Source organism: Pyrus communis, chromosome 5 (genome assembly GCF_041283825.1).
Source record: "Pyrus communis isolate YQ-2024b chromosome 5, ASM4128382v1, whole genome shotgun sequence".
Classification (NCBI taxonomy): domain Eukaryota; kingdom Viridiplantae; phylum Streptophyta; class Magnoliopsida; order Rosales; family Rosaceae; genus Pyrus; species Pyrus communis.
In genome coordinates, this window is record NC_142569.1 from 17382225 (window position 1) to 17524486 (window position 142262).

General features: G+C 36.4%; 12 protein-coding genes, 1 long non-coding RNA gene and 1 pseudogene across 29 annotated transcripts; 7 read left to right on the top strand and 7 right to left on the bottom strand.

Moving 5' to 3' along the window:
- The first annotated feature begins 9840 nt into the window (after window positions 1-9840).
- Window positions 9841-12979, top strand: LOC137726445 (squalene monooxygenase SE2-like). Its single transcript, XM_068465379.2, has 8 exons — window positions 9841-10143; window positions 10529-10640; window positions 10761-10935; window positions 11333-11504; window positions 11616-11834; window positions 11999-12274; window positions 12390-12668; window positions 12762-12979. The coding sequence occupies exons 1-8, from the start codon at window positions 9919-9921 to the stop codon at window positions 12864-12866; spliced, it is 1563 nt and encodes a 520-aa protein (XP_068321480.2). The 5' UTR covers window positions 9841-9918; the 3' UTR covers window positions 12867-12979.
- A 6070-nt stretch (window positions 12980-19049) lies between these two features.
- On the top strand, window positions 19050-27536 carry LOC137724561 (ARM repeat superfamily protein). 10 transcript variants are annotated; one of them, XM_068463322.2, is made up of 23 exons: window positions 19050-19439; window positions 19555-19765; window positions 19872-19953; window positions 20208-20496; window positions 20864-20966; window positions 21056-21192; window positions 21505-21678; window positions 21878-22077; window positions 22199-22342; window positions 22438-22526; window positions 22835-22982; window positions 23189-23235; window positions 23579-23640; window positions 23764-23927; window positions 24642-24832; window positions 25116-25173; window positions 25264-25336; window positions 26011-26112; window positions 26258-26354; window positions 26441-26536; window positions 26638-26879; window positions 26979-27119; window positions 27205-27536. In XM_068463322.2, exons 1-23 carry the CDS (start codon window positions 19143-19145, stop codon window positions 27382-27384), a joined length of 3327 nt encoding a protein of 1108 aa, XP_068319423.2. In that variant the 5' UTR covers window positions 19050-19142; the 3' UTR covers window positions 27385-27536. The 10 variants fall into 10 exon arrangements, with proteins under 10 accessions (XP_068319423.2, XP_088550771.1, XP_068319425.2 ...); XM_088694645.1 differs by having other exon boundaries at window positions 26258-26353; window positions 26437-26536; XM_068463324.2 differs by having other exon boundaries at window positions 23585-23640.
- On the bottom strand, window positions 27502-30831 carry LOC137724562 (adenylosuccinate synthetase 2, chloroplastic). The gene is made up of 5 exons (XM_068463326.2): window positions 30582-30831; window positions 29514-29828; window positions 28753-29445; window positions 28168-28479; window positions 27502-28028 (listed from the first exon to the last, which is right to left on the bottom strand). Exons 1-5 carry the CDS (start codon window positions 30786-30788, stop codon window positions 27858-27860), a joined length of 1698 nt encoding a protein of 565 aa, XP_068319427.2. The 5' UTR covers window positions 30789-30831; the 3' UTR covers window positions 27502-27857.
- Window positions 30832-34150: 3319 nt separating this feature from the next.
- On the bottom strand, window positions 34151-38676 carry LOC137726000 (LL-diaminopimelate aminotransferase, chloroplastic). 2 transcript variants are annotated; one of them, XM_068464851.2, is made up of 11 exons: window positions 38457-38676; window positions 38297-38373; window positions 38136-38203; window positions 37693-37809; window positions 36752-36814; window positions 36525-36629; window positions 36374-36424; window positions 35819-36139; window positions 35341-35547; window positions 34920-35235; window positions 34151-34413 (listed from the first exon to the last, which is right to left on the bottom strand). In XM_068464851.2, the coding sequence occupies exons 1-10, from the start codon at window positions 38540-38542 to the stop codon at window positions 34942-34944; spliced, it is 1389 nt and encodes a 462-aa protein (XP_068320952.2). In that variant the 5' UTR covers window positions 38543-38676; the 3' UTR covers window positions 34151-34413; window positions 34920-34941. The 2 variants fall into 2 exon arrangements, with proteins under 2 accessions (XP_068320952.2, XP_068320953.2); XM_068464852.2 differs by lacking the exon at window positions 34151-34413 and having other exon boundaries at window positions 34764-35235.
- A 671-nt stretch (window positions 38677-39347) lies between these two features.
- Window positions 39348-42948, top strand: LOC137725324 (uncharacterized). 2 transcript variants are annotated; one of them, XM_068463971.2, is made up of 5 exons: window positions 39348-39485; window positions 40008-40069; window positions 41439-41628; window positions 41977-42247; window positions 42354-42948. In XM_068463971.2, exons 3-5 carry the CDS (start codon window positions 41460-41462, stop codon window positions 42673-42675), a joined length of 762 nt encoding a protein of 253 aa, XP_068320072.2. In that variant the 5' UTR covers window positions 39348-39485; window positions 40008-40069; window positions 41439-41459; the 3' UTR covers window positions 42676-42948. The 2 variants fall into 2 exon arrangements, with proteins under 2 accessions (XP_068320072.2, XP_068320073.2); XM_068463972.2 differs by lacking the exon at window positions 40008-40069.
- A 106-nt stretch (window positions 42949-43054) lies between these two features.
- LOC137725323 (DUF21 domain-containing protein At2g14520) lies at window positions 43055-47078 on the bottom strand. The gene is made up of 11 exons (XM_068463970.2): window positions 46579-47078; window positions 45802-45878; window positions 45623-45706; window positions 45174-45287; window positions 44991-45077; window positions 44703-44842; window positions 44521-44608; window positions 44088-44161; window positions 43860-43984; window positions 43434-43702; window positions 43055-43336 (listed from the first exon to the last, which is right to left on the bottom strand). The coding sequence occupies exons 1-11, from the start codon at window positions 46754-46756 to the stop codon at window positions 43292-43294; spliced, it is 1281 nt and encodes a 426-aa protein (XP_068320071.2). The 5' UTR covers window positions 46757-47078; the 3' UTR covers window positions 43055-43291.
- A 6944-nt stretch (window positions 47079-54022) lies between these two features.
- Window positions 54023-57469, top strand: LOC137725805 (putative pectin methylesterase CGR2). Its single transcript, XM_068464599.2, has 7 exons — window positions 54023-54219; window positions 54839-54988; window positions 55220-55259; window positions 55510-55548; window positions 56115-56489; window positions 56752-56807; window positions 56978-57469. The coding sequence occupies exons 2-7, from the start codon at window positions 54866-54868 to the stop codon at window positions 57128-57130; spliced, it is 786 nt and encodes a 261-aa protein (XP_068320700.1). The 5' UTR covers window positions 54023-54219; window positions 54839-54865; the 3' UTR covers window positions 57131-57469.
- An 888-nt stretch (window positions 57470-58357) lies between these two features.
- LOC137726060 (protein trichome birefringence-like 13) lies at window positions 58358-61126 on the top strand. The gene is made up of 6 exons (XM_068464920.2): window positions 58358-58775; window positions 59157-59334; window positions 59484-59624; window positions 60214-60334; window positions 60446-60580; window positions 60776-61126. The coding sequence occupies exons 1-6, from the start codon at window positions 58358-58360 to the stop codon at window positions 61037-61039; spliced, it is 1257 nt and encodes a 418-aa protein (XP_068321021.2). The 3' UTR covers window positions 61040-61126.
- LOC148696898 (uncharacterized) lies at window positions 60604-61958 on the bottom strand. Its single transcript, XR_015962866.1, has 2 exons — window positions 61412-61958; window positions 60604-61153 (listed from the first exon to the last, which is right to left on the bottom strand). It is a non-coding gene; the product is annotated as an uncharacterized LOC148696898 (long non-coding RNA).
- A 703-nt stretch (window positions 61959-62661) lies between these two features.
- LOC137726157 (putative branched-chain-amino-acid aminotransferase 7) lies at window positions 62662-67994 on the bottom strand. 6 transcript variants are annotated; one of them, XR_015962865.1, is made up of 11 exons: window positions 67754-67905; window positions 67495-67678; window positions 67179-67355; window positions 66940-67071; window positions 66560-66655; window positions 66349-66465; window positions 65962-66057; window positions 65742-65854; window positions 63977-65526; window positions 63836-63885; window positions 62662-63742 (listed from the first exon to the last, which is right to left on the bottom strand). XR_015962865.1 is itself a non-coding variant. In XM_068465037.2 (9 exons), exons 2-9 carry the CDS (start codon window positions 67645-67647, stop codon window positions 65412-65414), a joined length of 999 nt encoding a protein of 332 aa, XP_068321138.1. In that variant the 5' UTR covers window positions 67648-67667; window positions 67754-67994; the 3' UTR covers window positions 62662-65411. The 6 variants fall into 6 exon arrangements, 2 of the variants coding, with proteins under 2 accessions (XP_068321138.1, XP_068321137.1); XR_015962864.1 differs by having other exon boundaries at window positions 62662-63885; XR_015962862.1 differs by having other exon boundaries at window positions 63836-65526.
- Window positions 67995-73644: 5650 nt separating this feature from the next.
- LOC148696899 (uncharacterized) lies at window positions 73645-75227 on the bottom strand (annotated as a pseudogene).
- A 4811-nt stretch (window positions 75228-80038) lies between these two features.
- On the bottom strand, window positions 80039-83253 carry LOC137724890 (putative branched-chain-amino-acid aminotransferase 7). The gene is made up of 9 exons (XM_088694652.1): window positions 83243-83253; window positions 82719-82896; window positions 82431-82607; window positions 82020-82151; window positions 81737-81832; window positions 81465-81581; window positions 80850-80945; window positions 80583-80695; window positions 80039-80153 (listed from the first exon to the last, which is right to left on the bottom strand). The coding sequence occupies exons 1-9, from the start codon at window positions 83251-83253 to the stop codon at window positions 80039-80041; spliced, it is 1035 nt and encodes a 344-aa protein (XP_088550778.1).
- A 36229-nt stretch (window positions 83254-119482) lies between these two features.
- Window positions 119483-120335, top strand: LOC137726956 (basic form of pathogenesis-related protein 1-like). The gene has a single exon (XM_068465903.2). The coding sequence runs from the start codon at window positions 119531-119533 to the stop codon at window positions 120035-120037; it is 507 nt and encodes a 168-aa protein (XP_068322004.2). The 5' UTR covers window positions 119483-119530; the 3' UTR covers window positions 120038-120335.
- Window positions 120336-136654: 16319 nt separating this feature from the next.
- On the top strand, window positions 136655-137452 carry LOC137727060 (pathogenesis-related protein 1A-like). Its single transcript, XM_068466000.2, has one exon. The coding sequence runs from the start codon at window positions 136723-136725 to the stop codon at window positions 137203-137205; it is 483 nt and encodes a 160-aa protein (XP_068322101.2). The 5' UTR covers window positions 136655-136722; the 3' UTR covers window positions 137206-137452.
- The last annotated feature ends 4810 nt before the right edge of the window (window positions 137453-142262 follow it).

Sequence of the window (142262 nt, forward strand, 5' to 3'; positions counted from 1 at the left end):
AAAATAAAAAAAATAAAAAAAAAGTTTGGATATTTTCTTGGTTCAATCTTTGCTTCTGGGTTGAGGTACAGAGAGCGCACGAAGAAGAAAGAGAAAATGAAAAGAAGAGAAAGGAAGGTAAAGAGACATGGGAAAGTGAATGAGTCAAATAAAAAAATGAATTAAAAATGACAAAAAAAATTTGAATGAAAAATAATTTAATCCGTAATGTTGTATGATAATGTACTAAACATTTTATTATTCTATTGGGAGCATTCACCGTTAGATGAGTTTAAATTTCAAAATTCGTGTAGTGGATAAGTACAAATCTTAAAATTTAAACATATCTAACGATGATAGATAGGGTCGTGAGCATACACCGTACTAAATGGTGGTGAGCAAAAATGCACTCTTATTTTATTACTACTTGATTCAAGCCAAACTAATTCAGCTTAGTCCCTCGAGCTAGCCTACTTCGAAATAGTCCAGCTTAGGTGTAGCGAGAGTACCAAGAATTTGCTAGGATTTTAAACGCAATCTAATAGTATATATTGAGAGGTGAGAAAAGAAAAAGGAAAAAAAAAAAAAAAAAAAACTCTCTCATTTAAAACTTTTTTTTTTTATAAGTCATGTTTTAGAGTTTGCCAAAAGACTTTGAAGCGACGAAGTGACTAGGGATTTTTCGCTAGTGTCTGCTATGATGATTGGGGATTTAGATGGATCTCAAGGTGAGTGTACCAAATGTCATCAATAATCCAACCCTCCCTCTCTGATTTCGTCTACACCTTCCTCATCTTTGGGACGTATCTTCTCTTCGACTTCATCTTCTTCATCCTCATCCATCATGGATATTTTTGTGGCAAGTTCTAATCGTAAACAAATATTGGATTATGAAGAATTGCAGGTTTGAATTTCTGGAGTTTTCGCTTTTCATTTCAGATTTTTCCCTTTTCATAACTTGAAAGAAAAAAAAAAAAATGCTAATGTCATTTCCTTGCGTATGCGTCTGTACTTGTGAGTTGCAACCTTTCTTCTTTTGTTCTGCGTCCGATTGGATTGAGTTGATCACAATCACATTTTTATTTTCTTTATTTTTTATTATTTTGGATAGTGAAAAGGAAAAGTAGAATTATAGAGTACACATAACAATATAGAGACACAAAATCAAATCGTATGATGATATCTGAGAGTATGTGATGGGGATTCACACTCTTGTTTCCCGATGATGTCGCTGTCGATCCTCGATGACCATCTCAACTTTGAAAAGAAGGAACGATGACCGACTACGCACATTCGACCTGGCTTTTCATTCGCACCAACAAAATCTGAAAAGGAGAAAAAATATCTTTCAACCCATATTCTATTTGGCCCAAATTTATCAAGGGAGAAGAGACCCATAACTGAACATGAACGGGTCCCCGATTATTCTTGCATTGGCTATTGGGGTCGATTGATCTTTTGGTTTTTTTGCTTCCAGTGTCGTGCTTTCCTTCACGAGAGGCAAGTGATTCTATGTGTCTTTTGGTGTTATTTGGTGCTCAAGTAGGTGATGAGGGAGGTTAATCTCAGCCCAAGATTTCATTAAAAATGATCCCTCAGCTCTGTGTGTGGTCATCACTTTTTTTCAAAATTCTGAGAAATCCAAGAAAGATTTCATATAAATTCATTGAAATCTATATAAATATGTTAGAATCTAAAGATAATTGTAAAGTCTATTAAAGTCCTTTGAAAATCTGTCACTTAAAAAAATTTATTAAAATCATCTTGAATCTAAATTGACTAAATGGCGATAATTTCCGGGGTTATTGGGCAATTAACAATTATTTCGTTAGTGAATAACAATTGCCCGAAGGCATTTCGAGCTTGTAAATGAATTACAGGGCAATTGGCATTAAGTTTTTTTTTTTTTTTTTTTTAATAATATTATGTTTAATTTCAAATTCTCTTAGCTTTTTTTTTTTTTTTTTTTTTCATTTTTTCTGTATTCTCTTTTAATTCTTTTTCTAAATGAATAATATAGACTGTTGGATTACATTTTTTTGCAAACCAACAACCCAAGTTGTGCCACGTGGGCTCAAGCCTGCATGTTGTCAGCTCAAGCCTAAAATCTCGTGTGAACTTAGCACGCCTAAGGCAAAAATTTACGAACATTACATTCTCGCCCGATTGCTCGGTCTGTGGGAGATAGGCCCACTGGATTGCCCTAATGATGGCATGGGCTGGAGCAGATTTTGGAGAGATTGAGGAATTTAATCACCCAATAGGTGGCGCAATTTGACGATGTAGAAATGCTAGATTAGTGTAGAATATTGTTTTTATTTAAAAAAAAAAAAAAAAAAAAAAAGAACCAATAATGAATTACTATATAAACATTAAATATAATTCATAATTGAACGATTTAGTTACTAGTATGTCGACAAGGGTGGGTGTCAATACAACTGTGCAATGATCGATTAGTTTTGACCATAAACAAAGCCAACCAGCCTACAACCAAACCCAAACCCTAACAAATTGATTTGGTTACAATTTTGAGTTTTGTAAAAGACTCTAAACCAAACAAGACTGATCACGTACATGTTTGTTTTTATACTACTTTATTTACACATGTAGTGCTTCTGTTATCTAATAACTAGATGAGGATGTTGAATTTGAATTGATTCTTGGCTTGCGTATTGAAATTTAGGGTGGGTCAATGAACTAGAAAAATAAAAATATATAGCATGTTAGAACAGTATAAAGGACAAAGAGAACGAGGGGTGCCGCGGCAGTAGAGGAAAAAGATAGATGTGTGATTCTGAGGTGTGTTTTATCTCACCCCATTGTACCTTTATTTATAGTAGTAGAGAAGGTAAATTCCTTACCCCAATAGGATTACAACCCTAATAGGATAATATATAATCTAAAGAGATATGGTAGAATTATACACGGGTACCCCAAGATATGATGGGATTTACACGATCACATTCCTAATCTAATAGGATTGCAACATTTCCCTTGAGTGTGTAAATACTCAAACAAAACATTGCATTAGGTCTTTAGTGGATGAAGTAGATCAGTTGGTATCGTTGTCGCCACAACGGGTGAATGCGAGTCTCAAACTAACGAAAGCATGCATTGTGAGTAGCATGCATTGCAGTAAAATTCACAAAACCTTACTATGGTAAAAGCCAAAATAGGTGAAAACCCCATAGGCTAAGGAGAAACATGAGAAGTATGCATAATATCAAAAACAAACGTCATATGGGACGAAAGTAGTCTACCTCATAAGGTTATGACCATCTGAGGATGGTTGCCTCATCAAAACCTCAGTAGGTAGCAAAACCCAATAGGAAAAATACTCCTAATCATAGGAAATAATAGTACATTAAGATCAAGTGAGTATACTTCTGGATACTCTCCCTGAGTTTGACAAAACCTCCAAAATAAGAGAACTACAAGTTATTCAGGTCAGAAAATTTGCACATACCGATTCCTTGGACGAGCTTTTGAAAAGTAAACTTGGGCAATGACTTCGCAAAGAGATTGGCCAAGTTATCTTGGGAATGGATTTGCTTGACTTCAATGTTCTAATATTGTTGTTGCTGATGAGAATAAAATAAATTTGCCGGCTTGGTGTTGTCTCCCTTGATGTATCATTTCTTCAATTGGTTGATATAAGCAGCGTTGTTGTCAAAATTTGTTGTAGGGACGTCAACGACGGTAGAAAGATCGCTAGTGCTTCGAATATGTTCTATAATTGCCCTCAGCTAAAAGCATTCATGCGTAGCTTCATGCAAGGCGAGAATTTCAACATGGTTTGAAGAAGTCACAACTAATGATTGTTTGGTAAACCTACAAGAAGTTGCAGTGTTTCCTATGGTAAAAACGTAACCCGTTTGAGAACGTGCCTTGTGCATGTCAAATAAATAACATGTGTCAGCATAACCAATAAGGCAAGAATCAACCCGATGACTAAGGAGGGCGGCGACTTCTCTCGAGGATTCATAAGGAAAGAACCAACCCAAATATGTTGTACCCTTGAGGTAGCAGAAGATGTCTTTAAAACCATTTCAGTGTCTGTATGTAGGCACGTTACTATATCTTGCCAAAAGATTCACAACAAAGAAGATGTCGAGTCTAGTGCATTGAGTCAAGTACAATAAAGCACCAATTGCACTTAAGTATGAAACTTCGGGCTCCAAAATCTCTTCCTCATCCTCCTTAGGACGTAAAGGATCTCGTTTAGCATCTAGAGTACGAACGACCATAAGAGCACTCAAAGGCTTCGCTTTATCCTCATTAAAACGTCGCAACCCCTTCTGGGTGTAGTTTGTTTGATGTGATAGGATTTCATCCGAAGAGTGCTCGATCTGAGTTTTCTCAAGATCTTTCATCTCGAATTATGATTTCAATTGAGCGGCAATTTTCTCAAGCTCTTCCGAAGTCCCAATGAGATTCATGTCGTTGACATAAACTGCAACAATTGGAAATTCGGCGTGTGACTTCTTAATAAACACCCATGGATAAGTATCGATTAATGCACTTGTTTATTATTAGTGACACATCATTTAGTTTAAAAAATTTGATCTCTGTAGCATTACCCTTCAATATTTATAACTCTTCTTTTCATTTGTTACTTTTAAAAAGTTTTGGATTTTGTAGTTGGGTTTGCATTAGGTTTTGTTTTAATGACATCTCTAGTGTAAACTTGAAAGCTCTCTTCATCGCTTAAAAAAAGCCTCGTTCAAGATTGTCAAAGAGTTTCACAAACTCATCATTCTTGTCTTCACAAGTTTATCTTTTCTGCACATACTTTCAATTTGGGTGGGTTTCAGATCGTTCGTATGAAAAGACAATTTGAGATTTTAGGTTTAATCAAATTGGGGGCTTTAGGTCAAGAGATGATCATCTATTTCTGATCAACGGATAGATGGCAATGTCTAACTGATCATCCTTGGCTAGTTTGCACTATAAGAACATGGTAATAAAACTCAATATCTAATCATTAAAAGTGAATTCAGCAATTAGTTACTCTAGTGCCACCAAATATTTCTTGGTGGTTTCGAGCAAGAAATGGGAAAATGTCATCCAAACCATTCGAGAAACATCATCTTGTTTAGTGCTTTCACTGTATTATTTTTTTCCCGCAATACAATAGAAGAAAATATTAGATTGTCTCACATTTAATTCAAGGGGTGTGTTTAGAAATCAAAGTTTTATTTTAAAAAAAAAACACATCTACAGCCTACATAGTCATTTTATATTATAGCAGATAAGTCATTTACGTTAAAAAATTTAAATGGGGTGTAGTCAATAATTTGTAGGGTGTCAATAAAACAACCCTTGCATAATTCCGGGCAGTTTGCATATTAAAGGGCACGAAACTTGGAGTAGGCAAGATATGAGTGTGTAACAAATGTAAGCTAAATATGCGTCTTTCTTCTGCCATCTACCCATCACGCAATGCTCATGTCCAACTGATTGTGGGGGGGATGTATACGCCTTTGCTCCAGAGCAAAAATAGCAGTTTTTTTACCGTTGGCTCACTCTATATAATAGCGCCAAAGTTTAATCATGGCAGAAACTCTAAAATCATGGTTTTCCAGCTTATGTTGGTTGCTGTCGTGGCTTTTCTGTTGGGGTTTGTTTCCTCGTACAGTTTCAGAAGGAAGAAAAAGGACAGAGCTTCAGTAAAGGATCGGAATGTGAATGGTTGGAGGAGCTCTGAAAATGGAATGTGTCTGCAGAAAGACATAGGTGCAGGTGTGGATGTTATCCCGAACTGTACACTGCTTTTTTGGTTGTCACCAGGAGCATGCCTGCTACTGCTTATCACACCCCAGGTGCTCTCCTAATGGGGGATGCAGTTAACATGCGGCATCCTATAACTGGGGGAGGCATGGTTGTGGCTCTATCGGACGTTGTTGTTCTAAGGAATCTTCTCAGACCCCTGCGCAATCTGAATGATGTTCCTGCCCTATTTAAATACCTCGAATCCTTCTATACCCTACGTAAGGTAAGCAGTCTATGTTGGAGTTTTGAACTCCTTTAAGTCCCACATCGGGGAACTCAAGGGAACTTGAGGTCCTTATATTAATTGAGTATCCCAATTTTGTGATTGGGTGTTAGAACATTTGGAATGGGGATTGGAGTTTGGGCCACTAATTATGTGGATCAGTTTGAATTAGGCTTAATCATTATATTATAATTTTATTTTGATTAATAAGAGTTGTGTAGCTTCAGATACATCCAAAAGGTATTTAAAAAAGTATGAAAGAACCTATATAACTGTAGTCATATGACGTAGTTTTTGCGTTAGCAGTCGGCTCAAATGGTTTCGCAACAGCCAGCGGCTTTTACCATAAACACGTTGGCAGGTGCCGCGTACAAGGTGTTATGTGCATCCCCTGATCCAGCAAGAAAGAAATTGCGCCAAGCATGCTTCGATTATTTTTGCCTTGGACGCATCTTTTCAAATGGAGCTCTCGCTGCTTTCTCTGGTCTAAACTATTGCCCCTGGAGCTTGGTTCTCTACTTCTTTGGGTATTTATGCTGTTGGACGCTTGCTAATTCCGTTTCCTTCACCAAAACGTATATGGATTGCAGCCAGACTAATCTTGGTGAGTAACTCTATTACAACAACTACAAAGTTTTATTCTACAAAGTGAGGTTGCTATATAAATTCTAGAACACAACTACGCTCAGTTTTCTGTCATGTTTTTTGTTAAATGCAAGTAGAGGGAGGCGTTGGGGGTGTACAAAAGGTGCAATGGCACAAAGGGGCCCAAAAATATTTTACCCTCCCATGTATTACATATGAGTATAAATTTTCTAGCTATATATATTATATTAATTTCCCACTTTTCTCTAGCAATATAGAAGCTTGTGTTAAAATTAAAGTGGTTTTCCTAGAATGACTTCCCACATACCCAACAACTTATATTAATTCCTTAATTGTGGTTGTCTTGGGAACCCGCATGTTTTCATGGTGCAGAGGCACTCCTATATGTTTTGGTTTTCTTTCCATACAATAACTTTCAATTGCATTGATAACTAGCTGCTGCTCATCCTTTTGAGTTTAGTTTTTCATCTTTCCTTTTGGTTGTATTGTTCATGCTCTTGGTGTGAGTGTTGTAACTTGTAAGCTTATTTCCTTGTTAGTGAAAGTTGATTCGTCTTCGTTGAGTTCCATTCTTTCTCTTTACTGTTGGTTGTAAGTCTTGGGCTAGTGTGGAGTCTGCACTAACTGAGAAGCAATACTCTGGAGTTTGGAATATTGTCTTTCTCTACAGCTTGTGTATTGCTTAATTTGTTCCATTTTCCTTTAGCAATAAAAAACTAACTTGTATATTACTTTTTTCCACAAATACACAAAATCATGATTTCATGCTCTATATTTTATGGACGAACCCTAAATCATGCTTTTATGGCAATTAAAGATTATTCATTTAGTAAGAGTGAGATGTTGATTCCAATTAAGTTTACATATCGATTGTTGAGTCCTGTATGAATATATTGTCCTTTTTTTTTTTTTTTTTAATTAAGGAAGGCTTTTTCATTGAATTCGCATAGGACCCCTAAAATGTTAGAGACGACCCTGAATCCAAGTAGTCCAAGTGTTTTCTTAGAATCTCCTTTCAAGTCTTCCCAGGTCTTCCTCTATCCCTTTAGCTCTAGCTTTGTCTCATAATTACATTTTCTAACCGAAGCGTCTATAGATCTTGTTTCACATGTCTAAACCACCTAAGAAAGTAAGATGCTGCAAAACCCGACTGTTGTTCCAAATTTTTTTCGCAACACACATGATGATCATTCGAGTCCTAATTAACGAGTCCCACAATACTATGATTCCAACCGAATCAAAACAACATTACTTTGACAACAAGAAAAATTAAATAAAAAACAACATTATGATCTTACGCAGAGAGAGTAAAAAAAAAATTGGGTTGTAAATTAGTAAGATCTTGTGACTAGTTTTCACAATTAACCGCCATTTCATTTCAGAATTTATAAATAAACTAGCATCTTGTCACACGCTTGTGCAAGTGACAATTTGCTCTTCTATATTTTTTTTTTCTTGTGTTTTTTATTTTTTTTATTTCTGTTTTAAAAATTAAAGAAATAAAGGGGGAAAAAAACTCTCCACCACATGAGATTTTTTTTTTTCTTTTAACAAACGATACGATCTACACTAGGGGTGGAAGAGTGGGTTAAGCCTCACAATATGCTAGTAATAATGTAATTTAAATTCGCTTTGACAAGAATTTGTTTGTTTGGATTTTTTTTAAAATTAAATTGATTTTGAAATCATAGTTAAAGAAGGGTAGTTTGGGAATTTTGAATGTTTCCCATTTTATTGTCTTCTGGCTTTATATATGTATAGATAGATGAACAGCCTTATATGTATTTATTATTATAATTTTTTTTTTTTTTTTTGAAAAGCTATTTATTATTATAATTTTGCAGGAAGCTTTAAGAATCATTCTCCCCATAATTAACACTGAAGGAGTAAGACAAATGTTCTTCCCTGCACGCAGATTTCTACCGGTATAAACAAGATACTCAGAAAACCGAAAATAAAGAATGCCGAAGGCTCGTAGCACACTTTCTCAACCTTTTAAGATAAGCTCGTTTGTATAATTACAGATTCTTCCATGTAACAATTTCAAATCCTGGATTCTTCCATGTAACTATTGCTACATGCTCTCTTCAGCTCATGCAGTATACTCCCTTTGTATTATATAATTGCGAGGACTGCTAGGTCAATTACTAACGTGGCTGATTCTTGACCGTAGATGCAAGCGAGTCTTACATGCATCAATAGTTATGAATCAGTCATTATTGTATCACTTACGCGCCTTCCTCGTATCATTGTCCAATTGCAATTATATTCAAATAAAATAAACAAATTTCATACTGACTTGATCCATAATCCCATATTTTTAACAGAGAATTATTCTAACAGTCATGATTATATGCTATACTTAGTTTACAGGAGGATTAGGGAAGTTTGTTTTTTTTTCTTCTCTTGTCTTTTTATATTTTAGTTTTACATTTCCAGTTGTCACCCCCTGTTTGGCACCCATGGTTTTTAAAACCTAGAGAAAAATTTGTTTTTTTTTGACATTTGCATGGCAGAATATTAATATTTTGTACTATGTATAATAATATATGATCCACTTCCACGCTTACCAACCCCTCTCTGACTAAATCAAGTCTTACTTGGGCAGCCATTCCAATGCACTTACTCGTTGACCATTTAAATTTTCTGGTTCTGTTATAGGATCACTAACAATTCCAAAATGTAAGAGAAAAGGGTTATAATCAGCCTCGCGTGAATATGTTAATGATATACATTTGTAATGAGTTAGAGATTGAGTTGTGGCTAGCATCACTGTAGCGTGTAATTTTGTTGTCTCGTAACATATAAATATCATAACAGTTGCGAAATAAAAATTATATTTGTGAAGTAAATTACATTATTGTTCAAGAACCTCCAAACATTTTTTTTAGTTTCGATTACATTGTTATTTCCATTCAAAACTATATTCGAATTTACGAAAAATGAAACTCAAACTCATATGTAAGAGGAATGGTATATTCTCTTAGCCGACTGGCCTTAACTCCCATTTGCCAAAACAGTACCTATATTTTAGTTGCAAATGATTCCACTAAATCTTCCCCGGGGGGCCGGGGGGTGGGAAATTTACTAAATTACGCAGTCTTGTACACAATGACTTGCTTTCAGGTCTTCCAATTTGGCCTGGTAAATAATTTGCAGTGGTAGGCGCATAACTTGTCCACGTTTCTATCCCAAAACCAAAAAATAGTTTTTTAAAAAAGTTGGCTCACTATATATAGGCGCCAACTTAAGTCAGAACGAACTCAAACACTTGAAAAGAACTAAAATTCAGAGAGCTCCACCATAATCTTCTCTAACCGAATTCACGATCTTTGAAGATGGTTTACCTGAATATAGTGTGTGCTGTTATGGCCTCGCTGCTCGGGTTTGTTTTCTTGTGCAGTCTAAGACGACAGAAGAAGGCCAGAGCTCATCAAAATGGGAATTGTTTGAAGAGCTGTGAAAATGGAACGTGCGACGATGCAAAGATGGTTGGAAGTGCAGACATTATCGTTGTTGGTGCTGGGGTTGTTGGTTCGGCGCTCGCTTACACTCTTGGGAAGGTGACATTCTCTCACTCTCTAAGGATTCTATGCCTCTTTCTATATTTGTGCGATATATAACTTGACGAGGTTTAAGGTTTTCGAACTTTAATGGTTTATCACTCTTTATTTATCTGTTCATTAAAATATGTAATTGTTTCCTTTTATCTGAGATTATATTTCTGCTTCGGTGGGAAGAAAACTTAAGGATAACGCCTTGAGATCTGTTTGGGGTCTCCAAGATCATCTGCGTTTTGGATCATTAGGAAAATCTTTTCATATATTTTTGTTAGAATGTATATAGTAACATCAGGATCATAATATTTACAATTTGCACAAATCTAAGTTATCATGTCTTGTCTTCTTCCTATTGCTATGTTTTGTTTACAATGTCTGCATACCGCAGGATGGGCGCCGAGTGCATGTGATTGAAAGGGACTTGAGTGAGCCAGATAGAATCGTCGGCGAGCTGCTGCAACCAGGGGGATATCTCAGTTTAGTTGAGTTAGGCCTTGAGGGTAAGCAAAGAAGTATAAACCTGAGGACTTGTGTGAATGGTCCATAACTGTCCTCATTTATTTCCACTTTGAGTTAGACAACTACATATGACAATTGTTAATATTTCTGTTTGGTTGAAGATTGTGTAAATGAGATTGATGCTCAACGGGTTTTCGGATATGCTCTTTACAAGGATGGAAAAAGTACCAAGCTGCCATATCCTTTGGAAAACTTCCATCCTGATGTGGCTGGGAGAAGCTTTCACCATGGGCGTTTCATTCAAAGGATGCGGGAAAAAGCTTCATCTCTTCCCAAGTACTCTTCCTTTCCCTTCAAATATATTTCGTAGTATTCTTTTTTCAGTAGGCTCGCCATGTGTTGTATAATTCAAAGTTTTAGAGGTCTGGAAAACACAAAGTTTTCCCTCTGCTTCAGTCATCTATTTCGAGTATCTGTTATAATTTGACGTTCGGTATGTTTTTGCAATACAAAGATAGATCCTTTGATTACATATTGCAATGTATCTTTAATATATTCTCTTTGCTTGAAAGTTTGTCATGCTATGTTGTCAGACTGTCAAAACTTAACCATGTATTTAACAAGAATCTATACGATATCAGATAATACATGGTATGTGAGATTCATTATGAAGGAGATTTGCATACTCTGCTGGAGTCTCAATTGTGTGTCATTTCTTAAATTTTGACATCAGTGTAAGATTGGAACAAGGAACGGTGACATCTCTACTGGAAGAAAAAGGTACTGTCAAGGGGGTGCAGTATAAATCCAAAGGTAGTGATCTAGAACTCAATGCACACGCGCCTCTCACAATAGTATGCGATGGATGCTATTCAAACCTACGGCACTCTCTCTGCAATCCTAAGGTGAAGATAAACTGCAAATCTTGTAAAATAAACAAAAACAAGAAAGGATAATTGATTGAAATATACATGAATACTAGAATATAAAATCATGTTTTATTTTTCTTTTTGTAGGTTGATATACCTTCTTGTTTTGTTGGTTTGGTTCTGGAGAATTGCCAGCTTCCATATGCAAATCACGGGCATGTAATATTGGCAGATCCTTCGCCGATATTGTTTTATCCTATAAGCAGCACCGAGATTCGTTGCCTTGTTGATGTACCCGGCCAAAAAGTACCTTCTATTTCTGGTGGTGAAATGTCTCACTACTTGAAAACAAAAGTGGCACCCCAAGTATGTCTATTGTGCTTCAAATAGTTTGTTTTGGAATAAAACTATTTCGAACAAATAAACCGATCACTTTGTTATTTACCTCTCTAAATAACAACCATCTCTGTTTTACTTTACGTATTTGAATCTTTGGCCTAATCAAGGGGTTTGCAAATTGTTTATTGCAGGTTCCCCCTGAGCTGTACGCTGCTTTTATGGCTGCCGCGGATAAAGGAAACATAAAATCAATGCCAAACAGGAGCATGCCTGCTGCTCCTCGTCCCACTCCTGGTGTCCTTCTGATGGGGGACGCTGTCAACATGAGGCATCCTCTAACTGGAGGAGGCATGACTGTGGCTCTTTCAGACATTGTTGTTCTTAGAAATCTTCTAAGACCTCTGCACAATCTGAATGATGCACCTGCGCTTTGTAAATACCTGGAATCCTTCTATACACTGCGCAAGGTAAGCAGCCTAAGTTATTACACACATATTCAATACTTTTACAAAAGTAAAGTTCTTATTTCAACTCGAGTTTAATGGTAAATTAAAAAAATTCTAATACTTGGTTTTGGTGCAGCCTGTGGCCTCAACCATAAACACATTGGCAGGTGCACTATACAGGGTATTTTGTGCATCACCTGATCCGGCAAGGATGGAAATGCGCCAAGCATGTTTCGATTACTTGAGCCTTGGAGGCGTGTTCTCGAATGGACCTCTAGCACTTCTTTCCGGCCTAAACCCGCAACCATTGAGCTTGGTTCTCCACTTTTTTGCGGTGGCTGTCTACGCCATTGGGCGCTTGCTACTTCCATTCCCTTGCCCAAAACGCATGTGGATTGGAGCCAGATTGGTTTTGGTGTGTATCTATCTCCATTTGTTGAGATATTCAGTCATCTGGTGTGATCCTCTTTTCAGTTGTACTGATTTTTCCACCTTTTGTTTTTTGTAGGGTGCTTCAGGAATCATATTCCCCATAATCAACTCTGAAGGAGTGAGGCAAATGTTCTTCCCTGTGACAGTGGCATCATACTACAGAACTCCTCCTATTAATTAATTAACATGATGAAAATTGAAAAAAGATGTGTTTAGCTTTAGCACATGTTCTTCCATTCCATTCCGTGTAAACAAAATACTTCCGAAAAAATTAAATAAAATCTTAGTTCAATACCTTTGTGTCTTTTTCTTTCAATTCAATGATGATGCACCATTAGGTCATGGCAACAGTGATGCATCGGTTAGTCAACAAACATCATACTCATAATCTTGTTTGGGCTTGAAATACTAGACTTGGGCCGAAGGTGGGTAGTTTGTATTAAGATTTAATTCTCGGCTAACTGGTAACCTTTCAAGCCCAATAATATCTAGATATCCAGCCCAAAATGAAATTTGGCCGAGTACTAATAGAAGTGATTCTGCCGAGACCTAATCCTTTTGCCAAATAAAAGGATAATATCATAATCCAGGAGTAGACCATGGGAGTAATCGTACCCAGGGTCGGGACTATAAGCCGCCCCTAAGATGATTCCGAAGCTCTTGTGATTATTCCTTCGAATGGCGTAGAGTCCGGATTTGAATGTTATAACCCACAACTTTTTGGTTGTATAAACTTTTCGGAAGCCAGATGGTGCATTGGACTTCTGGATCAAGGGGCCATGTCCCCATGCCCATAGCCCACCTATCATAACCGTGCTTAATACAACTCAAGCCTTCCAAGCTACTAACCATACACTATGGAGTAGGCTAAATGAGACTCCTTAGACACTACCATTTTAAAGTTTTAGACTTGCAATTATGCAAAGTTTCAAAGTTGTGTGTTATTTTGGGATTTTAGGGTATTCGCACTACTGCCAAAAAGAAAAGAACGAATAAACAAGATGGAAGTCTCTGCATTATCAAACACTGAAATTCTTATTCAAAAAAGAATGGTGAATTTGATAGGAGATGTGACTGAATCCATAAATGCCTACCCACATATCTCCTAGAAGAGAATCAAATCATTGGTGTAGTTCTAATTAAAAGACGATACAATGTAAGTTTTACATAAGGGATCATTTTTGGCGATAGCACATGGTGAGCCGATCAGGAGATGAGTTCTCCATGGACTTGTCTTCGCACAAACTACAACGTTGATATTATTTGTGGTTAAATTCGGTGCGGTGGCCTACATATTTTCTCGTATCATTGAAGAATCAAACCATGTTTAGTTTGGAGAGTTTTTTTTTTTTTTTTTTTTTTTTATCGATCAAACAATCTCTGAAGATAGTCCACCTCAGAGTCATCGATGCTCATTTCCACGGACCAGGCTCTCCCTTTCTTTATTGTAGCTTTTGCCTTCCATAGATGCAATTGATGTTAAGAGTGAACTTCTTTGATGACCGCTTGTTGTCCTCATCATCAGTCATCTCGTACTGGTCAAATTTACCTTTGTCCCTTTCTTCAGGGAGGCTTTTTCTTTCCTTGCCTTGCTTTTTACAAACTCCCAACGGTGCCATTGATTGATGATTTCCTTGATTTGGTCTCTAAGTGTTTGTCAATTTCGAATGGTATGGCTTATGCACTGGTGAAATGAGCAATACTCTTTTGGCTTTTCTTTACCAGATGTTCAGGAAGAGGTTTTGACCGTTTGAGAAAGGGTTTGTCCTTGATGCTATGAAGAATGTTGTTGATGATAGTTTGCAGGTCTGTATATTGCCTCAATCTAAGTGGAGCTAATTTATCTTTTCATCCCCTTATGTCATTTCGACAGGAAGACGGAGGCGGATTGCTCCAGTTTTCTCTTTTTCGTTTAAGCTTCCTACCGCAGTCTTGATAAGGAACCTTCCTTTTGGTTTTGTTGTCCCAGTTAGTGAGGTCAAACATTTTGCTAGGGTGGCATAGTTGTACTTTTTCTCGTTCAGCTTCTGAGAGAATGGCGAGTTGACATTGAGTCCCTGCTTGTAAGCCATAGAGGTAAGTATGTTGTCAAGCCTTTCTACCTCAGCCAATTTCACGTGGAACCTCTTCAGGTAAGCCATAAGAATTTTGTCTTTGCCTTGACTTACCATGATGAATATGGCTTTGTGTCGCTTTTGGAAATCATGGTACACCAAATAGGTGTTGGTGAAGATGTTGACCAAATTTTTGAAGCAATTAATCAAACGAGTTGATAACTCTGAGAACCACCTCATGACGGTCCCCTCTAAGATAGAGGAGAACATCTTCTACATCCAAATGTCATTGTTGTTGTATAAAGCCATGACGCTCATATAGTGCATGATGTGGTAATCCGGATCAGTGTCGCCGCAAAAGTACTTAAATCGAGGTTGAGAAAACTTATAAGGCGGAGGCGCATATTCGATTGTTAAAGAGAGTGTGCTTTTCACTTTCACTATAGTACGACCAGGGATACGAAATGGAGTTTCCCTTGAGGCATCTCTAGTCATGTCGTCATTATCGAGCCGACGTCGTTTTGGTTCCTCTGAAGACGTTAGGTCGTTAAAGCTCAGTGTTGTGGTTCCATCCAGGGCACTTTTGCAACGCCCAAGAGACCAGGGTTGTGTAGAACCTGTGTGCCATTAGAGCGGTGTTATTGGTAGTTTGATCATTGTGAAGCGGGTTTGTACTCGGATTAGTGATGTCTGCTAAAGTTGGAATAGAAGTTGGCTTGATGAGTTATTCATCTAGGGTTATGGTACTTATGTTGTTATAATCGAAAATAAGAATTTAAGTTTGCGAGATGGTCCTGCGGGATTGTCTTGCTGGATCTTTTGAGAGCCTTCATTCTCTTCTCGACGTCCACGAAGTTTACATGACATCACCCGAAAAGCAGTATAGGCATGCTGGAACTTATCAACAAAAGCGTTGATCTTTGGTAAAGTATCTCATGCATGCCTCATAATGGGAGGGGGTCCAATAGGCAAAGCCTCGCCGCCTTTTGGGGTGGCTAGAGCATAAAGGGTTTGATTGCTTGCCCCTAGAGCGTTGGTGGTGTCGACAACAAAATTATTCTCAACGAATGCGATTGAGACATCAGGAGCAAGGTTGTCATCGGTCGCCTTGTTAATGTTGGCGTTAATAGAGCTTTCTTATGTGTTCATGTCTGTGATAGATTAAGTTGGTCAGGAGGAATATGATTTTCACTCTCAATGAAAACACCAATTGTTGGAACCAAATTCGCACACTGCTGTAAGCGATAAAGATGCACAAATCCAACTAAATTGTAAAAGAACAAATTACTGCTTGCAATATAAGACTCAAGCAATAAGCAATATAATAAGTATACGATTATTGCGGGAGCAAAGATGCATCTCTTAGGATAATATAATCATTATCAAACCGTGAGAATCACATAAGATATTTAAGAAGTAGATATTGCATCATTTTACGACTATGATTACTTGCGGCGCATGTCAATCCTTAAATTGTAAGGACTCCAAGATAATACGAAACCTGCTGATTCCTTGCTAGATTAAGTTTTCATATCTTGCAGAATAAGCATGATAAATCTCAGCAAAGTCGTCGGACTTTGTCCATTGATTCCAGAATAGGATGACGGTGGCATCCCTGCTCTGTTTATTCAGCTCTACATCGGAGGATGTCGAGTCCATGGCCGGACTTCTAAGGTATGCATATTTTGATCTTCCTCACTCCCGTCCTGGACAATTATGGCCCAACAAGAGGGAGATTGGCGACGACAAGGGTAAAGAGAAGAGAGAATTTGGTGATTTTGTAGTGTGGTGTTTAATCTTGTTGTGCCTTTATTTATAGTAATAAAGGAGAAAAATTCTTACTCCCCAAGGAATACAATTACAATAAAATATATTATAGAATCCTATAAGTAATTTACTTACTAGGATTACTTTTTTATTTTCAGTTTTCACATTTTTAAAACTGAAAATTGAAACAAGTTTCAAATTTAAAAAATAAAAAAAAATAAAAAATAAAAAACCAAAAACTGTTGTGAAGTTGAGGATATGTGTGCAGTGAGATATAGTAAATAAGACACAATATTTATGAGGTTCGGCAAGTGTGTCTACATCCTCTGGGTGCTAGTAGTATTTTCTTTCATTATTTGAAATAATAGGAGTACAAAATAATTCTCACTATTTTCCCTTCTCTCTAGCTTGGCTCACTGATATTTTCTCATGCATATCTCTTATTTCTTTTCTCTCTTTCTTTCCTCTTTTCTTTCCTTTCCTCCGTATGTTTCTCTTATTTGTTAGTGGCCTTGGCCTTCATTATATAGGCAAATGAATAGGTCATGACATCATTGCTTACATAGGCATGATGTCATTACTTGCACATACATGATGTCATCCACTCAAATTAAATAATGGACACCTATATTTATAACAAAAACAAAATTTCTACTATGTAATATAACCCTCTTTGTCAAGGGTAAGAAGATCATTTTAGCCCTATAAACAAAACTAAAGAACAATCCTTTTTACTTCTCACACACCCCTTTTTACTTCTTACACACCCCTTTTTACTTCTCATACACCCTTTTAATTTCCAATCATTGGATCATATGAATTGAAGAATATAAAATGACAGAAATAAATAAAGAGTGTGTAAGAAGTAAAAAAAGATGTGTGAATATCATACCCCTAACTAAAATAAAATTATGAACAATATAGTAAATGACACACTAAGCAAGGGTTGGCACAGGCAAAGCTGGGCCCAAATTTCGAAGGACCGGACTGGACCCGTTTTAAAATGAAACAGAGTAAAGCAGGGCGAGTAATGAAATTTATAAATTTAGAATCAGACCTAACCTGACCCGTTTATCGAACCAGAAAGATGTTGTCTTCCTCATGGATCCAAGACCTCCACCTTTGCCATTACAAATTACACCAATTGATGAATTAAAACAAAATCATACATACCCATAAGCAAATTTCCTAAACGCACTTATTTTGCTTCAAATTACATAAATTTAAGCCTTAAATCACATACCGAGGCGTGACCAACAACTGGTAAGTTTTGACCCTTCGAACTTCTTCTCCTAGTTGGCGAGGATGCCGATATCCTTCTTTATGAGGTCATTGAGAGAGGCGATAATGTCCTCGTCCTTCTTGGTCATCTTTAGCAGAGCCCTGCTGGAGTCTTACGGCAAACATAACGTACAAACTGACGAAGAAAATGAAGTCACGACATAAAAGATGGTGGTCGGAGTCGAGAGAGGGAGACCTTAAGGCTCGAGTTGGGAATTCAAGAGATAAGAGAGTGAACTGACAATTCGAGAGAGAGAGTAGATGTGTGTTAGAAATAGACGATGGAGATGTAATCTCCATATAATGGACGGTGGAAATGGTCCGGGCCAGGGCCCTTTTCTTTTCAGAAATTCGCACCCGCCCTGCCTCACCCCGTTTCGAGTTTCCAAAATCTAGACACGCCCCGAACCGACAAGATGTGCCTCGTCCCACAAGTCCTAGACCCATTTGCCTAGCCCAACACTAAACAATTTTGATGTATTTTTTTCTCACCCTCACAGCCAAGTGATCTCCAATTTACTCCCACCTCCCTCTCTCTTTCACATTTTTCTCCCACTGCTCTTTCTACTCTCCTTAACTTCTAGCTCGTTAAAAACAAATCCCTGCTCTTATAAATAAAAAAACAGTTCTCACACATTGAATGTGTGGCCTTTGCTAGTAAAGGCCACACTTTATGTGTGAATATATTTTGATTTTCTCAAATATTGTTTTTTAACTTTTTGATGGGAGAAGTTATTTGTTTTTAACGGGGTTGGGAGTTAAGGAGAAAGAGGGAATGAGTTTAGAGTGCAGTGATAGGGTGAGGTTCTAAACAAAAAGCAAAAACTTATTTGCATGAAATGTTATAATTGTAATTTCATTGGTTTTTTTTGGTTAACAAAGAAGTTCTATTAATATGTAATTTAGATTAAACCAAATCTACATTTGCTTTAGGTGTGTGGATAGCTTCATACATACCTTATTAATTTGTTACCGTTGGATCGACTGGATTAAAGACTATCAAATAATCAAAATTAACAAAAAAAATATGTGAAAAGTAAAAATGGTGTGCGGATAGAGCACCTTGCTTTTTCCAAAAATTAGAACGCAATTGCACCCATTGGCACTTAGCAGGATCTTAAACCCAAGAGAGTCTTGATAAAACACTCATTTACTGTTTATTTTTAAAGTTAAATATATTTTTACTTTAAAAAATGAATCATAATACTATTTATTTGTAACCCCTTTTTATATTAATACTCAAAGTTTCTAATTCCAATTCAGTTTTCTTAAACCCAAAAGTCAGGTTTTTGAAACAGCAACACCAGAAAGCCTACAGGCTCAATTTCTCCAATTTCTCAATCCAACCAATCCAAATGGAACAAACGCAACAGTTGCTATGGAAATCCGACTCCTCGGACTCGTCGGAATCTCCCTCGGCGTCAATGATGTCAGTGACGCTCGGCAGAGCAATGACCGCTCTGCTCTCTGCCCGCCCCAGAAAGCTCCACGACGCCGTTTCTCGACTCTCCCATCCGCCCCTCAACTCAGCCCCTCACATCTCCGTATCGGTCTCTCTCGACGACGCCCTCCGCTTCCTGCACAAGTACCTAAACGATGCTGCTCAGAGGAACGAGCCCCTCCATGAAATTCTAGTCCCCATGCTCGAAAATGTACGCAATTTCACTTTTTCTTTGCATTTTTTCATTCGATCACAATGCAATTGTTTCTGGGTTTTTTTTTCTTTTCAAATTTCTTTAAATTATTGGTGTTATTTTCTAAATTCAGTCATTGAACTGCAAGGACACGAAGCGCGGCAGGCAAGCTATGGTGCTTTTGAATTGGCTATTTCAGGACGATTTTATCTTCCAAGCTATTGTGGCAGGACTGGCGAAAATTGTTTCGACGAAAGATGATCGCTTTATGGTGCTTGGCTGGTGTACTCTTGTGCGTGCTCTTCTGGACTACGAGACCGCAGTGACCCAATTTCCCATGAATGGTAACAAAGCCAAATGTGAAGTTGTTGAAGTGAAAATAGTTAGAAAGCCGTTGCTTTAATTATCTTTAATAACGGAAATTTGAGTATTTACTGCTTCGAATGACAGGTATAAGGGAGCGGTACGGTGATTTGGTAAAGATACTCTCTTCGTGTATTCCGCATCTCTCGCATGTTGTACGCAAGGGCAGGTACGTGATAAAGTTGAAGCCAATTGGATGCAGTGTTTATGTGGTGTTTGCTTTATGCTTATAATTGGAATTACTTGTCATATTCAGATTTATAAGGTTTGGAATAAAATGCACAGTGTGTTCAAAATCATTGCAATGTCTTGTATAACAAGATTAGGAATACAATTTTTATACTTTAGGTGACAAATGACAATAAATACAATGCTTATGTATTGATTATATTTGGTCGTATTTTCGACCTCTTGTTTTGGTAGCACTTTGCAGGATGGATATGAACTGCCATCTCGCCTTGCTGTGTCTGCTGCTGATTGTTTTTTAGCTCTCACAGAAGCATTGACCAAAAAAGCTCAGATTCCAAGTAACAGACCGAAATTGTCGGATTCAAATGCACCAAAGCGACCTGTTACTTTAGTGTCCAGTGATAGCGGCAAAAAGAAATCAAAACCAGCTTCCGAATCTATAGTAGCCTCAAACATGGAAATGGAGAATATCCTATGGGATCATTTAGAGGAACTTATTCGGCTAGTGCAGAAACTCCTCGCTGTAAGTTCCTCTCAACTGCATTTTGGATTTAACCTGTCCTATGTTTATTTTAAAATGGTTGCCCATGGACTTGTTCAGGAGTGTTTGTAGTAGGTAATTATTGGGATGTTGGACAGGTCAGGTGGGAGCCTTGTGGTTGTGATGCTATTTTCCAAAATAAGTCAAATAATTAGCATCTCCATCTCTATATAACCGTTAGTTGTAAAAGTTAATAACTAGAAGACATTTCTATCAGCAGTTCATATAATCTAATATCGAATCTTATCATTCAATCTAGAAAGAAAAGTCACATATTCATGTCTATTTCTGTATTGTATGTCACTTGCTTCAAACATGAACCTTGTTACTTTGTGACCCTACTCTGCAGTGGAGCAGAAAAAGCCGACCATTACATGCCAAAGGATTGGAGCAAGTTCTTAAGTGGCTGCAGGAGATAAAAGGACATTATCGTCACTTGGAAGTTGAGGCAGGTCCTTTACCCATTCTTTATTAAATATCACACATTATGGTTTCTAATTTCCAAAGGTCGTGCTTTACTTGTTTGTAACATGAAAGACAGGTTCGAAGGTTGTCAAAACTGGAGCATTGCTACTGTATTCTTGTTGGAAGCATTATGGCATGTTAATGCACTTGGAAGATCAGAAGTTTTCTCAGCATTACAAAGAATTGTTGGACCAATACTTAGCAGGCATACAGGTTGATCTTGGACTATATGATCATTTTTTAAATTGCTAAATAGTAAATAATAATAAATCTCGTAACTTAACTGTATATCTGTAAATTCTGATTCTGGACGGCATACAGGTTGATCTTGGACTATCTGATCATTTTTACATTGCTAAATAGTAAATAATAATAAATCTTGTAACTTAACTCTATATCTTTAAATTCTGATTCTGGACCATGATTTCTTCCACTTTTGGGTGTTGAACAATTTTTTTTATGCAACTTTTTATTTGCTTGTACTTGATGGAATCATTTAGTTTTTTATACAAAAAATATATGCAGTTTTATACAGATAATTATTCAGGAGGGCCCAGTGAGAATAAGGATGGTGGTGCAGAGACCAGAAAGTTTTTCCTGAATTGTCTATGCCTTCTATTGGGGCGTCTTGACAGCAAGAAATTTGAGAGCATAGTGTCAGAATATGGGATGAGGATATCACAGGTTCTTCTACCACAGGTACTAATGCTTGCATCCAATCTTGATACTAATGGTCTTATGGTTGCATCCAATCTTGGCATTATTGGTACAGTTAGGTGACTTAATCATCACTTATTTTTTAAATCAATTTGTGTCTAGCCACAGTATTAGAGTTCTTTTTGGAAGGCCATTGTTCTTCTGTCATCTTACTGACATCAACATTTATTCTTCTTTGAAGCTTCATTCTGCTGATGATGATGTGATAGATGGGGTTGTTTGTATATTCAAAGCAGTCATTTTTAAGCCAAAACTATCTGGAAGTAGTCTCACTGACTCTGGTGAGGTGGATGCTATGCTACCATTGCTGATTCATCTTTTAGATGAACGGGACGGCACAGCTAAAGCTGTTGTTATGCTGATAGCTGAATACTGTTTGATGTATTTTTCTTCTTCAATTAAGTTTCTTTTGTTTCTTGGAAATGTAAATCAAATTTATGATCTGTATTTTTTTTAGTTTTGTTTTGTACCTGTTGTTAACTTGGCATTAATGGCCCAACAGGAGCAGAGACAACCGTTGCATTAAAGAAGTTCTAGAACGCCTTGCTTGTGGAAATGTTCAACAGAGGGGGAATGCCCTTGATGTTGTATCAGAACTCATTCGCATGTCGTCAGATTCAAATGACATACTTCCCCAGTTATCATGGTATACAAAATGCTCCAGTAGCATTTATTGTTTTGTAATATTATGGTGTTTTCACCATTCCACCTTTCTGTATCTTTTCCCTGTGATATTTGCAGGCAAGATATTGCAAACCACTTGATTGAGCGACTTGAAGATGAAGAAATTGCCATTCGAAAACAAGCATCTACTTTGCTTACAATGATTGGTTCGTTTGACAGTTTGAATTGTTTTATGCCAAATCTTGTTTGAAATTCTCCAGATTATCTTTATGTAAATTTTGGTGTTTCAGAATTTAATAATTAGTGACAATTTTAATCGTTAGGATCATAAGACCAGAAACATGTTACATACAAGCCGGTTATGCTTCAGTCTTTGAGTAAAAACAATAAGATCTTGCAAAGGATTGTATATGGTCATCTTCTTTGGGCAAATATTATTTTCAGTTAAGAATCTTAAGATTGAAATTTGATTTAGTACTTTTCATTGATGAAATATACCTGCCTGTTGTTGCAGACCCTTCATTAGTTTTGCCTGCTTTAGTTCATCTAGTTTATTCATCGGATGAAAGATTGCAATCAACTGCAAGTGATGCCTGTGTTGGGGTACTAAAATATCATAGCCAGAATGCTGAGGTTATATGTTTACTGCTCGACTGTCTTAGGTATTTTCCTTTTCCATTCATTGTTGTTTCCCTCATGTTCTCAAAGTTTAAGATGTTTATCTTGTTATGAAAATGTCTGTTAGAAACTTTTTTGCTCTTTGGGTTTGGGTTAGAGAATGTCTTTTGAGTTTTTTATATACAGAGAAACGTGTATTGAGTTAAAGCTTCTACTTCTGAACACTTTTATTAATTATTCTTGCTTGCAGCAGCCTCAGCCAAAACGTAAATCTTCAGAACACTGCAGGGGATGTAGGTGAGGATCTGTTTCAATGTGACCACTTGGCAGATATTCTATTCTATGCCGAAGTTGTTTTTGTATTTTGCCCTTGAAATGCATGACCAAAATTTTTTCATTTGTCTTTTACCCACCGTTCTTTAATTATGTATGTGTTGATAACTTGATATCAAACAGTAATGCTCAAATGCATTACAACATGACAAGTAACAATATCATTCTTCTATTATATAGTTGTAGTCTACCCACATTGACGCTAATACAATTATATTTGTTGACATAGAAACATGAAACGTATTACACTTGATTAATGTAACTGTTATATGCTAACATTTCCAATTTGGGCTCTTCATTTTGCAAGTTTCAGGATCAAAACTGGAGAGTGAACGAGTGCTTAGGCTGATCCCAGAGTGGTCTAAAAGTGTAAGATGAATTTTCCATAGTAAACTTTTGTCTTTTCAAGGTTTTCAAAATTAAACTCTGGCTTGCTTCTTGATGTTTTTTTTTGACTTGATGATCTTTTTGTTTACAATTTCATTACCAAAGGTTCAAAGCTGGGACCTCTTGATTGGTCCATTGATTGAGAAGATGTTTGCAGAGCCATCAAATGCAACAATGGTGAAGTTTTTGAGTTTTATAAGTGAGCACTTGGCAGAAGCTGCTGATGCCGTTCTCTCTTGTGTTCTATTGCATGCTAAACAACGGAAAGAGTAAGTACATTATGTTATACAACTTATATCAAATCTATAGCAGTCCCATATCCTTGTTAATAGTTGACCCTCAGTAGTTTATACTAGTACCTAATGATGATATGTATGAGCCTGTTTCATTCAACCGTCATTGTGAGCTAGGTAGTGGGAATAATCCTAATCTAGATTCATGTTACTGGCTGGCAACAATCCCCCTTTTATAGTTCTATGAGATAAATGGCCAGTAGTTGCAGGAAAATTACATAATGTTGTGAGTTTATTAGTTGCCATTCCATACTTTTCTATGGCATTTGGGCATTTGGGCATTTGGGCATTTGGAGGGTAATTTTGGGTTTCCACTGTTTTTTCTTTTTTTTTTTTCAAAGAACATATTCCCTGAAAAACACTGGTAAAGTTGTCTCTGACATTTGCCAGGCTGTTCTTAATGTCTCTTCCTGGGCCAGCATGTCCGTCATTTCCGTGTCATATCTATCATTTTACGATTAAGCATAGTCCAGAAAAGTACAGGATGGCAAAATGAACATGTTCTTCATTCAAAAATTAAAAACATGTTCTTTTTTTACCTTAAAGCAAAGAAGTTGTCTGATTGTATGAATTGGAGGTTTCCTGGATTATCCCCGTCTCTCTCTTTATTTTCAGCATATCCAAGACTTTTATTTGGCTTTCTATGCTGTGGTTAAACTTTTTTAATTTTCTGCCCGTTTCCTCTTTCAGGTTTGATGGAAACAACTTTTCTGGACGGGAGTGCCAGACCTATAAAAGTGATGACTCTGAAAACATGCAGCAGACCCTTTTTGAACACCTTTGCCCGCTACTCATAATTAGGATGCTTCCACTGAGGGTATTTAATGACCTTAATTCACCTATCATTTATGGACAACTTTTCAATCAAGGCAATTTTCACGGTACTCTCTCTCTCTCTCTCTCTCTCTCTCTCACTCTCATGACTGGAAGTGAAACTCAATTTTGTATTAGCCCACTCTTCTCATGATAATAAGGAGAGGATGTGCTAGTCGGTATTCACTAGGGATCTGTTTACCCATGACTACATTTCAATATTCAGTTATGTCAAAAAAAGAATCACTATTTCTCCAATAACTGCATGATTTTTGTCAGACATCTTTAAAAATTCTCTAGAGGAACTGCACTTCTAGTTTTAACTTATTTCTGGTTTCTGTTTGATTTCAGACTGTGGAGATATCAATACTATCAATCAGGATTGTGTGACTGCTCTTCTTCTGAAAAGGTAAATCTGTCAACATGACCATCATAAATATTCAGTTGTACATATGGAATCTGATGGCTTTTTTTTCTGGTTATTTTATTTTTATTTCAGGACATTTTGTGAGTTTGAATTCAATGATGTACGGAAACTTGCGGCTGAGCTCTGTGGGCGTATTCATCCTGAAGTATACAATAGTGACTTTTACCATATCTTTATTATAACTGCATCTTTCCTTATTGGAGACTGATTTGTCCTTCATGGAATTTTATTTTTTTTAATGCTTGGAACTTGGTTATGTGATGATGTGCATGTTTGACTTCCATACTCACCATAAAAGAAGCTTATTGTCGTTTCTTGTAATTAGTCAAAGTTTGGGAACTTATGTCACTTTAACTAGGAAGTAACTTTGGTTATGCACATAGTTGGATGTGCCCAGTTTTAGATCCATTTAAGTATCCAATATCCATGTTCTTTTATGAAAAAAAAGGTTCTATGATTTTGGATCCTCTGAATTTTCATCATTGATGTGTAATTTGGGTTATATCCATTTTCATTGCTAAAGAATTAATCCAAAGTGCTTGCTCATCAGCTTGCATTTTATTTTCCATAAAGATTTCACCAATACCTCCGCATCTTTTTTGTGGTAGCAGTTACAAATTAAAATCTACCCCCATTCATCGTGGAATTTGCGAAGTTGATTTCTGTGTGCCTTATGAAACTTTGTGTATGAACATGAACCAGTTGCGTGTCATAATGGGTTATTGCTTTCTAAATTTTTGTTGATTGTGCTTCTATATATATGCTGTACTAGGCAAAATACCAATCATTTTAATCTGTACCTACCATTTGAAACTGTAGGTGCTAATTCCAATTGTCAGCTCCCAGCTAGAAATTGCTGCAAGTTCTCGGGATATACTAAAGATTAAGGCGTGCTTATTTTCAGTTTGCACTTCTCTTGTGGTAATTATCCTTCAAGACCAACATCTCGGTTGCCATTATCTCATGCCTTTAAGAGTTTGTGCTTTATTCTTCTGCCACAATCCTAGGCATCAACTGTTTTTATTCACATTGCGATTGAGCTAATTAAGGTTCTTATCGTTGACAGGTCAGAGGCAGGGATTCACTTTCTCATCCTGTTATGCTCAAAATCAGACAGACATTGGAGACAATGCTATTATGGTCTTCTGGTGATGGGGATGAAGGTGTGTAACAAGTAAAGATTTCAAACACTAAGAAATTTTGTTTCTATTTGTTAAAATTGATTGGGGTAAGGTTCGTTTTCCGGCAGTTTCCAAAGCACAGCATGGTTGCATTGATTGCCTCGCACTTATGATATGTGCTGAACTGCAAGATCCAGATTCATTTAGCATCGTTGGGAAGAAAGGTAACTTTGCTATTGCGTAATTTTGGTTGCTATGTTATCCTCAGTCTGAGCTTAAATTTTTCTGAGTTGGGCACATGCGACTTTTATGATCCAAAATACAGGAGATGCTGCATCAAGAGACTCTTCCCTCACCTATGTTATCAATAAACTTATACAAGATAGCAACCAACCTGCCTTATCATCTGACTTGGATGATGTGAAATGCACAAGTGAGGGGCCAGCTCCACTCTCGTTCTATATGTGCATGGCAAATGTTCTCATTAGTGCTTGCCAAAAGATACTGGACTCTGGAAGAAAACCTTTTGCTCGAAAAACTATTCCATGTCTCATCCATTCTGTTAAGGTATTTTGATTATTCACTGCTTTCAGATTTGTGAGTATGTGGCTCTTAATATCGTGCTCTGCCTGACTTCATTCGTGCATGTGGTGTCAAATACTTCAGGTGATGACGAACCCGGAGATCCGAGCTGCATGCGTTGAGGTTCTCTTTTCATCGGTGTACCATTTGAAATCTGCAATTCTTCCTTACTCAACTGATCTTCTTGAAGTCTCATTAAAAGCACTTAGAAAAGGGTCGGAGAAGGTATTGGACACGGTTTTAATTTTTTAGTTACTGTCTTTGAGTATTAATGATCTTCGAATACCGATCGGAAACCTATGTTCTTCAGGAAAAGATGGCAGGTGCAAAGCTAATGGGGTCTCTAATGGCCAGTGATGATGCAATCGTAGAAAGTATATCAGCAAGATTAATAGAAGCAAGATCGATTCTGTCGAGTATAGCTTTGACAGATGCTTCGGCCGAGCTACGGCAAGTCTGCGGAAAGTTGCTAGCTTGCCTTACTCCATGAACATTGTGTCTGCTTCATCTTCCAGTTTGGGTTGCCGTACCCTGTATATGGCTGTACAGCTGGCTTTGTTGTATTTGAATTCAAGGTATCGCAAATGGTACTTATAGGATTGGAAAATATGTTGCAATTTGAAATATTGTATTTCATCGAAACGGATCCAAACGAAAACAAAGACAAACCCCAGTACTCTTCAAACTTCAAATTATTGGTAAGAACTTCCTACCCGATGCCATTACAAGCAGCAATGGTACTAAAACAAAATTCTCCCAATGGCTAAACACGACGTAGACTTCACGTCGCCTCGGGTGGATAATGTGTTAATCAAGCTCACAACCTTGAAATATTAGTTCTAATCCGAAAAGTAAAAGTGAAAATCTCCGAACATAGAAGGTAAATTCCTCCAGCACTTGCAGCTTCGTATTACTTGTGACGGTCTGAAAATCATCTGGAATCTCAAGGAAATACCATGGACATCATTTGTAAATGAGTGCATCGCGTCCAGGCCCGACACCAATGTAATGGACGGGTACACCAACAAGTTCTTCTATCCTTTCCACGTACTGACGTGCAGCCTTTGGAAGGTCAGAGTAGTTTCTGACTGAAGAAATATCTGACTTCCATCCGGGCAATACTTCGTAGTCCACCTGAACATAGAAAAGCAATAAAGTTCAACAGGAGTTAACCATGAACATTAGGTATCAAAAACAAAATCAGTATCAACTATCCAACTGAAAATTCAGTAAAAACATAACATCCAAATAGAGATGAGTGGCGGCGGCATGCCTTTATTTGCTCCAGATCAAGAAGGTCTGCAGGGAATGATTTGACTGGTGTACCATCAATCTGTTTGTAGGCAACACCCAACTGAATTTCAGGAAGATCAGACAAAACATCAAGTTTGGTGAGATTGAGAGAAGAAAAGCCATTAATCTGACAGCAATACTTCAGAGCTGCTATATCAAGCCAACCACAACGACGAGGGCGGCCAGTTGTTGTGCCAAACTCCTGACCAGCAAACCTAAGAAGATCACCCCCTTGACCCAAGATTTCTGTGGGAAAGGGACCAGAACCAACTCTTGTAGTGTACGCTTTCACCTGCACAGGCGAAATTCAAGTTAGCAACTCTACCTCGCCATCTCGATTGGCCATTGTACTATTTCATTGGTGAAGCAAATATATAGGCAAGAGAAAAAAAAAAAAAAACTAGAAACAATAATGTAAAAAACCTGTATACCGTCACCCGAAAAAAATAAAACTATATACAAAAATAGAATTAGTTTGAGAGAAACCCACATTGATGGGTACAAGCCACTCCCACACTATCAAATGAAAATCAATTCTGCAACTAAAAGATTAATATCTACTTACCACTCCAACCAGATCACCTAAAACTCTGGGAGCAATTCCGAGACCAGTGCAAATCCCACCGGCTGATGGGCTAGAGGATGTTACAAAGGGGTAAGTTCCAAAGTCAATATCCAACATTGTTGCCTGACCACCTTCGACCAAAATCTTTTTCTGCTCAGAGATGGCTTCATTCACGACAAGCACAGTATCCGCAATGAAGGGTTCCAATCTCTCAGCAAATCTCTTGTATTTTTCGACTTCTTCTTTGAGCACATGGGGGCCATACTCAAAACCTTGGAATCTTGATGCAGCATCTGATAATAGAAGATCTAGCTTCTGAGGAAAAGTATCCATGTACCTCAAGTCACTCACTCGAATACCATTTCGGTTAACCTTGTTAGAGTAACATGGTCCAATGCCCCTCTTGGTAGTGCCAATGAATGATTTAGCAAGCTCAGATTCTCGAAGTCCATCCACTACTTGGTGGAAATCAAATAACAGGTGAGCACGATCAGAGACCAATATCCTTCCCTTGCAGGAGACTCCATTAGATTCAAGGCCATCAATCTCTTTAAAAAGCCCTGGAAGATGCACCACAACTCCATTCCCAATAACACAAAGAGTTTCTTCATTAAGAATACCCGACGGAACAAGGTGAAGTGCAAACTTCTTTCCCTCTGCATTGTAAATGGTGTGTCCAGCATTAGCTCCACCCTGTAAAGATAATAAAACCCATGAGAAAACTGCAAAATTTGGCTATGGCAGTGCGAGTTTTCTGTTACCTGACAACGAGCAACGATGTCAAAGTGCTGGGCCAAGATGTCAACAAGTTTTCCTTTACCTTCATCACCCCATTGGCAGCCCAACACCCCCGAAACCTGGGTTAGTGATTCAATTCGATTAAGCCCCTGGTTAGGGGAACTATCCACACTTAGAGGTGAAGGGGTGGCAATTGATTGTTTCACTGAGCATAAGACAGCATTCCTCGGGCGCTGGAGGAGAATAGGTATGTGGTTGTGGGGCCCAAAGGAGCGAGGGCTGGAGAGTGGACTGGAGTCCAGGGCTCTGAAAGCGGAGAGGTTGTTCATGGTGAACCCCTGAGTGAGAAAGACAATGTTTAATCAAAGAGACTTAAAACTTTGAGAAATGAGATAACAAATAACCACATCAGTAACAATCTTATTATTATCATGGATCGATCTAATACCCTTTTATTATGTTTTTAGACACAAATCACGAGACTATATTTCTAAGTTTCATTTCGCCTGAATTTATAACCTGCCCCATCTCTACAGTTTGAAGGATGGTTTCTTTAATCTCAGTTCTTGTCAATCGGTGACGAATAATAACACATACAGATATTATCAGACATTAAAGTTGAAGCCTTCGAAGCAGATGCTACACAAACAAAAAGACACTAAGCTTAAAGACCAAAATATCCAGCTTCGGATAATTGACAAGTATCTGCGAACCTTTCCATTATATGCTACAAACTATGACCTTCTAGCTTAGGACCACTGAAATGTGATCAGATTTATTCAGAGTACAACAATGCCGGCAAACACATCCGAAAGTCTTTAAGCCGCACGATATTGCCCAATTAATCATGGTGTATTAATCAATCAGATAGTAGTACAAAATTTTGATTTATTTTTTTGTAACGAAATCGAATTTAGGAATTAAGCAACCAAATTATCAAAAAACGAATATAAAACGCAACTCTTAACTTTACGTGTAATGAATCGCTGAAACTAAATAGTTCAACCCTAAACAGAACCACTGCAAACAGCATAAGAAAATCGACATTAACCCTAAAGAAATTGGGAGAGAAGAATCTGAAAAGGGAATACCTTTTGGAGCTTTGAGCTACTGGAAGAAAACCCAACAGAGCAAAAGCCTCGAACTCCAAGACTGCTGTGGGATTTGGAAGTGAAGAGCTGAAGAGGGAAGAAGAAGAAACGCAGCAGCAAAAGAGAAGGTGAGGCGGCGAACCAGAGGAAGAGGAAAGGAGGGGGAAAAGAGAGGGGCGGGCTGCTTGTTGGAGAACAACTTTTCATACCCTGGGACACCAGGTCAGCATCAATCACAACCACTGAAGTTTGGCACGTGGCAATTATATTTGCAAGGGTTTTTATCACCAATGGTCCTTGAGATTAGCTAAACTCATCATTTTGGTTCCTCACTTTTAAAATCAATCAATATCATCTCTAACATTCACCACCACACATCAATTCGGTCCTTCCGTTTAGATTCCGTCAACTATTTATGTTAGTTTGCATGTGGGATTCACAAATCCAATAAAATGGTGGCATATGGATTACACAAAAGAAGGATTTTTATCACAAATGGTCCCGAACATCGATCGAACTTCTCATTTTGGTCCCTAAGTTTCAAAAATTAATAAATTTAGTCCCTGACTTTCACTACAGCACATCAATTTAGTCATTCTGTTAAAATTTCGTCAATACTTTTTGTTAGTGTAATAATATGGTCCCACTGGTTCAATCATATGGTGCCACATGAATTAACTATAAAAAAAATAAGATTTAAAACTAAAAGTACCATAAGAAATTAAAAAGAAAAAAAAAGACATCATCGTCTTCATCTAGGTATGCTTAAAAAGAAAACGAAGTCACCATGCCACCACTACAGCTCTTGTGTAACAACCCATCCCGATGTTTTGACGGATTTTGAATCGGGAAGACATTTCTGTAATTTCACGAAAAAAGAGGGATATTTGTTAAAATATTGTTTTTGATGTTAAATGGTGTGCCCAAGGGGCCCACCCTTGTTTTTGTGTCCCCAACTCCCCAGCTCCCCGCCTACCCGTGGTTCACTATAAAAAAAAATTAGTCCCGTGGTTCACTATAAAAAAAAATTAGTTTCTTATAGTTCATCCACTTAGTGCCATATAATTGGATTAGTGGGACCACAATAGCACACTAACAAAAAATATTGATGAAAATTTAATTGAAGGACTTTATTGATGTGTGATAGTGAAAGTTAGAGACCAAATTTATTGATTTTTGAAACTCAGGGATCAGAATGAGGAGTTCGATCAATGTCAGGGACCATTTGTGATAAAAATTCTTCTTGTGTATAATCCACATGTCACCATTTTATTAGATTTGTAGGTCTCACATGCAAACTAACAGAATAATTGACGGAATCTAAATGGAAGGGCCAAATTGATGGTGGTAGTGAATGTCAGGGACGACATTGATTGATTTTAAAAGTGAGGGATCAAAATGATGAGTGTGGTCAATCTTAGGGACCATTGGTGATAAAAACCCTATTTTCAAATAAAACTTTTGGTGCATGCAACTTTCTTTCCGACTCGAAATCACAATTGTTTGTCTCATTCAGTAATGCTCTTCTAAGGTAATCTCCAATCAAAGGAGGATCAAATGGTCATGTTTAGTTCTATATTCCTGTAAAAAATTATATTGTAATAAATAGTGTCAGACTATATTTTATATCATCTCTAACTGAGGAGACCAAAAAGTCATAGGCCAAACATTGCCCTTTGACAAAAAAACTCATCTTCAACCGAGGGGTCCGAAGGGCTATAGGCCAAACATAACCCCCTCAATAATTTATTATTTTAATTGAATTAATAAGGTTAGTTAAATTAAACTACCATATTACTTCTCTTTCTCCTTCATCTTTCTTGTTTTGATCTTCCATTGCTGTTTGTTTTGAGTTAGAAAATGGTCCATTGAAACACCCTTTGGCATAAAGAAAGCACAATAACGAAGAAAGCGTGGTATTCTTGCAAATCCATGCTTGACATTTTGACGCCAATTAGCTGTTAGAGGGCAAGTGGGCTGGCTGGCTGGAAATGGCCAGCCCTTTAGCCTGATTTGGGGGTTTTGGCCGGTGGGGCTCACAATCCCTTTGGCCTAGCCTTCGGTTGGAGACTGTTTTTGTGTCAGTTCGAGCTATTTTTAGCCCTATGACCATTTGGCTCGGTCAGTTAGAGATAGCCTAAAGTCCCCATTTTGAGGACCTGTGAGGTCTTTTGTCATAAAACCCTTAGATTAATCTAGAGAGGTGAATCAACCGCATCTTCCTCCAATCAACAATCTCTTTTTGTGCAGTCCTCGATGATGTGGAAGAGAAGCAAATTTCAAACCCTGTTATGAGAGAATGGCTCGACGAGCTCAAGCATGCTGTCTTCGACGCGGAGGACTTGCTGGATGAGATCGACACTGAAGCTTTGCGATGTAAGGTGGAAGGTGAAGGTCAAACCGAGAGATTAACCAAAAGAGTGTGGAACTTCTTCTCTACTTCTCGTAGTCATTTTTATCAAAGCATGAATGTTGAGATGCAAGGGTTATTACAAAGGCTGGATGACTTTGTGCAACAGAAAGTTGCTCTTGGTCTTACAAAAGTTGTTGGAAGGAAGGTTTCACAAAGAACTCCAAAACCTTGTATGATGACAAATTTGAATTTGCTTCAAGTTGAACTTCGAGAACAACAGAAGGGAAATAAATTCTTATTTGTGTGCCTTCAAATGCCCGTCTGGGTTTGTTTCTTCCAATTGCTTCCATGTTGCCGAGCCAATTCCAATCAAGCTCCTCAGTTGTTCACTTGCACTGAATGGTCTACAAAAGCACTTGGTTCTTGTGGACCAGGCACATGGACTACTCTGCAAGGTTGGGCTATTTAATTCAAATCAGTAGAGGTGGTCAATGTCTTATTCTAGGGCATGGTGGCAGCGGTTGCAGAGAGTTAGGAACTCAATGAAAGGAAGCTTCATGGTATTTGACTTGATGTTCCAATTTGGCTTCCTGCTTTTCAACGGCGAGGGCCCAGGTTTTGGGCTTGGCGGAAGAGATGTTGTCGCTGCCATGGAGATGAGGGAGAGATAAGGAATGGAGGGGAGAGAGACTGGGAGGTGAAGAAGACGGCTTGACATAGGAGGTTTCAAGTGTGAATTCTTTTTTCTATTTCTTTTTTAATTGAGATTATTATTTTGTTAGGGTGTAACGGGGATAATATAAGGTTATTAATTAATCAACCGTTAGATTAATCTAAAGATTTATATGAAAGAAGACCTCACAGGTCCTTAAAAGGAGAACCTTAGGAAAGCATTCATGTGTCTTGTTTAACCATATTAGTAAAACAAAGAATAACAAAGAATAGATACAGTGTCATTTAGTGCTACGGTTTAGAAATATTCATTTTTGATTCTTGCTGGAACCCAATTTGAACCACATTTAAAAAAAAAAAAAACGGATATAGTGTGTGAAAATATATGGGTTATCAAAATGTTAATTTTCTTATGATAATAAAATGAGTGTGGCCATTACAAAATTTCAATATTTATTTTCATTTCTTTAATAATATGTAAAAATGCATTTTTTTATTTTACTTTTTTATTACAACAATAATCTAGACTAAAAGACAACATATAGTGTTTGAATCCGGAACTTAATGGATTGAAACCACTAAGGCAATTCACCACATGTGTAAAAATGCATATTAGTGTATATTTTTTTACAAAAGTAAATTGTAGCAATGGTCTCTCAACTTTAATCAAATTGGAGCAATAATCCATTAACTAAAATTTTACTACCATTGGTCCCTCGAATAACAAACGGAAAGAAGCCGGTTTTCGGCCATCTAACTCAACCCATGACCAGTAATGTCCACAAAGGCACAAGAGTGCTGCTCCCGCTGAATTGAACAATAAGGTGAGAATTTAGCAAAGAGGGGTCAGAAGCAAACTCGTGTGATCTGAAACATTGGTATTTTTCTTTTTTTTCTTTTTTTTTTTTTTTTTTGGTTACACAACTAACTATTTCATCACATTTTCTTGCGCAGTGGAGATCAAGGTAATATATGATACAAAGATATCAGGGTCGTTTCCCAGTGTTGCCGGCCCAATATCTTGTATTTACAACACTAGTGTTATTTTCTTAGGGGCTTACTTGAAAAGCTCGAAATCGAATGATACATTTTGGAATGTGCGGTTTATTAGTTGTGTTAATTACAAGTTAATTACTTGTGCTAATTATCGAAACGAATTTAAGTTTGTGATGCTAAAGAAATCAATTTCTGCAGCATCTGAAAAATGATTTGCATTTCCTAAGATATAGAAATAGAATCCACAACATTGAACATAAACGGAGCAACTGTCGATTTTATCTTCGAATCAAATATACCAGACAGCAGATACTAACCTCGCGAGGCAGAAACTCTGGCTCACTTGTATAATTGCTTGAACCTTTTGCAAGCTTCTAATACATTTTTCCGGTGACCAAATGCGCTAACCCTGACGAAACCTTCACCCCCAAATCCGAAACCACTCCCAGGTGTGGTGACCACATGAGTCTTCTCAAGAATCTCGCTGAATACATCCCATGAGCTTCGGCCAGGGAAGTGCACCCACACATAGGGTGCATTCTTCCCTCCGTACACCTTAAAGCCAAGAGATTCAAATGTCTCCACTATTATTTCTGTATTTTCTTTGTAGAAACCAATCACCTCACGCATAGCCTACAAGGAGTAGAAATCAAACAAATATAACCAAAGCTTGTAACAGATGCAGGCGGATTTCAAATTTGAAACTTTACCATCGAATCACAACACATAAGAACACACCTTAAGGCCTTCTGGTGAAAGGCAAGCAAGACCACCAGCTTGGGATATATTGGATGCACCATTGAAGCAAGTACAAACGATGCGGTTGAAGTCCTTGGCGACAGGGAATCCATCTGAAAAGAGCAACTGCTTTGGAACAACAGTCCACCCCAGACGAACTCCTGTGAATCCAGCATACTTACTGAACGATGATGTCTCAAGCGCAACCTGCAATGGCCACACAGAAACATAATACATAAATTAGATTATGAAAAGTGAAATGACAGACGAAGGAATTTTCTAAAGTACAATGCACATATGCTTAGCCAACCAATCTGGGCCAAGTCAGACTAATTTTTATAGTGGAGACGTACTTTGAGAAACAAAACTGTGTACAGCATTATTCTCTACCATATTATCAAAACTTTCAGCAGGTAAAGAGAAATTGTCAATAAAACAAAGAATCAAGAGCCCTGCAAATATGCAAATTATAGATTACCTCTTTGGCTCCAGGGATTTCAAAAATCGAGCGTGGATTGTCATCTGACATATACATGGCATATGCTGAATCGTACACTATGATTGACCCATTATCCTTAGCAAACTGTACCAGCTGTGTCAGTTGCTCCCTTGTTGCAGCAGAACCAGTCGGGTTGTTTGGTGAGCAGAAAAATATGATATCTGTTCGAGCAACAGTGCGTAAATCAGGAAAGAATCCATTCTCAGGAGTACACCTCATGTACTCAATATTTCCGAACTTCTCAACATCTTTCTGATACTGTCCAGTCTGGCCCATAATAACACTTGAGTCTACATAAGCCTGCAAATAAGAAAAGTAAACTCTCCTAAGTTTTAAACAGTACTTGAACACTAAACATTAACAGAAGAAGATAGATCTTTCTTTTTCCCAATCTCGGTCAAAAAATCTTTATTCAGAATGTAATCGTGTACATTAAAAATAGCAAAATAATCCTACCTAACATGACAATAATAGCAAGAGCGACGAGACATGACAAGATGAACAGGCAACTAAAGAATAAGTATGAAAATTTACCGGATACGATGGATCTTGCACTGCTATTGTGACATTAGACCCAAAAACAACCTACCATGTTAGAAACAAGGCAAACCCCGTATAAGCATGGTTATAGTCTGAATCAGTTAACATGAAAATATAAAATCATGATACATAGAAAGCATGAAACCTGAAGGCGGGATATGTCACATTTTGCGCCATCAGAAACAAAGATGTCATCTTCCTCTATGCCAAGGTTGTCATAAAATGTTGAAGCAATTGCAGCTCTTAGTGGCTGTACAGATTAACAATCTGGCTTAGTCTTCAGTACCACTAATATTACATATGGGAGGATATAATTGCATAGAATAACTTAAAAACTCGTCAACTAGCTAACTTATAGAGAAGGCCAAATACCTTTTCACCTTGTTCAGCTCCATAACCACTGTAACCCTCTAGGGTAGACAAAGCATGTGCCCTCTGCAAATCAGAAACAATATGGATTTAGAAAGACAAATACCAAACAACGATATGTTACACTTTGTTGTTTTATTTTTTTTTTATTTTTTTATTTTTTTTATTTTTTTTGTAAGGTAAATACACATATGATGATGTGTTAGAATGTGAATAAATCCTTGACATAAAGCTGCTCATAATGCATGGCTGCTGTACCACTAAAATAAATATTTTCACTTTTCGTAGAAAAAGAACTTTTCTTGGTTTGGATAAAGAGCCTATATTTTCAAAGGATAACATATGAGACCAAGATCATCTACTGTATGTGGTCTGAGAATAATTGGCAGTCACTAGATTAGATTACCTGGTTTGGCTCAATCAAAAGGTTGGCTACTTGACTGTCTCAACACTTCCAACTCAGCCAAAATCAAGCTCAGTTTACTCTTAACAATGAACTTGACTTAGTTGGCTAGCAGAGGTAAAGATAAATGAATCATATAACAAGAGATCAAGAATCTTAAAAAAGGCAACCCATGTTTATTGTTTGAGTACTTTCACATTAACGCTCAGGCTGGTTAGGTTGACGTTAACCGCCTCAAAGAAACACATGTAAACAGGCGAGCTTTACATAGAAATAGAAACACATTGGAGACAGAAACAAAGCAACATCAAGAACCATTTAAGGAGGAAATGGCTACATTCCTTGATCGCCATTTGAATAACTTTACACTTGTACAGACATGTATGCTGCCTCTGTTGCATTCTGTTGAGAGACAATTTTTCCAAAAAATTGTAACCCAACACATTCATACATGCAATCAACCAAAAAACGAAACTGGCTTTTTCATTTGATTCAATCATGTCTAGGATAACACAATATTAAAAGTGACAATAAAAGATACCTTAGCCATGGCAGAGGTTATAACTTCTGGAATGGGCTCAGTAGTGTCACCAATCCCAAGGCTAATCACTTGTGCATCAGGGTACTTCTGCAAGTGTGCAGCCCTTCTTCTAGCAACCTATACAATTCGATGTAATGTAAAATCACAAACAAACCGGGAAACAGCAATCGATATATGAATATAGTACAGCAATAAGTCAAAAAATACAAAAAAAACCACACAAAGCAATAACATTTAGCATCTAGATTAAAATTTAACGACTAGTCTTTCTTAAGTGTGCAAACCCAACATTTTATTCATAAACATATTACAGACGCAGGTTAGATATATCGATGCAGTAGCAATTGAACAAGTAAATCAAAAGGGCAATGCCATATTTGAGAGACCCAGTTGAGAAACCCAACACTAAGCCCCAAACACAGCAAGTGAAATTCATCACAAACCTCTGGAAAAAGATACCCAGCTTGAAGTTTGGCTATGTTCCCATTCCGGGACACCTGGGTCTTGTACTCTTCACATTAAAAATTCAAAAAAATTAGACTTTTTCACATTAAATGAATAGATTCAGAGAAAAGGGGGGGAGGGGAGAGACTGAGAGAGAGACCGGTCTTCTCTGCCTGCGTAGTGGCGACGCATTTGCAGATGCTGATGGGTTTTGCTGGAAGCGATGCATTATTAGCTCTGAAAACATTGAGTGTTAAAATGTGTTTGGAGGCTGAGAAAATTGGAAGGAAAAACGAGTTTGTGAGTGGGAAAATTAGTACCTGGAATTGAATGTGAATTTGTGGTTGGCGAAGAAAGCGGAGGAAGACGACGAGATCGAAGTCTGCAGCAGCGAAAAAGAAGACATTTTTGGATTTTGAAGAATCGCAGAGAAGTGTTGGATACTACTGTACTGGTTAGCTCTCGGCGGCGCTAAAAAGCAGAAGAGGTAAAGGCGTTGCCTAATAATTTGGCAGTGCAACAAGCCACTTTTAACAAACAAACAAAAAAAAAAAAAAAAAAAAAAAAACTTTTGTACTATTTATTTTAACGAAAAATTATATTTTTATACTAAAAAAAATCATTCATGATACTATTTATTTTACCTTTTATTTTGTACTTATCGTTAAAATTCAAAATTTTCAAACGATTTTTATTAGTTTTCCTTTTAAATAAGCATTTAAAAGCACTTATAATGCTTTTGCGAAAAGTATTAGCACGTGTTTATTGCAGAAAGTAATTAGTGTATTTCTCTGGAATTTATTGTATTTTTACTAAAAATTGGTTTTAAAAATATTTTCACAAAAAACACCTTTAGTTATTTTAAATGTAACTAGCATATGGGCACACATAAAATTTTGTTTTTGAAATAGAAGGAGAGAGAAAAGAGTGATAGAGAATGTAGGAGTGAGAGATTTTTTTTTTTTTTTAATTAGAAATATATTATGATTACATGTACGCATAGCTTTGAAAAATAGCAAAATTTAGTTATATGAAATTACATTTCTATTCTATATTTCTTATTTATATTCTGTTTTAATTAAAATATTAAGCTGATAATTTAATAAGATTTTAGTTAATAATGTATATTTGATTAATTAGTAGAGATTTCGAACGGCCCTAACTTGCCTTTCTCGTTTGTGAAAATGTAAGGGTATTTTGGTCCGAACGAACATTAATTTTCGTTCAAGTTTTGCGTTTTGAGGAAAAAGACTCCTCTCTCCTCTCTCTGTGGTCTGACTTCGATTCTCATCACCTCCAAAAGAAGCAAACAGCCACGCTGCTAACGGCGGAGGAAACGCCGTCACCGGGTGAGCCACCGCCGCTATTTATTTATTTTTTTTTAATAATTTTCTTTGTGGTTTTTGTTTGGTTGAGATTCTTGAGAGCTAAATTATTTGAAAGAGCAGGAATGAGATTCTAGGTTTTCGTTAACACAAATTTGAGTTTGGAATTTCGATTGAGTTTGATTTCTGATGGCCACCACTTTGATCAAGAACATCAAGCCCAGATTTTTCCATGTGTATCTTTCAAAAGCCCTCTTTTTTTTTTTTTTACTTGATTTTGTGTTTAATATTGTGATTCTGATTGTCTGTTTCGTAATTAGTTAAATTTTTCATTGTTTATATTTTCAAATTTCCGTATTGGGTTGTCTTGATTATCTGTAATTGTATTGGTTTTGTATGAAATTTGTAATTCTGATTGGTCTGTGGCTGTTTCGATGCTAGTTTTCGCGTGGGTTTAGCTGTTTGCATGGTTCTGCATAATTTTTAGTTCAAATCAACTCGAGTATTATAACGTCCCCTGCATTAAATGAAGAGTTTTTGTATCAGGTTGTGACTTGAGAGTTGCATAAGAAAGTTTGAGAAGCTAATAAAGTTGAGGTTTCCATACGGTAATTTGCTTCATCTATGCATTCACTTTACATTATAGAGATAACTTGCCAAAGTGTGAGTAGGCTGTTTTGGCGTATTAGAAAGCGTAGTTCAAGATTAATACTTTCATTTGGTACGCTTGTTGTTTACCCTCTGCAAAATCCCAGCTCATGTTCCCAGAAATTGCCTGGTTTTCCTTTAGTTAATCTGTGTATTACTAAGTTCTGAAATAGCGTCTTGCAAATTGTGCATGTACTATGTGGTCATTAGGACATAGGAGAGATGCGTACAGAACTAAGTTTTTGAATTAGTTTGTAACTCTATTAAGTCCAGGAGATCAATTTGTTTATTTTTCTCAAGATGTCGCCAATTTGGTGGCCTTATGCAAGTAGAGGGGTTACCGTAAGAATACTACAAACTTTTATGATGGCATACCTTATGTAAGGAGAGTAGAAGGGTTTTCATCAGTGCACACTACACTGTCAATTTGTTTTTGAACTTTGCAAGTAGAAATCAGATCCAATATCGTTTAATATGAAATCTTTACTTTTGTTTATAAATTTTTCTTGATTGTAATTTTGTTAAAAAATGTGTGGAATTCGGGGCTTTTAAATTAGTTTCTATCGTAGTAAATCTAAAAGATTTTTTTTTTTTCTTGTATGGTTTTACCATATGGTTCCCTCTAAGGAAGTAGAGTAGTGACCAGGAGAATTATACGAACTTCTTAATGTAACAAGAATAGATCGTGTTTAGCAGTCTGCCTGCAATTTTTTATCAATTGTATCTCGTTTCAATTTTTCTTCCTGTGGAAGATGATGTATATATACTTAATGTCAACTCATCCACCTCCACCGCTGTCCCCCCCCCCCCCCCCCCCCCCCAACAACCACAAAAAAAAAAAAAAAAAAAAAAAAAAAAAAGGCAGAAAAGGGGACTGGAATTTAGTTACGTTTTCTAGCTGTTTCGAAATTTTGTTCCCAAAAATGCTTTGGTACCTTAATTATGTAGCAAACATGCATAGCTTGTTGACATGAGTGTATATTGCTTCTGTATAAAGTGTACTTCTTTTTGGAAAGAGATCCTCTCAGGATCTCTTCCACCAAGGCCACCAGATCAGGTGATCCAGGCCTTCCAAATTTCATCCAATGGTCCACGCCTTTTAAGGGTCAAAACAGGTGGGCCGTTGGATGAAATTTGGAAGGCCCAGATCAATTGATCTGGTGGCCTTGGTGGAAGAGATCCGGAGAGGATCTCCTTCCCTTTTTTTCTTTCTAAAGTTTTAACAACTAATAGCTTGTTGACATGCGTCTACTCTTTTTTCACATTCATATTAAGTTGTCTGTGATTCCAAACTTATCAAGACTATTTACTGCATTTATTTTTTTCCAGGAAGTTGCTTATCAGGGTTAGATGGATCTTGAAACAGAGAACAGAATAGCTTCAATTCTTATGAGAGAAGCCGCTGAATTGCGGCGTCAAGCTGAGAAGGAAGGTGTGCATGCTTATCTTCAACAACCTAAAACAAGATTTCGGCCAAATTCACGGTTCCTCAGTGCTACTGTTCGTGGCGTGCAACAAGGTCGGTTCCTATACTGCTGTATTTATAATTTAGTTGTAATAGGACTTCATAATTCCGTTTTGGAGTAAAAACGATACTTATGAGTGTAGACATTTCTTTTTTAAAAAGTAGACACTTTACCGGTTTCTGAAAAGGTCTTGGATCATGCACTGTTGCCTTCCCTAGCTTGCATCAAATTGTGTAACTAGAAATCTATGATGCGCCTAGTATGTTTTTGTTAGCATGTATGAGGTTCTATTGCTTTTATGTTAAAAGTACAATCAGAATTTTCATACACACCATGTTTTATTTGTTTGGTGACTGCTGTGTCATGCAGCTAAAGTTTTTATTTTCGTTTGTTTCCTCCAGCAAATCGACTTGTTGAAGTGAATGAGATGTGGCGACTCCGGCAAAAAGAGAGAGAATTGGACAATAGGCTTAAGGGGAAGAAGGATGAGAGCAGAAATGACAGGAGTCAGAGAGACAGTAACTCTCCAAGAAGCAGCGGTAAGGGACGTGCTGTCCCAGATGATAGTGCTGGTCCTTCTTGCTCGTCAAGGAAAAGAGAATATGAGAGCTGTCATTCAAGGCAAGAGAATGGTTTAAGGGATGAAGAACTTGAAGAATTTTTACATTCACGGTATCTCTCTCTCTCTCTCTCTCTCTCTCTCTCCCCCCCCCCCCTCCCCACCTCCCGCGTGGGAGAGAATATATGACTAATTAGCGTGAATTTCCTTGTATGACAGAATCAAGCGTGGCAGAGGTGCTGTTGGGTCAAGGATGGACGAAACAGGCCCTTATCTTCCCCGTTCTTCAGACTCCAAGGAAGCGCTGCTACAGAGCCCCAGTGTACAAGAACGCCATGTGTATGGACCAGAGAGGCCTTCACATAAATTATGTTATTCTTCTGAAGAGGAGCTTGACAATGAGAGGAAGAAATATAAAAAGGTGAAGCCTGGTAGCTCTAACAAGCACAAGTCCAAGGAAACATCTAAAGAGAAGAAGAAAAAGAGGAAGGACGAGAAGAAGAGGAGGAAGGACGCGAAAAGAAGTAAATACCATGCTTAAGAGGCGCTTTATAGGAGGGGTCATTCTAGTTTGTGGCGATATTTGATCGTTCACAGTTGTAGACAAGATCTGAAACATATCAGAACTTGAATCGCAATGTTCCATGCTTGTAGCCTTGTACGGAGTTGATGCGCAACGCAACCACTGTTATTGAAAACGAAGACGGAGTTGTATTTCAGTTGTATCATTGAATCAGATTCTTCTTGTTCGTCTTCAAGTTGGAAAATTATATTCAAGTAGCTCAGCTCTTCCTTTTCGGCTCTATCTTCTTAATCCCGGTTTTTACGGAAGAAAAAACTTGTGCAACTGCTGAGTACGAAAAACTTTTACTCGCAAGACCCAATTCCTGGTTCATATTCAGCAGACATGTAGAGGTATATTTTTCTCAAAGCATTGTAACAATTTACCATAAATCCAAAATATTCACAACATTGGGTGGAGAAAAGTTGACGTTCATCTCGGACATACGCAGATACTAATACTAGAGAACGTAATTCCTTAAATCTATTAACTTCTCAACCGTATGACTATTTAATACAGTTTTAGTAGAGTATTCTGACAAAGCTATTTCAGCGCTTACAGACACAAGACACTCTGCTTCCGAGAAATGCCAGTGTTATGAGTCCTCGAACTGATGATCAGTCTCGTCAAAAATCTCCTCCTGCAATACGAATATTTGAGGTCAGGATACAAGGCCTCGTTAGCAAAATTACGATGCATCGAAAAATAGAAATAGTGCTTCAAATGAGATCTAGTACCTGTAAAAGTTCTTCGATAACATCTTCCATTGTTATGATGCCAACAGCCTCTTCCTCTTCAGGTAGTTTGGGGAGCTCACCATCAGTCTGCAGGATGTCTGAGTACATCTCCTTCGTCCATTTCTTGCTTCTGGACCCGGTCCTGTATGAATTATTCGCACTGTTTGAATTCGGAAAGCTCTTCCACTTCTGCAGTGATCTTTTGCTCTTCAACTTCTCGTGAAGAGGCTTTTCACCGTCAATGTCAACTTTCACTTCTTTCACTGGACCTATTAAGGGAGATATAGAGAACAGTTACAATCAGTCTATCACAAAAACAAAAAACAAAAAACGAAAAAGTCCGATTGTAGAGTTTGAAGGGGCGAATGGAAAATTTCTAGCTAAGGAAATTGTCAAGGCATTCTACAGTAGGAAGCAGGTACTTACTGTCACCCGGAATGCCATTAGTCTGCTCCGCATTCTTATTGCACCTTCTCACAACAATAGCCATGTGACTGTGACCCTTTTGAAACTCATTCAATATGTCATATAAAGGCAACATTTCTGGAACCCTATCAAACAAATGAGAGTACAACATCATTTTATGTAAATCATCTTCAATTTGTACTGAAATTAATCCTACAATAAACATGAACTTAAATCAACGCAAAATACCTTGGAATCTTGCGTATTGTGACATTCTTTACAGGTACTTCTTCTTCTGGGTTCACCGTTAACAAATTTTTTACCTAAATTTTGAATTTTAAGTAGTTGAGAGAAGTATGTCACAAAGAAAAATATTGCAAACTAAAATCAAAATAAATCAAATGGAATGAAAGCAGAAAACAAGATACATTAACTTGTCGACCATGCTCGAAATTTAAGCACCAATTAACTCAACATGACTTTGGATTACAATTATTTTAGTAACCTGTTTAAGTTTCATAGCATAGCGTTTCAACATGTCAAATAAATTGCCTATGCGCAGATATTTTCAGACTCAAAGTTGATAGAGATATTTAACCCAAGTGAACTCTGATTTACATTGGTATTAACCTGCATGTTGGGAACTTGGGAGGTATAGAAAAGGGCATTGTTAAAAATTTACCAGGATGAGTCCAATAATATTTGTTGGCTCCTCATAATAAACCGGTACTCTGCTATGCCCTTTCTCCAATATTCGAATCATCAAATTCCTGTGTGATAAGCAGCATTTAGGGTTGCAAATCAAAACATTATTATACAGTCAACAAAAGTATTTTCTGCTATAATGCGTAAAGTATAATAAACCTGTTAAGCTTGTCATTGATATCGATCGCAAAAGTTTCAGCTATAGGAGTCATGGCATCACGAGCTGTTTTCTCGGAGAGTTCAAGTGCTCCGGCAATAATGGTTGTTTCATCATGTGTCAACTCTCCACCTTTTCCGGCCTAGAACAAGACAGACATATGGTTATGAGGCAGGTCGTAAGTACTCTAAAAACAGAAGTGAGAAAAAGACCCAACGAAAGAATTACAGAAGAATGATGAAGCTGATATGACAGTTGACAATTAAATTTAAGAGAGCTGTCAGACGTACCTCATTGCCATGCATATCTACAAGCGTTTTCAACTCAGCTCTGCGAAAGAGAGCTACATGTCCATGGCCCAACAGAAAGTCTAATAGCTGGAAACCACGTAGAGCGTAACAGTCAGAGAGTTGACCTCATTCCACTAGCATAAAAAATTGCAAAGAAAAAAGTAACTGCTAAAACTATCATACCTTACTAATAGGATATGCAACAGGAAAGCAGACCCAAACAAGAACACGGACAACTGGAGCCACTGTTGCGCCTATAGCTAAACCATATCGGGAACAAACAGATTGTGGTATAATCTGCACACACAGGTGAAACAGAAGTTAGTGGCACGCACATGGCATATTTTATATCGTCAATGACTTCAAATATACATGTAAGAATGGTATATCAACATTGTGATGCTAAAACTAACTTTATGTTCTCAAAGTAATTTTTCTCAAGCAAACCAACAAACATCAACATAGGGTTGGGTTGTGGATATGCCCTCTCAGTGTTGCCTCAAAGAGCCAGTTAGTTCAGATCATAAATAACTAACAAAATGAAAACATCCTTGCAGAAGTCAGACTTACAAACTTCAACTATCGATGTTCTAGGCCATCCTACAATACAAACAAAATGATATATCACTTACCTCGCCAAACAGAAGAATCAGTGTCACCGAAATGAGGATTGCACCCCAAGCTTTCAACAAACCATCAAGAAAAATTGGGAGTGTCTGAGAGAAGGAACAGAGATTTCAATATCGTCTTTCCTTTTATTATTATTTTATTGAAGTTAGTATCTTTTCCAACAAACATTAATAACATGTACCTCCATTGCAGCAGCATTGCAAATCAGCAGGGTGCAAAGCAACAGATGCTGGTTTTTGACAACTGGTAATATCTTCGCTGCAATTAGAAACAAGATACAGAGACAGGTGAAATGATTAGCTAAACTGCAATGTCCAAATCAATATCAAACGAAGCTAGTACAACCGAATCTATCTTTACAAAGCTAAAAACCCTTGCACAAAAACATTCTTTTTCCATGGGAACCTTTATGCTATATCTTTCAAGTAAATTTACAGATTCCTTATAACCCAAGACATTAAACAAGGAAGAAACCCAGTATTAATCCTCATGGAAGATGTCCCTTTCGGCTGCCAGAAAGCGCTTTTAGCCCTGCGAGAAGCAATCCCAAACGGGCTCTAATTCTCACGAAATCACTTTTCATTCTTTAATTCCAACACTGACACACCCTTTCTCCTCTCAAAACACCAATTTGCATGCCAATGGAGAACTAAAGTTTCATGTTTTAACAAGGGTAAGTTAAATTATCAATATAATTGGGCAAAATATTTCCACAGCTGAACAATCCAATTCCAAACAATCATATCCATCTCCTTATAATCAACTAACCTCGAATCGAAATCCATACAAAAACAACAATCCAGATTATACTAAAAATAGTAGAAATAAACATCAAATAGGGTCCCACACCATTTTCTGTCCACCTTTTCTCGCATTTTCCCAGCCACCAAACAGAACAGAGAATACAAAACGAAACAAAACAAAAATTCAGAACCCAAATCAAAATCAGAAGCCGTACCGGCGTGCTTGCGATCCTTCGGCGTCCCGGACTTGGCGAGGACTTCGAGATCGACGAGGCTCATGGACATGAGGCCCAAGGTGAGCCCGGACATTAGCCCCGCGAACAGCACCAGCAGCACGATGACCACTATGTGAATGAAGAATCCACTGGTGCAGCACTCGTACTCCACCGCCATTGAAGCTGCAACCTTTCTTCTTCCTCAGCTCGCAATCAACTGATTAAGCAGCTACCTCCTCCCCAAAGCTTCAGAATTTGGAAAAACCAGAGCTCCGATATCGCTCCCTCTCAGAGAAGAACCTCCATTGCTGATTGCTCGAGCTTCTTCAACAGAACGCCGACTCAAGAATTTAGAGAGAGAGAGAGAGAGAGAGAGAGAAATTTCCAGGGCATGGTGGGAGCTGGGAATTTATAGCACTACAGCGTTTGGAATCACCTTTTTCATCCATTCTGATAATTTAGTTTTTTTTTTTTTTTTTTTTTTTCACGTTTTAGTTTTTTTGCTTTATCAAATTATTAAAAATAAATAAACAGTTTTCACAACGTTTTTTGTTGTCTGAAGATAAACTTTTTTAGTTTTATTATTCATTTCTGTTATATGTCTTGTTCTTATTTCTTCTTCTCTTTTCTTACATTTAGTTTTCCTTTTTTTTTAACTAATACCAGAAAATAAAACAAAAACCAATTTGTCAAATCCATCCTAAAATGATAAAAAACAGTTTTAACAAGAAATTGATGATAATGGTTTTTCAGGTGGTGGCTTGTAGGCTTGTAGCTATGACAGTTGAAAGCGTTTTACTTCTTTATTTGATGTCAAAGTTCGACTCAAACTTTTTCTATTTAGATTACTTTGTGCAAAAGAAACATACCGTTATATTTAATGTGGACTCATTACATAAAGGTATTTCTATTAAATAAGAGATATATATATATATATATATATATTTTTTGTGTATGTACAAAATATGTAGAAAAAATGGAAAGCTTGACACATGAGACTGAAAGAAAAATATAACCAAATTTAGGTTATCATTCACGAAATGTTATAACATAAAATAGTGAGAAAATGGGACCTGACTTCTCTACCCTCCCAGTTCCCATACACTCTCATCTCTTTTTATTTGTGCGGTCACGGTTAAAGTACGTCAACATTTTATATCACTATTGCTTTTTGTTTTATTATCTCTATAAAAAAAATCAATATAAAATATTAACGTGGCTTAACCGTAATCGTACAAAATAGAAAGGGATAAAAATGTATGGGAATTGGGAGGGCAGGGAAGCCGGGTCCGAGAAAGTGTGGGGAGAAAGATAGATAGGATTAGAATGGGAATTTTCTTTGACTCTTGACCATGTACCCTACCCACTACACTATTACATAAAAATGATATATATATATATATATAATATGCAAAGGATATTGAATACTTTTACCCTATTTTCATTAAAATATATAAGTGCATATTACTTAGTATTACAATTTAATAATATTTGTTTGTTTGTAAGTAAAAAAAATTTATATTTAAATTTTATAAATAACAAATACGCTACTAATTCGATGAAATAGGAGTGTTGTTAAAATCTAAGTGAAGGGGTGAAAAGGGGTTGATAATAAAAATAACGTATGTGTATATATATTTATATGTATAGTTGGAAATGGGTTGGCACCGTGTGGGGGTTGACGTGTGGTACAAAGGTGGGATGAGCTAGTGGTCGATTTGGAGAAGCGAATAACTTTGATCTCAACTCCTCATCAAACTTGCGTCGTTATAATCTTCATTTCTTCGTCATCAATTTGGCGGGTCCACGATAGTTAAACGGGCGTGCAGATGCAAGCTAGCTGCTGGCTGAGAGAGAGAGAGAGAGAGAGAGAGAGCATTGTCACTGTGTTTGGTGTCTTGCCCTAATCACATGCTTTCTCGATGTTGCTGACGAATAATAGATTAATGAGGATTAAATTATTAATGAGACAACCCAAACGTGATTCGCTCTCCCATCTCTTTCCAATTTGTTGTGATTTAGTTTTATATTAAATAGTAAATACATACAAGATAAGTACAACTTTATGTAATACAACACATACACTGAAAATCTGAGGCGGAAAACTTTTTGTACTTTAGTATCATTTAATACAATTTTATTGCGACTTTGTTGCTATACAAGATTCGCTCTTATTATAACCTTAAAACATTAGTAAAAGGAACCCTGCGTTGCAAAAACCATAATATTTTTGAACCATCTCCAACCATTCGATTAAAACCTAAAATTCATGTTATAAACTAACCCAATCCTTGTCTTGTCTAATAGTTGAGCTAAAATATGTTTTGAATTAAAACTTAAAATTTAGGCAAATTTAACCCAGAATTCCGGCTAGGGTAAAAGGTTGGCACATCTTATGCATGTGGACATGCCCAAAAAAGTGGAGGTTGCAGCAAAGTGACGCGCCTAACGCACCAGAGGCATGAGGGCTGACAAGAAGTGGGGCTCGCCCCTAACTAGAATGTCGGTTACCCAAAACGAGCCCAACAACTCTTTTTCGATCCAACGATCTAGACTCAAACCTATTTAATTTTAAATCTTTCAATACATTAAGTCTAACAACTGAGATTGAATATGGTCAAATCTAATGGTAAAAATAGATCTTACAGCTCAAAATTAAATTCAACAGCTAACAATTTAAAAAAAATATAAATCAAAATTCGCCCAAAAATTCTATAAATAAATGTTTCATGGGATTGGTTTAGTGAATTTTCAACTTTTAGATAATCTACATAAATTTTATTTTAAATAAAGTTACCAAAAATTTTTTCCTCCTAAATTCATTTTTTAATAATCTCAGGTAAAAATTTTAACTTAGGATCATTAGAGGAAAAAACTGCTTTTGGGTTAAAACCTAAATTTTTTCTGAATAAAAAATTTTAAGTTTAACCCAAAGACTGGAGACGATCTTAGATAATGAGAATATTCCACAAAGGTTCGGCTTTATGTTTCTTGTAAAAACGCCAACCTCGCTATTTTATAATGAAAAATTTCCAAATTTTGTTTTATTTTACAACAGAGGCAGAAATATGTGATAATTAGAGTATTAGATAAAAAGGCATCCATAAAGAAAAACTCTGGGAGAAATTTAATCAAACATTTTGTCTTTCGCTTTAAAGAAATACTCAATTAATGTTGGGGCCAACTAACAAATAATGATAAACATGCACTATCATTCATGAAGGAGAACGATGATCCAACATGAAGCTTTGATTTGGAATCATATAGCCAACGTTCGTCTTCTAGCTATCTAATAAGAGAACATTATTCTCACGACAATAATAAAAAATTTATTCATGTAAAATTATTATATAATAATTAATTTAATTCGAATCAAATTAACCTAATATCGGCATATTCAGCTCATATTGAATGAATAATCCGATTTAATATCATTATTTGAGATTTGTAATTATGAATCGGAAGGTGAAAAAAATAAGTTGCAAATCAGATGGAATGTGTGGCATGCAAGTAATATAATCCGAACTACGTGGGGGTGCTAAGACACCCTATTATTCCTGGGATAATGATAAAAACCCTGATCACCTTTTGGCAATCGTCAACCTTTCAAACTTTAAGCTTAATTAATTAACTAAAAAAATAATTAACCAGGAGACAAAGAACTGATCATACTATTTAATATTATTAGCGTCAATGCGAATGCCACTTCTTTATGCGTGCCTCGTATACAAAGTTGAAAATCAAAGTACACACACAATGAATAGACGAATAAATGGATTACTAAATTAGGAATAGTATTGGAAATGAAGAAACACTAGAACTCCCTGAGACAACTACATAACTCAAAAAGACTACATTTGTGACTAACTTATTATTCTATAGAACTAACATAACTCTAATAGGTAAGGAAACGAAACCCTAATTTTAGCATGCTAGGCTAAAAAAAAACCAAACATTAAAATAAAACTAAAGGTAAATACTTTTCAAAATATAGTGGCATGACATGTATAATTTATACTCATTTTTTTTTCCTTACAGAAAAAAGAAAAAGATGTTTTTAGTTGTTCTCTATCATATATTTTGTAGTAGTGATAAGTGTTGATGATAGATTCATATAATGCTAACTACATTGTGAATTAGATTATAATATACAATGCTACGAAGCACTATAGACAGAGTCGAAGTCTTAATAAATCAACAACGAACTTGGAGAATACAAAATTTGTCCATCTGAAAACACAACAAAGACGATTTATAAATGTCCGCTAGCCATCGCATTTTTTATAGTAACGATAAGAGAGTTAATAATATTTATTTTCTCAATAAAAAAACAAACAAACAAAAGTGTCTTCAAATAGATTAATATTAATGGCTTAACAATTTCAGTGGGAGTTAGGTTGATACATACTTTATGGTAGGTGGTTTCGAGTTGAATTAGATATCAAAGAAAAATTCTGACCACTGATGGCGGAACGTGTGGGAATATCCGTGCCTGCAACTTGTTGCATGTTTCTTCTCACCATTCTTGGCTTGAAATTATGCCCTGCTAGGCAGGTGGTTGTGTTGTTGACAACAACGTTGTTAGTCTGAAACTCCTATGCCTTTGTGGACGTTGCGAGCCGCCGACTGATGGTAAGAGTAACTCAAATTCCCTTCCCCTCCCCCAAAAAAATCCTCCAGTTCATACCAATCCACTGGGCTCCAGGGGAGCCCGACTTTTTCCCCAGGCTCGAATCGACATGCCCAACAACTGAGGTAATGTGATGTCAGCCACGGTTGAAATTTTTTTGGCACCAAGAGTGTGGAAAACATGCACGAGCAGACGCTCGTCTCTGACAACATTACATGGGAAAAGTTGGACAGTTGGATTTCAAATGGTAAAAAAATTTAAAATCTAACCCCAACAGCTAGACGACGTGTCATAATTTGAACTATTTGATTTTCCAATAAGCGGTCCAGGTTTTTTGGCTTAAAAAAAAAAAAGAGAAATGTTACAGTTGGCTATGTGTCACCATTGGGCTGTTGGATTTCAATTTTTTTCTAATCCAATCATCTAGATTAATTAAGTTAATAAAATTACAAAAACTATAAAATAAATTAGAACTTTTTTTTTCTATAAAACTTATCAGAAATCTATCTACAAAATTCTTACATAATCATGACACGTGGTACCATAGAATTTGTTAAAAATCTACTCGAAAATCTATCCACTAAAATTGTACGTTTAGATAATAACACGTGACATGATGAGATTGGTTAAAATTATACCCGAAACTAAAAATAAAATCATCTTTTATTATTTTATATAAAAAAAATATTTTAATACCAATAGCCTAAGCTATTCAGTTTAGGAGTGGAGATTTACTTGGACAATTACTGTTCACTAAAGGCAATTAATGTTCACTTTGGGGAATTGAGTTGCCTATAGCCTAGGGGATTGTTTAGGGGTGGAGTTGCTCTTACAATGCTCGTTTTTGCTTACACTGGTTTTGTAACTTTCTTGTCAACAATATTCTATATATACACATGTGTCTTTTGTGCAAATGGATCTTTTATTTTTTTTGATAAAAATGGGGACTACTTGTGGAGCCTACTCCATATTGAATTTCAACGATTTGAATCGTTTATTTTTCAAGTTGTACTTATAGATCATCATTGCAAAATATTAGCTCAATTGAGTTTAAAGAAATTAACGAACACTGTGTTTTAAGAAAAAATGAAATTTCATCATGACAATCAAATGAGTAAATGATTTCGGATTGAAATGATTTTTTACAAGGATGACCTATGAATGAAGACCCAAAAAATAGTCATACCCTAACTAGGTTTTAACAAGGCATTTAACCTAGAATAGTCATGCCCTTGTGTATGTCAAGTAGACACTTAAACTTGACTTTGCATTGCTCACCTTTTTCTTTAGACTATAGGTTTTTTTTCTTCCCATATTAGGTTTTACAAAGCCGGTTTTGTTAGACTTGTTTTTATATGCAAGTTCCTTGTTTGAGACTAGCATGTTACTTTATCACTGTCGACGAGACCACTTCATCAACCATCTTTGTAAGATTTGATGTGATAACTACTCGAGTATTTAGATACTCAAGGTAGATTATTGTAATTAATATTTAGTACATGTGTGATTATGTAAATCCAAGGTAAATTGGGTTTACGATTACTCTTTATTCTTGTGATTTTTTTCCTATTAAACTTTGTAAGTTTGTATTACCTGGAGAAAAAATTTCTCTCTTCTAATGATTTATTATAATAAATGCACTGACACAAGGAAAATACATCCTATAATTTTCCTTTGCCTAATTCTCTCCACTTTCTCTCTCTCTCTTGCCGCACCTTCTCTCTCCTTTTGGTCAATTGGCCACAATAGTTTGTGATAACAAAAATAACAGTGCGACAATCATTCTTTTTATTAGTTTCTCTAAAATTTTTAACTTTGCCCTCATTAGTTGTCCAATTTTTATTCACATTATTATGAAAACTCAAAAAAAGAAAAAAAGAAAAAGAAAAAAGAATTAAATTTAATGCGAAAAAGGAAAATGAATTAAAATTAATAAGAAGGACTAGCCGTGATTTAGCCTTTAGAGATACGCTAGGCTAGAATAATTCAAAATTCGCGAGATAGAGATTATTATGCATGCTAAAATCTTACATGACATGACAAGTGATATTACAAACACACGTATTTTCAATCACTCAATGCATTTTTTGGTAAAATATCACTAGTTTCAATTAAGTTAGGATGATACTATTAACATATTCATTTACCTTCCACACCCTTCTTAATTTCAACCATTAAATCAAATGAATTGAAGATAATCAAAAGATATAAATTAGCAAAAAGTGTGTAAAATATAAACATGAGTATGTGAATAACACTGTACTTTAAGTTAACATTGTTGGAAACCTGTCTACAATACAAAATGCTTATATTGATTTCGTAAGACCCTTTTCATTCTTCTTTGAAATTCAATAATAAAAGGGAAGTGTTATTGACATTCTAAAAATCTTATTCTACACTCCTCACAAGTATATTTTTTTTTTGTAAATATCAAAAGTTTGGAGTGTAGAATGAGAAATTTGCTGTACCAATAACAATTCCTTAATAAAAACTAAACTATTATATTAGCATTTGCACAAATAAATTTCACTTTGTTGTGGCAAATATTAAAGGAATATTGAGAATAAGATGCAACTCCACTTGCACAAAATAGGGTCGGTGTTTATTATATTACTTTTATTTTAGCCTATTAAATGTACTTTTATTTAAGATTAATGTTAGAGAGATTAAATTTGTAAATTAAATTTTATAAACTAAATAACATAAAAATTGTTGATTGTATTATTATTTAATTATCGATAAAAGTGCTTATTTTTTATTAGTGACTTCTTATTTAATTTGCTAATTTATTGTACAAATTTAATCAATCTAACGTTACTGATTCTTTAATGGAGATGTAGACTTTGCAGTGGGTAGGACCTGCTGTTGTATGAAGCTCCTCCTCCTACAACTACAAATTAAATAGATTCCAAACACTCTCTGCGAGCTAAAGAGAGTAAGAAAGCACCAGCTCAGATCTGAATCGCGCCCTAGATCTCCTAATCCAGCTTTTCCCGCTGCATTTTCCTCAGGTTTCTCCCCATTTACTTCTCGCATCATTGCTTTTTGCTTTGCCTTTTCGGATTCTAGATCCGTTTATGTGAATTCAATCGACTGATTTTATCCGCAAATTAGCTTAATTTACTGCTTAATCGATCATAATTTGAATTGTGTATTGATTTGGGCGAAGATTGCATTATTATGCATGTGTTTTTTGAGTTCTTGCTAATTTCGTAGTCGATTGGATATATGGGTTGGTTTTATTTGCAAGATTTTTGAGCTGAAACTTGCATGTTTCAGTGGAATCTTCCTCAATTTCGCAACTTTTAGATTGATATTGCTGCATTCGTTGATGGTTTGTGGGTAGATTTATGTGAGAAGCAATATTGTGTATAATATGGAGTAGCTGGCAGAGTGCAGTATATCTGTATGGGTTTGAATTGATGTTTGGAATGCGAATTTTGTGTTTGATGTGGATGCCGAAAGATCTCTCTGCGGCTTTTTCATAGATGTTTGTGCCGGTTTAATTGGGATGATGTGAATAACTTGAGATCAGTGAGTAGAAAACAGTTAGAAAAATGTTTCGGCAGAAGGCATTTGGAAACACTGCTAATGGAAGTTTTTTTCTTCAACTTATGCTACTTCTGGCAGGATTTCTAGTTTGCAGAATTTATAGTCATGTCGAGGAGGCCAGTAAATCCTTCCAGACGCATTGGTGATGGTGGAAGTATCCCATTTGTGGGTGCGGTGCAATCCAAAGCACGCTCATCACCTCTGCTGTCCATAGGACTTGTGCTTGTGGTACTTTCTATCACCATTTTCTTCCGGTGCATCATTATTTTTTTTTTGAGATCATGGTGTAATCCTAACATATCCAGAAACAAACAGTCCTGACAAAGTTGAGCACAAACAGATGACTAAAATGTGTCCACTATAAATTCAATCCTAGTAGTAATACCGTCACCGAACCCAATTACATGAGCAGGTCTAGTTTCTTTGGGAAAATACTGACTATTAACTTTTAAATTTCAGGGTGCAGTTCTTCTCGTCTTCTACGCTTTTAGCGGGTCAGGTTAGTAGTTGTTTTGACTTCTACTTGCAAGTGAGGTTTATCAAAAACAATATTTCCCAAAATTATGGTATGAAGAAGAAGTGTGATTCTAATGTCATCCCAACTCTAACAAAAAACGTTGATGGGGGCATATATCTTTCCATCCACCTGTCAAGAAAAGTGTTTAGGCAAGCTTTGCAACTCTGACAGCAACCAACACTGTCCTTTCTACATTCCATTCTGTTCTCAATTATTATGGTTTGTATTACAGGTGGCCAGAGCACTAAAGAGGCTGTAATTAAACTTGAAGGTATATTTCATGATCTATTCTATTGTCTAGTGTCCATAACTCTTAAAAAGTTTTGGGTTATCGAATGCAATAGCACACATACTTACCAAAATGGGATGCTAGAATTCCATATTGTCTATCATAAATTTCTTACATTGCATCCTTGAACTCACTAGTTATCTATATATGTTTTATTTAGCGAGCCTATCCAATTCTGTTGGATTCTCGGTAGAATTGTATAGATTCCGTCAGGAGTTGGTGTAATAGTTTTTTGTCCTAGAGGAACGAGGCTGTACAGAATTATTCTGTTGAACAGTTCTGGCAAACTGATTGTTCTAGAGGAACAAGGCTGTACAGAATTATTCTGTTGAACAGTTCAGGCAAACTGATCTTAGTTGTTTCAAAATATGTAAATATCATTATAAAGTCTCCGTTTCCTTTTATTTTAATTTACTTTTTTAAGAATTAAAAACTCTTTTGCTGTGAGAGATTTTTTTTCTGTATTTTTGTGTTGTATTTCAGCATGTAGGTTTTTCCAGGTACAAAAACTATTTTAGAGTTTGAAAATCTCTAATTTGTACATGTAGGTGGTTTTTCATGTACATTTGAAGTTCAAAGAGTAATACCTATACTAAAGAAAGCATATGGTGATAGCATGCGTAAGGTGTTGCACGTGGGCCCTGAAACCTGCTCAGTGGTATCTAAATTACTAAAAGAAGAGGATACTGAAGCATGGGGTGTGGAACCATATGACTTGGAAGATGCTGACGCAAGTTGCAAGAGTCTTGTTAGCAAAGGCATTGTGCGGGCGGCTGATATAAAGTTTCCACTGCCATACCGGGCAAAATCTTTTTCTCTCGTAATAACATCGGATGCATTAGATTACTTGTCTCCAAAGTACCTCAACAGAACTCTTCCAGAGTTGGCGCGGGTATCTGCTGATGGTGTTGTTATCTTTACTGGTAAAATTTTCTCAGTAAACACACCACCCCACCCCCTTTCCAAATGAGATTTACTGATGGTATTTGTCTGCATCTCTATTCAAAATCGGTTAGCAGAAGCTAATACTTCAACTTAAATGGTGGAGGTGCAGGCGTACTGCCTTACTGATCAAAATCTAAACACAATCTTTTAGTTGGTCATGCCCGTGATTGATTATACAAATCATACATGACAGTTATTGTTCTCTTTGAATTTTTACGTACTTGTCGTTTCCTTTTATAGGTTATCCAGGTCAGCATAGAGCTAATGTTGCAGAGCTATCCAAATTTGGCCGTCCAGTAAGTTATTAATGTTTAATAACACATCGATGACAATTGCTGGTGCAATAATATTTTTGCTTCTCAATTTCATTTTCTTGCTTTGATTGTATGGATGTGGCAAGTTTAACTTCCTATTAACTTCACAAAAGTTAAATCTGGAAGAATGACGCAATGATTTTTTTTTGAAGGCGAAATTGCGAAGCTCATCTTGGTGGATAAGGTACTTTGTTCAAACAAGACTAGAAGAGAACGAAGTGGCCTCAAAGAAGTTTGAACAGGCTGCACTAAAGAAATCTTACACACCTACCTGCCAAGTTTTCCACCTCAAGTCATACCACTAAAATCACAAATTTGCATCTTTACTCTATCAGCCTCTTGGTGAAAACACCGAGTACAAAACGTTTTCAGCACCCGAAGGGTAAGTTTATATTTAATGGGAATACAGAGCCAAATTGTGCGCTTGGGTTTGATGCATGGCCTTCCGATCGATCTGTGTAGGCAAAAGTGAGTTCTCATGTGTTGGCTTTCATCCTCACCATGTATTCTTTGGCATGATGTATTTGTTTTTCCTCAACATTCTTGCTCCTTGTTGTTGCTGTAATAGATTTGTTAGTACTCTCTACATCTATTTTTGTTTATTATATTTATAAAACACAAAGGTTGTTCTTTTGTGACCGAAAGATCACAGATTCAAGTCATGGAAACAACCTCTTTGCAAAGTAAGGGTATGGCTGCGGATGATAGACTCCGCCCTCCCCGCTTGTTGGCTTTATAAAACACAAAATAATTTCTTAGTGATCACTATAATATCTCATGAATGGATGGCATCTTGTCTCTTATGGTTAAAAGGAAATTGATGATCCAATGATTTTCCAAAACAACTGATCGCCAGATTTACCACATCCAGACTCCATTAAATTTCTAAAAGGGCATGGTATTTACTCTCCGAGATTATTTCTCGACACACTTCTCATCATTTTTGGCATTTGGATTGAATAAATCAAAGGATAATTAAGGGCTTTTGGATTGAATAAATCAAAGAATAATTGAGGGATGGAAACTAAGAGGAGCATGCAGGGGTTGAGAAAGGGTGTGAAAATGATTTCGTTTTGAGAAACTTCCACATCATTTAGTGAATATAGCTTACTAGTGTACGGAACCTTGGTTATTCATTTACTGTCTAAAATAAAACTAAAGTTGTACTTTACCTTTTAAAACTCAAAATTGCCACTTAAGTTCATAAAAGCTTTTAGGTTTTCCTACAACCTTTTGAAACTCAAAATTATCACATAAGTTCATAAAGCTCACAATTGCTTAAGACAATATATCAAGATGCGTTTCTAAGTACATTTTTTCGGAAGCACTTCAAGCATTTTAATAGAAGTGCTTCTAAGTTTAAGCAAAAGTGCTTTTACAAGAAGAAGTCCAAGAAAAAAAAAAAATTTAAAAAAACTGAGCAGCAAAGTGCTCTTATAACCCTTATTTTTTGCTGGAGAAGTGCTTTTATGAGTTGGAGTTGGCAGTTAAGGCCATAACCTGCGCCAAAAATCATCGACGACGGTGAAGGCATGGCCTCCAGAGACCAACACTCTCAACAGCAAAACCAGACGAGGAAAGTCCCACTCTTCCCTCTCCTCTCCCTCGTCTGCTTCGTCTCCATCTTCCTTCTCCTCTCCTCCATTCGGAAGACCTCCGTTCCTCCGCGGCCTCATAACGCCAGCTTCGAATTCCAAAAGACTGAAGGATCTAACCCGAGTCTCCGGGGCGGGTTGTGCGACTACTCCGACGGAAGCTGGATCCGATCTCCGGATGATCCTCCGAGGTACGACAATACCTGCAAGGAAATATTCAAGGGATGGAATTGCATCTCCAGCGGCAAATCCAACGGTCGGGAACTACTCAAGTGGAGATGGAAGCCCAAGGGTTGTGATCTACCGCCGTTCCAGCCGATTAGGTTTCTGAAGATGTACAGAGACACCAGCATTGGTATTCTCTCTTGCTTATATTTGCGTCTTGGTTTTGAAGTTATTTAGTTGTGATGTGAAGTTATTGTCTGTTTGGTTGCTGAGAAAGAGTGAGAAAATCTTGCATTTGATGCTATGGCAAGAGATAAACAAACTGAAATCCGGAATTTTGAACTTTATATTACTTGATTGAATGCAGGCCTTTGTTTTCTTAGCTACTTAATTCTAATTGACGTAAAGTTTAAGCTTTTTTCGGATATCTGATAAACCAGCATTTGGTATTTAGTTTAAACGTCGCATCAAATGCAATAAATAGGATGATTTGAAAGGCTTTGTGGCAGAGTGATATATATTGAATCCTGGGTTGTATGTATGGAAACCTTATGGGTGTTCTACAGTGCAGGGTTCGTTGGTGATTCATTGAACAGAAATATGTTTGTTTCGCTTTTCTGTTCTCTAAAACGAGTGTCAAGTGAAGTGAAGAAGTGGCGACCAGCTGGTGCTGATCGCGGGTTTACATTTCTTCAGTCTAATCTCACCCTTGCATATCATCGAACAAATCTTTTGGCACGTTATGGTAGGTAAGCTATGCTTGCAACTATGTGATGGTTATGCACTAGTTTTGTTAGATAAATTGATGGGGAACTGAATTACATCTTGCACATGTTAAGCTTTGATGTTCGTCTGTTTGTTTGTACACTTAGGCTTTTTATGCTTTTATTCGATGCAGGTGGTCAGCCGATGCTAATGGTGGGGTGCTGGAATCTCTTGGATATAAGGAGGGTTATAGAGTTGATGTTGACATTCCAGACGGCACATGGGCAGAAGCTCTAAGCTTTCATGACATTCTGATCTTTAACACGGGGCACTGGTATGTATTTTCATTCTTATTTGTTATGCTTGCTCAAGATTCTTGTACATGTAGCAGATACATTTGTTACTTGGTTTAGTATTAGTTTTCTTTTAATTTCGTGATGTGATCAAATAAATTCTGTTTATAAAAAAATACAATAAGTTGTGTGTATCATATTTATTGATCCCAAGACTAGTAGCCTAGTATCGATAATCGTGATGCAGTTTACTCATATAAGTGGTGAGTGAGAAGAATTTTGATGTAGGAAAACAAGTTAGTTGAGATAGAAAAGATTAGCAATTTGAAATCTGCCGCGGAGCTTCTTGATTTTCCCACGAGACGATCAGGAACTATAGTTTCTAAGATCTAATTGACCCTCCAAGTAAATACCAGTACAATAGGAATACAAACCAACAAATATCTGTTTTCAAGAGCGCTATAAAGCAGCCATATAGATAGGCTTAAATCAGTATGTAGAAGGTAGGAGAACGTTTCTAAGATAAATACCAGAATTAGTAAACTTCTAAATGTGACGAGTTGGAAATTTCACGTGTCATTAAGTTTGCTGACTATTCATTTTGTTTTTTCGGTTCTTATGAATAAACAGGTGGTGGGCTCCTTCAAAGTTTGACCCGACAAAGTCACCCATGCTTTTCTTTGAAAAGGGTCGTCCAGTGGTTCCTCCAGTACTCCCTGATGTCGGCCTTGATATGGTTTTGAAGCACATGGTACCAATTTTTTAAGATAAAAGCTTCATAATTTGTTTAATTTTATGTTTCATAAGAAATTAAGAGGTAGTATTCTGGTGTTCATGTTTTTAGTGGATTTGTTCATTGTAGGTAATGCTCATAGAGAACAGAACGAAAGCAGGTGCAATCAAATTTTTTCGTGCTCAGTCACCTAGACATTTTGAAGGGGGTGACTGGGACCAAGGTGGCTCTTGCAATCGGCTAAATCCTTTATTGGTAGAGCAGGTCAGTTGTGTGATGCTATAATGACCCGAATGGATGTCATGTCTGTTTTTACTTTTGAGCAAAATGAATGTTATGTTTAGTTAATTGAGCTACATATACATGTTATGAAGCAATGATTTGTACCCAAGCACAAACCCCTTCAACTTTGTGTTGTTTCAATTAAGCTCTTGTATAATGTTACCGTTTGCTTTCCAGGTCGAAGATCTCTTCTCAGTGAAGAATAATGGTACAAACGTGGAGGCACGCCTGGTGAATCAACACCTCTACAAGTCCCTTAAAGGATCAAGTTTCCAGATTTTGAACATAACCCACATGAGCGAGTTCAGAGCAGATGCCCATCCATCCACAGCCGGTGGGAAGAAGCACGACGACTGCATGCACTGGTGCTTGCCAGGATTAACAGATACTTGGAATGACTTATTTATAAAGCAGCTAAATGTTATTAAAAGTAGAAATTGATGAATTATTTTCATGTTGAGATTTTTCATTTTTCCATCTGAAATGTAGTGAACTTCGCAGCACAATCCCATCCCATCTTGTTCTCAATGCTGCCTTTTTGAAATCCACATAATGCTGCATCCAGAGGAGGCAACTGTGGTTAGAACACAAGGAAAATTCCGGCCTGGCTTTGGACACCCGAGCCACGACAACGAGAGTAAATGGTAATGTTCTATTTGCTTGTCGTATATATTTTGTTTTAAGGAGTTGTCCTAATCGCCCCGAATGACCCCCCATTTACCCGATTACTAAGATATGATCATAAAAAAGCTAGTTTTTCCAGAATTTTATTGAAATAGGGGTAGGATGAGCAAAGAATAGTTCTGTACGCACCCATTAAACAGTGCTCCTTTTCCTGTGCCGTACTCAACCCTGCAAATGCAATGTCACGGCATCCTGAAAAGCCAAAAACAAGAAAAAATGAAATTGAATTCTCTACCTTTCGCCTTGATAAATTACAGCACCAATTGGGGTGATAGCAACGGCAGTTCCTATACAGATCGTCGGCTTCAAGCAAATCCTTCACCGGAATTACACGTTCCTCGACCTGAAGGAAAGCATGCACGCTCTAGTTTTACGCTTTCGAATTGAGTGGACTAAAAGCGCAGTAATGCTAATTGGTTTTGCCTTCAAGATGAAAATATTGCATGCTGTCTGCTCCCATTTGCATTCTTAAAGCATTCTGTCCAGGCCTAAAGAGCAGAAATCGATAATCTTCTGTCCTGTATGCCATAAGACCGTCAAATATACCCTGGCAAAACCGCAATGGGCATATTTATATCACCAAAAGTTTGATAGCGTAACATAATGATATTATGTTGTGCAGAGTGAATCTGAATGAGACGTCTTGGCAAGAATCTATTTAAATAATGGTCGATATTCTCTGTTTGACATGATAACATTTCTTCACAATAATAAAAGAATTTGACTGAATAAGCTACCTAGCTAGCAGCAAAGCATGCAAAATTACCAATGTTACCTTTCGAATGAATAAGATTGACAATAATGATTAGCAACTAATCAAGCCTAACTAATCACACTAACACCTCACACTAACACTACAATTAGTTACATAACTCTTGCAATAGGTAAGGATATGGACAATGACTAGACTATGACACTGCTGACTGTACTGCGAGTATGAGTTGTGTCTTTACACCCAGTCAAGTCGAACGGAGGGTAAAGCTTGGACTGAAGATAGTGAAACTAGCCTGAATAATAACATTCTTATTTTGGCTGTTGACATACTGAATTTGAGGAGATGAGCAAGAACCAGTTTTTTGATTTAATGATAATCTATTTCCACTTGTTTGTTACTAGCATGGAACACTGGATTGGAAGCCAGAGAAATGTCCTTAAATATTTTGCAAACTCAGGTAGTTGTGCTACAGTATGAGCCCAGTATCTATATCCAGCCTCAGGAACGAGCAAATGTTCCTTGCTTCTTTTCCCTCAAACTAATGAGATTACTACCCAGATAAACACATTAATCACTTGTAGATCTTCTGTTAAATACATAGCCTACCCAATTTGCATTAGAGAAGACAGTGAGATCCAAAGAGCTTTTCTTGAACCACAAACCATGATCAATAAAGCCTTTTAAAAACCTTAGTATTCCCTTGATAGTTTGAAAGTGAGTACCTCCAGGACAACGAAGAAACTGACAAACTTGATTCACTGCATATGAGAGATCAGGTCTTGTTCATGTCAAATATTGCAATGCCCGACCATTGATATGTATTCATGAGGATTAGGTAATAGAGTGCCAATGTGATCTAACTTGTGAGTACCAAGAGGTGTAGCACAAGGTTTACACCTTTCCATATGTGTTTTGATGAATAGTCCAATGCATATTTACCTTGAGAAAGAAAAATACCTTCTGAAAAACTGTGAACCTCTAAACCCAACAAGTAGTGTAATGCACCGAAGTCTTTAATTGAAAATAACTGACCAAGTCTTTTGAAAAATGCCTTACAAACTGTAGGATTATGCCCAGTTACCTAAATAGCATCAACATAGACCAACAAAATCAGAAGAGAAGGATCAAATTATACAAATAATTAATAATCAGACTGAGAATTCGAATACAATGAAGATCAAAGTTTTGTAAAAAGTATACCCTTCATCCAACGAACCAAACTCCATTTTCAATTTGGGTTTCAACTCATTGTCTAACGTTGGTACAACAAATTCAACCTTCCCTGCACCAAATTGATCTCCTACATCTACATCATTTCTTCTTCTATTTCTAACTCACTCCTTATCGAATTACAGTTCAATATCTACCTGCTACAAATGTACACAACTACAACACAACTTACCACAAACTAGCACAAATTTTACACCTATATATCTAAAATCCAATTTCAGGATCTCAACCAAGTCTAGTGGTAACCACCCAACATTATGGATTCAAATCCCAAAATTATAAATATCGTACACACGTACCCAAAGTTGGTTTTCAGAACCAAAATGGAACAGAAATGGATCAAATGACGGCATAAAACCAAACTTCACAATATGAGTTTCTTCAGAGGTTCTGGACGAACCACCCTTGTCAACTCCAATCTAAGCAGAGCTTCAATCCATATGAAATCGAGCACCCTTCACTAGCTCCCTTTCGCTGCCTCTTTTTCCTTGTGAATATAACCATCAGGTATCCCCCTATCTCCGACAAAAACACACCAGTGAACAATAAAAATAAAAATAAAGGTATAAGATTTACAGGGTCACAATCGAGACTCATCTTCAATCCACCTGAAATTGAACACTCCCACCTACCAGCTCCCTCTCTTTGCCTCTTTTTCCTTGCGAAGAAAACCATAATCTTTCCCTCTCTCTCCAACAAAAACACTCAGTGAACAAAAAATAAAATAAAATTTAAAGGTATAGGATTACCGGGTCACAATCAAAACAGAGCTTCAATCCACCTGAAATCAATTCCTCACACCAGCTCCCTCTCTTTGCCATTCTTTCCCTCTTGAATGTATGAATAATCTCTCACTCTCCCTTTCTCTCCAACAAAAACATATTGAATTACACCAGGTCACAACAACCCAGTTCCACGTGTGAGCTCGTCAAATCACAAAAGTTAGATTCTAGTCCACACGCAAGGTCTGCACCTTAGAAACAACCATATATATATAGATGCTAATTAAACATCTATAAATACTACTAGATGAAGCCCATATACTATGTGTATGTAAATATAAAAACTTTTAAAAGAAAAGATATATGAAAAAGAGAGAAGTTCGAGACAAATGTGAGACATAGAAAGAGAGAGTAAAAAAGTAAGGTTATTTTATTTTATTTTTTAAAATTAGAGATTTTATGATGATATTTGAGAGGTTTGGAAAAAAAAAAAAGCAAAATTGGGTTTATGAGAAATTGAATTAATGGTCATAATTTTATTTTGTGATATTAATAAGTAATTTAGATAAGCTTATTTTCCTCAAATCTCTTGCTTTAATTTCTTCTTAATTTTCATTAATCAAGCCCATGTGTGGGTACTTGTAACCCTCTTGATGGTTATATCCGATACGTATTTTGTGGAACCCACGGAAGCTTCTTATCTCTTTGATTTATTTTTTGGTTTATTTCTGTGTTTAAATACAACAAACTAATGGTGTATATTATCATTTGACCAAAAATAAAAAAATAAAAAAGTGTATGGCCATAACCATGTTGAAAAATGAAAATGTTAGAATGCTAATTAGCGGCTACCCTCTTTAATTACCCACAATAAATCACAGACGGGAGAAAAATTATGTTAAAACTTATAAAACATCCAATTACATTAATATCTTAGTTACAAGTTTACACTATATGAAAAAAAAAAAAAAAAAAAAAAACTTTTATGGCTTTGCTCATGACGAGTAGTGTTTAATAATATGTTCATATAGACACTTAGTATTGATATTCATCTTCACTGGTAAGTGAGAGTTTTTAGATTCAATTCTCGCAAAAGGCGAATTTTTGAACCACATTATTGCTAGCCTATTGGAGGCTAAGCCCACCCCCTTCTCTTAGTATAAATAATACCGTTTCTTAAAAAAAAAAAAAAAATGTTCATATAGTAAAGGGTAGAGAAGCAATATTTATAAAACAAAAACAAAAAAACAAAAAAAAGTATAATTTCAATTTAAACATACGATTGCATATATTGTCCCACAAATTCAACCAAAAAAAAAAAAAAAAAAATCCAAGAACCTGGCTTCAGGTTTAGCAATGAAGAACAATATGAAAAACATCTCAATTTATTTGGTATCCATACGAAGTTCATATTATGAACGCACATGCTTCATTGTAAATGAAACGGGGATCAAGCAGCAGCTCAATCAATGAGCAAGGTCCACCCCATTTTGTCCTCAATCAAACCTGTTTGAATCTCAGTAAGCATTTCACGCAGTTTGCAAAACACAGTTTCTTTCCCTCTTCTGTATTCAACCCTGCATTAACATAATCCATTTTTAACTACTAAATTCCAGGGTTATGACATTTAAAAAAAAAAAAAAAATGCCACGATTTTGAGGGTCTGTTCTAAACTGCTTTTGTATGAAGTGCATTTGGTTTAAAAAGCACATAAAAAAATTTAAATTAAAAATTCAAGGAATAGAAGTACCAAAAGTGCTTTTCCTTAAGAATTTTCCTCAAATACTTGTACCTTTTGTCACGATATGTTATGCTAGAAACGGCAATGACATCCACAGCAGTCCCGGTACAGAAAACTTCATCAGCAGCCAACACATCCTCTAGTGAAACGTCACGTTCCTCAACCTGATATTCATTTTCCAAAACATGGTTTTATACTTGTGAAATATAATTAACAAGCTGTACAAGCAGTAGTTAATGCTTAATTAAGGTAAAAAGCGGTCGTTAATTACCACGTAATTGAGATGGAGAGCAATTTCTATGATGCTTTTCCTTGTGATCCCTGGAAGGACAGTTCCATTGGTTGGTGGAGTTAAAATCACATTATCCTACACCAGTAAAATAATTGTTAGGCCAAACTTGAATGGGCATTTCACATAGAAACCTTCGATAGCATTGTTATTTAATTTTTAGAACAACACTTCAAGCACAATAATGCACGTTTTGTTTGTTGTCGATTAAAATAATTCTTATTTGATTGCGTAGCTTAACAATTCAGTTATATAACATGTTACGGAGTAATTAGGGTTTAGGGTTTAACAATCCGGTCGCGTAACATGCTCAAAATGTTGGTGAATTGTAATATTGAAACCGTATATGCAAATTGTAATTACTCATACCTTCACAATGAAAATATTAGATGAAGAACACTCCTCAATATTTTTTCCAGTGGCTGCATCCAGAAAGAGGACGTCAGTGAACCCTTTGGCCCTAGCCTTCTGTACTGTTCTAAAAATCTGTAGCATTGAAATGGAGCAAAAAATAAAAATTATTTAGAAGATCCCAATATCTTCAACCTAATTAAATATATAAGTTGGCCAAGTAAATTACTGGTGAATAGTTGGTGATGCTTTTGATGCCTCCAGTCCCACCAGGCGTGGCCCTACGAACCTCATTCTCAATGTACAAATTCATGGTGCTGCCACTCTGTTGTATAAACAAAATCAAAGTTGGAAAAATAAAGTTCCCAAGAAAAAAAAAAAAGGTCTGAAAAATAGAGAGTAACTAGGAAAAATCTAAAATTTAATTTGAGAAAAACATAATTTATGTGAACGAAATTACCATAGAACCAAGTATTTTTCTTCGTGATCGAATCCAAATCAATTAGCAATATGTGATTTAATTCTCGACTTTGAAACTATATCAAAGTTCAAGTATCCAATCTAAAACCAATTGGTAATTAACACGAATTGCATTGGCAAATAAGTTACCTTGTGATAACTACCAATTGGAGTAGCAAATATTAGGAATGTGTACTCTGTTGCTGACCCCAAGCCAAGAACAGGACCACTTCCAATGAGCAATGGCCTAATATACAATACTCCTTTCCCTGAAGGTGGTACCTATACATGCATACGTACACACATACATACATATATACATATGAAAATTAAAACGTCAGTTTTTACGTTTGTAAACTTTAGAACTATAGGGTCTAAAGTGAAAATACCCAACGCTTGTTGGCAAGGACTGCTTGTTTTAAAGCAGCAAGAAATTGCTCAGTAGATGGACATGGCATGCACAATCTCTCTGCACCCATCTTCATTCTTAGAGCGTTCTCTTCTGGACGAAAGAGCTGAATGCGACCATCTTTCGTCCTGATTGCCTTGAGACCTTCTAATATTCCCTGATGACACCATCACGTACATACTCTTAACTACTAGAATTACAAGCCCTCGGATCGATACTCATCTATTAATTAGCATGGATCCGATTATATTCGGCGTCATTGTGAAACAAACATAAGGGCAGCTAAGTGTAATTACCTGTCCATAATTCAAGATTCCAGCAAATGGGCTGAGCTCAATCTTTCTATAGGGAGCGAGATGGCCTTGTGAAAAATTCTCTCCATCGGAACATATCATAATGTACATGTAATCGGTTGGAATTACCCCAAATTCCAGTTTATCCCAGTTCATGGCATCAACGTGTTTTTCATCTGCTTCATGACTGCTTTGAGAAATTCTTACAGAAATTAAGTATAAGAGATAAAATTAAGAAAGCTGATAAGATGAAGTAAATCACCTGTGAACTATGGATTCAGAAGTCATGGCTGCAAGTTAATGTAGAATAAAGTCTAAAACAGCCGCAACAAAGAAACAAAACACCTTTGAGTGAGCAATTTACAACATAACCGCATTTTGGTGAGATATTAATTTAGAAAGCTGGTAATAATCTTCGATTTTATAATATAAAAGGGTTTCGTTTCAAACTAGTGTTCCTTTGTGTTACATAAAAGCAGGTTTTTTTTTTTTCTTTCATCTTTACACATCATTTGAAAGCGAATTTCGTTTTTATCTTCGTTTTGTTTCCTATCATGACATATTTTAATCCAATTTTTTTTATGAAAAATAAAGGGTGATTAGTACCTGTTCCCTTGACTCTTTTTTTTTTTTTTTTTTTTTTGAACGCTGTTCCCTTGACTTTCTATATAACTAAATGCAGTGGACACCCCTTGTGTGTGATTTAAAATTTATAAAGAATTAAATATTAGTGGATTGGGGAAGTTAGCAAAAGTAGGAAAAAAGTAGACGTGGGTCGGTGCAAATGAGAGAGAGAGAGAAACAAAGAGTGAGTTTAGGTATTGATAGGTTGACATGGTTATGAGGTTCAGAAAAAAAAAAAAATAACAAAAATTTGTTTGTGTGAAATTATTATAATGTCTAATTTATTTATTTTATCTATGTATAAAAGGGTATAATAGTAATTTCATTGATTTTTAGTTGACAAACAAAAACAAACGATATTATCTACACTAAGGGAAGGGGATGGGGTGAGCCTCACAATAGGCTATCAATAATGTGATTCAAATTCGCCTTTGGCGAGAATCAAACCTATCTAAGACTTCTCACTTATAAGTGAAGAGAAATACCACTAGGTTGTAGTACTAAGTGGCGACAAATAGAGTTCTATTAATATGTAGTTTAGATGATTTGGAATTGACAAATAGAGTTCTATTAATATGTAGTTTAGATTTAGATAACATCACTTTATTATAAAAAGTGAAAGTGAGAAAGTTTTGTATAGGAAAAATAAAAAACATGACTTTGATTTTTCAAACTGAAATAGCACCAATTTCGTCAAAAAATTCAAACCAAAATACTATACCCTAAGCATTTGGGTGCTTTGTGCAAAACTTACAAGGAGGCCTTTTATTATTTTCTATTTTTAATTTTCTTTTTCTATAAAATTGAAGTATTACAGGTTAGTGAATAAAAAATAAGTTTGTTTTTGTGGACAAGAGTGTTTTCTATCTTCAATAGGTCATGAGTTCAAAACAATTGCATGTTTTTGAAATCAGCAAGGTAAAGCCACACTGTCGAACCTAGCTCATGCTCAAAGCCTAAAAAAGGTCAAAACCCTAAGCCACTAGCCGCATTCAGAATATGAAACATTTTCATCCAAAATGTGACATCTACTTCAAAGGGAACTGGCCGCATTCAGAATTCATTTGGCTGTTCAAAATTCAATGGGACGAAATGATAATTAATATTGTTGACCGGATTGGGATTCCCACTCAAAAGACAAATTGGCTTTTATGGTCATGGAGGGGCTCTAACTGCCGAACACGTGTCCCAGCATTACCATGAGAAATTAGGTTTTGAAAGGCTGACTGACTGAGTCGTCGAGACTTGATCAGTTGGTTGAGAACGGAGGATATTGCATATTTTAATATATCTACACATGTGTCTGTGTACATGTAAAGAAAATTTGGGGGCTCTTTTGAGGCCCTATGCAGTGATACCTTTTTGCATACCCTGAAGGCCGGCTCTGGTTTATTGTTATATATTTGGATGACCTAAGCATGAAGACTTTTGGACTTCTATGTCTAGACTACAAGATAGAGTTGGCCAATACGAAAGGTGGTTGAGCCACTTAAATGATCACTTACACACAATTAGTATTTGATTAGTTTAATTAGGTTGGAATTTTTGGAGGGTTGCTTTTGCAACGAGTCATAAAGTCTACCCAAATATTCAAGTCAAACTGCAAGTTAAGGTATTGAATTTTATTTGCATTTGCATTTGCATTTGCATTTCACATGTCATAGTCTCATGTTAGGATAAATGTGTTTATTGTTTTAACCTTTAGAGCATCTCTAGTGAAAATGTAAAAAATGCTAGGTGGATAAAAATGGATAGTTTTAACAGCAATAGTGGCTTCAACCGTGGAGCCAAATGCTAACTTGGATTGAAGAAGGTGCTCCCAGTGTAAAAAATGACAAGAAGAGAGATTGATGCCAAATTATTTTTAATTTGATTAATGGTAGGACCCACAATGAAAACAACTTATTTTGTTTATGTAAACTTGTTACTTTCAACCTTCTTTAATAAATAACTAATAAATATTGCAAAAGAAAATAATATAAGAGAATTGTTATTGGTGCTAAAAAAAATCTCAGTTTGCATTCTAAACTTTTTATAATTAGAAAAGAAAAACATTTTGTAAAGAGTGTAGAATGAGATTTTGGGACTGTTAATAACAATTTCCTAATATAAAATGAAACATTTTGACATATAGAGGCTACACACAAAATAGGTGCATAACATATGAACTTGTAAGTAAGAAGTTTTGCATGATTCCAAATTTCCACATAAGCCACTCAAATTTAAATTTGATGTTTTGTATTTGATATCTCTTTTGAATATGCTCTTAACTGTCATTGTATCAGTAACCTATTATTATTGTTAGATATTTTGCATTGGTGAAATGCCTCATTTACGCTGATTTGTAACTGCCGTAAGAGAGAAGCAATATGTTAGGAAGCTTCATAGCTCATTTATGATAATAGTTTTGCTAGAGTACATAAAACCCAGAAGAACAGGAAGAAAAGCTAATGAACAAATGAGAGAAAACAAGAGAGAGAAATGAAATCCTGTGTATTGATAATTCTGAATGAATACAATTGCATAACTGAGGTTGTTATATATATATATTCCCTCAAGACTTAGCAGCCAAGCTACTATTCTAACTATATAACCGACTTCTAACAAACCTATCTAGCAACCTTGATGACATGGCACTCCAATCACTATCCACTTATGTTAACATGGCACTCACCATTGCTGAATTACGTTCAACATCCCCCCCCTCAATCTCAACTAGGATTTCCTAGTTTGAGATTGTGAAAATGTGTAACAAAAGAAGGACTATGTAACCCCTTTGTCAATATATCGGCGATTTGATCTTCTGTGGGAACATACGATACCTCCAAATCTCCTTGTTGTACTCGTTCCCTGACAAAGTGAAAAATTTGTGTCAAGGTGTTTGATACGTGAATGGAAAGCTGGATTGGCACTAAGTGCAATAGCTAACATGTTATCATAGTGAATACTTGGTGGATGACATAAGAACGCTCCCAGATCCTTCAGTATGTTTCTGACCCAAGCTATATTAGCTGCAGTATGAGCTAAGGTTTTATAACCTACTATACTCCTATACAAAGTTGGGTCTGTCAACAGTGTGCCTTCTGAAGTTTACAGTTGATGATGAGGCTTGCAGGGAGTTGGAGCTGGTTTACATGTCTCTATACCAACTTTATGTATCAAATCTTTGATGTATTTTGACTGATTGACAAAGATGTCCCCATTATCCTTATACTGTATCTGTAGCCCTAAGAAATATGTGAGCTTACCCATGTCTTTTAAATCAAAGACTTCAGACAACTCTTGTATCACACCTTGTATCTTCATAGAATTGGAACTAGTTACGATTATGTCATCAACATATAATAACAAAATGATTATATCAGACCCATCTTGTTTCACAAATAAACTAGTATCAGATGCAGAAGCACAGAATCCCAAAGCTCCCAGATAGGCAGTAAATTTCGAATTCCAAGTTCTTGGAGCTTGTTTTAAACCATACAATGATTTAACAAGTTTCCAGACATATGTGAGATGAGAAACATCAACAAAACCTTGAGGTTGCTTCATGTATACCTCATCTTGTAGATCTCCATGAAGAAAGGCATTTTTAATTCTAATTATCTCAAATTCCAGTGATTAATAGCAGCCAAGGCTAAGACAATTCTAACTATAGTGTGTCTAACAACCGTGCTAACTGTGTCCATATAATCAATGCCATGTTCTTGAGAAAAACCCTGAGTAACAAGCCTTGCTTTATACCTTGAGATTGTACCATCTGGATTTTTTTTTACTTTATATACCCACTTACCACCAACTATAGCTCTATCTTCTGGTAAATGTACTAAAACCCAAGTGCCTTGAGCCTTCAATGAGTCATATTCGTCCTGCATAGTTGCTTGCCATTGTGGAATTGTAGATGCTTTTCTAAATGAAGAAGGCTCTTGTACATCAGCTATCTCAAAAATGAATGAATAACCACCTGTGAATGGATCTTCTTCAATAATGTGTAAAGAATGAAGCTCATGAAATAAGCTACTAAAGCAGCATAGTTCTTTTTCTCAATCACTCCACTTTTTAGCCTGGTAGTCATAGAATGTGTATTGATTCCTGTATCACACTGAGTTGATTCACAATTAGGTGAGATATGAATGATTACCTCAAGCTGATCAGATGAGTGGACATGCAACAAGGATGTTGTACCAGAGTGATGACTTGGGGAAGAGTGATGACTTGGAGAAGTAGCTTGGACATTGTTACAACCTAATACAATCAACTCTGAATCACTGTTCTGATGAATAATCCCATTAATGTCTGAAGTTGCAGAATTATGACTAACACTGGAACCAGAAAATTGAACTTCTCTTTCATTTGATCCTGAAGACTGACTTTTTTTAGATAGTGCTACATTACTCCCTTCTTGAATCACATTCTGAAAATTAGACAATTGTTGAGACCCTGCACTTGGTATATTAATATGCACTATCACAAGAGAAGATGACCTCTTATGCGCATTATTAAAACCATTGGTATCACAGAACTGCTTGAAAGAATAGACATCTTCATCATGAATTACACTTCTGGAAATGACAAATTTCTTTGTATGGATATTATAACACAACACTCCTTTGTATCCGCTGGAAAAACCCAGAAAAACACACTAAACTGATAGTGGTTGAAGCTTATTTTCATTAAAAGGTATGAGGAAAGGATATACAGCAGTTCCAAAAACCTTAAGAGAAGTAATATTAGGATTACACTGAAACAACACTTGATAAGGAGATGTCATATCCAAATTCTTGCAGGGCATTCTATTTATCAGAAAAGCTGCATATGAACAACTATGGTACCAAAACTGAGTTGGTAACTTGGCATCTGACATCAAACTAATTGCTATTTCCACAACATGTCTATGCATTCTTTGAGCTAGATCATTCTGTTGAGGTGTGTGTGGACAAGAAGTATGATGTACAATTCCTTTATTTTCTTAAAAATTATGAAACATGTTGCTTATATACTCACCACTACCATCTGATTGAAAGTACTTGACATTTGCATTGAATTGAGTAACAATAAATGCATAGAATTTGCAAAATATTGGAAAAGCTTCTGATTTATTCAACATTGGGAAAATCCATACAAATCTGCAATGGTCATTAACAAAGCTTATGTAATATCTAAAACCCTCAACAGACTTCACAGGTGTAGGTCCCCACACATCTAAATGTATTTTCTCAAATACTACATGTGATCTATCTTGTTTTACAAGGAAAGGTAACCTACTCATCTTGCCATGAATACATGCAGTACATGTGGATTGATTGACTAGAATTTGAAGTAACAGACAACTGAGCAACATTCAACATTCTATTTAATATTTCCTCATAAGGATGACCCAACCGCTATGCCATACGGAGCTCTTTATCTTCTTTCCAACAAAAGCAGTACTACTTCTAAGCTTTGTAGCAAAAGACCTTGAAAACACATTAACCAAAATTTGGAATAACTCCCCATCATCACTCTTTCCATGGTACAACACCATCTGAGTTGCCTTGTCCTGTATAAAGAAAAGCAAATCATCACAAATGAACCAGCATCCATTATCTTTGCACAATTTCTTGACATATAATAAATTCATGGCAATCTTTGGAACATGCAAAACATTATGTAAAACTAAAGTATGCTGAGGTGTTTTAAGTATAGATGAGCCAATATTTGAAACTGGCAAACCTTCTCCACTACCAACATTTATCTTTGCATCACCATTATAAGGAGTAATATTGTTTAAGACATCAAGATTTGATGTCATATGGTTTTGCACCTGTATCAACCGCCTATGTATCAACTGATGCAAAATCATGAATATTCTGGACTCCATTTGCAGTAGTAGAACTCTAAGCAGTCATTGCAGTAATTGAAGCAGAAGGTGGAGCATCTTGATACGAAAAATTATTCCTGTGAAAGCATTCTAAAGCAATATGTCCTTTCTTGCCACAGATTTGACAAACCACGAATCCTTCAAAAGGTTGACCACTATCAGTTCTGAAATAGCAAATAGGTGCTGTGTGACCCCTTCTTGAACATATCTGGCACTCTGGAGATATAGCAGACTTATAATTAGTATTTCCAGTCCATGAGTTAACTTGCTTGCTTCAACTGGAGTAATTTTGAGACTTATTGAATTGAGAACCTTTCCCATTATCGTGAGAAAAGTTAGAACCAAATCTATTTCTAGAGTTAGACCTGAAGTTGGTACCTACTCCATTGTTTCTTCTATTGTTAAAATTGTTATAACTTGGCCTTTAATGAAAATTCTTGCCCCCATTACTTCCATAACCAGATCCTCCATTAAAATTCCCATCTCCATAGCCATTATTGAAATTATTTCCTTGTGACCTCTTTGAATCCGAGCTTTCACCCTTCTCATAGCTTTGGAATTACCCCTGTCAATGTGAAGAATGCCCTTGAATAGACATTGCAGAAATAGACTAAGACAAACTATGTACTCTAGACTCAATGCTTGCTTCAGCCCTGAGAAGTTGTGCTCTAAAATATGTCAGTGATATTGGTGTTTCTCGAGCAAGAATTACTGTTCTTATCATTTCAAATTCTAATGGTAATCCAGATAAAGCAGCAATGACTAAATCATTCTCAGTGACCTTCTCCCCTGCAGCCACTAACTGATCTTTAATACCCTTCAATCGTAAAAAATATTTATCCACAGAGTCAGATTCCTTCTGTGTCGTGTGAAATTCGGTCTTAAGCTAATTAATCTTGACTACAGACACATATGCATAACGTTCCTGGAGACATTTCCATGCTTCATGAGAGGATTTGCAGCCAATAACATAGTCTATGACTCAATCCGAAAGAGTGGCAATGAGCAAACTCAACAAAGATACATCAGTCTTAACCTATTCTTTGTAATATGTGGAAACTTCCTCTGTCATTCCAGCTTCAGCAGTGATACAAAACTTAGGTGGACATTGTGATTCCCCATCAAAGAAATAAAAAAGATCATAACCTCGAAGAACAGATTGGAACTGATAATTCCATTTGACAAAATTATCATCTTGTAGATTCACATTAATCATACCCAAAAGACTCTCAATCTTGACAGTACTCAATGCCATATCTTAAGAACACAGAATCTTGACACTTCAAGCAAGTATTAACCTTTGGTTTGTTGTCATCAATACATTTCTTGGCAATCGGCCTTATGAAGTGCAAAAGTCTAAATCAATGAAGAACAAACTATTCAACATAAAGGAATGGCTATTGGCCTTTGTATTCCTTCAACAATGCATTCAACACTCTTGGCAATCAGCCTTTTTCGAGTGCACAAATCGCAAACAATCAAGAACTAATCAAACAACAGAAAAGAATGGCTATCGGCCTTTGTATTCCTTTAACAATCTCGTAGAAAATGGCTATCGGCCTTATCAGAGAAACTTGCATACAAGAAATCCCTTCGAAGAAGCAAATTTTCACTGCAACATTTAAGCAAACAGATGGAGGGCATAATTTAGGAACAAAACCTGAGACTTGAGTTCATGATCGGAAAACCCTATCCTAGAAACTCCAACAAATCACCAGCTACCAGAAAACCCCAGCGAATCAGAAAGAAACCCTCAACGATCACAGCGGAAGGAACCCCGAAGATCGAAACCCTCGGCTTTGATACCATGACAACAGTTCTGCTAGAGTATAGAAAAACCCATAAGAACAGGAAGAAAAGCTAAGGAACAAGTGAGAGAAAACAAGAGAGAGAAATGAAATCTTGTGTAGTGATAATTATTGGGGTTTCCTTTGTCTGTTTGGGTTTTTAGTATGGGTTGTGATTTGGTTGTTTTTTATTTCCAGGGAGAAGTGTTCATGGTTTATGAGTTTGGATTTTTAGTGTGGGTGTATGATTTGGTTGTTTTTTATTTCAGGAAACGTTGCCGTTCGAATTTTATGGTTTTTGTATAGAAGTTTGTAGGCCCCTTCTGATTAAGGTATATAATTTATGTTCCTCCTCTTATATCTTTTGTTGAACAAAATTTAAAAATTTTTTGGGTCGTGTTTAGTTTGCGGATCTATTTTATGTAAAAAAAAGTGGTGATAATTAATTTTGGTACAGAAAATTGGTGATAATTAATTTTGGGGTTGTGTTGTATATGGATTTTTAGTGTGGGTATATGATTTGGTTTTTTTATTTTCAGGAAGCAGTGGCCATCGTTTTTGCCGCTTTTGTATGTACGGTTCCAGATGCTTGAGGTATAGAATCTTCAAATTGCTCACCTTAAGTAGACAGCGGCATGCATATGTAGTTTATCATTGAATAATTAACCTCTCATCACTAAATTATCGTTTAAGTTTGTTTTTAATTTAGTTCACAAATGAATTGTGACATCCCACATCGCCCAGAGGGTGATCCTTAAATGTATATTCCCATCCCTACCTAGCACGAGGCTTTTTGGGAGCTCACTGGCTTCGGGTTCTGTAGGAACTTCGAAGTTAAGCGAGAAGGGGGCTAGAGCAATCCCATGATGGGTGACCCACTGGGAAGTTGCTCGTGAGTTCCCAAAAACAAAACCGTGAGGGAATGGTAAGCCCAAAGCGGACAATATCGTGCTACGGTAGTGGAGCGGGCCCGGGAAGTGGTTCCGCCCCGGGCCGGGATGTGACAATTTGGTATCAGAGCCTAACCCTGGTCGTGGTGTGCCGACGAGGACATCGGGCCCCTAAGGGGGGTGGATTGTGACATCCCACATCGCCCAGAGGGTGATCCTTAAATGTATATTCCCATCCCTACCTAGCACGAGGCCTTTTGGGAGCTCACTGGCTTCGGGTTCCGTAGGAACTTCGAAGTTAAGCGAGAAGGGGGCTAGAGCAATCCCATGATAGGTGACCCACTGGGAAGTTGCTCGTGAGTTCCCAAAAACAAAACCGTGAGGGAATGGTAAGCCCAAAGCGGACAATATCGTGCTACGGTAGTGGAGCGGGCCCGGGAAGTAGTTCCGTCCCGGGCCGGGATGTGATATGAATCAACCAAGTTTTCATGCCATATTGATACGAAATTATAAAGCAATGTCGACCATATTTTGTTTGTTTTTTTTCCGTTCTTTTGAGATCTATTATTCATATATATCATAGATGATGAAGAATAAAAGAAATCAAATGCCGGTTTGGATGATAAGTTGATGTTGATGACAAGTACTATTGATGATACTCACCGTTTCTCATCTGTTCGAATGCTGCAGGTATGTATATTATGTAACAAGTTCTCTATCAGTTTGTTAATATCCATAACCAATACAGGTTTTCAAACACTTACACAGGTTTGTATTTCAGTGAAAATTTTCTAGGAAAAACAAAAGGAGGTTGAGCCCATCTACATAGGGAGTCGAAAAAAAAATTAAACTCAACAACTAGAGAATGAGAATGCGTCTGATGAAAAATAGGAAATGAACACATATAAGGTAATGTCACAAGGTGAGATTTCAGTATGAAATTTTCATTGTCATACTGATTAATGCTTTTAAACCAATTGGTATAGATTCTATTTTTAGTTTCTTTTGCTTGATCAATTTACATTACTTTTTTGAACCAAATGCAAGTTCCAATATTGCATTGATAACAAAATAAATAAATTGAAATTGAAGCTTTTTCTGATTGAGAAATCTCTTTTTGTTTAAATAGTGTTACAAGTTTTGTCTTTATTTTTTTGCCAATAGGTGGACTTAAAAAGGATCAAGTATGCAGGGGAATGGTAGGATCAACATATCAAAGGTAGAGATTGACTCTTTCTCACATGTTAAACCTATACTGTGATGTTTATTATTATTAAATTTTGGAAAAATAATTGCTTATCATAACCTTATCACAATACTAAATAACAGGGAGAGAGATGAAAAATAGAGAGGAATCTATTTGATTGTATGTTTACTTTGGAGATTTTGGATAACAGTCATGAATTATGGTCTTAGCGCATCTCTATTTTTTTTCTTCACGTTTTTGCATACTGTTTATAGCTAAATGATTTTTATTTGGGTCTTCCAAATTTTTAACTATTACTCTGAATCTCTGATGAAGTTTTATTAATTTTTATTCATTGGTTTCAAGTATGGCCGTTGACTATGTGAATTTTAAGTTTTGCACAGTTAAAGAGACTAGATGGTAATGTTTCATTTCTCTCTTTCTCCCTTCTTATTTTCTCAGCCACTAGTCTTAATAAGATACGATTGACTAAGAATTTGTTAATCATTTTAACACGTATGACATAAGATATTTACTTTTTATGATACATTTCTAATTTTTGCAAATTACTTGATTTACTATTGTTATATGGTTGGCAGAATTTTATGTTAAGTGTGTCACTATATTGTTGTAATAGTTAAATTGGATGTAATATGAAGTGTTGACATAAAACTAGGCACAACTAATTATCTTTCACTTCTTGAGATACAATCATCTCTTGATTTAGCCTATAACTAATAAATCTTTAATTATAATTGGTTTTTTTAGTTTACTTGGATCAGAACTGATAACCGTATAAAAAGGCAGTAAAAATTAAAGTTTGCATGTTCTGATGACAACTGATAAATGTACAGGTCTGCACGTATATTGGTTGATGAAAAGGTGAGCAATCATTACTTAATGATCTTTAGTAATAAACACTTAGTATTGCTCATTGAAAATTTGTTAATTGTTCAATGCATATGATCTAACGTTTCTGCTTTCTGTAATAAACACTATCTAGGATCTTTATTTTTTGGGTCAAAAACACTATTTGGGATCTTTTTGTCATCTTTAGACATTGCTTGATTTTGTATTGTCAAATAATATATATTTTCATAATCATTGTGTCTGTATATATGGATTTATTTTTTATAATATTCAGTGTTCTATTCTTTGTATTAGATCTGTTTATACTTAAAACAACTTTTTTAAAGTGTTAATTAAAATGGTTAATTGATAGTTAGTGTTTGCCTATGCATATTATTGCGCAGTATTTACTATGCACATGCATATTCATGTTATGCTATATGTAATGTTCACTGTTATTTACTTATTCACAAGATATTTAACAATATTTTTTTCTTGCATTTTTTCCCATGCTGAATTGTCAAGCGACAATCAATATAAACATATGAATTTTGTTTCTTCATTGTTAATCTACTAATGCTAGGGATAATTTAAGCTTCTACATTCTTAACATTTTTCATATTTGACTTGCAGGATTAGTGTCAATGTACACCTTTCCGCAACTGTTTGTTTTGTCTTTTTCCCTCACTTTGTATAATTTTAGTCAAATTGAACTACTTTTTAAAACTTGAGATTTAACTGAAGTGTCAAGAACTTAGTTAAATGAAAGTTTACTTTGGTTTGATGACATTTACATGATTATTAGGTCCACAATCATTGGATGCATTATCTTTTATATGTTTTAATCATAATTTGTCATAAAATTTTCAATCCCACAGCAACACGCAGGTGACACTTCTCGCAGCAACGCGCGGGTCACACTTTCTAGTTCTTACTATAATTTCTTAGGCTATATATCCAATCTCGAATGAATTGATAATGACCAAATAACATAAATTAAGAGGGAGTGTGTGAAAGATAAAAATGAGTGTGTGAATAACATCATTTTAGAAAATGTTTGATAAACTTTGCTGGATCGATCATCACCTCAAATGTTATAGAATCTTTGTTAATTCAGTTATCTTTAAATAATAATATAATAGTATTTAAAAGCACAAAATTGACACACGTTTATATAGAAATTTTATTATCATTAAGGATAGAGAAGCAACTTTTAACGAGCACACCTAGTACCCAACTATCATACTTTAGTTTATATAATACAACATAAAATATAATTATTTTGCATTTGTGGCTTGACTACATGTCCAAAACCACTGTTTAGAGTTAGCAATGAAACACAGAGAGAAACAGCTCAACGAATCTGCATGGTCCATCCCATCTTGTCCTCTACCACGCCTGTTTGAATCTCTGTAAGCATTACTCGCAACTTTTGAGAGACTGATTTTTCTCCAGTTCGGTATTCAACCCTGCACGTATGTAATTAATTTTTGGCTGTTCAACATAATAATTTATTGTCATTTAGTACTACAGTCCAATAGTATTTCTATTTATTTGTAAGTGAAAGGTTTAGATCCAAATTTAGTGGATGACAAGTTTGCAACCAATTTATTCCTCCACACAAATGTAAATATATCGTCTATATAAAATAAAAATAATAATTAACTAGCTATTAATCGAAATTCAAATGTTATATTATAAGGACTCATTTGGTAATGCTTCAATAAAAAACACTTCTTATATGCAATTATGCTGGAAGTGTTTCTATAAATATTTCAAAATTCTTTTCAAAAATCAACGAGAAAACCACTAGGACATATTTCTTGAAGAAGCACGCATAACAAGTACTTCTAGAAAACTCTTTTATGAAATCCGCACCTTTTAAACACTATTTATACCTTTTATCATGATGTGTTACACTAGCAACAGCAGTGACACCCACTGCAGTCCCTGTGCAGAACACTTCATCAGCTGTTAGCACATCCATTAGTGGAACATCACGTTCCTCCACCTGAATCAATTTTTCAAAAACAATAAATTAGATATTTTGTATGAGAAATAGTGACTGCAGAATTGCTTTTCATAAATAAAAAATTGTTTACCAGTATTTGTAGAATATTACTAGCCATAATTGTTGATGAGGAAAGAAAAAGTTGCTTAATTACCTTGTACTTCAGATGAAGAGCAATTTCTACGATGCTTTTTCTTGTGACCCCTGGAAGAATAGTTCCATTGGTTGGTGGTGTTAAAATCACATTATCCTACAACACAAAATGAAATCGAGTTTATCATATCAAATTACAACAATACATATATTATTATGAAAATTCTATTGCCAGACAATTAATGTCGCAATTTGGTTTGTTATGTTGTTGGTGTCTGATCCTTCTTAAAAGAAAATTATTTTTTGAATCCGCAATTCGGATTAACTGTTCAGCAACCATGATACATCGAAAGGAAAACTAATGAAAAGAACTTGAAAATTTTAAGTTTTAATGATAAGGACAAAATAAAGGGTAAAATGAATAGTTTCAGGATTGACTTTTTAGTGTAAAAATGTGGTTTTTCGTTAAAGTGAACAGTACCGCGGGCTTTTCGTTAAAACTCCCTATATCGAAATGTCTAGCAACATGAACAATGTAACATTTTCTTGATCGGAATGTTTTCCTGATCGCCTTGTGGATGTATAATAATTTCTGTGATCGAATACGTAATTAATTTGTTACCCTAGCTAAATTATTATATTTTATGAGGGCTAATGACAATTCTAATCAGTATACCTTCACAATGAAAACATTGCATGAAGAAACTTCCTCAACATTTTTTCCAGTGGTTGCATCTAGAAATAAGACATCGGTGAACCCTTTTGCCTTAGCCTTGTTTACTGCTTCAAAAACCTACAGGAAATTGGAGCAAGAAAATCATTCACGAGAAACCCTAAATACATAATACAATAACGACACCAATAAGATCTCAAACATATATATCTTTCCGAAAATCCCAACTCATCGTCCAATCCTTCTTATTATGGAAGTAGGCCAATTTTGCTTACCGGTGAATAATTGGTGATGCTTTTAATGGCTCCGGTTCCACCAGGAGTAGCCCTAGGAACCTCATTCTCAACGTACAAATTCATGCTAGGGCCACACTGTTATTTGAGCAAAATCAACAAGCACTTAGCAAAAGAACAGAAAAATGTGACATTGTAGCTTGTAAGTTGTCGACATGCAACTTGGCATCATGTTACATATATTCAAACCTAGTATGTCTTGGATTCAACTTGCATCAATAAGCACCAGAAACAATTCTTAAGAAGGAAGGAAGCCCCCGCCTACCTTGTACCAATTTCCGATGGGAGAGGTGAATATAAGGAATGTGCATTCAGGGGCTGGTCCAATACCCAGAACAGCTCCACTTCCCATAAGCAGAGGCCTAATGTATAATGATCCTTTACCTGGTGGAGGCACCTGCATCAATCCAAAAAAGCGAATTCATAAACATGATTAATTGACTCAATGTCATAATTATATACAGGGATTGATGCTACATATGATTAAATATGACATATTTTGAGATATTTTAACAAAAGCTGAGAAAAAAAATTCATGCAGTTACTTCTGATTTTCTTTGAAGGATGTTATCAACAATGTTCTCAATAAATATATATTTTCTTTCATTTCATCAAATTGTCAGTAAATGACGAATAAACAATTTTTGCTGACTAGGTAAAATTGGAGGTTTCATACCCATCGCTGGTTGGCAAGGACAATTTTTTTTACAGCATCAACAAATACATCAACTGGTGGGGATGGCATGCAGAGTCTGTCTGCTCCATTTTTCATGCGCAAGGCATTCAGTTCTGGCCTAAATAGTTGAATGCCACCATCTGGCCTTCGATATGCCTTCAGACCTTCAAACAATCCCTAATTAATGACACCACAAATTAATGGTTAATTAGTCGCTGGCAAATCTCTGTCTATTTTGATGTTAATAACATTGGCTTGCGTTGCAAGTAATGATACAAGAAAGATTACCTGCCCATAATTGAAAATTGCAGCAGATGGGCTTATCTCTATGTTTCCATAGCGACTTAGAGATCCTTCTGAGAAGTTATCTTTTCCAGAAATTTTCATGATATATATGTAGTCAGTTGGAGTGAGGCCGAACCCTAGCTTGTCCCAGTTGAAGTTGACATACGCTTCGTCATTATTTCTATTCAAATAAATGCATATACAAAAGAAAAGAAAAGGTAAAAGGTAAGACAATGAATACAAGTCTAAAGTTGAAAGCAAAAAACAGTCAAATTGTTGATTAACTAAGATGAATATTAAGGGGTAATCTAAGTTGCGTGATATGGGGTATGTTCTCTCGTAATTTTTCAAACCGTGAATTTGAAGTCTGGCAAATAATATACCGTGTGTTTGTCAAGAGAACATTACCTCGTGCAAGGTCTCAAAAGTTTCATTATACCATACAACAACGATAAATTATCAAAACCTGAACTTATTTAGTGAAAGAAAATAATCGCATTTATGAGGAAAGGATATGAAAAATAAACCTAGTATCCATAGGTGGCTTTGATTAATGTACTCTTTGAGAATCTGCAATTAGGGTGAATCACGCAGAACAAGTACTATTGGAAGAAAAGAAAGCAAGTGTTGAAGGTAGTCTAAAACTCTCAAGTTTGCCTAAATATATATACGTAGAGAAGAGGTTGAACCAAAAAAAAAAAAAAAAAAAAAAGACTCCACAACACAATGACAGCGTAACATGTAAGATGTGATCTGGAAGCTACTTGAAATTACTGGTCATCCTGTTATTTAATTGTTTCTTTTGTTGTTCTTGCTTTGGTGTATTTTACTGTTTTTAAAATTATTTGCTAATAATTTATTTACAAAAACTAAACTTTCAATACAAACGTTCCCTTTTTTTTGGGAGGAAGTTAGGCAGGCCACTCACTAGGCCGTTAACAAGAAACAAACTAGACAGCACTGACTTCTCTAAATTTGAGTAAATACCTGTGGGACTAATTGGGAGCATTATATAGTCAGTTATTGACCAAAAAAGAAAACGGATAGAAACTTCGGTTGAACGTAGACTATGGGTTCAAATGACACGCTATTTGCACTCACCTAGAAGTTTGTACACAATTTTGTGAGAAATTTTTTTTTGTTTGAGTACAAGTGAGACACTACCATGAAGGAGAAGATTTGAATTCGAGATGCAGTGTGTAAAAGAGGAATGCTTTAATCATCAGGACAATTCATTGCTTACGTTTTTATGAAAGATTAGTAGTGTTGCCATTTGCATTCCTTAATTGGGGGTGGAAAATACTTCTTAAAGCATGAAATTTTCTTATCCCTTAATTACTTGGTGAATTTAAAAACACGAAAATAACTCATTAAATTAACATCGCATTAATGACTTGTTTGAATTTACTCCATAATTCAAGTAATATACCTACAAAAAATTCGTTTAATAAAAAAGTTTAATTTATCGAACTATGATGAAACCACGTGCTACTCCTAACGAAAATCATGCTCTCTAGGGTTTCTTAGGGTATCCTAAGTATCGCTAGGAGAGCGACATCAAGTCTGATTCGGCGGTACCATCGTAGTCACATTGGTTCCTTGGGATTTGTGTTCTTCCAGTTTCTGTCTTTTTGGATGTTGGGCCGTTTTGCCCAGTTTGTTGGAAACCAGTGTTGGTGGGCTATCAACGGGGGTTGGCGAGTCGTCCAAAGGTTTATGGATTGCAGCGCGGCTGGCGTTGACCAGAGAGGAGCAACGAGTTGTGGTGATTGATGACAAGGAAGGGTCTCTTCTCAAGACGACTAAGGTCTTCTTAGTGGGGAAAGTGCTGACTCGTAAGCCAGTTGTCAAGGAGAGATTCAAGCGGCGAATAATGTCGAAAAATTTAATAATAATATTATTATATTAAATTTATTAATTGAATGGAAATTAGAAGATTGAATGGTCACATGTTCTATAAATAGGGAAGTCCTCTATAATCACAAAATAACTTTTCATTGTTTATATAATCATACATATAATGCACTAAATATTAGAGAGTCTCATTGAGTTCATATGAGAGAGTTTTCAACACAGTCGCGGTTCATAGAGCCTTGTGATTTGGAGTGCTACTATTACAAGCACGTGGTCGTTGTATCTTGGGAGACATGTGCCGATCAACCATGAGCATTCTAGTGGAGCGTAAACTTGTCTTAAGGACAAAGTTTCCAACACTTGTCTCGACAGTATTTTCTAGGTTTTTCTAATCTATTATATCATGTTTATTTAACATTGGTTACTCATGTGCATGCATTATTGTGATATATAATTGCATGAATTATTTCTTGATTTGCTATGTGATTTATTATAGCAATTAGACCCTAATTATTCCAACAATCTTAAGACAAGATTATGGTTTGATTGCTATGTTTGTTTGAGAATAATATTCTATCGTGTATATTAATGCGTGGATTTTCTTTTTCATGGTAGAATGTTTTGGTTTCTAGTTTTGCATAAAACAGTACATATGTTAACTGTTTCCAAATATATTGCAAGTTAATTTGATTCAAAAGATGCCATCTCAAAACCTTTCATCATTATTTTGTTCGTTTGTTTATAGTTAATTGAACCAAATATTCTTTACAAGTTTATTGGTTTATTGCTATTATAATTTGGCTTGTGGGTTTTAATATTCTCGACAACATTGGTCATGCACTGCTTTGAAATCGATTGTGATTTTCTCCTGTTTTGCGAGTAATGATGGCACAGAAAAGTTATACTAATATATATACCTGCATGTATGCATTTTATTTCCTGACATTACACTAATTAAATTCATGTATTTGTTGACAATGAGTTCATTAATTTCAATTCTCTGAAATATGCATGCAAAAGGATAAAGGTTTTGTTTCACAACTTTTGTTCTAGTAGTCTCAAGTGTGTAAGGATTTTAAGATTGGTATGTAAGGAAAACTTATCTTCTGAAAGGGATGCGTATTTTAGACTAGGTAGTTTTACTATGCATTTTGCATAAGATACTTATCTTTGGCACTGAATATTATGTTAAACGTTATGTGCTACCGTTGGTATGACTGCATATACAGTAAAGGCCTTTTATTCATGTATGTTGTTCAATCTCGGATATTGCTTTGAGATTTATACATATGCTATTATTACATTTGGCTGTTTGAATGGTTGTGCTATGTACATCAGTTGCATTGCAATGAAAGGTTGGCTGCCAACCCAGTGGGTAATCACTGAATGTTGTCATTTCCTCATGAGCCTGTACAAAGATAGTGTGGCGCCGAGGATGTGATCCTTCAGATTTTCGTTGCTTTACAAATTATTGTGATTTAAGAACACAACCTTTCTTGTTTTAAACATGAACATAAATGACTATCCAAACGTCAGTGTGCTATATGATATGCCATTGCGAAGTGAGTTTTCCCCGACTCATGATTATTCATAAAGAAATCAATTTGACACTCTGTTGTGACAATAAAAGTGATGTTTTAAGTCGAAACATTTGGTCTTTGGAAAGGAAAAGACTAGACATTAAAACGTGGGATATTTGAAAAAAAAAATGTATTAGACATGATGATGCTTATTAAGTAAGCATATGAATGGTCATGCATGTTAATCATAAGAAGGAAAGGATAAAAGCCAAGAAGTGTTTTTCCCATAATGGCTAGTGAGGCATGAAGGCCTAAGAAGATAGATATATAAGGTCTATCCTAGTTGTTTCCTACTTCTTAAAAGAAAGAAAAAAAAAAGGTGATCGATTTAATGATGACGTTAAAATTAACCACAATTATCGAAGAATTGTGGGGGTAGCTTATCAATTTTTGAATATGAAATATAATTTGTTAATTGAATAAGACAATCAAAATGTCATCTCTTGTAATGAGTAATTATTTAAGGTATGGCAAGGTTGGGGACCTTCTTATAAATATCTTAAATGTGGGGGAGCTTACTCAAGTGTTAGCAAATTACTTATCAAGTTCGAACGCATGTTTGGAGGAATTACATTGGAAAACAACTACTCTCAAAGGAAATAATTTCCATGCATGGATATAAAGTTTGTGATGGCCATATAATGAGTAGTCAACCCAGTGGTACCAATTTTTAAAGGTTTGACTAGAGAGTAAGTTGTATCATCGAGGGGAATGGGTTAAAAGCCTACGTCTTAAGAATCGCTATAATGACAACCCAACCTAGTTGACTGGATATCCCAAGATCTAGGTTCAAAGGGACAACTGAATTGTGGATGATTCAATGAGAGCACTGTGGAGATTACCTCTTATCTATGTCCTTAGATGAAACAGTGCTATCTGCAGTGTATTTAGGATAAGTTTTGCTTTTAATGATTCCTATACTTGGAAATAACAAGTGGGGTATTGCAGGATACTCTTAATGGGAAGTCACTTATCTTGAGTGAGGAATAGAGCCATTCATGTGAGAATTTTTTGAAGGGCTTAGTTTTCTAAAAGCACTCATGAGAAACCAAGAATTGTTCAAGGCCAAAATGAACACAACCGAGCAACCACAGGGTGTCTGGAAAGGTACTGTGTGATTACTATTGTCTTGGTTTACACAAATGGCTGAGCAGTCCAAGACATTGTGTTCAATGATTAGCCAAGTAAATCCAATAGTAATTCACTACGGAAGGTTCAAAGCCAAAAGCCACCTATCCCAATGCAGTACTTTTCCTACTGAATTCTCTCTCTAGTGTCTGCATTATCATTTGCATGGTATTGAGTCAATTTCCATTCATGTGGGGGATTGTTGCAAAATTTATTAATAATAATAATATTATTATTATATTAAATTTATTAATTGAATGAAAATTAGAAGTAGGGCCTTTTGGTAGAAATATGTGTCTACTCAAATGAAGAGTTGCAACTTTTGACTCTTCATGAATAGTCACATGCTTTCCAAAGAGGCATCTCACATTCTATAAATAGGGAAGCCCCCTATAATCACAAAATAACTTTTCATTGTTTACATAATCATACATAGAGTGCACTAAATATTAGAGTCTCATTGAGTCCATGTGAGAGAGTTTTCAACACAATCGTGGTTCATGGAGCCTTGTAATTTGGAGTGCTACTATTACAAGGACGTCGTCATTGTATCTTGGGAGACATGCGCCGATCAACCATGAGCACCGTAGTGGTGTAAACTTGTCTTAAGGACAAAGTATCCAACACTTGTCTTGATTGTATTTTCTAGGTTTTTCAAATCGATTATATCATGTTTATTTAACATTGGTTACTCATGTGCATGTATTATTGTGATATATAATTACATAAATTATTTCTTGATTTTCTATGTGATTTATTATAGCAATTAGACCCTAATTATTCCAACAAATAATGCATCTTTGTCGACCTAAGGCTCGAGTGTCGATTGTAGAGTTGAAGGACAACCTATTTTTGTTTTGTTTCGATAACCAATGAGAGAGAGCGATTATACTGAAAGGTGGACCTTGGTTGTACGATTGGGCGTTACTGGTTTTGGCCGAGGCTAATACATTGGCTCATACCAGTCAGATTGCCCTTAATACTCATGAATTTTAGATTCAAATCAAGGGTTTGCCTCTTGCATACATGACCCACCACATGGGGCAGTTCATTGGTTATCAGATAGATGAGCATGTGCTCACTGATCAGAGCAGACGGGGCAATATTCAGGGGAGGATTTTGCGTATTTGTGTTGCTCTTGATATTACGAAACCTTTGAGGAGAAAGTTTTTTATTATCTATTGAGGGTTTTTTGGTGAGCATTGATCTTCGATATGAGAAGCTACCAGTTACTTGCTTTATCTATGGGATAATTGGGCATATGAAGGAGCAATATGATCAGTTTAAGGGGAAAAACGAGGATGATCCTTCAAAACCCTATGGTAGGTGGTTTCAGAGTGATGTTCCTGATCCTAGTTATCGTAGACCCCAAGGCACTCACTTTGGTTTGGGTCCATCACCAGGGTGGTCAATGAAAGTGTTAGTGGATGTTGAGGATGAGGACGAGGAGCCGGGGTTAGCTGATCGTATTCCGGGGATGGTAACGGACGACGAGGTGGTGACCAGGTTGAGAGAGTTGGTTGGCGATTTTCAAGGGCATGAGCGTGAGTTAAGGGATCCTAATAGGAAGGTTATTATACTCGAATTGAATGCGGATTTGATTTCTGATTTGGAGCCGGAGAAGATGGTCATTGATTCCTTAGCCATCGTTCCTTATTAGGAGATCCCTATGATTGCGACTGTTGGGAGGGATATTACTGGGGACACATCCATTAGTTCTGGAGGCTTACGTTTATTTGGTATTGATTTGAATGTTGTGCCATCTGGTGAAGACGGTTCCTCAAATCAGGCACTTCAGCTAAGGTGTGGGCTTGTTGGTGATGTGGTAGATAGTGGTTTGGAATTAGGTGGGCCTTGTCTTTTTTCCAAATAAGGCCCGAGTCATAATACTGCCCCTATGGACCTTGGTGTAAATTGCAACCCGTCCGTAGATAGTTCGGGTTTTTCTGGGGCTGGGCACTTTGAACCGGGCTTGGATCATTTCAATCTTATGCCTATCATTGAGTAGCTTCAGCAGAAGAAAAGGAAGAACTTACGTAGACATCGTAGAAATGATGGGCTGTTGATGGGTAACTCGATTTCCAATCCTCAGGCTATGATTAGGTCGACATTACCGGAGCTTGGTAAATGTATTCAAATGGAAGGTCAGGAGTTTAAGGTCCCCCCCGAAGGGCGTAAAAAACTCATAGGTAAGATGAAGTCTATTATTTTATCGGCAGAGGTTGACGGATATTAACGCCGCCAGGAGCAATGAGTTGCTTGAGTTGGAATTGCCGAGGGCTTAGGAACCTCCATGCAATTTATGTGTTTCAACGCCTAATCCATTGTAAAGATCCCATGGTGGTGTTCCTATGCAAGACTAAAAGCAATGCTCGTCAGATAGAACGTCTACAGTTGAAAATAGTAGGGGTAGCTCCAATGGGCTGTGTGTGCTATGAAAGGAAAATCTCAACTTGAATTTGTGGCCTTACTCGCAGAATCACATGGATTGTTGGGGTGCCTGGGATTGTGAAATATTGGAGGTTTAATGGCTTTTATGGTTTCGCCAGTGAGTGATCATACTAAGTCTTGGCAGCTACTTGGCACATTATGTGGGAATGCGTCTCATCCTTGGCTTTGTATCGGTGATTTTAATAAGATTATCCAATCTCATGAACATGAAGGGGGAAATCGAAGGAGTAATGGACAAATGAAGGGTTTTCGGGATGTGTAGATTCATTGACTTGGGCTATTCTAGGAATAAGTACACTTAGTTCATTACACGAGGCGGTGGTATTAAGGTAAGGTTGGATCGTGCATTGAGGACTCAGGAGTGGGTTGACCTTTTCCTATAATTTAGAGTGCAACATTTGAATAAGACTTATTCTGATCATGTTCTAGTTTTCTTAACTTGGGAAGGAAGTAATTTTATCCGAGGGAAGAGATTTTTCCGATACGAGGAGGCTTAGAACATGCATGAGGGTTGTGCCGAGGTGGTTAGGAATGGGTAGGAGTTAAATGTGGATGGTTCCCCTATTTTTTAGATTACGAAAAAGATCAAAGAAACAAGGATGATGTTGACAAATTGGGCCAATAGTAATGCCAGGATGGGCCGCGAAAGATTAGGGAAGTTGAAGATAAACTTACCAGTCTATTGGGTCATCTTTTCATGGCAGATTCTATTGAGCATAAGAAATCCCTTATTGGAAGGTTGAATTTCCTGTTACAAGAGGAATTATTTTGGTGCCAAAGGGTGAAGGTGAATTGGGTCCAGCTTGGTGATCGGAACACTGAGTATTTCCACTAGAAAGCTAATAGAAGACAAAAGCGAAATTGGTTGCATGGACTGATGGATGAGGAGGGTCTGTGGCATGAAGACCGAGGGGTATGGAATGTGTGGTGGTTGATTATTTCAACATGTTATTTAAGGTTTCAGAGGTAGTTGATTTTGAAGATATCCTATGCAAGGGTGCACCGTCAGTTACGGTAGAGATAAACTCTGAACTCGGAAAGCCTATCACGGATGATGAGGTAAAGTGTGCTGTTTTTCAAATGCATCCCATAAGGGCTCCAAGTCCTGATGGCATGTCACCTCGCTTCTATCAAAAGCATTGGGTGATTGTAGGGGTTAATGTGTGTAATGGTATCTGAGAAATGGTGTCATCGGGATGTATCCTTCAGAAAATTAACTATACACACGTTACTCTCATTCCCAAAGTCAAGGAGGCGACTAAGATGGCTCAATTGCAACCTATTAGCCTTTGTAATATTTTGTATAAAATCTTGGCGAAAGTTTTAGCGAATAGAATGAAGACCATTCTCCCTTACATCACTTCCTACTAAGAGTGCTTTCATTCCAGGAAGGCTAATTTTAGATAATTATTTAGTAACAACAGAGGTTGCTCATTACATGCATAAAAGGACTTCAAGGTTGAATGGGCTTATGGCTTTAAAACTGGATTAGTAAGGTGTATGATAGATTGGAATGGAGCTTCTTAGAGGCTAAAATGCGGCGCATGGGGTTTTCTTTGACTTGGATCCATACGATAATAATATGTGTGTCTACCATGACTTATTCTTTCAAACTGAATGAGGATCCAGTTGGGTATGTGAAGCCTGGTAGGGGAGTTCGACAAAGGATCCACTTTCCCCCTACCATTTGTTATATGTGTCAAAGGATTGTCGGCTCCCCTCAAGTCAGCGAAAGCTGATGGTGTGTTGAAAAGTATCATGGTTTGTCGCTAGGCCCCGAGTACCCATCATCTCTTTTTTACGGATGACAGCTTTCTGTTTGCTCGGGCTACATTACAGGAATGTCAGAGTATCAAGTAGATTCTACGAGTGTATGATATAATGTTAGGGCATGCTGTGAACATTGAGAAAAGTTGTGTCTTTTAGTTATAATCTTCCCATTGTTGACAAATAACTCCTTGCTAACTATTTGGGAGTGACGAGAGTAGAGTTCCACAATAGGTACTTAGGCCTACTGGTCCTTATTCAAAAGTCAAAGAAGGAAACTTTTGCCTATGGCAAGGATAGGCTTTGGAAAAAACTTCAAAGTTGGTGTGGGGACCTGTTGAGCTGTGCGGGTAGGGAATTGCTTGTAAAGACCGTGGCGCAGACGCTCCCTATGTATTCCATGCAATGTTTTCTTCTTCCCAAATCGTTCTGTGAAAAGTTGAATATTATGATTGCACAATTTTGGTGTAGTGATTTGGGAAAGAGGAAAATACATTGGCTCAACTGTAGACAACTGTGTAAGCTTAAATTCAAAGAGGGGTTGGGATTCAGGGATTTGTATGCCTTTAACCTAGCTTTGTTGGGATTTAATTCTTGCCACCATTGCTCTCTCTCTCTCTCTCTCTCTATCTCTCTCTCTCTCTCGCACTTTGTTGTTGTTGCCACCATCATTTTCACCTTCATCACCATCGCAATCGCAAATTTATCAATATCATCTTCTCTTAGACTCCAAAAATCACCACTGCAATCTTGTCTCTTTCTATCTCATCTCTCACACATCCGTTCTTAATTGAAATTGTCAAGGTCAGATTGCTCATTTCAGTATTCTCTGTGTAATTTCCATTTTTTGCATTGGTTGTTGAGAATGAGATTCGAATTGAAATTAGGGATTATGGCTTTATAAATGGGTTTGGATTTGATAATTGAATCACTTTTATAATTGGCTAAGTTTGTTTAATCTTATTATATCAGTGTTTTTGTGGCTACAGGATTTTATATTGTAAATTTGGTTGATGAATTGAAAAGTACTCATTCTTAGTTGGCAATTACAATTGTAATAAATAGTCGAGTTTCCAATTATAATCGTCACTGCATGCAAGGTGAGATCACAATCCTTGAATTGCAAGCTCCTCCATTGCAATTCTATAATTTCTTAAGCTCGATCTAGTATCTTTAGTTATATTGTAATTCTATAATTTCTTGTAAATATTCTAACCAAGGATAGAAACTCTTGTCAGATTATCAAAAAGTTGAAGCTAAATAGCAATCTCGTTGTCGTCCAATGAGCTCGATCAATATTGATAAGCTAGAAAACTCCCTTTGTTTGGTAAGATTTGTAATTATGTAATTTCTTGTTGTCTAGCTCAAATCTTGATCGAGTATCATTAGTTTTATTAGGACGTGTCTTTGTTTTTCCTTAAATTTCCTTAAGAAATTGCATCAGAAAAATTTATAAAAACTATGAAAATTGAAGGTATAATTTTTGGCTGTTCAGATATGATTTGCAATACAAATTTTGTGATTTTCTTTTCCCTTAATGTTTCTAGCTTATCAATGTTGATCAAGCTCATTGTACGATAACGAGATTGTTATTTAGCTTCAACTTTTTGATAATCCGACTAAAGTTCAAATCCTTGGTTAGAATATCCACATGAAATTATGGAACTACAATAGAACTAACGATAATGGATCGAGCTTCATGCTCGATAACAATAAATTATAGAATTACAATAGAGGAGCATGCAATTGTGATCTTACCTTGCATGCAATGGTGAGTATAATTATAAACTTGATTATCTGATTATGATTGTAATCGCCAACTAAGAATTGAATGTGTACCTTTTATTTGTTAATGTTGGGTACTTTTAGGCCTATTTAGTGGCACATGCTAGGAGTGAGATCAAGAAAAGCCCAAGAGAGACCAAAGAGCCTAAGGACCAAGGGAGCTTAAAACAAGGCAATGTCGATCGTTAAGATTGAGTGACTCAAAGCTCTACCTGACCAAAGTAAATGAAGCTCTTGTTGAGTGCCATATGGCACATGGGCATGCTGGTAAATTTATGGTGTAAGTATCTGAATATTGGTCTAGTTAGGTGTCAATCAGATCACGTGGCCACTTACAATTAGTGGCAGAAGCTTGGATGTGACATAAAAGCTGTCAAAAGAATGCTCAAAGAGACAGAGTTGAGTAACCAAGGCTAAGGTCTTGCTTGACTCTCGCTATTTTGTAAAGGCGTGCCATCTTATCTGGGCACCTGTCATATCACTCCAAATGTTGGAAGAATAAGCTAAAAAGTGTCAAAACTTTAGTTTACATAGGTGGCTCATTAAATGCCAAATGGGAAGAACCCAAGGTTGGGGGTTCATTGAAGGCCTATATAAATGGATGAGGGCCTCATGTTTTGGGGTTGGACAACCAAAGGGAGAGAGTATTCATGTATTAGTCGAGCATTATTTATTCAATCTTGCAATCAATATAATCTTAAAAAACAGTGGATGTAGCCCAATTATTGGGAACTTTGGATGATCGTGCTCAGCTGAGCAGGATAACCGCAGAAGGAAGAGGGATAAAGTCCTTCTGGACAGACCTGACCCAAATCTCTAAAGAAGAAGATGAGAAGATAGGGTCAACCTTGCTAGCTTGGAGGAAAAGATGAATGACATACTTGTCAACGTTGGAGAGATGAATGAGGTAGGAAACCTTATCCATGCCGAAAATACCTTGCTCTAGGAGAAGTACGACGACCTTCTGGAACAAATCAACCAGACCAACGAGAAGATCGAGCGCAGATTTTGAGTGTCAGCTAACCCTTCCCTTATATTCCTCATCTTTCCCTGGTCGATGTCGGGAGTGTGGACGAGGACGTCTGTGAAATCATCAACAAACGACTCTGAGCATATGAAAAAACTCAGGAACCAACAAATAAGCTGCCGAGTAGACAACAAAAGGTTCGACATGCACCCTATTTGACCGCTTAACTTGAGGAGCACGTTGAGGGAGGTCATGGGCGAAGAAATGAAGAGTGTGTAGGATTGATTAAGAGACATAGAGTAAGCGTTGAAGCCCAAAACCTTGATTACTCTGAGGAAAAAGTCTCGATCCTTGCCATTCTCCAAAGAATTTCTAGATGAGCCAACGAGTGAAGACACCCGAGCACTAAGAATGCAAAGCTACGAGGGTCTCACTAACTCATACAACCACTTGAATGGTTTGATTCACATGGTTGAGGGTTGGGGAAATAACAATGCTATTTCTGACCACCTTTAGATGAGCGGCTCGGGATTGGTTTAAGAAAATTGCCTCATGACCTATCACGGCCGTCTCGGGGGCTGAGGGAAGTTTTTCTTTAACACCTATAAGATTATCTCCAACATCCAATATATTCTAACCGACCTCGCCTAAGTGAAGAATGCCCGGATGAGTCATTGAGGAATTACATATCCAATTCAACAATGAGTACGCAAGGTGCAAGGGATGCGATGAGGTGACAACCTACACACCCTCTTGTGGGGATTTGCTGGAGGTTATTTTACTTCCACTTGGCTTAGAATCCCTTTAGATATTCAAGGACTTGTTACGTGAGGCCATCAACTACTCTCGCATTAAGCAGCTAAACAAGACCAGGTTGTAGATTGTCGCCATGACCGCAAAGGGGATTGGCTTAGGTGCGCCTACTAAAGCAAAGCAGGAAGTCATGTATGACCACCCACCCAAGAAAGAAAAAGGCATGAGAGCGACTGGTTCGACGCTGAGAGCCTTCCCAAACGATACGACATGTATGAAACCTACACCCTAGAGTATTTCTTAGGGTGAGATCCGGTTGAACGTTAGCTCCCCACCGCTTGGATAGTACAACTGGTTTTCATAGGCCAAATGATGATATTAAGTATTGACAATGCTACCATGACCACAACTATCTTATTGACGACTGCATAGACCTTAAAGATGACATAAAGGCGCTCGTTTGGTAGGTGTGGCTCACGGAGTATGTAGCCGATAGGTCCACGACCTAGCCAAGCGTTTTTTAGGTGTTTGGCACCCTTACAAATTGTGATCTAACCAGCATAAAGGTAGTTTACACTTTGTCTGGAGACTCCAACAGGGTAATGAAGGTATATTCCCGAGTGTCGAGTCAGGTAGTGTCTCATTTTTTCTCAGTTGGAATAGTCGGCCGACTTGCAAAAATGGGAAAACAATCGGCTGAGCTAACCATGTGCAAAGAAGAGGATTGCATTGGAATTCTACAACCTCAAGACGACCCATTCATCATCTCGGTTGAGATAGCCAACTACGAGGTCACTTTGGTTTTCATCGACAATGGCAGCTCGATAAATGTGATTTTCTTCTTAGATTTTGACCAACTAGGTGTTAACAGAGATCTGCTAAATGGGAATTTGGAGCCCCTTATACCGTTCGGGGACAATATCATACACCCATTCGAGGAAATGGATCTCACTTTGTCAATTGGGTTACATCTTAGGAGGATGAGCCTGACGACCGGGTTTACGATCGTAGATTGCTTTTCCTCTAATAATGTGATATTGGGACAACCGTTCTTCACGGAGATGGACATGACCATTAACCAGAAGATGCTGGTGATGAAATTCCTTACCTCTGCTGGGATAAGAATGGTTAGAATAGATCAATGTCAGCAATCGTATGTTATGCTTCAGCAGTAAAGTTGAACACTAAAATGACCACCGATTGGTTCATGCAGACGCTTGGATGGTCACTTGCACTAAAATCCCAGTAGTTATTGAACAGCCTGACCACTTATCTGAGGGGGAAGGTCGCCCTATAAGTATTACCAGGGAAGGGGGCGCGTTGGTACGAAAGGAAGGACTTTGTATAGAAGAACTTGCTGCGAGCACAATGTAACACTTATCCACTAAACTCTGCAACATTTCTCCCCAGCCTATCTACTGACGATAACACCTAAGCAGAAGGGCGAGTTTCTATTAGAAGATATCAAAAGAAGAGTTTATAGTGACCTGAGATGGATTTTAACGCACTAAGAAAAGTCTTGTAGACTGCAAAAAGGAGGAAGAAAGTGTGAAGATATATGAAAGCGGGATATGTGATATGTTATCCGACCGCATATGTTAGTCGGCAGACCCACTCTAGGGATGAAGAGTCGATGAGTATTTCGAAGAACGACCGCTTTGAAGACGTTAGTTTTTTGGGGTTAAGGGTTAGCTAATGGTATAGAAGCTCTACATTAGCTGAGCATTGTATGAAAGTGGTAGGGAAATGTGCAATCTACCTATGTCCAAAGGTCCTACCCTATTTTATTCACTAGGGGTACCAAGTTTTGGTGATGACTGGGAATATGAATCCCATGGCTTAAATTAACCGAATATAGCAAAATCAAGTAGTTCACGAAATGTAAAGAGTGTAAAACCTGAAGAGACAATGGCGAGGTGGAAAAAGCTTTTGAGGAACTGTTTCTAAATGCAAGAAAAATCAGAGAGAGAGAGAATTGGAAGAATGATTGTTTAATCGCACCTGAAATGCTTGCCTAACCAAGCACCATTTACAGTGCTGACCGACCTAAGAAACTTCACACCCAAGGAAGAACCCTTGGCCAAAGAATTGGGGACTTGTTAATGCTAGGCACTTTTAGGCCATATAGTGGTACAAGCCAGAAGTGGGATCACAAAAAGCCCAAGAGAGACCAAAGAGTCTAGGGACAAAGGAGGCTTAGAATGAGGAAATGCCAAGCGCCTCAGAGCTCTACCCGACTAGAGTAAGTGAAGATCTTGTCGAACGCCGATGGCACATGGGCAGGCTGACAACTTAAATCTTTGAGGACTAGTCTAGTGAGGTGTCAATCAGACCACATGGTGATTTACAGTCAATGACATGAGCTTGGACGTGGCATAAAGGTGGTCAGAAGAATGCTCGAAAAGACAGAGTTGAGTAACCAAGGCCGAGCATCCCACTCAACTCTCGCTACTTTAAAAAGGCCTGCCATATTAGTTGAACACCTGTCACTTCACCAACGAATGTCAGAAGAAAAAGAAAAAAGGTGTCAAAACTTTTGACTACATAGGTGGTTCATTAAATGCCAAGTGGGAAGAACCCAAGGTTGAGGGGGTGGTGTTCACTGAGGGCCTATATAAAGGTATGAGGGCATCATGTTTTGGGGGTCGACAACTAAAGGGAGAGAGAATTCATGCATTAGCCGAGTGCTATTTATTCAGTCTTGCAATCAATATAATCTAAGAAATAGTGGATGTAGCCTAGTTTTGAGGGGTGAACCACTCGAATCTTTGCGATGACGATAGCATGTTGTTTATAAATGCTATATGAAGTTTATTAATTTCTATTAAATGTAAAATATGACAAAAAATGCTATAAACTAATTCTATTGAAGACAGTTTTTGTAGTTGGATCAGCTCCTAATGTCTCTGCTTTTACAATTGAACCACCACCTGGTTTCCTGATGATAAAGAACTATCGATCAATTCAATTTTACTTCTAGTAGTTTCAATGGTTCTAAAGGTAACAACTACAAATATAAGGGCAAGGGCAGAAATGACTGTAAGGGTTTATTCTTTTCTGCTTTTCAAGATCATTCATTTCCCCCTGCTCACCTGCAGTATCCTGGAATTTTGAGGCCCTCATTTCAAGGTTATCATGATCCTTTTTTTGTTCTCTAAATGTTGAATTTATGTTATTGTCTACTAGTTGTATTCAAAGAAGAGGCATTCTGTTGTTACTGGCAATCAAACAAATACTTCTCCCTTCTCTTTCCAATACTTTGAAGGGTAATAAATTTGTCATCAAACAACATAAACTTGCTTTTGCAAGTAGTCATCACCAAACAGTTAATATTCTGCACCATATCTACTTCTATCAGGTTGTTGCAGCCTCATTCATATAACATTCATATCACTTTATACAACCTCTTTCAGTAGAATCTGCACAACCACAACATTTTTGCAAAGGTTGCTTTTCGTCATCCCATTGCTCCACAACAAGAGTTTTGGCTTACAGATAACATATATCCCTGTCTAATGCTACCCCTTTTACTGCTACTGAAACTATAACTGCTGCCAATGGTTAAGGCTTACAGATAGCACATATTGGTCAATCCTATTTGATCTCTCCGTCTTATCAATCTAAAATTCAATTTAGTCTTTCGTCTTCCACAATTTTCTCAACGTCTTTTATCTGTGAATATGTTGGGTTCCATGCAAAGAGAACAGATGTATAATTATTGTTGATGATATTTCTATATGTATACATGACAAGTTCACATGAAGGAACCTTTTACAAGGACTCAGTAAAAATGGCCTCTATCAACTACCATACTTCAAGCCTCAATCCTCTATTTTTCATTCAGTATTGGCAGCTTACCTTGGACACAGAATGTAAATGAATTTACAAGATCAAGAAGAATACATATGGTTATGTATTTAGGTGTAAGGCAAGATTAGTGGCTAAGAGACGTCTTCTTGCTCTAGTACCCGAATTTGGTTGGAAACTAAGGAAGGTACATGATCTGAATATTAGAAGAACGACGTTTATATGGCTCAACCTCAAGGGTGCACTGATTCTATTCATCCTTATTTTGTGTGAAAATTTGAGAAATCTTTATATGGTCTTAAAAAGCTCGAAGAGCCTAGAATGAGATGTTTACAAAATTATTGCCTAGTTTGGGTTTCAGAGCATCTTTTACAGATCCTTCCCTTTTTATTAAGTATGATTAATGTACTATTGTCATCCTTTTAACTGTGAAGTATGAATTGTGTACTATATCTGTTGAAGTTGCTATGTCTCAATTGTCCAAAGATTTTTCCGTGAAGGATGTTGGGCTTTACACATTAGTTCTTAGGTCTGCAAATTGATTATCATCAACATGGTTTGTTTGTTAGTAAAGTATATCAAGGACATTTGAGCAAAGGCTAAGGGTTTGTTTCGATATATTTTTGGGAGAGTTAAAAACGCTTTCAAAGAATAAAAGCACTTTCATTTAAAAAATATTTGACAAATTTTTTAAAAGTGTTTTGGGTAAAAGTATGAGCACATTGAGAGTTTTATTTTCAGCAGCACCTAGTGCTGCCAAAGGAAATCACGGGAAGCCCTTGGCCTGTTTAATGAAAAATTTTACATGCCTAAACTATCCTTGTTTTGTTAATTTAAAAGTCCAAAATGCCTCTGGCTTTCACAAAACTTTAGAAATTTTCTTTCTTTCTTTCTTTAGGTTCTAAGCTTCTAGGTTCTTTTGAGTTCACGGGCATGTGAGAGAAAAGTTTCTCGAAAGCATTTTTCTATTTGACAGTAGTGCACTCTATTTAATATCAAGAGTACTTTGTACAAAGTAAAACTACATATTTAGTCGCTCGACAAATAACAAACTGCTTATTTATAAAAGCGTTACGAAAAAGTGTTACAAGCAAAAATAAACGTTAACGATCGAAGGCGCTTTATAATGTATTACTCCTTGTCATCCAACTCATGAAAGTTGTCCAAACAGCGTAGTTCTTTATTAATAGATCTTGCCTATTATAAGAGTATTGTGGAGACTACAATGTTTGATACTACTTGTCTTGATATATATATATATACTTTTTTTTGGGCTTCTCACTTTCGTGATTAATCCTTTTACAACATAATGTCAATTATAAGAAACGTAATGATACACTACAATTGCGGGTTAATTACACAAACACCCCCTGAGGGTTTATTCAGTTTTCACAAAACTTCCTCACGTTTAATAAGCAACACTAACATCCCTAGACAATTTAATTCACTTTCCCAAATACCCCTTTAGTAAAAAATCAGTTTATAAAAAGATAAATTTACCCTTAATTAATTACTTGACAAAGTAAAAAACTTTTATTTCACCAAAAAGAAGTAAAAAACTTTTATAAATAAATAGAAATGAAACTAAAAATTACCCAAGACATTAAAAAATAAAAAATAAATGATAAATCCTATTGGAATCAAGCATCTAATTTATGTTCGTTTTTCCTCTACTGCCACCCACGAACCCATTCCCCTCATTCCTAGCAACCCCCTTCTGATCTTCTTCTTGGTTGAAAAATCCCAAAGCTTTGAACAAAATAGATGGCGATGTTGAAAAGAAGATTTTCTAGACAGTATGAAATTAAGATAGATCGAGCGAATGAGATGGTAACGTCGGCAAGAAAATTTCCAAATGAAAGAGATGGCAATGTCATTAATGGTGTTAAGAAACATGAACTGAGAGGGTACACTACTAAGCATAACTGCTTGGGCAACGAAGTGACAGTCGGCGTGCCAAGGCAAATATGATGGCCGGAAACGTTGGGTGGCAAAGAGGACGCCACACAAAGCTCGTGACGTCAGACATTTTGTGACGGAGGAAAGTCCTTCGTTGCGCAACATAATTGGTGGTCGTTGTGCAAAACAAAAAATGTAAAGAAGAATATTGAATTACAAAATTATTTACAGTGAACATACAAGGAAAGAAATATTTAAAATTCAAAAGTAATTAAAAAAAAAAACTACAATATATAGTCGTCTACGTCACAATCGCCTGCTGGTGGTGTTGCTGGTGCGTTGAGGGGTTGGGAGGTTGTAGCTCTGCGGCGAAGGGCTGGGAGGTCGTTGCTGCAGTTGGTTCAACGTCGGGGAACCAAATGCAAGATGAATTTGGTTCATCATACTGCTTTGGGACGCAAATTGAGATTGTTGGGTGGCAATTTGGTCCTTTAGGTCCACCACTTCATATGTCATCGATTCAATCTCTTCTATTCTCTACTTGGGGGAGGAGGCAGAAGGGGTCTCGAAGGCGGGCTTTCCTAAGTCCCCAGTGAACATTCCCCTGCCTACGATTGAGGGTTTGATTGAATGTGTCCGTCATGATCTGAAAACCCGCATCCTTAGGGGGAAACACCTCCTTGATTGGGATCTCTAGGGGAAGTTGGGATGCCACCTCTTCCAGAACAGTCTAGCCCTTCTCTACCATGGTGGACTAGAAAAATGAAAACAAACAAATTAATTTTAATATACATGTAATTAATATTAATACTAATTCAATATTAAAATTTTGAAATAACTTAAATGAAGTTGCTCTGCCAGCTCATTCCAGGCCGAGCGTATACCTCCTGGAACATGTCAATCTCAGGAAACTTCGACCCCTCCTGAATAAAAAAAAAATATTAACACATAGATTACCAATTGTGTGATAGAGAGTAAAAAGAATCCAAACTTAAAATAAATATATGGTTACCTTACGTCGAGTGATGAAGAAGTTTCTTCTTCGACCGATTGATCGAATTTGCCTTCATTTTTTCCTGTTGAATAAAAAAAACGTATTAGTTTAGATATTTATAAAAAATTAATGAAAAAATGAAAAAATTATTTAAAAATATAAAAGTTTTTGATTAAATATTATTGAAATATATATTATACTTAGAGCACCCAATTGCTAGAGCGACCTCCGGACCGTTATATTTCTCATAATGCTTGTGGAGGTCGCTCTTCGACTAAGTGAACTTGCTGGTGCAAATCTCGTTGATGTACTGGTTTTGATTGGCATCGAGGTTCATGAGCTCATAGTGATGCTGCAAAACTCAAAAAATAAATAGTAGTTAAAATTTATAATATATGTATACTTTAATAAAAATTTAATATTTGAGGTTGACAATACTTACCAATAGTTCATGAAGAATGTCTTGCTTGACTTCAAGTGGGACAACTTTTCAAGACTCCCACAAGAGCGGGCAATGATTCCTGATCACCGAGCCAATGTCGCTGACCAATGCACTGTGTTGCTCCTTTGTTGCAACGTCACGATGTCGAGTATCCCACGTAATGGTGATCTTCTCGGTCGTGGTGCGAGTGGACTTTGACGTATTCAGAAGTCTACATGGGCCCCTGGTGTCTTTTTTTATTTTTTTATTTTTTTATTTTTTTTTATTTTAATTTTTTATATATATATTTTTTTTTTTGAACTACAAAATAAACATCACACGAATTCTAAAATTCGGCAAAACCTCCCCTAAAACTATAACATTTCCTAAAACCTGCAGACAATAGAACAACAAAAACAACACATCCACCCAACAATTCAAATACAAATTGGGGATTTTAAAACAATTATAATCTAAATTCAAAATTGTTAAATTGAAAATACTATGAGAAAGATGCATTACCTGTATGGGACCCCTTAACATGGACAGAGGAAACCTTACCAGACTGCTCAACCTCCTCAGAACTCTGAGACCGTCGATGAGTCCATCGGGTGCTTAATAGAGGATGCATCACCAAAGAAGTCAATGACGTGGAAGACACCGTTGGACTGAAAGGTAGGACCGAAGACACACTTGTCGTGCTCATATCGGGTGGGGAGGTGGCAGCAACACTATCTGTTGGAGAAGGTGTTTGATTGACCCTACTAGCTGCCCGGCGGTTGGAAATTAAGTTCGACATCTACAAAAACCATAAATAAAAAGTTACATTCCACTACTTTTAGTCAATTTATTAGAGTATATTACATGGCACATAATATACATAATTCACCAACACCAACACCAACACCAACATGTTTTTGTTTATGTATTGCATATAAAAGCTATCAAATGTTTATAAAAAAACATAAGTGATGAATCCTAAGTAGTTGATCCGTCAATAGATATAATAGACAAAGAATAGTCAAACGTATAACATTTTCCTTGATACACACACACACACACACAAATAGAGAGATAAATTAAGTTTATCTATTTTTGGGAAAAAGATCCAAAACCAAACTAAAACACCAAATATAGCAAACTTATTTAAATATACAGTTAGGGCAAAGCATTCGAGAAAATAACATATATGGTTGGTGTAGGGAAACAAATAGCAAAAATATGGGTATTAGCTATAGGCAGCATGGTTTCACCACATAATCCAGAGTGTTGGGGCCATAGTTTATAGCCATATATTGGTGGGGAATGGGAATAAGAAATAGCATATAATAGTAATAACAAGATCTACATTGCAGGATTACATACAGAAGAAAACTGTTCATACTATTGCAGAGGTTGAAAATTGTGGTATAAAATTAGATAAAGCAAACTAAGGTATAAAAATAGGAAATTTTGCACCAATAGTTGTATACCCAGCAACCAATTATCACCAGCGAAAAAGAAACAAAACCTAGGGACTAGGGTTCGGTTCGGTTCATTTTTTTTTCCAGTTCAGTGTTTTTTTTTTTTTTTTTTTTTTTGGTTTTTTTCGGGTGCGGTTTCCGTTTTTTTAATTTTATTATTATTATTTTTTAATTTTAATGAAAAAAAATTTGAAATCTTAAATTTTGTCAAAGTGAAAGTATTACATTATCACTTTTCATTAGTGACAGTATTGAGCTAAAAAGGAACCTGGATGCTAAAAAAAAAAAAAAAAGAACCTTGAAAGTTTAAAGCGAGCAGCCCCCATGCAATCTGAGAGTCAGTCAGATTTTGTGTGTTTCTTTTTCACCCTTTGCCGTGACTGATTGATAGGGATCCAGATTCAGAAGGAAGCATATTATGAAAAAGAACTGAATAGATTAATTAATTTACCACACTGCAACTAATGCCACATTTAACATATAAAACTAAGAAAAAGTACGTATTTTAGGTCAAAACAGTAAGTAGCCAGTGATCATTATATGCTTAAATACCATATATTTTAGGTCAAAAAATAAAAAAAATTGAAATCTTAAATTTTAACATGTGACAGCCCGTCCCGAGAATTTTAAAAACGTACGCGTGAAAAGACGAAATTGCCCCTAGTTCGATTTCTTTACGTTTTGGGTTATGTTTTCGGGTTTTGTTGGCATGCTTTGAGCCACACACACCTTCCCACACACTCCACACCCTTCTGTCCCTTTCCCTGTGATTGTCCCGAGCCCCATTCCTCCCATTTCCTTTGAAAACGTACGGACACACACACAAGCACACTAAACCTCCACAGATCGAACAAACCAAGCACATATTCGAACTCATGAAGCTTGTAGGAGTCCAACCGTGCCATTTTCAGGTAAGAACATCATCGTTTTCACGTCGAATCCACAACGTCCGATTTCGAGTACTGTTCATGCACACGTGATTTCTCACGTTTTAGGGAATTTCAAGCTTGTAGGTAGCTTGGTGAGGTCCCTAGGAGGCTCGGGGTGGTTCGTTTGAAGGAATTGGACGTCGGGATCACTAGTTTCGAAGTTGGCCGGAGTTGGGTTGTTTGTACAGGTGAGATTTCGTGGTTTTTAACCCTTGAAAGTAGTATAATTGTGTTCCTCTAGTTCCAAGCTTCATTTTGGTACCAATTTTTTGAAATTTGGTTGAAAAACGAAGAAGATATAAACGTTTGAAAATTTTCCAGTTTTCCGGTGCCGGCGACGGCGCCGGAGAAGGAGACGAAATATTCCTGACGCCGTTAACGGAATCTGTCCAAACTGACGGAATATCCCCTACGGCGTCAGTTGACGCCGTCAGCGTGCCAGGCACGTGCCTGCGCGTGGCCGGCGCGTGCGGCGGTGGAAATTTTTTCTAAAAATTTGGGGATGTTCCTGAGATTGAGTAGGTCACGTTGGTATATTCATATGCCCCATTTGAGTATTGTATGAGAAGTTATTTCTAAAGGTTGGTTATGTGCTTTTAAAATTGACGTTTTTGTAGTTGTTTCGCATATAGGTGATACCTATCCCAAGGACGAGCGTGGTCACTCGAGGCAGGGGGGCTACGACCCTTCCACATACCAGTGAGTGGGCTTTTGGTTTTCCGTATATACCTATATACACATATTTTCCCAGAAATTGATTGAAATATTAATTAGTTTATACGCCATGCATTTTATATTGCCGTTGATTATGATTGGTTAGTCGTATTTATATGTGTATGCATTGGTGCTGTGGACGCACAGGTAAGTGCCAGGTAAGTGTTATGCATGTTTACATTTAGTAGTGATTCGGGATGCTTAGAGAGCTCATAACCTGCACTCCCGGTGTTAGTGCTCCCGCCCAGAGTAGGGCACAGTCCTTCACGTGATGTTCACCTCCCGCACCACACGCTCAGCTTGGATCCAAGTTAGGTGCACAGTCTTGTCGTACAGACCACTATAGGTGGTTCCGACTCGTAGGTGACCCGCGATTATTCGCCCAGCCTTCACGTGATCGTAGCACTAGAGCGTATATATGTATTACACCCAGGCCTGTCGTACAGATCACTTTAGGTGGTTCCGACTCGTGTGCAGGTTCAGTTAGTGAGATTGAGATTTGAGCTCTAGATGCAGCCGTACAGGTCACGTTAGGTGACTCCGGCTGCCAGATTATATGTTATTGATATGATTTATACCTGAGCACTTGCATTTCATTGTGAGGTTTTGGCATGGCATATTCTTGAGCATGATTGGTATATATATTATACGTATATCTATTTTCTGGGAAGTATATAGGTTTTACGGCGAGGAGTTAGAAAGTATTTGTTAAATGGTTTTCGAAAAGCTTTGTTTTTGCCCACTCACGCTTTTGTTTTGCGCCCCTCCAGGTTCTAGTTGAGTAGCAGGTTCGGTGGTTTCCCAGAGGGCTTCCCGGCATTTCTGACAGATATTCACCAGCGTAGGGCCACCTTCGGGTGCACTGTTGTCGTATCATTTTTATTTGGACTGCTTTAGGCTTATGCTCTGGACTAGGAGTCGCACTTATTATTACTTATTGTAAAATCAGTTTTTATTTATTCGTATCACCATTTTCATTATTATTTTATTAGCTTCCGCACTGTGCACATGGCTTCGTCACCTCCACGTGACGACCAGCACGCCCTGGTCTCGATCGGGGTGTGTCACAACATCTCCAGCACAATCATAACATAAACATTCCAACTAGAATAATGAAAATCTTAAATTTTAACATAAACATTCCAACACAATCATAACACAATCTTAAATTTTAACACAATCATAACATAAACATTCCAACAAAATCATAACACAATCTTAAATTTTAACATCTCCAAGACAATGAAAATCTCTACTAATTAATGAAACCTTCTTTGTCAACCAAAAGAGAGTGAAAAGACAACTTGGTCTTCTATGACACAAAAAAAAAGATAGGCAATAATGCAATTTCACAAGTCCAAATTTTACTGTTTTTTATTGACGCCTCACCTACAGGTGATGTTAAAATATCTCTAATATCTACAATTAAAAAAAAAAAACCAAAAAGCAAAAACAAAAACCTCCCACTCCCGCACGTTCTCTCTCTCTCTCTCTCTCTCTCTCTCTCTCTCTCTCCCCTTCTCATTTTCTAAAAAAAATGTGTTCATACGCAAAAAGTGTGCAGGCAAATGCTAGTACACATTTAAAGTTCAACTAGAATCATAACATAAAGGCTTTTTTAAATATTTTGGGTTTAAAGTTTGACAACACATTGGGCTTACAAATTGGGTTTAAAAAATAATACCGAAAACAGATAATTAAATAAATAAAATTAAAAAATATTAATTTAATTAATTCGGTTCGGTTTCTAGACCACTAAAACTGAAACCGAACCAAAAGAATTCGGTTCAGTTTTCGATTTTCTCGAACCCACCCTTACCAGGGACATATATTGGAGAGGAAATGAGTATGATTGCCTATAAAATAAAGCAAAAAACTGTCAAGAAATTAATATATAGGAGAATCTTTTCTTTTCTGACGCTCCATTTGCTTTGGAAAGAAAGTGGAAAGCTAGTAACTTTGGAGCAATGTTAAATCCCTCAATCTTTCTCTTTATCCAAATTCATGCCAAAATAAAGACACTCTCATGGAATCTAACTTCTGTACAACTCAAGCATAAGACATATTGAAAATTTTATTATTCAAGAGGTGTAGAAAGGCCACTCCCCACCTCCCTCCCTTTACAAATCTCTATTAATTAATGAAACCCTATTTGTCAACCAAAAAAGGGTGAAAATACAACTTAGTCTTCTATCACACAAAAAAAATGATGGGCAATAATGTAATTTCACAAGTCTAAATTTTACTGTTTTTTATTGAAGCCTCACCTACAGGTGATGTTAAAATATCTCTAATATTTAAAAAAAAAAAACCAAAAACAAAAACCTCCCACTCCCCCCACGTTCTCTCTCTCTCTCTCCCCCTCTCTCATTCTCATTTTCCAAAAAAATATGTTCATACACACAAAGTGTGTAGGCAAATGCTAGTTTCTATAAACGAAAGCTTGCACTTTCATGGAGTACCCCAAAAAACCCCCAATGTTTTTTTTACAAATGACAAGGCATTACCCAACATCCCGATTTAAGTTGAATAGATTGGAAATAGAGACATTGACACAATTTACAATCCTGGGAAGAACACATGTCAGGTTTGAATCATCTAAGAAAAAATGTACTCATGGCCATATTCTCTTTTTCGACATTTTCTTAAAACCAGTACTCCTACCCCAGTAAAAAATACCTAGTTTTGTTAATGTAAAAAATACCCAATTTCCTTAATCAGTTTGATCTATGATAGTAGAATTCAAAGAAAAATTTCTAAATTTCTTAATGTATAATACCCTGTTTTGTTAATGAAATTTGCTAGGACTTCCTCTCATTCCCAGTAGGTAATCCCAATTCGAAACCCTATTTGATTCCCAATTCGATACCCAGTTTTGTTTATAAACAAAAAAAAAAATGGAAAAAGAAATACAAACCCCGGATTCCCAATTCGAAAATCATAACCCAATATTCTCAATTCGAAAACCCTAACTCAAGATTCCCAATTCGAAAACCGTAACCTAGGATTCCCAATTCGAACCCTAAATCCTCAACTGTTCTAATTAAAACAATTCAACATAAAAAAATGAAAATTTTCATTAATAAATAATTGAATTAAGGGAGAGTGAATGAAGGGATACTGGAACTTACCTAGTAATGTTGCGGTGGCGGCGAGATGGTGCGGTATCGGAGTATCGCGACAGATGTCAGGTGCAGAGAAGAGAGTTACAGAGAGACAGAGAAACAGAGAAAGAGAGAGCGAGAAATTGAGAATCGAGAGGGAGAGAGAAGAGCGAAGAGTGAGCTTCGAAGAGAATAAGAGAGAGATAGAGTCTGTAAGAAATATGAAGGGGGATGGTGTTTTAATTTTCGCCAAAATAAAAACCGCACCGAAACAAAAACGTGCCCAATTTTTGCCAAAAAAATCAAATTTTTATATGTTTGCGCGACGAGGGTGTTCTAATTTTTATTCCACGTCGATTTTTAAATAAAAAAATGAATTTTAAATATTTGCGCAACAAACATTTCTAAAACGTTGTCGCACATATTTGTAAATTTAATTTATTTTTTGTTTAAATAAATAAATAATTTTTTTTGTTTAATTAATTTTTTTATAAATTTTAAAGGAAACTTTTGTTTGTATACAAAATAAATATCATTACATTTACATCACAAGTTTTCATTAATCCTCGCCTGAACTAGAATAAATATCATCACTTTCATCAGATTCGAACTCCCATTCCTCCTCATCTGTAGGCACGTCAACATCGTTGTTAGTGTGCTTGGGTGCATTGTATCGCGGTAAATCCCCAAGGTCAATCATAATGGAGTCGATCGATATTTTGATTTTAGGACCTCCGGCTCCTGATACGGTTCTTGTACAATAGTCATATCTCGCAATGTATATGCACTAAGTTCCATTGAAGTCTCCAGTTGTTGGTCAGCAACGTCACCACAATCGTCATCGTTAGTTGGATCTCGGTTCGGAATATCATATAGTCCTCTATGCTCAATCTTCTGAACTACTTTTCATCCCCTCCCGCCCTTAAGGTCATATATATAAAAAATTTGTTTGGTCATCGTTGCCAAAATGTAAGGGTTGTCATAATACCAACATATGTTAGCGTTGACCTATAAAAAACTATCGTTTTGCTTAACACCTCCAACCCTACGTGGGTTTGTATCAAACTAACGACACTTAAACACGATAACTTGACAATGGTCTTTGTAAAGGAATTGCATAACACTTGTAAGTTTTCCATAGAAATCTATGTCTGCAATGTCGCCCATAACTGGGACATGTACCCCACTATTTTGCGTACACAACTTGTCATCAAGATCAGCTGCCAAAAACTTGATGCCATTTACATGACAACAAGAGTACAATTTTGGGCTTAGGGGCCTGATAGCCAAGGCATTGAAATATCACATGAAAATCATGACTCTTGAAGCCTGAAAATTTGCCTCTATCCACGTTTGCACAATGCCCGATGTTTGAAGCACACCTATCTGGAAACTGTACAGAAAATATAAACTGCAAAGCCTCTTTCGTCTTATTCGGTTTCACCGAAAATGATGCAAGCTTCTTTCTGGCTATGTCTTCGTCCCTCGTCATCCATAAACCTAGCCTAATGCCAATTTTTTCCAGATCGATCCGAGCTTTTATTGTGTCCTTTGTTTTTCCCTCGATGTTTAGTATAGTTCTGACCAGTGTATCAAACACATTCTTCTCAACATGCATTACATCGATGTTGTGTCTCAATTTTAATTTCGATCAATACGGGAGCTCGAACAACCTCGTCTTGTGTGTCCAGTTCAAATGTGTGTCTAGTCTTGTCTTATTTACGGATTTGCCCAACGAAGCAAATCCCAAATGATTCACTTGATCCAAAATATCATATCTGGACCATTCTATGGGTCTTGGCTGAATCTCTATGCCGTTGAAGAAGGTTGTCTTATTCTGACGTTACTCGTGGTCCCATGGCAACCATTTACGATGCCGTAGGTAACAAACTTTTCCCGTAAGCCAACCAGACATTATGTTCTATTTGCAAATCGGGCATGCATAATAACCTTTAGTACTCTACCCAAACATCATAGCGTACACGGGAAAATCGTTAATAGTCCACATCATTGCTGCTCGCAAGGTGAACATCTTTCCGGTAGATTTATCGTACGTGGGAACACCGTTTTCCCATAATTCTTTCAGTTCATCAACCAACTGTTGCAAATAAACTTCAATAGATGTGCCCAGATCTTTGGTTATCAACAATGTCATCATAATATATTATTTTTTCATGCACTTCTAAGGCGGCAAATTATGCAGAATTGCAACGATTGGCCAAGTGCTGTGGTTTTGGTTTAGAACCCCGAACGGATTAAACCCTTATGTTGCAAATCCCAATCTAACGTTCTGGGGCTCACATGCAAAATCGGGGTACAACCGATCATACTCTTTCCATGCCTCTTCATCTACAGGATGTCTCATAACATCGTCATCCATTCGTTTATCCTTATGCCACTTCATGTCGCTTTCAATATGCGTCGACATATACAATCGCTGCAACCTGGGCTTTAATAGGAGATAACGCATAACTTTTTGTGGAATCTTTGTTGTTCTATTAGGAGGTCATTTTAAACCGCGACTCATTACATACAGGGCATTTATCCAACGCTTTATTCTCTTTGTAGAACAACACATGAATTTTTTCACTAATCCAAGACTATTCAACACTTTATTTGCACTTTTATGATCTTTAGGCAGGCAATTATCCTTTGGAAGCATCCTCTTGAAAACCCCAAAAAAGTAATCAAAACACTAGTTCGACATACAAAACTTTATTTTTCCATGCATCAACTCAACAATGGATGTGAGCACCAAAAATCCTTCATAATCGGGGTATAATTCTTGCTTAGCACTTTTTAATAGTTTTTCACATTTTTCATATGCTTCACTGTCAATGGTGGGAGGGATGTCATCTTCTACTTCCTTATTCGTATTCAAACTAGCGTTTGGAAAAACATTATTGATAATGTCCATAATTTGTTCATTTGGGTCCACAATAGATTCATCTGTATAGGTCTCCATCATCCCATTTCTAACTAAATGATGGTATTGAACATTTTCAAAATATTCAATCATTGAGTTGTTACAATTTCTACAAGGACACTGAATTTGAGTTGAACCCCAGTTGTTTGCAATTGCAAAATCAATGAACTGATTTATTCCATCCAAATAATCATCATCACATCTGTTAGGATTATCCACTGTTTGTCCATATCACCTGCAAACATAAAAAATTTACAAGGGTTACAACTTCAATTATGACATGCTACCTTATGCCTCCGGTATAGGTCCTATCTCATTCGAGAATGCACAGTTACGTGCTGTAATTTATGGTTCTAACACATTAAAGTTCGATTGTGGAAAAATTTCGGCAGCATTTCCCTGCAGTTCTTCAAGTGCACAACGTAGATACAAAAAACTACAATGCACATGAAGAATGCAAAGAGATGCTACCAAATTTCGCACGTTCAAACTCTAATGCGTGAATTGCAAAATACAACATCTAACTGTGCATTCTCAAACTGTCCAAAATTATGGGACAATTCAAGAATTAATTGGACCGTAGTCATGCTTTCACATCAATTCGCGATATTCAACTAATTCTCAAATGATAAACTAAGCTCATAAGAACATTACAAACCATTTTTTGTACATCCATACAAAAATGTTTGCATACAAATACACAAACTCACAACAATTCTAAACTACAAACAAACCAATTTAAATGAATGGAAATTAAATAAGTTATTTAGGAAAATATACCTTCGAGATTAATGGCAACACATATAGAATTGACTGGAAATTTCAGGAGGAAGGCAGCTGCTGCAATTGTTTTGTAGCTTCTAACTTGCTGCATTCTGGTTAAAATCAATAAAGTGAAAATACTTTGCGCGACGAAAACTCCGTCATGCAAAACATGGTGCTTCCATATTTGGCGCCATCCAACTATGCTTTGCTGCGTTTTTAGAACACTTTGTACGATGAACCACAGTTCGTTGCGCAAACACCCATAGAGTGACGAAGGTATGTCGTCGCACAAAGTTGTCTCACGTGACAAATCTTCATCGCACAATACGGTTTTTTTTTTTATTTGAATTTTTCCATTCAGTCTTTAATTTTTTTTTTTCAAACCACGTAAATACTTAATAAATCAAGAACTTATTTCATCAAACCATTCATGCATAATTAATTAATATAAATATTTATTAAAATGCATTAATTTTATTCAAAATAAACATTAAGTACATATTTAATTAAACCGTTCATAGTAAAAAACTTCAAATTCAGATTCATTATTAGATAAGCAATAAAATTACAAGAAAAAAAAAACACTATTCTACTCATCCGCTGATGGTTCTGGTTCTCGCTGTAGCTCTGCCACACGTTGATTATCAAACTTCCACTCCCAAAAACGGGACTTGAAGATGTTGTCGATGCACTTCATCAGATTTGGGTTACTTTTGTCAATGTTCCAATTAGGCTGTCATGCAAAAATTAATAAATTAAAATATCGATATTATATTAAATTTAACAAACATAATTATTATTTAACTAATAACTTAACACATGCATCTAACTCATTGATCAAGTGCATCTTCATCTCCTCGGGGGTGGCTCTCCAAGTCTCCCAATCCACACCACAACCTGGTGCGCATATCTGACTTCCCAACCCCTATTAATTTATCAGAAGTGATTCGGTAGCGGCTCCCACCAAAAGTGTCGGACCCATACCTTAGCTCTTTTCTTCTTGTCTATCAACAAAGTATATAGTCATAATACTCAAGCTAAATAAAAACTTTATACAAAATGCAAAATTTACAACGCAAACCTTTTTCGGAACCTTCTCCATGGATTGTCTTTGACAAACGCATACCACAATTGACCATCGTACCAAGAATCAAAGAACAAATTGATTATAATATGCAAAATAGTAAAGTGTTTCCGAAATGAATCGTGGAGAATAAGGAGAGCAGAAGTGCATACTTATAGGAAGGTGGGGAACCTTGCGCGACGAAGCCTTTGTTGCTCAAACATCTGCACTAAATACGATATTGATTCATCTGATTCACATAAACTGAATGCTCTAACCCAAAAACTGAAGGGACTTTGCACGACGAAGCCTTTGTTGCGCAAGGTTTTTGCGGAAAAAAACTTTGTCATTCCTTTAATTCACATGCATTGAATGCTCTGACCCAAAAATTGAAGGGACTTTGCGCGACGAAGCCTTTGTCACGCAAGGTTTCCACGGGAAAAACTTCATTGCGCATTTATTTCATGCAAAAAAAAAAAAAAATCACCCGTGGTTTTCTTACTCACTTTGTGCGATGGTTATTTTTTTTCGGTCGTGCATACAGTATTGCGCGACAAAGGTATGCATCACACAAAGTGGCACTACTCTTGCACGACAAAGTTATTATTTCATTGCGCAAAACACACTTGCACTACGAATTTTTCTCTGTCCCCAAACATTTGTCGTGCAAATGGTTTTTCCTACTAGTGGTAGTAGAAAACTGGCTGTGCTCTCCAGTTTCATGAAAAAAATCGATTCTTTTTCATCTTCTTCTAGTGTAGTTAACCCATATATATATATATGTATGCTTGCTTTAGTTCCAAGCCCTGCTGATTTTAGTGAAACCCATGAGATGATGAGAATGCTTGGATCTCCTGCACTAGAATTATTAATAGGTTAATAGTTGTAACCCATATCATTCATTATTAATTCTCAACAAATAAAATCTTTACGACGTACAGCATGATAATTATTCCCAAATGAAGTTGATTATGTTTATGCTTGTTCGTGGCCTCCCCCACCCAAATTCAAGACAAGAACGTCAATGAGTGTTGGGCTAGATTGAGATAGTTGAGAGCGACAGAGATGAGAGGAGTCGTCTTTTGGTGGCTGGAAATGGAAGGGAAAGAAGATCCGTAGGGTTTTTTTAATTTTTTTAATTCATGAAAGGTTCTTTTTTTTTTTTTTTTTTTTTTTTTTTTTTTTTTTAAGTAATTAATTATATGGGTAAATACGTAATTAAGGAATGATGTGAAAGCAAATTATAACCTCCAAGGGTGTTAGTGTTATTCATCAAACATGAGAGAATTTTGTGAAAACAAGATAAACATCATGGGATGTTAGTGTAATTAACCCCTACAATTGCCAATGGTTATAGTTCAAGGTTCCAATTAAGTGGTAAGGTTATAACAATCAAATTGAATGACATTGTTACTTTTGTAACACGATTGGTTTTTACGTTGTGGACTCATATTATATTGTCAGGTTAAATGTTATGTGCGAACATGATTACATTTAAGGGTGAAAAGAATGCCAAAAATGTATGTATGATTCATTTTAAAATGTTAACTTATTAATTATGTGAACTGTTATATTGGTTTAGGTTTAGTCACAACAGTTCAAACCAATTTGGGTCTCTCGAGTTCTCACCTCACTCTCATTCTCCCTTCCTTTCTGTCACTCAGCCTTCTATCTATCAAACACTCTCACTCGGCTCTGCCTGTCCTCCACCCACCTTCTCTGAGTCTTGACTCTGGCTAGCCACACCAGACCCTCTGTCTCGACCACACCATAAACCAATCCATCCACACACTTGATATGTCACTTCGACTCTCTCTCTCGATCGAGTGACACTCGAGCCTTAAAATCTAGGGGTTTTTTGGGATTGGGGTTTTCTCCCACAAATCTACAAGTCCTTTATGATTTTTCAATAATTTAAATTTGGTATTCAAAATCTATTTATTAATCTTTGGCTGATTTCTAGGGTTTGGGAGAATTGAGGTTTTTTTTTATGTGATGTTTTTATTGCATGCAATTGTGATTTTGGTATGTGGTTGATTTTTGGTTTTGCTTTTCGGTATGGTGTTTATTTTTGGTATTGCAATTATAAAAATTTGGGTTATTAATATGCGGTTGATTGTTCGTGTTGTTTGCTACCATGTTTCTAATTTTGAATTGGGGTTATTAATCTGAAGAGAACATAACTTTTTGTCTTTGTAACTTAATTTAAATTTATTTGGAAGTTTGGTTTGAAACTTAATTTTTTTACTTTTGGTTTGTAACTTGACTTATGTTATTTTGGTTGCATGCATTTTTAATTTAAGTAGTTTGCTAGACTATAAAAGTTGTATGAATTGAAATTGGAATTGGTATGAACTGGAATTGAAATTTGTATGAATTGGAATTGGGTACAAATTTGATACACTTCAGGAAGCAGCAAAAAATTGGGCTGACCAAATTTCAACTCAAAATCTAGAAAAAATATGGACCGATAAACCGAAAAAATTTCAGCATTAACGAAATTTGAAGGAATTGAAATTTCAGTTCGATTTTAGTTTTCAAAATTCTATCTAAGTAATTTTCGATTTGATTTTCGATTTAGTATGCCGAACCAAACCAACCCTAAGTACATTACAAAAATGTTGTTAGATTAATGGGTACCAATATTTCTTTTGAAGGGCACAATTGACTAACATAAGAGGCTCGCAATGGGTTGCTCCGCCTCCCTTCCAGGCATGTATATTTGGATCCTTTTAGGAGTGTTATTTCTAGGGTTTTACTCTTTCGATTCAATCACATTGCAATTTTCATCTAGGTCCTCTTTATTTGGTCTACTCCCTTGCTCTCTAAGCTCATCGAGATTGAATTGATAGCGAAAGGAGGTTGTTTGTTTGCTTAATTAGGATTTGGGTTTCGCTAACTGCCTTGGTTGTGAGTCCTTTCTCAGAATTTTGTTTATTTTTGTTGTGGTTTTGAATTTTATTGAATGGGGATTGGTTGGTTGCGTACAAGAGTTCTGGGTGGTTGGTCAGGCCAAATTTCGAGAACGGTGGAGGTTCTAATGTCAAAAATCTATGCATGAAGGTATTTGTTTGATCAATGCATGTGGTCCAATATCCTGACGAATATGGTGTTGGGTTTCCACTTATGCGTTCCGGATTCAAAACTTCCCAATTTATTATTGTAATAGTTTTAAACCTCCCCTTAATAATATTAAAATAAAATAAAATGTAGGTGCCAAAAAGAATAGAGATACAGCATCCTATGATCGGTCCAGCGAGTCTTCTATAATGAAAAGTTATGAATTATATGCTTTTGATCCATTCTATATTCTCTTAGTACTCTTTGGTTTGTTGCTTCGATGGTGATATGGGCATTTTATCTTCACATCCAAAGCCATATATAGATACCAACATTCCCCTTCAGGTCCCTATTTAATGTCTTTTGTAGCAAGAAAAGACTAAATTCTAAACCCAAAGCCAAATATAGTACCAGCTTTCCCCGCTCAATGGTTATACTAAAGTGCTATCGTTCTCCTTAGATAAAAAAAGAAGAAGAAAAGAATATGTAACTTACAATAGGTTTGGATGAGAGAAATAAATTTGAAATTTTAACAAAAGTCAGGATTTATAAATGGACATAAACCAATTCCCTTGTTTGGATTCATAAACATAGATATTTATAATTTCCGCGTGTTAAAGAAAAACTTGGAATTTGAGACATTCAATTCTCAAGTTTAAGTTTCACGTAAATAGGTGTCATTTCTATACTTCTATGAATGAGTTTTAAAAAAAAAAAAAAAAAAATTCCATATACAAATTCCATTGTCCTTTTAGTTAACCAAAACAAGAAAATTCATAAAGTTTAAAAAATAAAATTTGGTCATTTCTAGTTCTGTCATTTTGTTAGTAATCTCAAAATTTCTCTACCAAACAGAGTGTTAATTTTTTTAATATTTATAACATCATGAAGTCATCTTATTCAGAATTTTTTTACATCAGACTTTAACATGGCGAGGCCATAATTATAGGAAATCAAAATTCAAAAGGATTCTTCTTTTGACAGAAAATTACTGGATTTGCGGTCAATTAGCTCCGCAAAAAGTTGTCCGTTGATACCGTGACCTTCATTACATCACTTTACCGTAAGTTTCAACTCTATAACTGATAAATAAATGGGGAGGAAGGAAAATAAATCCAGGTCTGGGTGCACAAAAGTGGCCATGATATGATGTCCGAAATTTTCTCTACTTGTAAATCAAGCATGCCTTTAGTTTGAAGAGTTTTTCTGTTCACACATCATGATCATCCAAGTTCACCTCAATACTTTTCTAAAACCAATCTTACTTTTATTAATTAAAGAAAAAATTATGAAAATAAACAACACACACCACATGGCCACAGGCTCAGCACCCTGCCTCTCCACTCCCTCCCCTCTTCAACTTAAAATTGAATTGAATAAGCCCTCTCTCTTCCTTTCCCCCATCCTTTTCAATTAAAAAAATGTGTTGATGAGATCACTTGAATACAAAACTCAGACATTTTTCTTCTTTTCTCTTATTGCGCTCTGTTTAACTAGTGGTTTGTTGATTATTCGATGGTTGATAATGGAAATACTGCCCTAATTTAGATGTATTAATGATAGAAAGGAGGCCGATAGTCGGGCTGGTGGAGGATATCGGCGTGGTTGCGCCACCCCCGCCCCCGGGGGGGGGGGTGTTAATGCGTTTAGTTTTTCAGTTTTTTGGGAGTTTTACACACTTAATGGGGTTAACTCAGATGTGTGTAGGGAAGTGACTAGAAAAATTCTAGTTAGAACTACTACTATCCGAAATGTGTATGTCTGATACGAGTTCCAATTTTCTACACTCAAAATGACTATGATTGGACAAGTGTCACGAAATTAGAGAAGCCACATCTATTTTGGTTGCAGAAGATTTGAACTCGTCTAATACAAAGCATCTTCTCAAATTTATGACTTTGCCTACATTATTCCTTTTTTGTCCCAAACAAACGAGACATATAGACGATAACTAACTCTTGATTTAGTCGTATTTCTTTTTCTCATGGTGAAAAAAATTCTGAAATTCAAATCTCTTGTTTCTCATTGATTAAAGAAAACAAGAGATAGAGACTCGATCAAGGACCACATCAGCTTCACTCTAAGCCAAGAGACACAAATTGCCGGATCTGATAATGTAGTGCCAACAGTGATCATCACCAAATTTTCTAATCTATAGTGACAAGCACCCTATGTTTTATAGTGAATTGGCTTTTGGCCATAAGATAGTGAGTAGTGACAAGAGAATTCACATGATCCACCTTATACTATTATAAGCGTGACTAGCTAGCTAGGGATATCATTGATAATTCTTCAAACTTCTACGCATGCTTCCCCTTGACTCTACGGCCTAATGTTTCGGTTGAAGACTTACAGAAACACAAAGTTGGGACTGCCGTGCATATATTAAAACAATAAATAATAACTTGAATGCAAGGAGTGGATTGCCTAATTTGTGCTTTGGGTTTGAACCTTCCTTTCTTTAGAGTAATTTAAAGTAGAAATATTGTTTTTTTATAAAACAAAAAAAAAATAATTTGACCATTCATAATGTTAGATTCAAAGTTAAATAGAACGAACACCACGTAGTATTATAGAATAAAACTTAGTGAATATATTTGATGTCCTAGCACAGTTAGAGTAAATGCACCTTTCTACTACTATCAAAACATAGCATGTATATCCGAATGAACAATGAATGTGCAATCACGAACCAAATAACTGAGAATCAGACTACCAAATATCATGATGTATATACGCTCTCGTCTACGATTAAAATAAAAAAAAATAAAAAAAAAATAAAAAGAGAAGAAAAATCCCTATTACTAACTTGTTAGTTATTAGCAATAAACGGTTCATTGCTTTTTGTTTTTTCCCTCCAAAACTAATCAACATCATTTGCATGAGATTATTGGTTAATTGGATGAAATGTGGGGTCGTCTTCAATGGGTGCAAAAGTCCAGCAACCCCTTTACGTTAGCCATGTTATTGCTGTCCTTTTGTGCAAGCATCATTAGTTTTGAGCCTACTTCACCGGGTTGAAATATCCTACTTCTACTTATATTATTCAGTATTTAACCAAAACCCCTAAATTATTCAGAATAAGTAATAATTTTGATCATATTAGGTGTGATATCTATTAAAAAGTTTGGGATAAAGTTAGTGAAGTACAAAATTTATTTTATATTATTCAACATATATTTTTCCTGAGATTTGAATTTAGAATATCTTTTAACAAAGTAAAAATTATTATAATAATTTATTTAGAATTCCTATTTTAGACCTGTTAGCTAAACAATTCTTGTGACTGAAGCTTCTCTCTATAAATACCATAATCCCATGTCCCATTTGTGTTAAGACCAACCTCTGATATTCCCACCTGCATCTTACACAAAGATACAGAAAAATGGGGTACTCAAGTAACCTTTTACTATGCATATTCTCCACAGCATTAATCTTAGCTGCTCATACCTCCCTAGCCCGGAAAGTCGGTTATTATCCCCCTAACCCTCACCAAGACTTCGTCGATGAACACAACAGAGCTCGGGCAGCAGTTGGCGTCGGTCCGATCAAATGGAACGACACTGTAGCAGCCTATGCTCAGCAGTATGCCAATACAAGAGTGAGAGGGTGTGACATGGAGCACTCAGGAGGGCCTTATGGTGAGAACTTGGCTGAAGGCTATGAAGAAATGACCGGTGCTCAAGCTGTGAAGTTTTGGGTGACTGAGAAACCCAACTACAACTACGCCTCCAATAAGTGTGTTGGTGATGAATGCGGACATTATACTCAGGTGGTTTGGCGCAACTCGATTCATCTTGGATGTGCAAGGGTCAAGTGTGACAATAATTGGGTTTTTGTCATTTGCAGCTATGATCCTCCTGGTAACTATGAGGATGAACGTCCATACTAAAAAGAAAATTTAAATGAAACCAGTTTATTGTTGCTGTGGCGTCTCAAATTACTAATATATATGTAAAACTCAATAACACAAGACACAAGTGACAATCGATAAGCTCACTCTATAAAGTCACAACAATTGGAAACATTTGATAAAGCTGAAATTTATCACGGTGGGTCCGAGCTTCAAACAATATTTAGATGTTGGTGGTTAGAATATTTGTATTAATTAATAATTGTTGTGAATAATATGTGGATGGCCCACATGGATAGTTTGTTACTATTTATGCACAATATTTTTACTATTTATTTGTGGAAAATTTGTAAAGTGAATAGTGTTCTTGTTGGTTATAAAACGAATGAGGATATAGAAGCCAGTGAGGCACACAGAAGAGGAAGAGAGATATGAATGAGAGGAGAAGAAGAGGAAGAGAGAAAAGAGAAGAAAAGGAGAGGGGATAATAGAGAGAGAGTTATTTTGTACTCTTATTATTCTAAATTATAATGGAAGCACCACTGCTGCTCCGATGACGTACTCTAGTCACACTGACTGTAGAGGAACCTCGTAAATTTTGTGTCTTGTTTCTTTTATTCCACTGCACACATCATCGATTTTACAACATGTTATCAGCATGAGAAGCTTTCATGACAATGGAAAGCACAACGCCATAAATCCGGTAAAACATTACCTACCTCTCACCTCTGTCAGATAAAATCTCACAAAACAAAAGATATGTTCATTTTCCGTCTCTCCCACTGCGCTAGAAGCACCCCACCAAATTCCGGTGAGAATTGAAATTTACAACGACCTGTAGTCGTCACGAGATGAGAAAACTCATACTTGATAAGTGGTTTCCAGAGATCCAGAAGAATCTCATCAAACTTGGAAACCCAGATCGTGTCGTTCTAGACGGATCTCGAGGACTCAAGATAATTCTAGTTTTGAGTCTTACGTTGCATAGCCCGATGCCCATGACCGCCGTCTTTTGATGGCATTGCAATCCTCTAGTAGATGCCAACGTTTCCTTCGTCACCAGTTTTGTGACACCCCGTCTAATATCCAACACCTGAAGCGTTATCACCATTTTTTGGTGAAGAGATCGATGAGGACAAAGGTTTATTGGTTTTTGCTCCGCTGGGAAATTCTCATATCCCAGTAGCGAGCCGCAATTGAGATTACCTTTGCTGACCAAAGGGCTTAAAGTCCATTACCATACCTAAATAAATAAATAGAATAAAAATGGGAGCCAATGAAAGAGGTGTGGTTCTGGTTGTGCACAGAAAAAGAAAGAAAAAAACGAGTGATCAATCATTCACGTGTGAAAGAATAAAAAGGGGAAATGGGGCCATTTTGGAATGGTGTGTAGCACCATGTGAAAAAGAAATAAAACCAAAGGTTATGGAATGGTACATGGCACCATGTGAATAAATAAAATAAAAGGTTTTGATACTTTTTATTTATGTGAATGGTATTGGTTTAAAATCCTTTCACAAGTTCTATTTACTTTAAAGCAATTTATTTATCATGGACGGTTTTACCGCCTACTGCTTTAAGTTTTGATTTATGTGAATGGTGCTGAATTAAAGCCATTGTCACAAAATTTATTTACTTATATGCAATTTATTCACTATGGCTAGAATTACTGCCTATTGCTTTAATTTATTTATTGTACTTCTTTCGTTATGATGAGTATATACAGGATCTGAAGTTCCTTGATCAGATCAAAACCTGTAGTTTCCTGATCCTTATCATATAAAAATGATTGGACCTGAAATTTTATCATACAAAAAGATCGGGCATGAAGTCCCTTGATTCTCAAGATTAGGACATAAAGTTCCTTGATGAGTACCGTAAGTTTAAAGTGTCATAATGCCTCAACTTAGTAATAAAAGCCATAAAAGTCTCAATCTATAGACTATTAAATAAGGACCAGAAGTTCCTTATATCCATAATGAAAATAGTTTAGCAGAAATATTTATTAAGCGGATGAAATTGATTACCCGCGCTCTACTCATGAAAACAAAATTGTCAAGTTTTCTACATGGTGACATGTCATGATGCATTATTAGTTTGGTTGGGACCTGTCTCCAACCATCAATACTTCTCAATACAACTCGTGCTTGGGAACCAGCCAAACATTATACATTTATGAGTTTTTGATTGTATTATCTTTGTGCCTATTGCACTGCCACAACGTACTGAAATGAGGCATCATCGCAGATTGGGCATTGACGTTGAACACCATTTATCATTCAATATTTGGAACTCTTGACTGAGGATATGTTTACCGCGTGGTTTGCGGATTGTCATTTTGATAAGATAATTTTCCCGCCGTTAGGGGGAGAAAATAACTTCGTTTCAGAAGAACGATAAGAAAATATCATTCCAGAAGAATGATGAGAAAAGATCGTTCCAGAAAAATGAAGAGAATTTTTCTTATCTTGATTCATGAAGCAATCAATATAAAAACGAAGTGAGAATAATTGAATGATGCAACAATATGCAAATCAAATGACAGATGCATTTAATGATGCAACGAAAGTGATGAAATCACATATATTTGCTGCAAATGTGCCTACAAGAATTGATGTCCCTATTAGACAAAATAATGATGCAGTAAATGATTTATCTGTTGCACACTTGAAGCGTGGCAGACCCTTAGACTCAAAAGGTTTAGTCATTTGAAAGAAGAAGAATATGACACTACTGAACTATGGCATTCCCGAAGCATAACTGCAACATGCCGGAAGCATGACAGTCGCTGCATGGATACACGTCCCAAAAAGGACAATCTGCAGAGATGGGAATGTTGATGTCTCATGCATGAAGCATGATAAACGTATATGTTCCAATGACTCAACTCCCGAAGTGGAGATTAAAATCCAAGCTCGATAATGCTCAAGAGGGGGTTATGATCCGCATTCTCTAAACTATGACTATCTTGGAAAAGATAGTGTAATGCACTTGAAAAGGCAATGGATATCCAAAGAAATGAAAAGCTTTTATGCATGCGCATGCACATGAGAATATGGGATCATGAATTGATGATAACCAATGGTAATTTTGGTTTTTACAAGTAGCTACTAAATTTATCAATGAGCTGTATTGATATTGAGTCACGTTCTTTTGTTCGTCGACGAAAGGAAATATTATTTGCGAAAAATGGAGAAAGGCAATTCCATTACAATCTTGTAAGAACGTGGAAAAATGGACCTATATATATATATATATATGTGTGTGTGTGTGTGTGTGTGTGTGTGTGTGTGTGTGTGTAATACAAATAGCCAAAAGATGTTGAACCAAAAGAGGTTACATATGGGCATTTGTAATACAGTGAAATACACTCACATGATATGACACAAGGTTACTAATTGAAACTTGAAATTATACTCTTGTAAACAAGTTCAAAAAAAAAAAAAAAAAAAGGAGAATTATATACGAAGGGTTGCGAGTCGCCCACATTATATCTCCATAAGTAAATCCCTCAAATATACATGGAAGCAAATTGCTCTGTATAAATTCCAAGGGAAAATGTGTCATGAAGTGTAGAAAATCCCTAAAGGATTCAAATTGCTTGAAGTAAGCCCCGAAATGTTGCAACATACTAAAATCTCATGCAAGAGTTGATGATATTAAATTGGGACTCCTGAAAAGTCAAGAAATATTATAAAGTGTTGAGAGAAATATTGTCTCGAACTGCAGATCGAACAATATGCCAACACGAATCTTATCCATGATGTTTATGATATTAAAGAATCTTATGGATTGAAGATTATGAGTTGAATACTCAAATGATTTATACACTAAGAATGATCATTTATCTTCGTGAGGGTAAAGATAAATTGATATTTGGTCCAGAAGTACCACATCTTAGTGAAGTATATGCTTTATTGTATTTGACACAATACATTGAACAAAATAAAGCTTATATATTGATATCTTCGAGAAATTACAGACAAATACATACACATGAGTTAAAACAAACAAACAAGATGAAGCCTTCACAAAGGTTGCTCATGTGAAGCCTCAGTACTCAACAATACCCCAGAAGGGGGAGGCACTGGAGATTGATCATGTGGCACCCCAATACTTGGCAAAACACCAGAAGGGGAAGACATCAATTGCCTTCAGAATCTAGCCACGAATCTTTGGTGATCACTTTGAATCCGACTTTCGGATTCATGTAGCTGGTCGAGCTTTCTTTTCATGCTCGTCGAGTAATTATTTGCAAGCACATGTAACACTCTATTCTCGTGCTTGAGCCCTCTAATCTCTTGTTTAAGACTTGCCACCTCAGTCATCAATGATTCAACTTGGTGAGTTCGAGCAAGTAGGCGTTGGTCCATATTGGATACTAAGCTCGCACATTGAACACTGAGAGCTAAGGAATCTTGAACGGCCGACTCATCAGACCATTTTGAAATGATTCTGTTATCCTTTGGTGTGAGAAGATTCGTAACTACCACTGTAGTGGTAATGTTATTCTTCATCACAGAATCCCTAACTGTAAGATGACCATTATAAGATAAGAAGGATGGGCACCATATATTATCATGACCCTGCTTGTTTGTGTCACTCCTAAGACTCAAATGTCACATCCCTGCCCGGGGCGGATCACTTCTTTGGCCCGCTCCACCACCGTAGCACGGTATTATCCGCTTTGGGCTTACCATTCCCTCACGGTTTTGTTTTTAGGAACTCACGAGCAACTTCCCAGTGGATCACCCATCATGGATTGCTCTAGCCCCCTTCTCGCTTAACTTCGGAGTTTCTACGGAACCCGAAGCCAGTGAGCTCCCAAAGGCCTCGTGCTAGGTAGGGATTGGAATATACATTTAAGGATCACTCCCCTGGGTGATGTGGGATGTCACAATCCACCCCCTTGGGGGCCCGACGTCCTCGTCGGCACACACGCGACCAGGCTTAGGCTCTGATATCAAATTGTCACATCCCGGCCCGGGGCGGATCACGTCCCGGGCCCGCTTCACCACCGTAGCACGATATTGTCCGCTTTGGGCTTACCATTCCCTCACGGTTTTGTTTTTGGGAGCTCACGAGCAACTTCCCAATGGGTCACCCATCATGGGATTGCTCTAGCCCCCTTCTCGCTTAACTTCGGAGTTCTTACGGAACCCGAAGCCAGTGAGCTCCCAAAAGGCCTCGTGCTAGGTAGGGATTGGAATATACATTTAAGGATCACTCCCCTGGGTGATGTGGGATGTCACACAAATCTAAGAAAATGTTAGATGGGCAAGCTTCAAAAATGATGAAGGAAAAAGTGGTCAAATAAAATCTGAGAAGTGAAGAAAGGGAAAATTTCTATAGGTAATAACTTTCTAAGCATACTCTTGAACACAATTGATGTCTCTATAAAAAAAGAGGCAACAGAGCCACTTGTTCAGAGATCGAAGAGGCATCGCTCTCCGAATTTCAAAAGCCAGATTTTCCTGAATAAAGTTCTTTGGCATTTTTCAGACACAATCTCATCTTTTTCGGATATAGCGTGCAACTTTGTCAAAGATCTCTGATAAAGTTGAAAACACGTAAATCTTACTATTCTAATTACACCACAATTGCTAACAAGAGTAAAGGCACAACACCACTACTTGCTATTGAAAAATCTCTATATATTTTGACCTTCATTCTCCATAACAAGGCAGACTTGCAAGAATACCTAACTCTTCCTCATCTCCGAGAATGCATCTTCAACAAAGCATCTTGAAATACCCAGTTTTCTTCCTCTATGAGAATACCTCTTCAAAACCAGTCATACTAGAGCAAGATTATCTCATAGCATCAGGGACGAGAGCAAGATTATCTCATATCCTGCAATCTCCCTGTCTTTTCCTTTGTCCTTGTTCTTACCTACAAGACAAAGATAAAAGAAAGCAATATGTCGGAACCTCTACTCAAACTTTCGGTAAGGAACCGACTGGCCAGAACCTTTGCCTGGTTGCTTACCTTGCATTATTCTCGAGTACTCATCTTCAACTGTTGATATGATGTTGGCTATTTACACTGAAGCTGCCACACATGGATGAGTCACCAAGAAGTGATGAACCAACCAATTGCAAGGGTTGCATTCCACTCCTACATCAATGAACAAATACTACAAGAGAAGATACCACACATGCATGGAGCAAAACCAAGGAAAATACCTCTTATGCAAAGGGAACAGATAAGGCAAGCAAAAATGATACATTGAAACATGTGGAGACAAGCGCAACAAACACATGTTGATTCATCCCGACAAAGCCAAAGGTCACTTGCCACATGAAGCTCCTCATGGTCCAATTTCATTCAAGATCAAGCCTAGACAACCCTTAAAGAAATCACAAGTCCGATTCAAGATCAAGTGTCCACCACCCTTGAATCAAATTCAGCTCCAGATAAAAGTAGTAAATTTAGACCTTTGGAGGAAATCTAGCAGAAGGCCCTCCAACCCAGTTCAAGAACAAGCATGTGGAAAGTTAACAACAAGTAAAACACCTTTTTCGGAAACTCTTCTTGCTAAGAGATTAAAGTAGAATGATCAACAATCAGCCTAAATGATTTGAAATTAGGGGGAGATACTCATCAGGAGGAGCATCCAAAACAGATCAAGATTTTAACGAATCAATCGAAGACTTGTGGCCATCCAAGGGGGAATGTTGTGAATAGTATGTGGATGGCCTACATGAATAGTTTGTTACTGTTTATGCACAGTATTTTCACTATTCATTTGTGGAAAATTTGTAAAGTAAATAGTGTTCTCTTTGCTTATAAAACGAATAAGGATATAGAAGCCAGTGAGGCACACATAAGAGGAAGAAAGATATGAATGAGAGGAGAAGAAAAGGAAGAGAGAAAAGAGAGGAAGATGAGAGGGGATAATAGAGAGAGAGTTATTTTGTACTCTTATTATTCTAAATTATAATGGAAGCACCACTGCTGCTCCGAGGACGTACTCCAATCACACTGACTGTAGATGAACCTCGTAAATTTTGTGTCTTGTTTCTTTTATTCCACTGCACACATCATCGATTTTACAACAAAATAATATTTGTATTAATTAATCATAGTTGGGAATCATGTGAATGCGGGCTCACTTTTATAAAACATGTGATGAACAATATTGATTATTTGTCGCATTACCATACAATATGGTCCACTTTCTAGAGGAGACGTTCTTTATTTCAACTTTTAACCCAACTTAACTGCTTTTGTTATATATGCTTAGGGGTGGTATTGGTACGATTATCGTATCAAAATTCATGTACCAATTACCTTACCAAACTTTTGGTATGACAAAATCTATTAGCATTACAGTGCCAAATTTTTGGTATACCAAATTTCGGCATGGCAAATAGTTTGATTGGCATCGTATGGTAATGGTAATTACCACTTTGTTTTGGGCTACTTTTTTGGGGCAAAATTTGGTTTTTTTCCAACCCAATTCAAGGCCTGAACCTATTTCGGCCACTCTCTTTGGGAATTTTATAGAAATTCATTTAAGAAAAAATAAGTAAATAGATGGAAGAATTGCTGAAAGAACCCATCATCCCTAAAAAAAATAGTACAAAGATTCCTAAATTCCATCTCTACATTCTTTAAAATTGTACAAAAATTAACTTGATAGATGAAACCAGGGAGAAAGACAACCTAATTTGATGAAAGAGAAGATGAGATGGACTGCGGAGAAAGAGTCACCGGAATAGGAGCAACGAAGATGAAGTCGATAGCAAGATGAGTGAAAAGATGAAGTCGCAACGGTAAGAAGGCTTAGTTTTTTTCATTGGAAAGTAGAGGTTAGAGGGTGAGAGGATGATTTTGGATAAATGACTAGGAAAAAAATATAAAGTGCATGTATAATGATAATAATACCTAATTATATATATATATATATATATATATATATATATATATAAATGAATAAATAAATGATATAATATTAATAGTAGTGATACGGTACACTATAGCACTGGTAATGGTTTTGAATACCATTACCGTACCGACAATGTATGGTACGGTACAAGTACCGTACCAATACCAATGCTACAAATTTTTTGTTACAACTTTGGTATGGTATGGTAATTTGGCAAAAAATTTCACCCCTATATATGCTCGCTCTGAAGGAAAAAAGTGTTTGTGTTATATAATACATATGATAATGTATTTCTCCAAGAAAAAAAAAACAAACTATGAAAATATAGAAATGCAATGAATGAAGAACTAAAAATAAACAGAATGTGTGAGTGTGTGTACACGAACGTTACGAACAAACAAAGTGATCAACAAACATGGAACCAAGAAAGAAAAAAAGCAACATATGAAAATATAGAAATGCAATGAATGAAGAACTAAAAATAAACAGAATATGTGTGTGTGTGTGTGTGTGTGTGTGTGTGTGTGTGTGTGTGTTACGAGCAAACAAAGTGATCAACAAACATGGAACCAAAAAGAACAACTCAAGTTTAATAAGGCTGAGGGATTCAACTCCCAATTATTTTTACATAATATAGAAAATAAGACATACATTTTCAATTGAGAACTTCTATTTTTATAAAATAAATGGTTAGTATAACATTTATTATTCGCATTGTAAGAGAAGACTCGTGATCATTCCCCGTTAGATGGAATCGCAAGGTGGTGCCAGTGTATAAAGAGTAACTTTACGGCGATGGTCTGGCTGATTTTGGCTATGAAGCTAATTATCTTAAATATTCATTGGTTTGATAATACCCTCTTGGAAAATACTTGTTCTGGCTTCCTTTTTTTGTGTTTGTGGGCTTTAGGCTCTAACGATAAATAAAAAGTGAAAAAATTCAGTTGAGGTAGCTACGGTAGATATGTTTGATATTCTATTTTAATCTGACTTTTTGTTTTGAAAAGGGAATGTTTTTCTTTAATAGAAGAGTGATTTTACTACTTTTAGTTACACCACTGTTGTAAAAATCTCCGTCTGGCGTTGCCTAGGCCCTGCCTAGGCGCTAGATGGTTGGCCACCGTCTTGATTAATGCCTAGGTGTTTGAAAATTTAGAAAGGGAGCCTAGACCTGTTGAGGCACCCGCCTAGCCCACTCAGACCCACCTAGGTTCCGACTCACTTAGACAGAAAATAAATAACTTTAAATTGTAAGAGAGTTGTTGGATACTTCAATGAACACACATTATATGTTTGTTCCCCATGTTTTCATTATGTTCAATACTTCATAATATATATGTCATTCTATTTTGTAGTTTATGATGTAATTATATATATTTTAAGTATAAATAGACAATTATTTACACAAAATATAATAGATTTATTTAAATACGCCTAGTCCGCCTGGGCGCTAGGCCCCAACTTGTCGCCCGACTAGCCCTTAACGTCTTTTAGAACCTTGGTTTACACTAGAAAGAGAGGGGAGAGTTTGAACCCGGACTATGATTGCTCCACTGTAAAATAAAGTATAAATTTTTATAGACAAATCTGGTGGTTCCACTTGTTCACCCCCACCCGGGGGGGGGGGGGGGTGAGACCTAGTAGGAAGAGCAGTACGCATTCCATGTTCCTAAGTCAAGACCCAGCCCAAGGAAAGAATTTAGTAGGTTCAAAGGAAAGCACTAATCATTAGGCAGTCTACCGCTTGCATTTTTTTTTTAATCAAAAGAGACTGTTTTCGAAAATAAAAATGACGAATGTGGCCAAATTACTTAATACTCATTGGTTTTAGAGATAAAAAAATTGGAAAAACTCTTTCATTAATGGGGACAATTCTAGACATTGAGGGAAAATCAAAGGACACGGTGAAAACTCTCCTCTATTTGGAACAAATGGGCATAAGGCAACCCTTGTGGATGAAAGACGCGGTAACAAAATGAGAAAGGGCCATCCATTTTTTAAAGTTAAACTGGATGGAAAGAAAGAGTTTTTAAAGCTTCTTTCTTCTGTCAAGTTTCTAGATGGGTATGCTTCCAATATCTTGCGTTATATGAACATGGAACTTATGTGTCCAGTTCAGATGTGTAGTTGGTCTGGGCCCAGTTACAATTTTTCCAAACGGACCAAATTCTCCAAATTGTCCAACTGGGTCAAAATCTCATCTCCCGACCATTCTCTGGGTCTTAGGCGAGTCGATATTGTGCCGTCAAATAGCTATATCGTTCGCACGACACTCGTGATCCCACGACAACCATCTACAATGACTTATATAACATACATTTCTATCGTGCTAAGAAGATTTTACATCTCCTTGCATACCGGGCATGCCATATAGCCCTTAGTCCTCAAGCTAGAAATCATTATACAAGCGAGAAAATCGTTTATAGTTCACATCACCGTTGCTCGTGAGGTGAACTTCTTCCCAGCAGACTTATCATATGTATGGACACCATTTTCACATAGATCCTTTAATTCATTAACCAATGACTGCAAATAAACATCAATAAACTTTCCTAGATCTTCGGTAATTAATATAGTTATCGTCATATTTTTTTTTTCAAGCACTTTCAAGGTGGCCACTTATAATGAACTACGACGATCGGCCAAGTGTTGCGAGTTTGGTTTAGAACCCCAAATGGATTGAATCCGTAAGTACCAAGACCCAATATGACATTGCATGGGTTAGCCACAAAATCAAGGTTCTTCAAATTGAATTATTTCCATGCCTCTCTGTCTATAAGATGTCTCATAACATCATCATTAATCTGCCATTCCTTATGCCATCTCATGTCACTTGCAGTATGCGTTGACATGTACAATCACTGCAATTTAGGCTTTAACGGAAGATAACACATCACATTTTGTAGAATCTTCGTCATTCTATTTTGAGATGTTTATAGGATTTTTACCACCATTGCAAAAGGGTTAACAACACCTAAGAAATACCTGCAAGAGAATAAGGTTATTGTAACGGCTCAAGTAAGGTCGTTCTCCACAAGGATTGATATAAACAATTTGTTTTTAAAACGAATTATTAGTTAACTATCTAAAACAAATTTTGGAAAAGGTTTGTAATTCTGATTTTAAAAGATAAAAACAAGAAAATTGAAATAATTGAAATTGGGTTCTTATAAAATTTGGCAGGAAAGAAAAAAAATACTTTTGAGAAAAGGACCAATGGAAAAAGGCACTAGGTTTAGACGTCGCCATTAACGATCCTATATAGTTCTACCAATTATTTATGAATTACCATAAACATGTTTTGAATGTTAGGTTTCTCTAATACATATTCTTCTTGTGATATTTAAGAAAAAAATGGATATATAACGTGCAATTCATCTGTGATATTCAGTTCGAATATGAATATGCAAGACTCATTAGGCTTTGTGAAAATCTTTTAAAAAACATGCAACTCTTAAGCACGTGATATTCGCCTTAAGTGAAATTGCAAATATCAATTACAATTATCAATCACAAAAAACCCTTATCAACTCTAAGGTGATATTCCCACATAATTGAATCGAATTACTTGTCCAGATATCTTAATGGTGGCCAATCATCAAGACATAGTAGATTAAACACAATGATTAATAATTCAAAGCACTTGTAGATTAAATACAGTGATTAATAATTCAAAGCAAACATGCATACTTTCATAAACAAATTGATAAGAAACTATATATTCATATTAAGGTTTGTGGCGTCACCCTAGCAAAAGAAAAGTAGTCATGCATAATCATAGTTAAAATCAAAGAAAATATTATTGAGAAAGAAAAGGTGTTAAAATCCAAGCCTCTACCGAGTTCTCTCTCAATGTCGCGTAAAAAAAAAACCCAAGGCACGCATGGCTGCACCTTATATATTTATTCCTAATCTTACCTATATAAGGTCTTCTTGAAAACTAGAAAACAAAATGGAATAGCTAAGATAACGTAAAGATTACATCCTAATCAAACTAGGCAATCTGCCCAGCCAGATGTTCTCCATAATTATGGACTAAATCAACACCAAATTCAGCCCAAAAGCTTTGCTGTTAAAGATTACAATGTCTTCTACAACTTTGTAGAAGGGCCCAACTCCAGAAAACATCATCTTCAGTGCCTTAGAACCGAATTAAGCCTGGAACGTCAATCTGGCACCACGGCACACTTGTCCCTTAATACATCACCATGATTAAACACCTTGCAATATCATGATGAAGTTCTGATACAATCTTCTTGACGTACTTGTTAATTTAATACAATCTTCTTGACTGAAATTCTGCAACTACATATTCATGTTAAGGTTTGTGGCCTCGCCCTAACAAAAGAAACTTAGTTATGCATAATTATAATCAAATTAATCAAAGAAAATATTACTAAGAAGAGAAAGTTGGAAAACACATTATATGAAGTATAAAATCCAAGCCTACGCCGAGTTTTCTCTCAACGTCGCTTAAAAAAAAAAAAAAAAAGGTAAGGCATGGATGCACTTTATATATTATTCCTAATCCTACCTCAATAAGGTCTTCTTGAAACTTGGAAATAAAATAAATTAGTATAACTTAAAGATTACAATCCCAATCTAACTAGGTAATATGTCCATCCATATATTCTTTATGTTTCTGACTGAAACCAATACGAAATTTGGCTCAAAAGGTCTTGTTATGAATATTAGACCATCTTCCAGAACTCTGGAGAAGGGCCCAACTTAAAAAAACGTCATTTTTACTGCCCTTAGAAATTAATTAAGCCTGCAACAACAATATGGCATTTCGCACTTGTTCTTTTATACATTGTCATAATTTTTTTGAACAAACGATATTAGCTACATTAAGGAAGAGGAGTGACCTCGCCATAGTTAAACATCTTGGAATATGATGCTGAAATTCTGATACGATCTTCTTGACATACTTGAATTCGCTCCAGTTGGAAATTCCCCAAAACTCCATTATTTCATCGGCTTTTTTGCATAGAGTAAAGTTATATGTCCTACACTTAAAATATAAAATAAAGTATCAAAATTTCACCAAAATAATAACCAAAATATAACTAAGAATAAAATAAAATATATAATATGAAATCGACACTTCAGATCATTTTATATCTCGGTCATGGCAGACATGGCATTTATCCAACTCTTTGTTCTCCTTATAGAACAATATACCATTATTTACACATGCATGAATTTTTTTCAAACACCAATCCGAGATCCTCAACACCTTCTGTGCACTTTTATAACCTTTAGGTAAACAATTGTTCTTTGGAAGCATCCTCTTCAAAACCCTGATAAAGTAAACAAAACACCGGTTTGACCTATGAAACTTGATTTTGCCATGCATCAACACTATAATGGTCATGAGTACCAAAAATTCTTCCTAAGTTAGGTATAATTCTTGCTTTGAACTTTTCAATAGTCTTTCGTACTTCTCGAATGCTTCACTGTCCATGGTGGGAGACATGTCATCTCCTACTTGCTCATTGTCATTGCTTGAGGCGTATGGATAAGCTTCATTTAAAATATCCATGACTTGGTCATTAACATCCACACTAGATTCAATAGTCTCCACTAGTGATTGGTATGAAGACAAGGCATTGTCTAACCGCTCCATATGATAATTCCATCATGTGTAGGTCTGCATAATCCCATTTTTTACCAAATGATATCAAACATTTCCAATAACTCCCATTTTGAGTTGTTACTTTCTGACCTAGACACTTGATTTGAGTTGAACCCTAGTTGTGTCCCTTTGCAAAGTTAATAAAATGATCTATCACATCTAAATATTCATTAGCAACTCTGTTCGGATTCTATATGCACTGTCTGTCCATTTGTGTGTTAACACATTAAATATGCAAGGATTAGAACAAGTTCAACTTATGCCTATCCCATTAGGGAATGCAAATTTATGCACTATAATTTACGGCTCCACCAAGATTAGATTTCGTCATGGAAAAATTTCAGCAGCATCTCCGTATAGTTTTCCAATTACATGGTGTAGATATCAAATACCTAATATGCACTCGAAGACAGTAATGAAATGTTACCAAAAATCCCATGATTGAAACTTTATCCGTGAATTGTAAAATATGACACACAAATGTGTACTCCCAAACTGTAAAAAAATGGGACAATTCAAGAATCAATTGGATTGCAGTAATGGATTCGCATCCGTGTGCTAAATCCAACTAATATCAAACGGAAAACTAAGTTTTCTTGAACAAATGCTTACGAAGTTAAGTACTATAACTTTGTACAGCACAAAATAAATTTGTATGTGGTGTACAAAAATACTTGAATACACAAATGTAGTACTTCTATCAAACTACTACATAAAATAAGTTAAATTAAATCACAAAAAAAATCAAGAAATTAATTTCAAATTCGTTATGCACCAATAATCGTCAAGAAACCTATAGAAAACAAACTTAATTTTGTTATTTTTAGTTCAAAATTAAAAGAAAATATATTACGAAATCAAAATTACCGTTATTGCTTTCAAGTGAGTGGATGGACAAATTTCACGTGAAGGCCGAAGGAGAAGTAAGATGAATAGAGTATGGATTATAAGGCAAGAGAGAGGGAAAGAGAGAGGGGAAAAGAGGCAGCTATCAGATTTTTTTAGTTAAACACTTTTGAAATCTTCCTTTCGCGTTTGGAGAAGATGGTTAAATACACGAATCTTTTGCGCAACGAAGCATTTTGTCACCCAAGTTAAAACTTTGTTGCCCATTTCCAAGCCAAACCCTAGTTGCATTTGGGCTTCAGGCAACACATAATTCGTCGCGTAACGACGCTTTGGGCGACGAAATAATGATTGTTGTGTAAAGGTTTCCACATTCTTTATTTTGTTTTAATTTTATTATTCTTTGTTTTATTATTATAAATATATAATAGAAATTAAGCAAATAATATATTATATTAATCCGGATACAAATTTGTAAATTCGTCGCTTTCACATATTTAAGGCGTACATATAAACCAAATTAAATATTACTATCTTAATCAAAATAAACAATGACTGTGGTGGTGGTGCCTGGGCAACTTGATCGGCATAATGCTTCGCCTCTTGTAACGCCTCTTGAAGATGTCATCGTTGTAATTCATCGTGTAAGTATCGATATCATCAATAATAAAGTACGGATGTTATGCACAAAATTATGAAAATGTTAATAACTAAATTACTAATTAACACTTAGTGATGTGTGATATCCCACATCGCCCAGGGGTCCCGCTCGGGCCGGGATGTGACAGATGGGTCATTCAACAATGACTTCTTCATCCCCTTAGGTAGACCTGACATTCGTGTCTTGTTTCTTGTATTTGTGTTATACCCAATATTTTAACATGTTGTGTCATGTAACACCCGTTAAAATGAACGGCTAATATGACCCGACCCGTTACCCGTTAAAGAAAATATATTTTAAACCAAATAAATAATCAAATGAAAAACATAATACTAAAGTAGTAAATACATACCACATTGTTACATAAATATTACTTCAAAACATAAAAACACATTTGTCTTTCAAGTATTAAGGGCCACTTATACATACCCCAAAATAAAAGCATAATGAAAAAACATTAGTATTCGCACTTGTAAATTAATTATTACAATTTTTTTAACATGTTTAGTATTTTTAAACCACTTTGATATTTTTATTTTTTAATATTTGTATAATGTTTTAATCTCACTTTTAAGAGAGTAAAACATTTATGAGTATGACTGTATAAGAAAGAGTAAAAAACTATATGTACTATTAATCTATAAAATTTATCCCAATAATGATACTAAAAATATATAAATAAATAAAACTTAATTTCTTTTGAACTTATACAGAATAATAATACATATTTAATATATAATATATACATTACGGCTATTGAATTTTATAGTAAGTTTTTTTAGTAGTTTAACTTTAAAATCATCAAAATCATTTTTTTCTTAACGGGTCGAATGGGTGGCCCACGAGATACCTGCGTGTAAATCCATTAATGACCCGTTATTAATGGATTCTTAACATGTAACTAAATAATGACCACATTAGTTATTGTGTTGACCCGAAACTCTTTTCTTTTGTGTCGTGTAAGAAATTGTAAGGTGTATCTTCAGACACTTCTTCCGGGACGACCATTGCATAAGGCAATGGTTCTGCACTAGCTTGAAGTGCACCTCCCTCTCATAATCTATTTGCCGCATGGTATCACAGTTGAAGTGCATCTGGTGATCATTCATCACATGTCTGTTGCTAATAAAGATAAACGTTACACGACAAATTTAACAAAATGTGGGACATGACCGAAGTGTAAAAATTTGAAAATGTGGGTTAAATTGCGTAATTAAAAAGTTAAGAGAGTAATTTCGCAAATTTGTGTAATTTACCAACTAATATTCGTAAGAATTGGGGAAATTTTCTTTAGTGTTGTCTTACAAGTTATAAAATGTTATTTACCCACTTCTTCCTTCATCTCGTCTTTGAAAAAAAAAAAAAAGAAAAAAAAAAGAAAAGGAAAAGAAAGCTCACTTTTTGCGACAAGAAAATGAAACTCACTTTTATTAGGAAAGAGATTGACCAAATTTCTAATTTAAGGTAGTCTCTTCCCTCCTTATTGTGAGCTAAACCCTAACTGTAGGGATCCCCTCTCAAAAAAGATGCGACACCACAAATTTGAAGGGCCTATTTTTAAATCCTCTTTGGGACATATGTTTTATAAATATGCACAATCTCATCTCCCATTTCAATCAAACATCTCTTAATTAAACATTCTCTAATACTACAACATCCAAGAGTACTTTTCACATTGAGAAACAAAAATGGCGTTCAACAAGAAGCTTTTGTTCTCCGTTTGCTCCGCCACATTAGTGTTCACTCTTGTCTCCGCCCTTTCCCCTGAAGAGATCAAAGCCGCCATGGATGAACACAACAAGCCCCGTGCTGAGGTCGGTAACGCTCCACTCAAGTGGAACGAGACCTTAGCCAAGTACGCTAAAGAATATGCCAACAAAAGAGTTGGCGACTGCGCAATGGAGCACTCAATGGGGCGTTGGGGTGAGAACTTGGCCTCAGGTGCCGGCATGAGCGCCGCCGATGCCACCAAATATTGGGTTACCGAGAAGGAGTTCTATGACCACAAATCAAACAAATGTGTCAAAGAGGAATGTGGTCACTACCTTGCTGTGATTTGGGGCAAAACCACCGAGGTCGGATGTGGCGTTTCAAAGTGCAACAATGGAGTGAAGTACGTCGTTTGCAGCTACGATCCCATGTACCAGCCGGAGGACGAACGTCCCTACTAGACACATTTTTCAAATATGTCGATCATGACAAATATTTGATAACAAATCCAGGGAGGACATCCTGCTTAAATTATTAAACTAGAAATAAATTGGGAATGAGAGACCGTTAAAATGTAACCGGTGTATAGAAATACATCCGGACTCTCAACATCCCTTATGTGACTAGCACATGATCATTTATTGTGAAAGGTAACGACACAATAATTATTAAAAAATGAAAAAAATACAAAGTATTATTTTTTTGTAATTTTATACTATTCATTTTTCTTCTTCTCTATACCTCTATCATCCTCGTTTGCTTTGCATTGGTTTCTTTGTAGTTGAAAAAAGGAGATAAGAAACAAATGTAATATCAAACAATCAACGTTAAGAAAGACATGAGCTTAATTAAGTTGACCAAAGCAATGTACTCTCTCTACACTCAAGTTCAAATCTCTATCTCCGTATTTAAATGAATTTAGTGTAAATTATTCCATCATTTGTTAAAAAAAAAAAAAAAAAAAAAAATAGAAAGATTTATAAAATTACAAGTGGGATAATAACTAAACACGATAAGAAGTGAAAGTTGTATAGGAACTTTTATTTGAACTGAACATATTGTAAAGGTTGCGATCTCACCTAATTCTGGATTGAAAATTTTGGGTAAGATTGTGGTTGTGTAACGGGAGTAAGGAGTACGGGGTTGATGCAACGTGGTTGGAAAAATTAATTATGAATTTTCGGGGCTAATTTCATGCTGTCAAATAGTATTCTAATATTGGGAATTAAAACTTCTATACTAATATTAATACACATGCTATAGAGGCCATAGGATCATAGTCGAGAAAAATATAAATAATATACACAATACTATATTATTTACTAGTATTTAGAAAGTAGTTAAAATGCCCCAATCTTTTAGTGGCATTTTAAATTGATCTTAACTTTTTTTAAACATTCCAAAGAAGTATTTAATTTATTGAAAATATCATATCAGTTAAGTCTCAATTAAATTTATATTAAATTAACTAGGAGTTTACTTTGTCTCCAACATAAATATAAGATCATGGAAGCATGGCTTCCAATAAATAATGGTCACCACCACTCCCTTCAGGCCATCACACTCAAACCAAGTGCATAACCAGAATTATAAAACTAATTTAAACGTCCATAAAACCAGAAAAAAAAAAACAAAACAACTCTGCCGGTGGTGCTTCTCCATCACACGCTACATCATATTTCCACAGCCAATAATGCCTCTTAAATATATCATCCACAAAACTCATCAGGTTCGGCTCCGTTTCATCAACAATATGCCACTTCTTTTATACAAACAAGTTAATTCAAAATTAAACATTATAATATATTATATAACAAAAATAATTACTAATATATTAACTCTGATCACTTACGGCTAGGTCATCCAACATAAACTTCTTCCATTCGTCCGCACCTTCTTCTAACAAAAATAATTACTAATATTAACTCCCACTCACTATTTGGTTTGTCTGTAGTTCTTCACCTCTTCCGCTTCTCCATTTGTTTGTTTGTTTAGTTTGGATCAGTATGTTCGGTTGTCGTTGATATTGAAAAATGACTGTGTGCGAAGTTGGCTGTCGTGGAGAACAAAGCCAGAAGTTTTTGCGTCCCGCCTGAATTTGCTGCTATGTACCCACCACCATACCCGTATCTTAGATTTGAGTCTGTTGCTCATCTCGACGATCTCGCCGCCACTTATTGTGTCTCGCACGCCTGCTGCCTTGTATTTGTGCACTGCGCAACTATCTGTTGTTGAACCACCAAACCACATTGAATCTGATCCATCAACCCCTCACCGACCAAAATCGTCATGGAGATCGTACTCGCGCAACCTGTCGTTTCCCAGATCTAGAAATACTAGAAATCATGATTCTTGTTGCCGGATTCCATCACTGTTGCTGCCTGAAATGAAATCTAGATCCCGACCCGCCAAAAACGATCTGTTGTTGCCGCAGTTCATCGTCTTGCTGATTGTCCTCAAACTCGCATCGGGTTGCTGCCGCAAAACTCATTTCGCGTGCTGCGAATATTGTTGTTCATTGAAATAAAAAAAAAAAAAAGTAGAAAAAAGAACAACGGTAAGATGTTGGGCTTCTTGTTGGGCCCATATTGATTGGTTTGGAGAATGATTGTTGTCTTCTGTTATTGTGGGCCACAACGATTGCCCGAGTATTTGTACTGGTCACAACTCAGATGACGGTGTGTATATGATGAAGTGGACTGTTTGTTCGTTTATTGCTGCTATTGGGATATCAAAATTTCGTCCATTTCGTGAACGGGAGCATTCATATTTTCTTTCCATAAACCGTAGTTTCAGTATTGTCAGAATTTGTTGTTTGATTTTTGGTCGTTGGAATTGCTTGATTGCTCGTCTGGTCACCTGTTTGCTCACTTAGATTGCTTGTTTGCTTGTTTTCTCACTTTAATCACTCGCTTGTTTTGTCATGTTCACCTAACAGAGTTTGTCTTATCTTGTCTGCTTTATAGAACTCGTCTTGTCTTGGAAAATATTAGTTATGTAGTTCATTATTTATGGGTTTGTTGTGGGCCCAGGATTAGGATTGCTTGCCCTCAAAATTAGGGTTTGCTTTGGTTTTCTTTATATCATGTTCATTGTATTTGTTATTTTAACAAGTGAGTCAAAATGCAATTCTCAGTTTCTAGCTGCCTCGACAATTTTCTTTATTTGTTTTTCCGTTAATTAAATAATATTTGTAGTTTGATAGTTTGTTTATTTGTTCATCTATAGGATACTATGGTTTGAACTCAATTATGATAATAATGTTCTTTTATTGGTGCCATTGAATCCACTATGATATTCGCCTTTCGTAATATATGTGTGAACGATAGTTTTAAAAACCAATGCCTAATTCTCCAACGAAGTTGCACTTTGCCGTTAATTATATTAATGAGAACCTATGAATCTCATTCCACTTGAACACCATCGAGACCCAACCTTGCAAAGCTGAAGAATATCCTAAAGGAACCGCTCGTGAGTCATAAGGCTATGGGTTTTTTTCTTTAAAAGGGGGATAATTAGTAGCAAACCACGATTATCCACCAATTCCAGAAGCTGAGAAGACTCACAGAGGCATTTTCAGCCTCTCCTGAATTTTGACTAAATAATTCCCAATGGGTATAAATGTTTCCATTGCATTACGTATCTTTTTGTTCAAAAAGAGCGTTGTTTCTTTGGTTCCATATTTTTCAACATGTGTAGGAAATATCTTTTCGAGCAATAAGGGTTGGGCATTATGCCATTTATGTTGTAACCAAGAAATCACGTCTGAATCTAGAGAAGGGATATCAATGTTTCCTCTTCCAATCCACAAAAGAAAGCAAACATTTTGACTTTAGCTGTCAACTTGAGTTCCAAAATTTTGACAAATATTGACCTATATGTTGTGGTTTATAATCAATCTGGAAATTTGTAGCATATTGAATAGTGAATTGACTAGTTGGGGAAGGTCCCGTGCAAAGGAATCCAACATTCTTTTTTTTTTTTTTTTTTTCCCATCATTCTCTCTCATTGCTTCCTTTCCATATCCTATCTTTTTACTTGAAATGGTAATAGAAAACAAATGTGATATAAAATGGATGTTAAGTTTTCTTTTTATGAAACATGAGATATGAAATTGGAGGCTTACAGAGATGGTTGCATTAATTTAGCAAACTAACTTAATTAGTCAACATTTACAGAGGAGATGTATAGTTTTGAATTCCTAATATTATAAGAGAGATCAAATATATGAAGCTCTTAATTTGTGTTAATTAGAGAAAAATAAGAAAAAGTTGGTTAGAGCAAGTCCACCCCAAAGGGCTAGGCCGGCTTACAACCCACAAAATGGCCCAACACCCACAAAAAGTGCTCCAGCCTAGCCTAATAGGCTGGCACCCATCTCAAGCTGTCCTATAGGCGGGCCTAGAATGTGCTGAGCTAAGGCCAAGCCTATGTGATGTCATGCTGACACCAGTGTGATGTCACAAGCTGTTTTAAATTCTTTTTTGCGCCAGGTGCGTGGGAAACACGCGTAAGTGGGCACGCATCCTTGACAAGAAACAAGGGGCGAGGCCCGCATGCGCAGGCGCACCACCGGTTATGATGGGAGGCCATGTGGCTCATTATGGGCCGTTGGATGCAGAGATCAACGGTCCACGTTTTTCGCCCAAAAATTAAAACAAAATTCACAACGGTCAAAATTATGATCGTTGGACACGTTAATTAACTAAATTAAAATTAATAAAAAAATTAAAAATTATTAAAAATTGTTAAAAATACAGAAAAAATTAAAAAAAATTATGATTTTTTCTATAAATACCTAACCATCATCTTCCACCTTAAAACTATTTTTTCTATAGTACTTTCAAATAATGACACGCGACGTGACAAGATTGGTTAAAATCCTATCTGAAATTAAAACTAAATTTAAAATTTATTATTTTATAAAAAATAATATTTTAAATAGGTTGGATGCCAGTGGATTTGTAGAGATGGAAATCTTTTGTGCCAGCACATTTTTTAAAAGCGGAGAAGCATTTGGCCAATTTATTATTCATGGGGTCTATCACTGTTTACCGAATAGATTAACTGAGCTGAATACTAGCGTATTTTTTAGAAGTGGACTTGTTCTTAAGAAAAAAAGGAAAGCAAAAGCTAAAGCAAATATACAAATAAAGCACTGTTGGAGCTGGATCTGGGAAATGTAATGCCAAAAGTGATCGCTTAAAAGATATTGCTCAAGTGATTATTGACTTTTGACCTTTAGTATGATAGATAGTGATATGAATTCACGAGATAGTGACATGAATTCACGAGATAGTGACATGAATTCACGAGATCACCTTACTGTTATAGGCGTGGCCGGGGATCACTTCGAATTCTTGCGTAATGTTATGCTAATCAAGTAAGATTCTGACCTGAATTCACATAATAATTATTATAAGAATTGAGAGTAAAAATATTATCTATTAGTTTAAGGTGAGTTTACACTATCAATCATTTTCAACATGTAAGAAAGGTAGAGATGAAAAATATCATG

Bases quoted from the DNA above. Each gene is read 5' to 3' on its own strand.
- LOC137726445 (XM_068465379.2), top strand. From the start codon at position 9,919: ATGGTTTACCTGAATATAGTGTGTGCTGTTATGGCCTCGCTGCTCGGG. The intron at 11,505-11,615 runs GTGAAGATAAAC...TTCTTTTTGTAG, and splicing joins ACTCTCTCTGCAATCCTAAG to GTTGATATACCTTCTTGTTT. The intron at 12,275-12,389 runs GTAAGCAGCCTA...GTTTTGGTGCAG, and splicing joins CCTTCTATACACTGCGCAAG to CCTGTGGCCTCAACCATAAA.
- LOC137724561 (XM_088694645.1), top strand. From the start codon at position 19,143: ATGGAACAAACGCAACAGTTGCTATGGAAATCCGACTCCTCGGACTCG. The intron at 22,343-22,437 runs GTATACAAAATG...TGATATTTGCAG, and splicing joins ATACTTCCCCAGTTATCATG to GCAAGATATTGCAAACCACT. The intron at 25,174-25,263 runs GTAAATCTGTCA...TTTTTATTTCAG, and splicing joins ACTGCTCTTCTTCTGAAAAG to GACATTTTGTGAGTTTGAAT.
- LOC137724562 (XM_068463326.2), bottom strand. From the start codon at position 30,788: ATGAAAAGTTGTTCTCCAACAAGCAGCCCGCCCCTCTCTTTTCCCCCT. The intron at 29,829-30,581 runs GTATTCCCTTTT...TTTCTCACTCAG, and splicing joins GTAGCTCAAAGCTCCAAAAG to GGGTTCACCATGAACAACCT. The intron at 28,029-28,167 runs GCATGCCGCCGC...TTCTATGTTCAG, and splicing joins TTGATCTGGAGCAAATAAAG to GTGGACTACGAAGTATTGCC.
- LOC137726000 (XM_068464851.2), bottom strand. From the start codon at position 38,542: ATGTCTTCTTTTTCGCTGCTGCAGACTTCGATCTCGTCGTCTTCCTCC. The intron at 36,815-37,692 runs GTATCTTTTATT...TCTGATTTGCAG, and splicing joins TAACCTCTGCCATGGCTAAG to AGGGCACATGCTTTGTCTAC. The intron at 36,425-36,524 runs GTTTCATGCTTT...CTAACATGGTAG, and splicing joins GTGACATATCCCGCCTTCAG to GTTGTTTTTGGGTCTAATGT.
- LOC137725324 (XM_068463971.2), top strand. From the start codon at position 41,460: ATGGATCTTGAAACAGAGAACAGAATAGCTTCAATTCTTATGAGAGAA. The intron at 41,629-41,976 runs GTCGGTTCCTAT...TGTTTCCTCCAG, and splicing joins TGTTCGTGGCGTGCAACAAG to CAAATCGACTTGTTGAAGTG. The intron at 42,248-42,353 runs GTATCTCTCTCT...CTTGTATGACAG, and splicing joins GAAGAATTTTTACATTCACG to AATCAAGCGTGGCAGAGGTG.
- LOC137725323 (XM_068463970.2), bottom strand. From the start codon at position 46,756: ATGGCGGTGGAGTACGAGTGCTGCACCAGTGGATTCTTCATTCACATA. The intron at 44,843-44,990 runs GTACGTCTGACA...GTCTTGTTCTAG, and splicing joins TAGATATGCATGGCAATGAG to GCCGGAAAAGGTGGAGAGTT. The intron at 43,985-44,087 runs GTATTTTGCGTT...TTTGTTTGATAG, and splicing joins ACAATACGCAAGATTCCAAG to GGTTCCAGAAATGTTGCCTT.
- LOC137725805 (XM_068464599.2), top strand. From the start codon at position 54,866: ATGTCGAGGAGGCCAGTAAATCCTTCCAGACGCATTGGTGATGGTGGA. The intron at 55,549-56,114 runs GTATATTTCATG...TTGTACATGTAG, and splicing joins GGCTGTAATTAAACTTGAAG to GTGGTTTTTCATGTACATTT. The intron at 56,808-56,977 runs GTAAGTTATTAA...TTTTTTTTGAAG, and splicing joins TATCCAAATTTGGCCGTCCA to GCGAAATTGCGAAGCTCATC.
- LOC137726060 (XM_068464920.2), top strand. From the start codon at position 58,358: ATGGCCTCCAGAGACCAACACTCTCAACAGCAAAACCAGACGAGGAAA. The intron at 58,776-59,156 runs GTATTCTCTCTT...TCTACAGTGCAG, and splicing joins GTACAGAGACACCAGCATTG to GGTTCGTTGGTGATTCATTG. The intron at 60,581-60,775 runs GTCAGTTGTGTG...TTTGCTTTCCAG, and splicing joins ATCCTTTATTGGTAGAGCAG to GTCGAAGATCTCTTCTCAGT.
- LOC137726157 (XM_068465036.2), bottom strand. From the start codon at position 67,779: ATGACTTCTGAATCCATAGTTCACAG. The intron at 66,656-66,939 runs GTAACTTATTTG...TTTATACAACAG, and splicing joins CAATTGGTAGTTATCACAAG to AGTGGCAGCACCATGAATTT. The intron at 65,527-65,741 runs GTACAAGTATTT...ATGTTAATGCAG, and splicing joins ATAACATATCGTGACAAAAG to GGTTGAATACAGAAGAGGGA.
- LOC137724890 (XM_088694652.1), bottom strand. The intron at 82,608-82,718 runs GTAATCTTTCTT...GTCATTAATTAG, and splicing joins CAATTTTCAATTATGGGCAG to GGATTGTTTGAAGGTCTGAA. The intron at 80,946-81,464 runs GTATACTGATTA...TTTGTGTTGTAG, and splicing joins GCAATGTTTTCATTGTGAAG to GATAATGTGATTTTAACACC.
- LOC137726956 (XM_068465903.2), top strand. From the start codon at position 119,531: ATGGGGTACTCAAGTAACCTTTTACTATGCATATTCTCCACAGCATTA.
- LOC137727060 (XM_068466000.2), top strand. From the start codon at position 136,723: ATGGCGTTCAACAAGAAGCTTTTGTTCTCCGTTTGCTCCGCCACATTA.